Source organism: Ylistrum balloti, unplaced genomic scaffold (genome assembly GCF_031769215.1).
Source record: "Ylistrum balloti isolate Yb309-2 unplaced genomic scaffold, AGI_CSIRO_Ybal_v1 Utg370136, whole genome shotgun sequence".
Lineage (NCBI taxonomy): Eukaryota > Metazoa > Mollusca > Bivalvia > Pectinida > Pectinidae > Ylistrum > Ylistrum balloti.
This window is the reverse complement of record NW_026782145.1, coordinates 1-136,209: the sequence shown is the minus strand read 5'-3', so window position 1 is coordinate 136,209 and position 136,209 is coordinate 1. Positions and strand designations below refer to the sequence as shown.

Genomic DNA, 136,209 nt, shown 5'->3' with positions numbered 1-136,209 from the left:
TCCAGCCATGTTAGTTCCCAGTAGATAATCCAATCATGTTAGTTCCCAGTAGATAATCCAATCATGTTAGTTCCCAGTAGATAATCCGGTTTCCTTCAATCCAAGATGACAATCCAGTTACCCCATATTTTAGTTAATAATCCAGTGACTTTTATTCCAAGTTGATGTAGGCGTTCATTGTTATGTTTTTATGGTTAGATGACTGGATTATTCACAGTTTTATGTAGAGTAAAAAATCATTCAGTACAGATTTATCAGGTTTTGTGGAATAATCAGGTACATAGTGAAAGACACAAATGATACATTTGACCACGGTAGTTTTTCATGTTTATTTATTGGTTTTCTATCATAGAAACATAGTTTTTTTTTTAGATATCTTGCCCTAGTTTAAAATCATGCCATTGTCATGAATGATAAAAACCAATATTCTTGTAATATTGCCTGAATTGAAAGTTATGTATGAGTGCAAGAGTTTACCAGCGGATTGTTCTGTACCAGAGCATTATGAGAGTAAATCTGTCCCACTTAGTGTCATGGTAAGCAGTCTTAATGTCAGACTTAAAATCTGTCCCACTTAGTATCATGGTAAGCAATCTTAATGTCTTAATGTCAGACTTAAAATCTCTCCCACTTAGTATCATGGTCAGCAATCTTAAAGTCAGACTTAAAATCTGTCCCATTTAGTGTCATGGTAAGCAATCTTAATGTCAGACTTAAAATCTGTCCCACTTAGTGTCATGGTAAGCAATCTTTATGTCAAACTCAAAATCTCTCTCACTTAGTATCATGATAAACAATCTTAATGTCAGATTTAAAATCTGTCCCACTTAGTGTCATGATAAGCAATCTTAATGTCAGACTTAAAATCTGTCCCACTTAGTATCATGGTAAGCAATCTTTAAGTCAGACTTAAAATCTCTCCCACTTAGTATCATGATAAACAATCTTAATGTCAGATTTAAAATCTGTCCCACTTAGTGTCATGGTAAGCAATCTTAATCTTAAAGTCAGACTTAAAATCTGTCCCACTTAGTGTCATGGTAAGCAGTCTTAATGTCAGACTTAAAATCTGTCCCACTTAGTATCATGGTAAGCAATCTTAATGTCAGACTTAAAATCTCTCCCACTTAGTATCATGGTAAGCAATCTTAAAGTCAGACTTAAAATCTGTCCCACTTAGTGTCATGGTAAGCAATCTTTATGTCAAACTCAAAATCTCTCTCACTTAGTATCATGATAAACAATCTTAATGTCAGACTTAAAATCTGTCCCACTTAGTGTCATGGTAAGCAATCTTTATGTCAGACTTAAAATCTGTCCCACTTTGTGTCATGGAAAGCAATCTTAAAGTCAGACTTTAAATCTCTCCCACTTAGTATCATGATAAACAATCTTAATGTCAGACTTAAAATCTCTCCCACTTTGTGTCATGGTAAGCAATCTTAATGTCAGACTTCAAACCTCTCCCACTTAGTATCATGGTAAGCAGTCTTAATATGGGTTAAACTCTCTTCAACTTTGTGAAGTTTATCATTTTGATCATTTATCAATTTATCTTGCTTCTTAGAATTTCATGACAGTTGAGTTGTTCTAGGAAGTTTAGCTGGAATGAGCTAAAAGTTAAGTAAAGATTTTTCAGACTTTGATGACTTACAGCAATGAAATCATATTGGTGATAAACGTTGTAATAATGATGATCAGTTGGCTAAACGTTAGCTGCTTCCTTGACTTACACTATATTTGATCAAATATCCTATCTAATTCGTTACCTTATTTATTGATTTTCAAAATGATACAAAGAAATTCAGGAAAGTGAAATAAAGAACTAAAGGATACTGACTCCTAAGCACTACTGAAACAGAACTTTATGGAATGGGGGAAAATATGTGTAAACAAAATTTTAACGAAGAGAATCTTGAAAAAATTCAAGAAGAATAAACCCAGGGATGATTATTGTACTTGATTGGTCAGAGAACTTTACACACTTCCATTTAAGGAAATCTAGCTCTGTCATCCCCAGGATGATAACCAGCACACAGATATTATCAAAAAATGTAGCACTGCAAGTCACAAAAAAGTTGCCAGACTTGGTAATAACACTTTATAAATTTGATACAATTGCGTATAGATATATACTTATATAAGATCTTCTGTATTTTTTTTTTTTTTTTTTGAAAATCTGTGTCTTTGGATTTTGAAGCCAGTTATGAAAGGGAAGTTGAGATTAAGGGTCACATTTTCCCATCATTTCAATGTCGGTGTCACTGACACAGGATTTGTTTGTAAATGAAAATTTTACGAATGGAATATGATTGTTATACAGACGCCAATCGTTTGAATGTACCAGTTGAATGCTATGTAATATCTAGACATAATTCACATGACATTTGTTTTTAATTTTCTCATTTAGGCATTTAAATACATTTTGACATCGTTAAATCAATTATGATGCAATACTATCATTAGTTTCCATAGCTTAGTCTGTATCTATTTGTGTGTTATGGTAACACAGTAAGACATTACATTATAAGACAGACGAGAATTTCCTCCTGGAATGAAGAATTCTTTGTCCTAACCTAAAGCTAGGGAGAAAGTGATGGGCTAGACAGTCTATCAGAAATTTCCTCCTGGAATAAAGAATTCTTTGTCCTAACCTAAAGCTAGGGAGAAAGTGATGGGCTAGACAGTCTATCAGAAATTTCCTCCTGAAGTTAGGTTTCTTTGTTCTGCACTAAAAGTAATGGACAGGTGCTCTTGTTCTTGCAGGTAAAGGCAAGAAGATATGTTTGTTTACTTTGTTACTGATTGTATTTACAACCTTTGATACATTCCCATCGTATTTTGTTTATTTTTATCTGTTTAAGAATATTGACTGTGGAGATATTTGCCCTATAATGTCTGTATATACATGTTGGTTTTGTTGTCATGTTTATAGCACTGATATAGAATTGTTATTTGTTATTTTTGTAGTTGTGTTCTGTTTGTTGTTAAAGTAATGGATCAACATGACTGTGAAGTTAAGTCACTATGCCTCTAACAGTAATGAAACTTTCTTACTTCACAAACTCCTATATCTTTACCATGAATGTTTATGTCATTTAAACTTTATACAGTACATGTATCTTAAAACAGGCATAACTTTATTGAATCCTACATTACAGAATCATTGTGTTGTTTGGGCTATTTATTTTCTGGATGACAGGAAACAGGTCTCTTCAAGCTGTTTTATATTCTCATGACAAATTTGAAATATCATTGCAATAAGCAGACAGAAATTGAGTACAGCTGTATGACCTGAGTTCATGATTAATTTACCTCATTGTAGGTAAATAGGGTTAAATAAATTTTTTTTTTCAAATTTTTTGTTTGTTACTTTTGTTGTGTGTTTGTCAGCTTTTTTTTTCTCTTTATTTCATAATATGTTGTGAAAGGCATATCAGTATTGTACCATGTTGGTCAAATGACATGAGCATTGCAAGATTTTTACGATTGTTTGGATTTTGTTTTAAAAGTAATAAAGACCAGGGTTTGTCTCAATTACCTGTATAAGTTACTTTTATTTTGTATGCATAATTGATAGATATAGGACCATATAGAATTTCTATTTCGTATGAGATTTATGAAACAAATTTTTTTTCATCGCTTTGCCAAATCACTTTACTTTTGTAAATATGACAGAAAACATGGTTTCCTATGTCACTTGTGGATCTTTGCTCTACTGCTATGACCTTCATCGAGGTGTCCTAATGGAATTTTAACAACTTTATGACATCATCCCATGATGTCATAGTATGTCACATTACACAAACTCCAATGTTGAATAGCATGTCCAGATTTTTACAGGGGAAAAGCTGATGTGTATGATTTTGATTACTGAAGATGCGTTGTAAGAGTTATAAAGTATATATAGTTTAGGATGGTATAAGGAGATGAAGCACTATGTTTTACTTATGATCATTTTAAATGACAAAGCATGGCACACAAGTATGACATATTATGCATTACCATTGTCTTGGCGCTGCATTAGCATAGTCATTTAGAGCATCGGTTAATATAACCTGTGATGAAGATACGAGATGTGTGGTTCGATTCTCCCTGCTTATGATGGTTTCTGTTTCGGAGGAAGCTGTGAAGTGGACTGATCTGTGCTGAGGTGGTTGTGTCCTTGGACAAGAGACTTTACCCTAATTGCTCTGGTTAGCATGTGATGGGCCTCCCAGATGTTGTTCAGTGAGGTAGCCATCAGCTACTACAAGAAGCACCTGTCACAGAATGACCACCTAGGCTTTTTACATGGTGATAAACCCAGTGATCAATCACCGCTGTTTGTCTACAAGTGACCATAGTGTACACGTACTAACATTTTCTCACATATTTTACAGCTTTATTGCAAATTATGATTCCATGTAAACTGAAATAAGTGATTTGATACTGATTTTCAACTTTAGATGAACAGCCATATTCAAAGTGTACTGTTTCCATGGCTACAGATATACAGATACACATGTAGTACAAACTTGAAAAATGAAGAGTAGTAGGAAGAGTATGGCAGTTGGAATGTGTAGGATAGTAGGAAGTGTATGGTGATGGGGAGTGTAGGGTAGTAGGAAGTGTATGGTGATGGGGAGTGTAGGGTAGTAGGAAGTGTATGGTGATGGGGAGTGTAGGGTAGTAGGAAGTATAGGATAGTGGGAATTGTGAGGTAGTGAGAGGTGTAGGGAAGTGGTGAGTGTAGGATAGTTAGAATTGTGAGATAGTGGTGAGTGTAGGATAGTGGGAATTGTGAGATAGTGGTGAGTGTAGGATAGTGGGAATTGTGAGATAGTGGTGAGTGTAGGATAGTGGGAATTGTGAGGTAGTGGTGAGTGTAGGATAGTGAGAATTATGAGGTAGTGGGGAGTGTAGGGTAGTGGAAATTGTGAGGTAGTGGGGAGTGTAGGGTAGTGGAAATTGTGAGGTAGTGGGGTGTGTAGGATAGTGGAAATTGTGAGGTAGTGGGGTGTGTAGGGTAGTGGGCATTGTGAGGTAGTGGGGAGTTTAGGGTAGTGAGAATTGTGAGGTAGTGGGGAGTGTAGGGTAGTGGATTTGTGAGGTAGTGGGAAGTGTAGGGTAGTGGTGAGTGTAGGATAGTTAGAATTGTGAGATAGTGGTGAGTGTAGGGTAGTGAGAATTATGAGGTAGTGGTGAGTGTAGGGTAGTGGGAAGTGTAGGGTAGTGGGAATTGTGAGGTAGTGGGGAGTGTAGGGTAGTGAGAATTGTGAGGTAGTGGTGAGTGTAGGGTAGTGGGAATTGTGAGGTAGTGGGGAGTGTAGGGTAGTGAGAATTGTGAGGTAGTGGTGAGTGTAGGGTAGTGGGAATTGTGAGGTAATGGGAAGTGTAGGGTAGTGGAAATTGTGAGGTAGTGGAGAGTGTAGGGTAGTGGGAATTGTGAGGTAGTGGAGAGTGTAGGGTAGTGGGAATTGTGAGGTAGTGGGAAGTGTAGGGTAGTGGGAATTGTGAGGTAATGGGAAGTGTAGGATGGAAGGAAGTGTAGGGTAGAAGGAAATGTATGGTGATGGAGACTGTAGAGTAATGGGAAGTATAGGATAGTGAGAATTGTATGGCAGTGGGTAGTGTAGGGTAGTGGGTAGTGTAGGGTAGTTTGTTCCCTCAGAATCACATTCATTGTCATCACCCGATCCAATTATTTCTCTAGAGGTTTGGATTTAATCTACACTCCAGTATGACAATACCCCAGATGGGCTCTTATTTCAAGAACTGAAGATTGAGGTCACTGTTTGTGCAGTTTGCATTGAAAGAAATTTTCTTGTGTAATTCCTTTTAAGTATGTGAAATGATTATAGTAATGAGAGTTATCTACCCTAGTATTTCCAGTGTCTACTGAGACAGTGCTGCAACAGTCCAATATATACATTGAAATTCTAACCAACAACAAATACCAAATGACTTTTCCGTGACACAGTATAAAATATCCACTAATGAAATAGCAGTTCTTGGTTGAATATTGGTATCTAATGGGATGGTTTCAGAAATCTCCCTTCAGATAATACAGGTATTTAAAATAGAGAGAAAAAAAAGATAATTAGATACAGAGGTGACATGCATATTCCATTATGTTATATATTGATATGACTAGACACTGTGTATATTTTTCCATGACCTATCACCTTTTGAGATTTATCTAAATCCATCACAATTTATTGTATACATACATCTACAAATACAGGTGTAAGATAGCACAGTGTGATATGACCGTGCATGTAACTGGTTTATGTGTATTTGTAAGTAATTATTCAGTATATGATGTAACATTCTGTTGGTTTCTTTTCCTACTTGATTGAGTTATGATATCGAGATGTGGGTATTTGTGAATATACAAATTGATTTTGTTATTAAAGATGAATGATATATATTTAATTTGGTATTATTTCTTCTGTGAAAAAATGTGTTAGATGAAACATGAGTATCAATGGGTTGGATTTTATATTGTTTTATGTCCTATCAACAGCTATGGTCATTAAGGCTGAAATTACAAAGGACAGGCTAGCAAGATAGTATAGAGAGTTGTATTGATATGATCACCCACAGACCCAAGTAAAAGTGATGATAACCAAATGGAATTAAATGAATAAGAGGACAATAAAGGTAACAGAACAGAACATATCAAAATAATTACTAATATGGACGAAATCATAAGTGCCATTTTCTTTTGCATTGCAGGCACATATTAGTTTGACATCAAAACACAATTTATTGGCAGTTTTCATCTGAATAGGTGATATAGGACTCACCTATCCTTCGTCGCTGGGTGTCCGAACAAAGATTTCCATAGAATTGCTTGAATCCCTTAACATACAAATAAGAGTGCTGTAGATATAATATTTGGAATTACTTTTTCAAGTCTGATGGTCAAAGTTGTTATAACTTATAAATTAATAATTTTCTTGAAATTTTCCTGAATGAATATGTTGATTTAGCATTTACTATGAATTCATAAAATACTTCAACTGATACACCCTTTGGACATCAAATTATCATCCTCAAGATGGCCTAAGAATGACTTCTTTCTCTGCCTGTTCTTGTCTACCTCTGTACAATCCTGGACTTACAATCGAAGATCTATATCAAAGTATGTGTTACAACTATGGTCAAGCTGAACACTAAAAAATGTAGTAACCTCATGGCCATCTTTGTGTTCTGGAAAATCACAAGATATTTAGTCCATCATTTGTCGCTCAAGTCATCCCTTTTCTATAGTTTGTCCATCTCCTGTCCTTAAACAATCCTTGTTATCGCATTTCTTTGAGAAGTGCCTGATAGATCTATCTCAAATTTCATATGTACACAGTATTCATATATATGTTTCCACTGTTCACTTTATTTACCCTTTTAATTCTGAGACTGATCAGTTAAAAAAAAAAGCTGACACTCGACCATCTTGGATCCTGACAATTTAGGTTTGATATTGTTATTTCCTGAGAAATACTGGAACCATCTTAAAATTTTGTAATTAATGCTCGTTTCTTTAGACATTCTGGATGGATCATTCTCAAACATCATATAAAGATTTCCTTGTTAATCAAAGCTTGTTGTTGTTATTTCTTCAGATGTACTGGATTAATCATTCTTGAACTTCATATAAAGATTATCATGGTCCTTAGTTATGAATATGTGATTTTTGACCTATCGAAAAAACAAACTGTTGGCCATTTTGATTTAGATTGTAGTAGATTATTGTCACTATTTTTCATAAAATGCTGAAGATTGATTATTTTTTTTATTTAAGTTGTTCAATCAAGCCTTCATCTCAGTTTCATTTTTTCTTTACTCGTTTTTCACACTGTCAAATCATGGTGGTAGCATTTACTATGACAGTATATTCCAGAAGAGAAATTAAGAAAATATATTATTTTAGAAAATGTCCGTAGTGTTTTTTAACCAATCTTGAAATCCACTCCAGACAGATAGCCTATTCTTTAAGAAAACTTTTTAAAAATTGAATGTGTTTATTCTCAGGTTATAAGAGTTTTCTATTTAAAGAAAGGAGTAAGTAAAGTGCATGATGGTTACTATGCTGCCATTGTGAGAAAGTGTGTCTACAGCCAGGATGAAATATAACCAGGATAAACTGACATTGACATACCCATTTAAACTAACAGCGTCCTTCTCTTGGCTGTCATGTTTTTATTTTCTACAAGGTTCTAACTTTGTCATGGAGCTTATAAGAAGATTCTGTGAAATTATACACAAAGCAAACTTCATGTAGATCAAAGGTCAAAATGTAGGTCAGAATGACCTAGTTTCCCTCTCCGTCTGGCCCTTATCAATGGAAGATTGTCTGAACCAATTTCATTCTTTTTTGGGTCAAGTCAGTGTTAATTTTTTTTCAGAAAATCATCGTTAACACTCAAAAACCATCATGCCCTGAGGAATTCTCATCTAAATACACATATCTATTACACATAAAAATACATTGCTGCTGCATTCATTGAAAAATTTTCATCAAACTTCACAGACTACACTAAAATATCTTCAACAGGTTTGGGTTTCAGGGTTTTTGGGTTAAGGTCAATGTCACCAATATTAATTCTAGAAAATCATTATCAGGACTCTAGTGGCCTGATTCCTTACAAGATCAAACCCCTAACACTTAAATATGACCATAACACATTATTACACATTGTTATCAGTTTTCAGTTTTTCATTTCTTTTTCTTGAATGTCAAATGTATATTTACCCATGTTATTTACTTCTTTAATCTTCTAGAATTGTATTTTTATTACCTATATTTCTTACAAAACTATAAATATAATGGACATTGAAGAAGAAAATGAAATTCTGCTTCAGTTTCTTATAAGTCACAACATGCACACACTCTGTCTTGCATATGGATAAGTTTTCTATCATTTTCTAAATCATGTGAGGAAAGTCTATCTTTAGATCATTTTTAATCAATATCTTATGGAGGCTGGTAGGGAACAGGTAATACTCCAGTAATTATACTCAGTATGACTGACTACATGGTGATAGCCTGTAAAATACAGCTACACTTAGGACATGTACTCTACATGATACCATGATTCGAATTTAAGTAGAATAAAAGATGTTGTCTATTTGTACTTTTCTGAAGTGACAAATCATTTAAAAATTTTTGTGGATATATCTGACATCTTAGTACATAACAACATCAGTGGACGGATCCTGAATCAAGACAAGACCATTTTTTAAAAAAAAATATATACACTACCTGGTGTATGATAGGAGGGGCTAAATCAGACCCACATCAGAGCACAACAATAATTTTATACAGTACACAAAATTATAGAGATTTTCTGCAATAGTTGATCAAAATGATGTTTGGAGATCTGTATTGGGTACTTTCATCTTACAGGTATCATTTAGTCTGTAACAAAGAAAATATTGATGGAGACCCTGTCTTATAGCTATGCAAGCATATATGGGATACTATTTCTCATGGGAGTGAAAATATCTTCACTGGCTGCTACCGTTAAATTCTCTGACATATTACTTTACAAATATCTTTTTATTTACTAGCACTGAATTATTCCATAAACTGGGACGGTTGTAGTACATAAATGTGTGGCATTTTTAAATAGCTTGTGAATCTTTGCAACACCGTCATCAGCTGAAGTCCTCAGAGAAGAAAGCTTAGATTCCTACTGGAAACACGCCCGCTAGATAAAACCTGCTTCCTTTCAAAAATATAGCCATCTGTGAGCCCAATGCACTTCCATAGATATAGCAGCATTGAAGCAGATTGAAATGAATTAAGAAGGAATAGTTGGACTAAGCTATTATCATAATCTTAATATTATGACTTGTTATCCATTAACTATGAACCAATATATCAATGGCATTAATCAAAAATGATTTCTATTGATATTATAGGTTAAATATGTATATATGGGTTTTCATTGTACATGTATATGATATTTTATGAAACAAATCTTGATTTTTTAAAAAGATTTTCTAGACTTGGTAAGCACAAACTAGTTATAACTGCGACAAGTTTTCAAAATCTCAGATGAAATAAAAAAGTTTTTAGGACACTTTTTAACACATAACTTAGAAAACTTACATTTTGACATGTTTTGAAATTAATTTAAATTATGAAGGCCAAAATCAAACAGAGGCAGCCATTTTATTACGTCATTTTCAGTTCATGATGTAATGTTAATGTTCAAATTATGACATCACAATCATTTTCAGAATGCTTCAGCGCATAATGACATACCTAAAATATCAGAGGCGTAGCAAGCAGGGGGTAGGGGGGCAATTGCCCCTTCGTTCGTTTTTTGGAGTGGAGGAAAAGGGGGAGTAAACGTATCTTTTTGCCCCCAACTCCCCCTCCCAACATTTTTTTCATTTGAACTTCATTTTACAGTGATAAATTTCTTCTTGTAGTGAAAAAAAATATACACACAGAATTTCCGGAAGACCGTTATTTCCTCGTCCGGTTCATTCTAGTGGCGTAGGAAGCAGGGGCAAGGGGGGGGGGGGGGTAATTCCCCCTCACTTTTTGACAACTAAGTCACTGAATATATATTACATAGGCGAATTCACAGGATAACAGGTCGATGATATAATAAAAATATTATTATAATATTCAGAAATGATTAGTATACTGTAATTAAAATTCACAATCAGCTATTTTCTTTTTACCCTGTTACATTATTGCAGCAGCAATTTTGGGTTCTTATTTTTGCGCCCAATATCATTCATAATTTCAGAAACTAATTAACATCTGATAAAGAAATTAAACATTATATACTGATATTTGTATATGTGTGTTTGTTTTTTGCTTATGTGTAATTTTGTGCATGATATCCACATTTAGTTCCGTATTGTAACAAGAAATAAGAATTACAGATTACAGCCAGTGACAGGTTTGGGAAGTTAAAATAAAATTAACCAATCACATGACAGTAAATAGTTCACTGCATGATGAGTAATCCTGAAAAGGAACAAGACCACCACGGTGTGATGATGGTCAAAAGAAATACATACTGACCGTCAGGAATTACATTTCCAGTTGTTCATGTGATAATTATCTCTGATTTCGAAGAAGGAAAGTGTGATTGGAATGTTATCACTTTTATAAATTTTAAAACCCCATTGTGCATTATTTTGGGCTAGTAGACGACCACTTGTCGATCTGTCTGCAAATCGAAAATTATCGGGATGTGACAAAGGATCAACATTATTAGTGATCGTGAAAATATGGATAATTTATTGATATATCTATGTAAGTATATCTATGTTCAGTTAGAGTTACCTTTTAAAATGTCACTTACTGTCACTTATCTATCGTCTGCAATGCAGTGTGGCTTGATGAGTTTGTTTTGGTTGGTTAACGGTCCGTCGACAGGGATCACCGTTCTCGTGTTTACCTTGCATAATATTTGTTTACATATATATGTATAACTTATATGCATTTATACTTACAATGATTTAGCAGCTCATCGAATCATTATTCCCTGCGATTTATCATGTTTTTGTTAGTTCATTGCTGTAGCGCGAGCAGATGTCCGTGTATTCTACGATACACAGTGTTATTGTTAGACAACAGACCCAGTAAGAATACACAAACATATGTACAGTACACCAAGTTCTACAAATATTTTCAACTACAGTAAATAAACTACTGAAATAGACTAACTGGATATATTATATATACTAGAATATACTAATTTGTTAAAATAGACTTCATTACAATTATTTATTACTGAGGTAATTCTTACTGTGAAATAGTAGATGGGAAAGGGCTTAGTGTGCCAACAGGAACTGAAACTGTTTCAGAGCCAAAGAAGCATGCCCTGCATGACAGATTGTATTCAGTCAACAATAAGGACAAATGAAACTAACCTTTATCTTTTACACCACTCCCCCATTTTTCCTTGAGGATTCCAAATCTCAAGCTAAGACTGAATGCAGGCATGAATGTATTAGAGTACATTCCTGCAGAGTACCCCAACAATAATCAAATCTGGATTGCCAATGTGGTAATTCATGGCTATACCAACTGAGCAAAAGAAGCACACTCTTCCAGCCACATTGGACTAACTTAATTTGAAGTTTTAATACCATGTTTTCAATAAGGTTATTGTTTAGAGAATGATTTTAGAAAAAAAAACTTGGCCTCAGATAATAAGTCAACCACTTATAACAGTTGGTGACAATGATCATAAAAGAAACACAATTTCCACCAGGTTCTATAGTTTTCATCTTATATTCTTTGTCATTGTACATATGAACGTACTACATATGTGTTGTCATCTTTGGTGAGAAAACTGATCAAATGAGTGTGATATAGTCACATGTTACAACACTTTAGTCATATCTTTTTTCTTTGTTGACACTAATGGTGCCAAGAATATTTCCTTTTGATGGGCATATACTTTAAGTGACTTTTGGGACTGAGATCTTTGAAACCTGGAATCCTGCTTTTCCTACGGAATTCACTCAGATTTTGAGAACCATTATATCTGTTAGTATTGGGACACATCAAAATTTTAGAATTGTTGTTTTGGACTCACTTGAAAAACCCTGTAAAAATCATGGTGACTTTTTAATCTTGTTACTCGTCCATCCCAACTTGTGTTCATGTACTCAAGTACTTGTAACAGCCCTAGTAAACACATGTTTACTAACAAATTAGGAAGACGGTTCAGAAGCAATTTATTGTTATCTATGCTAATTTGTTATGATTAAATGAAAGTCTGGGAATTTCATAATTTCTCATATACAGAACTTTTAAATTAGCAGTAATTGGTGTGTATGCATGACTTTGTGTAGATCTATACAAGAACTTTCCTAATGAAGAAATCATGAAATTAGTCCAGGGCAGCCTGTCATGAGCCACACCCATCTACTCCACACGATCTACAAAGAACAGGAGCTACTTGAATGCCCTCAAGATGGAGGACATTTGTCGTGTAAGACACTGTCAATGTATTTGTGTCGGTGTCCTACATAACACAATTGTGTAGCTCTCTGGTTACGTTGGTTATAAGGGGTAGACTGAAATATGAAAACAAATTTTCTCTGCTACCTTCATTTGTATGTATGGTAGGACTACAAGATTGGTGGTCACTGAATGGTGTGGTGATTATCTTGTCATTATGATAAATATACTGACATGTACTGTACTTACTGGTGGGACATCAGTGACACACATCAATTCTCTCCTGGCACATATGTGGATAGTGTGTATTGTACTGGGATTTACAAAATTACATAACAATTTGTACTGTGCACTTGTATTGTTGTACAAGGATGCTGATTACATACCTTAATGTGTCATGCAATTTAGAATTATATATTGTAATAAAAGATCTGTGAAAGGCAATTATAATTAAAACTTATTGTTGAGAGCAAACTTTAGCAAGTCTCCAATTGGTTGATATATCAATATACAAATTACAATATTAAATATTTAGATAATATAATATGCATTTACATGTATTTTTTTTTAACATTTTCTGAAGTTTTGTCAAGTCACACATGCATGGACTAGTTTAAGTATATGTTAAAGTCAATGGTGAAGACGGCCAGTACATGTATGATTTGGCCCAACATCAAAAGCACAAACTGGTCGAGGTCATCAGTCTTCTCTCGTGTAAAGATATAGGTATTTGTTCTGTCCGTCCACAGGATCTTTTATGTTTATATTTACTTGGGTAGTAAATATTAAAAACCAGACACATTGGTGTGTGTATGACCTGACCTTGAATGTCATACAGGTATACCACTACATATATTGTCAATCAAGTTTTCAGTCCATCAATCACACAGTAAAGGATGGTGATATCAGGGCTTATTTGCTTAGTAATGATATCAGTGTTTTGTTGCTAAGTGGAAGTTTCATATAGAAACAAACAATTGAAACATACTATAAAAAAAATGACATTGTATAGTGGTGTAGGTATTAAGGGTTTTGTACTGTTTTGAGATCACGTTTTCATCTGATGTATCTGTATGAAATGACTCCTGATTTGGATTCAATATTCTTTATTTTTTGAATATATGTATTTCATATATGATTTGATATGGATGCCATCGATCCTATCATGCATGTACAGAATGTTATGTTTGAGTACCTTCCTATAGTTCGGAGGATGAAAGATGGAGGAGGAGGCTCAAAGTCTCTTGGTATAAGTGGCCCCAAGTAGAAGAGGTGCCATTTTTCCTGATGGAAACTAGTAATGATAGTGACACACCTGATCGCAGTGAATAACAATCACTGTCAAAAGAAAATTGATGAAAGATGTGAGATCCAGCATGTGAGCTTGTGTTGGGGTTGCTGTGTTCTGGATGGGACTGATGCTGTACTGGTCTGCTCCTATATGAGTTATTGATTAATGTATGTAGTGGTGTAATGTGGCCATGTTTTGCTTGCTACCATCAGCAGGAACCTGTCACCCACACAATCCTATGGATCTGAGTTGACCTACTTCTGTTTATAATATTTATCAAATTAACAGTACGTATGTTGATGTAATCAATTTTATTTATTTTCAAAATGTTAGTAAATGGGGTGTGATTGTGAACAAATGATGTGTTTTTCTACAGCCCGTGTCAATTAGAACCTAAAACATTATCATTATTGATTGTGTACTAGTGCAATTGGTTCAACATAACTATTGCTTCAGATAGCTCCTACAATTGTACAAAGTGTACTGGTGTTTGTAGGAAATGTTTAAGCAGACATTAAACTATTGACCTAAATGAAACTTACTAGAATCAGCTCTATAATCCATCATGTATTATAGTGAAATTTTGTGTGATTTTGTAAAAAAGGCAACAGCTGCTAAAATTTAAGAGAAATCATATGGTAAATTGAATTAGGGTAGTAGACTTTTTCCGGCCAATAGGAAAAAAATGATCAAAATATGACAGGTTTTCAAAGTAAGGGTGGGGAGGGGATCATCATGATTTTTCCCTAGGATCCTTAAATTTATGAATTGTAAGAATCCAGGGACTCACATCATATGTGAAATACAGTAACACTAATAAATTTGTGGTCCTATAGAGTCGGTAGGGGGAAGCTTGGATCATAGTGCCATATCAGCAGTACATACAGTTTTACACTATCAGAATAAGTTCCATAACTATACATATAACAGAGTATACATTCATGACCTTATGCAGTACCTTATGCATCGCTTTAACAAATGGCATGAAATACTAGCAGATTTTGTGCATGTGATATGGGTAACTCAATCATGATACATTAGTGAACAAAATGCCATAGATTTACTACAATGTCAAGACCAAGCGTACCACACTTTCAGGTCCTTAAGATGTAGTAAACATGAACAGTTTGGCTTTCATCACTGATACAGTAGACATTTATAATAAATAACCTTGACAAGGTTATTGCATAGTGAAAAAAGGGCAGTAACTCTTTATATTTTTAGCGATGTATGAGACCTGAATTAAGTAAGCAAGCCTTTCCTTCCCACCAGGTATATATGCATATAAAGTAATTCTTAAAAGTGTGTTTCAATAAATTGTACCCAGTATATAAGTTATGGATAAACAGCAAAATGGAATACTTCCTGGCTTTTGTTGCTATAGCATGGTCAGCTGACTTGTTATACATGATTTTCAAATTTAAATTTGATTGCCAAATGCCTTTGATCATAAGGTTATATCTGTGATATTTTATTGTTTTCTGTTTAATGGTTGGAAATACCTGTAGGCATTTCCCCATTATAAAGAATGCCATATTTTCCCACATTGAAGAAATAAAAGATTAGGCATATCATTTTTTTCTAAAACTCTGCATTCAAGTTTGTTAAGGGTATTATTTTTTGACCAGGCCATATAGTTATACTTGTGTTACTTACATATTCCAACATTCCTTGCTGGTAAAAGCAGGGGAAAGGAAGGTATGGCATTAAAAGTGAATCCATAATTTACAAAAATTTCTGTTCATTACAATATTCAGTGAAAGCAGATTAAACAAATATGTTAATGGCATATGGTTTTGTCAGTAATAATTACAGCATTGATATTTTCTGGTACTTTTTGTGAGCTGTCAATGAATTTAATCTAGATTTAAGCTATCAATCATTTCATGTACAGGTTGTTTGTTTTGATTTCACCTACACTGGAATAATTCATCATGATTTGTCTGCATGTTCTGTTCTTGGCCACTGGTGTGTTCAAAGCCTAATACTGTAATTAATAACAATTACATTTATAAACCATCAAACAAAAAATGCCTTTCATTTCTGCTCAGGTAATGCTGCAGGTCATAATGTCCAGTAATCTCTTGAGCTCCAAAGAGAGCAAATTGGCAGACCTGCATGTTACTACTTAGTTTTTATGTGGGAAATATGGAAATCCAAGGTAACTGTAGGGATTTGAACAGCTCAGTGGAAACAAATACAATACTATGAATTTAATGCTATTTATGGCTAGTGACTTGGCATGTAGAATTGTCGGAAAAAAGGTTTTCCAATTGTATCATCATGAACTGACAAATTGTACTGATACCTATCATGATGTATATAGACAAGATATACCTGAGCTGCCATTGTGTGTGACATCAATATACTGTACATGGTTCATGTGAGTTACCTGTGTACAGGTGTATTCAGGTGACCTAAGGGAGTTTCATTTATGTGTATTTATTGATTCAGGTGAAAAATCTGTAATTTATGATGATATCATTAAAAACGAAGAACTTAGTGGTTTGTGAAAAATGTTTATTCATATTGTGTCATGAAATTTTTCCTTTCGTCCTTCAATTCTCAAAGTCTCTCTGGCAGTTTCACCATGATACAAAGACATTGCACTTTTACAGGTAATAATTAGGGGTAAGTAATTTATAGATCTGGCACTCTAAAACTTCTGCTAAGCCAAAACAGGTTGCTCTTTTATTATTTTTTTTAGCTGGTTTTTTACATTTCCTAAAGTTTCTTTAAAATGATTTCCCCAGAAGTTAAATACCTGTACTTTGAATCTCTATCATCAAAATATTTCCTCTGGTGATGAGCTTAGTATGAACAGTAAAGCCATCTTATTCACCACTGAAAAATATGAAGCTCATCCTTGTTAAAATGCATTAGAGTAAGAAAAATAAGATATAAGACTGATTAGTACACAAATATTTTAAAAATGTGCCCATCAGACACACAAAGTGTGTTTCTGAAGTAGGTATCTTATATCACTGTATAGATATAAAATATGAAATGTAGACTTTCTCCTGTAGATAATGTAAATTGCCAGGCTACAATGCTAGGCAAGGTTGTATTTAATTTGCCATCTGTCATGGTCTTCACCACAACTATCTCATTCCAGGGACTGGTACCGTTGATTAAGTGTATAATTATTGAGGTAGGGGAGTACATGGGTAAATATTGTTAACATTGCATACATAGGGACACGAAGAATAAAATTGGGTAGATTTTCGTTACTCATGACCTAGAAAGTTTGATTTACGACAGAACCCATGTCCATGTGTTAGAACTTTCCCTTCTATAATTTATTAATATTTATTGCATTTGAACCGACTTAAATTGATATAATTGAATACAACTTTGAAAGCAGTGTAATATTTTTAATGTAAATTTTATGAAAAATAAACACTGATCTTTATCATGGTTTAAAAACAGTTTATAACTAAGGGCAAAGTATACTGTAACCTTTAAAATGTCACCATGCTAGGGACTGTAAATTGTCACCATGCTAGGGACTGTAAATTGTCACCATGCTTGGGACTGTAAATTGTCACCATGCTTGGGACTGTAAATTGTCACCATGCTAGGGACTGTAAATTGTCACCATGCAAGGGACTGTAAAATGTCACCATGCAGGGAGTCACCATGCTAGGGACTGTAACCATGCTAGGGACTGTAAATTGTCACCATGCTAGGGACTGTAAATTGTCACCATGCTTGGGACTGTAAAATGTCACCATGCTAGGGACTGTAAATTGTCACCATGCTAGGGACTGTAACCATGCTAGGGACTGTAAATTGTCACCATGCTAGGGACTGTAAATTGTCACCATGCTGTAAATTGTCACCATGCTTGGGACTGTAAATTGTCACCATGCTTGGGACTGTAAATTGTCACCATGCTAGGGACTGTAAATTGTCACCATGCTAGGGACTGTAAATTGTCACCATGCTTGGGACTGTAAATTGTCACCATGCTAGGGACTGTAAATTGTCACCATGCTAGGGACTGTAAATTGTCACCATGCTTGGGAGGGTCACCATGCTGTAAATTGTCACCATGCCATTGTCACCATGCTTGGGACTGTAAATTGTCACCATGCTAGGGACTGTAAATTGTCACCATGCTTGGGACTGTAAATGAAAATTAATAAATCAATAAAAATATATCTAAATTGACAATTGTCTTCCAGTGTACATAGAAATAGAAGTGTAGGAATTGGTTAAAGAGGGAAAGAATAACTAAATTTATTAAGGTAGCAGTATTGAATGAGATAAACTTGGATGAATTGTGAAATAGGGGAACTTTATGATATAAACAAATACTGAAAAGTTATTTCTATGCATTAGCATGTAGGTTTGATAAAAATGAAATATTCCTTTTTAATTACTTTGAAGTTACTTTCATTTTAGAGACTGTATTAAAATATAAATGAAAATCTGTGTATCTTCTGTTTCACATTACTGTAGGACACAAAAGTGTTTGTAAGAGGTCTGTGGTTAAAGATGGCAGATCATTTCTACATTAATTTTATAATATCATATTCTGCAATAAATTTATATTGCAATTTCAAAGCACTTCTTTTTTGTTGATATGGCCCTTTAAATGTTCTAAATAAATTTATTTTCCATCAACACCATAAGATAGAGGTATTTGTTCATCGCTGTGTGGTATTGCAGAGATATAAATAGTCTGATTTGAAGTGTAATATCATAATCTCTTTCCATTAGTTTTGGCATTTAGTGTATACTGGGCGGTGAATGTTGAGACTGTTGTAAAAATATCTGAATGTGAGATTGTTGTGAAAATATCGGATAGTCATCTCTGATCATACAAAAAAAACATTCAGCATCCCTTGAGAGTCGGGAGAATGTCAGAGCTTCACATTGTGTTTGCCTACATTGTACATATACTGAACCTTGCATTGATTAGACTGCAGGTTTAACATGCAGTATGTATATGGTGTAGAAAACAATAAGTTGTCATCCTATCCAGTCATTTGCTATGTAGCTATCGGGGTTACAACATGTTGGATGATAACTGTAATTTTACCCCCATTTGAAACATGTTACAAAGACATCTTGATTTTTTTTAACTTAGATCTTTGAATTCTGGACCCATGTTTTTTTCTTTGGGACTCACCAAAATTTTAAGAACCCACAATATGTCTTAAGGAAGAAATCCTTCAAAAAATTACTGAACACATTGATAGGTAAGTGGCAAAGGTCAAGTGTTGAAGTAATTATTCAGATATTAATAGGGCAGTAATTGGAATAAAAATTAGGTTAGATCATGACAGGCTCTGAAATTATAGTCAGTGTCAGCAAGATCAATGTAAATTCATGTAAGGATATAGTTTCAGGTCATGGCTAAATAAAAAAAACCCATCAAGTCCAGTATTCATTCAATTGGCTATGATGATTGGAATGTTTTTCTTGTAAAACCAATTTTCATGATGTAATACTTACCATAACTTTAGTATGCATATCTCCCACTAATTCCCATTCATTTGTATATAATATAAACTTCTTTATGGGAATTAGTGGGAGATATGCATACTAAAGTTATGGTAATTATTACTGAAATGAAATGAATGTTATATACTGAAGTCATTATTGAGTGAATTTAGATATTTGTGTTTCTGTCAATGATCTCCTATAGTTGCATATCCCTAATACCATCAACCAACAGCAGAGATGAATACTCCAAAGTACAACCTTGTTAAACAAACTTGTTGTAAACACTTTTGTATGTGTGTTGATCTTGTCGGTGTGTCACCTGTTAGTATGTCAGAAGGTCACATCTGCTGATGTTGTGCACATTTTAACTGATGTACTGATAATAGAGATATATTTAGAGTTTTAACAGCAAAGATATAATTCTACCTTATGGAATCTGACATTATACTGACCGAATAACTTAAAGATACCCAGCCCCCAGATGCCTTGGTAACGTAGTGGAAATCATAATACTGTGAAAAATCATGTGATAAATTTTAAAGTGATTAGAATTGGTCAGTTCATGCTTAACTTTCTTTATTCTTTAGTACTAGGATCCATAATGGAAAACACTGATTCTCGTGAGTTCATGTAAAACGCATTTATAGATCTCCTCATTAGTATGGCTGTTACTGTCTGGTGTCGACCACTTGATGTGGACTCGAGTCTCTTGTGGGTATTGTGTTGTATTCAGTGATTTAATGTTTTTGTGATTTCAACTTAATAATTCTTAAAGCTTAATGTACACAATTAGATTGGGTAAAATCAGTTTTGTGTATTTGCCAGAATTGTGCAATAATATAGACATATCGAGACATAGTCCATTGTGCAGGAAGTTCTTCACTGATGCCCATACATGGTTATCGGTGAATGATCAATATATGCCTGTGCATGTAGATTTTCACTTCGTAAGTCAGGCCATTTGCCTGTTAGTCTAGGAAAGAATGACTGTGAATGACCTTGTTTCTTAAATTTGCCAAGGTTTGCTTGTAAAAATGCTGTTCTTGGATTGTGGAGTTTAAGGTTGTTTTGGGTACAAAATTTCTGTCCCTTAATACAACCCTTGGCAACCTTTACCATACCAGGTTACCTGATAGTTTACTGATGATCAGAATCCGGAAGTGATCTTCAGTTTATACAGTTTGGTGAATGAAATAGCGATTCATCAAAGCAATGCTGGTTGTGTCAGTGTGCACTTTGATGTTATTTTCAATCCGATTGCTTTATCTTGGAATCCACATTGTTTGTATGTGTTTTATGCATGACCAGAAACACACATGAACCATAAGATCTTTAAGTAAAACACAATAAGGAATTTGAAGATTTAATAAAATGAACAAGTTTTCTCCCTTTTTTCTTTAACAACTGAAAAAATACCTTGATGGTGATGGCAGAATTTGTTATTGTCTGCCATGATGGATAGTTCTAGATCATGATTTGTGTCCCTATGTGCGATAACTTCATGAATACATTTGAGGTGTCAGTACTGTGTTGTCCTTAACATTATTACAGTACTTAGTGAACAATATTAGGTCAAGACTTTCACAATACTAGCATGAGTTACCCTAGGCAATGCTAGTGGAGTAACGGTTACTAAAATGGCTTCTTATATTCGAAGTTGTAGCTCTTTGATTACTTTATGTTACCTGGAAACATATCAGTTATATACCTGGGGTACTCTATATCTCCAGCAGTTGGATTTTTAAGTGAGCTATATGTGTAATGGTCAGGAAGTTCTGTTACTGAACTTAGGTCCTGTGCTAAAGTGTAGAATTTTGATGTAGGCCCTCGTTAAATTTTGTGACAACATATTTTGTACAATGGCATGAATTGAGTTGTATTGGTATAATGCCATTGGTTTGGACAATATTGTAAAAGGAGTGTGTACATATGAATCACGGATTTCAATAGAATAACACCAATCAAAGTATGTAATAGATTGAGATATTTAAAGGCTGAATACATATATTACAGGTAACATACTTGGATGCTTTGATATAACCGATCAATGGTAAAGTTTCGTTTGTCAAGTCATATGAAAATAGATGTCCCCATGGTGTACCTGCAGTGTGACTCCCTCTACTTGAGAAAGAGGATTCATGGTGATAGGGGCTGCAATAGCATCCTTAGTTGGTAGGGGGTTGGGCTACATAATCACTGGAACCACAGGAAGCTGAGAAACATACTGATCTGTGCTGTAAAGGTTGTTTCCCTTGACAAAACACATTTTTATATTCTGACTGCACTTGATGACATCAGATGGACCTCCTGTATGTTGTTCACTGAGTTAGCCATCAGCTAATACAAGAAAATCTTGCCTGAAAATGACCCTGGTTATTCATGATGTAAACCAAGCAAACAAACAAAATTCATGGAGTCAGTGTTAATGATTTTCTTACTGATGTGGCTAAGGGTTCTATACCAGTCCTGTTAATTCTGTTAACTATAAACTGTGGAATTGGCTTTAAGCAATCCAAAGTGACCACTATTAATCTCATCTCATAAAACAGTCTTTTCAAAGATTCTCTCTCCAGACAATTTAACCAATAGACTTTAAAACTAGTGTATTTATTTCATCCTTTACGCATATTGTTTTCAGATTGTTTTATAAAAGTCATATCCAGGACCCATCACCATACCTGTCAACTTCTTTATTACTCAATATTTATCTTCTACCTATATATATGTTGTTCTATTCTACAAATGTCTATTTTGGAGGGAAAGTGTTTGATTAGTTTTTGTGTGAAATTTAAACATGACTGAATCTATCATGTTTGATGGGTTTTTTTCTCATTTAGAATGCATTGTTTGTTAAGTTTTAAGAGAGAACACAATCCAAATGAAATAACATCACCCAAAAAAAAATACATTCAATATGTTTGTGTTATAAACCATTTTTTTCACCCCTATTTGCTGTCACACCAGACATATTGATGTAGCTAGTATGATTCAGATATCTAGATGTCTCTACTTACCATGAAGATTGTACTAATAACTCATCTATATCTTGCTTTCAGATGCTGCAGTTTATAGAGCAAATCAAGATGGACAGACTGGAGCAGTCTTATCACCATGGCGATTGGCACAAGGACATTGAGTGTCTGTACAGTGTATGATCTTATCAGGAAAGTCTTTGTATCGCTGGTTGTTTGGTCCATCTAGAACCAACATCCATGGCTGATCTGTTGTCAGCAAGGTCAAAGCGTGTGCACATTGTGCGACGCATGAGCATGGAAACGTACATGGTACGTATATATCCAGGGTCACTCACTTACGAATGTGAGTTCACTTCCATAGAGGCAGAGAAAACAACATCAGCAGTTGAAATCGTTGCGGTAGCAGTAAATAAGTTACGTCTCGGAAGTTCAGATAACTATGAATTAGCTGAAGTTTTGTCAACTGGTGGGCAGTTATGTAAAGAAAGGCGACTTGAACCTTCAGAAAATCCTGTTCGTATTCAGCTGTTGTGGCCAAAAATCATAAACGCAGAAATGGAACGCGGCTCTGGATTAACTGGTTACAGGTTCTACTTGCGGAAAAAAGATCCTGACAACCATACTAGAACTTCGTCTTGGCAAGATTACCATGACATAACAAGTCCTGCAGATACCTTTCTCACTAGCTTTTTACAGTCGCCAACGAACAACAAGGAATACCCAGACCTATGTAATTTACCTGATCTGAACGAACGAACACTTCTAGACAACATCAAATCAAGATATCACAACTCCAATATTTATACGTATGTTGGGTCTATACTTATTGCTGTTAATCCATTCAAGTTCTTTCCCATTTACAACCCAAAGTATGTGAAAATGTATCAAAATAAACGTTTAGGGGAACTACCACCACATATATTTGCAATAGCCGATGCAGCATTCTACACAATGTTGAGGACAAAGAAAAATCAGTGCATAGTGATTTCTGGAGAGTCAGGATCCGGAAAGACAGAGAGTACAAACCTTCTGTTGCATCACCTGACTGCCCTCAGTCAGAAGGGGGCACACGGCAGTGGAGTGGAACAGACAATACTTGGCGCAGGCCCAGTTTTAGAGGTTTGTACTGATTTTAAATGTTCCTGCATGCTAGTGCTTTTTCTGCTTGAATTATACAGGTGCTTGTGTCTGTATAAATTTGTAAATGTAGTAATATTTCACCTGAAAATTTTGGAAGATACTCTTTTTTTTGCATAAATATGGTAAACTAATACAGATTTTAGCTGGGGAAACAACTAATATTGACAGTGAATGGAGTAAAGAAAATATTGTTGTGATGGAACCTTGAATACCAGGAGTTACATACCATTCACAGTTTGTCTTCACTTTGTAACTGTCCTCTGTTTATCCAGTAACTTTTTCATATTTGAAACTTTAAACCAATCTCTACTCTGTATGATTTAATGGGAACAATGTTGTAAATACATATCTTGACCAAACCTGGAACTGGTTTGGTCATAATGGCACTCAAATACAAACTCAGATTCTATTGAAAATTTTGCGGAATCATCCTAATTTCAGCACCAGATCCTGTTTTAGTTTGGAACCAATTTCAAAATCATTGTTGTTTTGGCTTGGACGAGCTCCATTGATGGTAGATCTTTGAACAACTGTTTGAACTAATACTCATATTTTGTATCACCACTACAAAGGAGTGGAAATAAAATGTCATTATTAAAAAATGTTATGTCAACATTCACATAAACATTTTGTAGATGTGGCTTAATGCTTAGGTTCATTTTTTGATGAAATTTTGAGATAATGGAATTATTTGTTGAATGATTTTGTTTAACTTTCTTCTTAATTAACAAATGTCATTCGACATATGATACAAGTTATTTGCATTATTTTTGCTGAAATGTGATAAACTCTGCTTCTCTTTTGAAGGTTATTTATGAAATGCTTTGATCATGAGACACTATTTTAAACTCTGTTTTGAACTAATTCTACTACTAAGACATCATTTGTTCATTACATGTAATGTATACAGATTTATATGAAAGGTCAATTACATTATTGTCAACAATATTATTCACTTTCCTGTGTGAATGCATTTCATTACTGGTCCTATAGAGCTGTGTGTGCTGTGAAGGAGTTGGGCTAACTGGATACATACTGTAGGCATTTACTAAAGTTAAATTAAAAGCGATTTTAATTTGGTTTCAATATTTTGTGGGGAACACCATATCAGGAAGTAATCCTTATATTTGTTGCCTGTCAATCACATCAAAGTTTGTTTACATTCGCTTGTGACATCCCCCAGAATCAGTGTAAAGCTTTATCTTGATGCAGTTGTTATAAAGACAACATTTCATGTGGACAGATACATGCATTGTAAATTTAAAGAAAAAAAATAGGTAAGTTGAATATTACAACCAAAAGATTTTATTCGATGGCCAGATGTCTTCAGTACAAAATCCCTGTGTGCTAACTGAACATTAGCTTTGGTTTGGAAATGGAAACTATAGAAATACGTGTCATTTGCTCATCAGGTATAATATATTTTGTTATCAATAGGAAAGGATTGTAAACATCACCTCTGAGGTTTACTTGTCTGACTTCGTAAGGCTGCCATTTGTTGGGTTTACCATGTGAGATGGTGGAGGTTTCAGCTGAATTATAGTGAAATATTTCTCAAAAGTTTCATGTATTGCAAAAAAGAGCATTCTGTGGGCTAGTTCAGTGTTGTGTTTTCTTCATACAGTTTTTATTACTTTTGGAGTATTTGTGGCATTTTATTTGAAGTTGTTACAAAGTGGCTTAAAAGGAACTGTTTTTGTCTAATGTTGAAGACATTATTTTGGACAGAGCTGTGCTGGCATACCTTGAGGTGACTATAAGTTTTAAATGAAACTGTTTGAAAATTTGTTGATGTCAGTTCCTGAATTAATCTCTTAGTATGACAGGTAGAGCATTACTTCAGAACTCCAAAATCAAGTCGTTTGTTTAACATACATTCATGTTCTTGCTTTGAAGCAAGTTCTACACACATGCTGTTCTGTGACTCACTTATCTGTTTTTTCCAGGCATGGTTAAAGTTGTCGTTCTTGAATTGCATTGATATGTGCATGCACATTGTGACAGTAAAATGTGGTCCCTGCAACCTCAGCAAGGCCCCTGACTTTGATCTCGGTATATAACAGATAGTAAGAGTAAAATAAAACAGGTTTCATAAATGGATGTCACTCTTCACATACATGTACGTATAGACAAAATATGGTCATGTACTAAAATTGAGTTTCTGGTAATCGCTATTTCAAGTTTTGACCTTGACCTCAATTACAATAATATAATAAGGAAATTGCAAACTTCCATTGAATGATGTGCCAGATGCTTTGTCAGAATTGATGTAACTTGGTGCATAAGAACATTTCTTCTCTTAAAAGTTTCGATAATAATCTTACTTTTTGACTTTGAAATGCTATTTTACCCTCAAAAGATTTGTTATACTTAGAACTGACTATTAGGTATACGTTAGCAATCTTTGTAACATGAAAGGTTATGACCCTTGCACTCCTTACATTACCTTATATGAGATCGATTGTACAATGTGTAGGTGTTGACATCAAAAACATCCCCCAACATCTACAGAGGTAACCAGGCTACTTGTATAGTTGTTTCTTGGTTGTCATTAGCCTAATTGAATGTTATGACATGTGCCCTCTGTTTAATGTCGTACACATATGGTTTCTGACATAAGCATCAACAAGTCAAAAACATGTTTGGTCTTTGTTTTTTTCTAGTCTACATATAGAAGCCAGTTGCATTATATAATTACAATAGTTTTTCCTTCACATCTTTTTTGCTAAGTTTCTTCAAGGTGATTTTTCCATTACAAAAATAAAGAATTCATCGGTTGGAATTTTCATAGCTTGATATCCCTTAATTCAGTTAACTTTAATATTTAATGTGGGATTTCAATGAACTAAAAGCAACAAGCGATTTATTGATTTGAGGCAGATGTTGGGGTTGATATATCAATTAATCTACATGTACAGTATACCTAGGTATTATTTGCAATTCATACAGGTGATTTGCATTTTGGTAAATCAATTGTTGCTGTCTCTTATTGTAATCCTTGTTTGTGTTTTCTGTTAAAGTATAATCTTACTTACAAATGAAAACATTCAAATAATAGAACATAAAAAGAAACAAGAAAATAGTTTCAAATCTTCTGTATCAAAGTTTGCATACACCATCATTATAATCAGAAGGCATGATGTGTGGGTTTTTTTGTTATATGAGTACAAACTACATTTTATCTCGGTATTAAATTAGCAGTTACCAGTTGGAATTTATTTTCTGAATGAAGGTTCTGAATGATATAGATTTTTGCAGTGTAAGTTCCTCATTTTACAAGTAAAAACATTAATTGCACCAGGAGATGTACTTTCATATGATGTCTGCCTCAGGTAGCATATCAGGTAGTTTGGCCTTCCTGGTGCATGCTGTGGTTTCAAAGGTGCTAGACAGTACAAGGTGATTAACCATCTGGTAGTGATGTACACCAGACTGGAAATTGAGAAAATTGTCATGAGGCAAAGAATTTTGATCTAATTATAAAGAAGGAGCATTTACTAACAACATGAGAGCTTGTATGATTGATAACTTACAGTTAACCTCTTTCAATAAACACTCTGCTTTGGATACTTTCGAGATCATTTACAAGATATAAAAAAAGGTTAACAGTTAGACAAACATATTCATAATAGAAATTTCCTGTTATTTTAGTTTATGTATGAGAAAAATAAAACAAAACAGAAGTAGACAATAAGTCCAGGGAATACTGAATAATACGACAAATTTTAACTGTTTCACATTTATTATATGTATATTTTGACTGACAATTCAGACTGATAATTTTGATACATTAGATAAAAACTACATTCATCAGTGTTGGAAAAAACTAATAGAAAAGATCACAGTACAATCTTGTTCTGTTTGCAATTTTAATTCGGATATCAGCATTCATATGTCAATTTAAAGTGCCATCCAACTGAAATGTCACATCTGTAGGGCATGTTGATACTCAATATTTACAGTAGACTGTTACAATATACACTAGAATAAAAGGAACAACATTGTAGGCTGATAATAAAACACAACGGTTGTTTGTGGATCCTGTTTTCTAGTACAAGTCGGTTATTATTAGTTGAGTGAAAAGAACAGATAATGTTATACAGTATTTTTATTTTCTATCATTCTATTTTTGATAGAATCTTGAAATTCTCCAATTTGGCTGATGTCTTGATAGGTCATGTTTACATGAAGAGGAAAGTTTCTGAATCTTTTGAATTTCAGTTTTTAGGTGAAGATTTCAGTCCTGTTGTGTTATACACCAGCGAAGGAAAGATACTATCATATGTTTTTATATTTACATGAAGCATATGGTGAACGTTTGGTATTACGTGTTTACTCTTGCACTACATGGAAATCTCTAAAAATGTTCCTCATTGGGTCACCGACATCTTAAAAGTACAGGTACATATTTATATGTATATGTTTAACTATAACAGAAACAATGTCCAATGATATATATCAAAATAAACTTGAATAACACATAGATTTAAGGATCAGTTTTGATGTCTCAAGGTGCTGTGTAATTGGCATAAAGCCCCTGATTGTACCACAAGAAGGCACTGGTTCATTTAACTTAGTGTCGCTGCTGTCATCATCTGTTGCTATTATCTGAATCTTTGTTCAGGACCATGGTGAAAATATCATCATTTGACCTGGTACAAATTACTTAGTCTTGTGTACTTCCTGGAGCCATGTTCTGAGCCAGTTTTATATAAAAAGATTTATATGCCAAGCTATACTGCGTACAACACATACAGTGTATTGATATCGACTGACATTTTGTTTCATTTCCACTTTGAGTCCTTAAATTATACTGATATTTATGAAGATAACTTGTACTGAACAGGAAGATTTGTGAGATATTTTGGTTCAGTGGACTTATAAAATGCGTCACATTAAACAGCAGTTGCAGTACAAATTCTAAGCACCTAATTTTATAATGAAAGCATGATCATTTGACTGTAGATTGGACTTAATTTCATGCTTCATTAAGAGGAGAGTCGCTTTAGTCATATCTGTTATTGTCATGCTTTACTATACTAGCCAGAAAAATCAGGGTAAGTTATTGTCAGGTGGTGTTTTTGGGTATAATGCATTTAATATTCAAGCATGTGGTCTTGGTAGACTAAACCGAATGACAGTAGGATAACGCTGTTACAGCCTAAATTATATCAAAAATAGAAACCAGCTATTGATCTTGGGACTAATGATTACTATACCCTTTGCCACCCACAAACAAAATAAAATGTGGCCGATTTCCAATCTTTTATCTGATCTGATCTGTATGACTAGTAATTTTCCATCAGTGATAGAGAGTGTAAGATCATACATATCTATTAGCTACATATCAATTCATCATCTCTACATCAGAGTTTACCAGGTGCAGGTTTATCAAAATACTTCTAATACAAAATCATTTTCCATCCATGAAGTCTTTTCAAAGTAGAAACTTCAGTCATTGAGACAGTAAGATTTAAAAAGAATGATCATTAATTTTAGGACGTTAGATGACCTCGCATGTTTTGTCAACTGTCAGAAGCAATTGTGCACATCATCTGAAACCTCTAAAAGTCTAGTTTCACTCAAAACTTTGATGATTGCCTGTATAAATCTGAATTCTGGTTGTTTCCTATGAATAACTTGAATAATTTACTATAAATTACAGGTAATCCATACAGTTTTTGACTGTATTTACTATAAATTACAGGTAATCCATACAGTTTTTGACTGTATTTACTATAAATTACAGGTAATCCATACAGTTTTTGACTGTATTTACTATAAATTACAGGTAATTAGTACTATAGCATTTGACTGTATTTACTATAAATTACAGGTAATCCATACAGTTTTTGACTGTATTTACTATAAATTACAGGTAATCCATTTGACTGTATTTACTATAAATTACAGGTAATCCATACAGTTTTTGACTGTATTTACTATAAATTACAGGTAATTAGTACTATAGCATTTGACTGTATTTACTATAAATTACAGGTAATCCATACAGCATTTGACTGTATTTACTATGAATTACAGGTAATTAGTACTATAGCATTTGACTGTATTTACTATAAATTACAGGTAATCCATACAGCATTTGACTGTATTTACTATAAATTACAGGTAATCCATACAGTTTTTGACTGTATTTACTATAAATTACAGGTAATTAGTACTACAGCATTTGACTGTATTTACTATAAATTACAGGTAATCCATACAGTTTTTGACTGTATTTACTATAAATTACAGGTAATCCATACAGTTTTTGACTGTATTTACTATAAATTACAGGTAATTAGTACTATAGCATTTGACTGTATTTACTATAAATTACAGGTAATCCATACAGCATTTGACTGTATTTACTATAAATTACAGGTAATCCATACAGCATTTGACTGTATTTACTATAAATTACAGGTAATCCATACAGCATTTGACTGTATTTACTATAAATTACAGGTAATCCATACAGTTTTTGACTGTATTTACTATAAATTACAGGTAATTAGTACATTTGACTGTATTTACTATAAATTACAGGTAATCCATACAGCATTTGACTGTATTTACTATAAATTACAGGTAATTAGTACTACAGCATTTGACTGTATTTACTATAAATTACAGGTAATCCATACAGCATTTGACTGTATTTACTATAAATTACAGGTAATCCATACAGCATTTGACTGTATTTACTATAAATTACAGGTAATCCATACAGCATTTGACTGTATTTACTATAAATTACAGGTAATCCATACAGTTTTTGACTATTTACTATAAATTACAGGTAATTAGTACATTTGACTGTATTTACTATAAATTACAGGTAATCCATACAGCATTTGACTGTATTTACTATAAATTACAGGTAATCCATACAGCATTTGACTGTATTTACTATAAATTACAGGTAATTAGTTTTTGACTATAAATTACAGGTAATTAGTACAGCATTTGACTGTATTTACTATAAATTACAGGTAATCCATACAGTTTTTGACTGTATTTACTATAAATTACAGGTAATTAGTACTACAGCATTTGACTGTATTTACTATAAATTACAGGTAATCCATACAGTTTTTGACTGTATTTACTATAAATTACAGGTAATTAGTACTACAGCATTTGACTGTATTTACTATAAATTACAGGTAATCCATACAGTTTTTGACTGTATTTACTATAAATTACAGGTAATCCATACAGCATTTGACTGTATTTACTATAAATTACAGGTAATCCATACAGTTTTTGACTGTATTTACTATAAATTACAGGTAATTAGTACTACAGCATTTGACTGTATTTACTATAAATTACAGGTAATCCATACAGTTTTTGACTGTATTTACTATAAATTACAGGTAATTAGTACTATAGCATTTGACTGTATTTACTATAAATTACAGGTAATCCATACAGTTGACTGTATTTACTATAAATTACAGGTAATTAGTACTACAGCATTTGACTGTATTTACTATAAATTACAGGTAATCCATACAGTTTTTGACTGTATTTACTATAAATTACAGGTAATTAGTACTATTTACAGCATTTGACTGTATTTACTATAAATTACAGGTAATTGACTGTATTTACTATAAATTACAGGTAATTAGTACTATAGCATTTGACTGTATTTACTATAAATTACAGGTAATCCATACAGCATTTGACTGTATTTACTATAAATTACAGGTAATCCATACAGCATTTGACTGTATTTACTATAAATTACAGGTAATCCATACAGCATTTGACTGTATTTACTATAAATTACAGGTAATTAGTATACAGTTTTTGACTGTATTTACTATAAATTACAGGTAATTAGGTCTGCTGTATTATCATTTATTTATTAACTTATTCATTATCAATACCATGTGATTACAGCAGTAATTGGTGTAGATAACATGTAACTACTTAGGTGAAACGGTCTGTTAACTATAAATTATAGGTAATAATTAAGATAAAGCAACTTGTAATTACTATAAATTATGATTTAATACTCAGGTAAGTTGACTTGCATTAGGTGATTGCTCTTGTTTACATATTACAGGTAATTATACTCAGGTAAAACAATATGTAATTACCATTGATGCGGTGACTGAAAGTGTTTCACTGTATGTGTGACATTGTACATTTACACATGAAATACACCGGCAGGAAGGATGTGCCAGCTGTATGATCAGGAAGTGAGCACCTTATCCAGGGTCATTACTACATCATTATACACACATGCAGTACTGAAACATCACACACACTTATGATATCCTGATTCACATTAAATCTAGTCAATGTTTCCAAATAAAGTACATGGCTTGGTTTAGCTTAAGTCAACTGTTGAAGATCTATGACAACTGCTAAGGTCTAAATTATGGAAACAAAGATTTAAAGTGAAATCAAACTGAAATATCACTGTTGAGATATACTTCTATGGCAGGTCATAAACAGTATTGTTATTGTTATGAAAATGCAATGCACCAAAATGAAATGAGAAAGTAAATATTCAAGGGTATAGATATTCATAAAAAGTCTCTGTCATGTTAGTGATCTATTACAAAGGATGTACAAGGAAAAACACAAAAGACAAGGAAGAGCAGATATATATCTATGGAACTATAATAAGATCAAAGCTTCAAATACATATTGTAGATCTACTAACTTGTTTGTTTCACTTCCATGATTTGCTAGATCTGTATAAAGTATGAAACAAGATTCACCAAGGATCAATAACATATGGTTTGTTTTCCTTAATTAAGATTACACCAAAACATCATCATTGGTAGACAGAATATCCAATTTGGACGTTTAGAATATTTACAGTTGTCAGCTGTGGTCAGAGACGATATAAGGGGACATTAATATACAGGAACAACACTTAGGGAGACATTAGTATACAGGACCCTAGTATGGCAACTACAAACAGAAATGGTCTTATGTGGAGGTCATGGTTGTCACAAGTGCTGGCTAGTGGCCATGTGTGTGATAAACACTAGATACATTATAAAATCTCAAACATTGGTCTCACCTTATCTGTAAGAGTGCATCATCGTTATCATACTGACTGAAATTATCAGTAGATATATATTTTGGAAAATGATGTTGGTCTGTGGTGTTAATTTGTGTTGCTGATGATGTGTGAATTTCTAGTTTGGTAATGGTTTTTGTTGCTGATGATGTGCCAGTTTTGTAATTACAGGGAATATAAAGGATTAATAGATTGTGATCTCCTAAGTAACTATAATGTAAATGAGATTGATTGAGGAATGTTATATGGCTGGGTACAGATGGGGACTGTAGAATATGAGATGTATTTATGTACAGATTCCAGTACAGTTTTTGGCCAGTCTCTTGGGACATTAAGTCTAGTCTGATCTGAACAGAATTGTCTGATTTCAAAATTGTTGCCCAATGTCTGATTCAGTCTTGATTCAAATATCACTTTTCATCAACAAGTGCCAAACTGTTTTCTGATCTGGTTTGTTTTCATGATAATTTGACCCTATAAAAATGTGATACTTAACAATGAAAAAATTGCTGGAAATGCACCATCCTGTCCGGTGATATTACACAATGTCCATCTATCTACTTGTTAGTAGTCACCTAGCATACACACATATCATATAATTTGTCACCCACACTACGAAACATCCAATTCTCCTATAATACCCAGACCTATGTCTTTTTCTTACAATATGAACATCTGGTTCGTCAATATCCTGTCCACTGAAGTGTGTTGCCCGCACCATTAACCTCTAACCACCCTTAGTCACTAAGCAATACCATAGTCACTTTGACTCTTAGGCAATAATTGTTTTCCTTGGTAAGAGGGCATGGACAATTAGATGGGTGTATGTCAATTTTCATGTCATCACTACGACTCACTGTATGGGAGATGTATATAGGCATCACTGGACTCACTGTGTGGGAGATGTATACAGACATCACTACGACTCATTGTATGGGAGATCTAAACAAGCATCACTGGATTCACTGTGTTGGAGATGTGTACAGGCATCAAGGGAGATGTAGTTTATAGAAATCACTGAGACTCATTGTATAAGAGATACAAAATGGGATCAATGGACTCACTGTGTGGTAGAGGTATACAGGTGTCACTAGACTCACTGTGTGGGAGAGGTATACAGGTGCCAATAGACTCACTGTGTGGGAGAGGTGTACAGATATCACTACGACTCACTGTGTGGGAGAGGTATACAGGTGCCAATAGACTCACTATGTATGTGGGAGAGATATACAGGTGTCACTAGACTCACGGTGTGGGAGAGATATACAGGTGTCACTAGACTCACTGTGTGGGAGAGGTATACAGACATCACTGGACTCACTGTGTGGTAGAGGTATACGGGTGCCAATAGACTCACTGTGTGGGAGAGGTATACAGGTGTCACTAGACTCACGGTGTGGGAGAGATATACAGGTGTCACTAGACTCACTGTGTGGGAGAGGTATACAGGTGTTACTAGACTCACTGTGTGGGAGAGGTATACAGGTGTCACTAGACTCACTGTGTGGGAGAGGTATACAGGCATCACTGGACTCACTATGTATGTGGGAGAGATATACAGGCATCACTGTACTCACTGTGTGGGAGAGATATACAGGCATCACTGGACTCACTGTGTGGGAGAGATATACAGGCATCACTGGACTCACTGTGTGGGAGATGTATATAGACATCACTGGACTCACTGTGTGGGATATGTATATAGACTTCACTGGACTCACTGTGTGGGAGAGATATACAGGCATCACTGGACTCACTGTGTGGGAGATGTATATAGACATCACTGGACTCACTGTGTGGGATATGTATATAGACTTCACTAGACTCACTGTGTGAGAGATATACAGGCATCACTGGACTCACTGTGTGGGAGATGTATATAGACATCACTGGACTCACTGTGTGGGATATGTATATAGACTTCACTAGACTCACTGTGTGAGAGATATACAGGCATCACTGGACTCACTGTGTGGGAGATGTATATAGACATCACTGGACTCATTGTGTGGGATATGTATATAGACTTCACTGGACTCACTGTGTGAGAGATATACAGGCATCACTGGACTCACTGTGTGGGAGATGTATATAGACATCACTGGACTCACTGTGTGGGATATGTATATAGACTTCACTAGACTCACTGTGTGAGAGATATACAGGCATCACTGGACTCACTGTGTGGGAGATGTATATAGACATCACTGGACTCACTGTGTGGGATATGTATATAGACTTCACTAGACTCACTGTGTGAGAGATATACAGGCATCACTGGACTCACTGTGTGGGAGATGTATATAGACATCACTGGACTCACTGTGTGGGATATGTATATAGACTTCACTGGACTCACTGTGTGAGAGATATACAGGCATCACTGGACTCACTGTGTGGGAGATGTATATAGACATCACTGGACTCACTGTGTGGGATATGTATATAGACTTCACTAGACTCACTGTGTGAGAGATATACAGGCATCACTGGACTCACTGTGTGGGAGATGTATATAGACTTCACTAGACTCACTGTGTGAGAGATATACAGGCATCACTGGACTCACTGTGTGGGAGATGTATATAGACATCACTGGACTCACTGTGTGGGATATGTATATAGACTTCACTAGACTCACTGTGTGAGAGATGTACAGGCATCACTGGACTCACTGTGTGGGAGATGTATATAGACATCACTGGACTCACTGTGTGGGATATGTATATAGACATCACTGGACTCACTGTGTGGGATATGTATATAGACTTCACTAGACTCACTGTGTGAGAGATATACAGGCATCACTGGACTCACTGTGTGGGACTTCATACACTATACAGGCATCACTGGACTCACAGTGTGAGAGATGTATATAGACATCACTGGACTCACTGTGTGGGAGATGTATATAGACTTCACTGGACTCACTGTGTGGGATATGTATATAGACTTCACTGGACTCACTGTGTGAGAGATATACAGGCATCACTGGACTCACTGTGTGGGAGATGTATATAGACATCACTGGACTCACTGTGTGGGATATGTATATAGACTTCACTGTGTGAGAGATATATAGGCATCACTGGACTCACTGTGTGGGAGATCTATACAGAGCATCACTGGACTCACTGTGTGGGATATGTATATAGACTTCACTAGACTCACTGTGTGAGAGATATACAGGCATCACTGGAGATGTATATAGACATCACTGGACTCACTGTGTGGGATATGTATATAGACTTCACTGGACTCACTGTGTGAGAGATATACAGGCATCACTGGACTCACTGTGTGAGAGATGTATATAGACATCACTGGACTCACTGTGTGAGTATATAGACTGTATGTGTGATATACAGACATCACTGTGTGAGAGATATACTCACTCTGTGTGAGAGATGTATATAGACATCACTGGACTCACTGTGTGGGAGATGTATATAGACATCACTAGACTCACTGTGTGAGAGATGTATATAGACTTCACTGGACTCACTGTGTGAGAGATGTATATAGACTGTGAGAGATGTATATAGACATCACTGGACTCACTGTGTGAGAGATGTATATAGACATCACTGGACTCACTGTGTGAGAGATGTATATAGACATCACTGGACTCACTGTGTGAGAGATGTATATAGACTTCACTGGACTCACTGTGTGAGAGATGTATATAGACTTCACTGGACTCACTGTGTGAGAGATGTATATAGACTTCACTAGACTCACTGTGTGGGATATGTATTTAGACTTCACTGGACTCACTGTGTGAGAGATGTATATAGACTTCACTGGACTCACTGTGTGAGAGATGTATATAGACTTCACTGGACTCACTGTGTGAGAGATGTATATAGACTTCACTGGACTCACTGTGTGAGAGATGTATATAGACTTCACTGGACTCACTGTGTGAGAGATGTATATAGACATCACTGGACTCACTGTGTGGGATATGTATATAGACTTCACTGGACTCACTGTGTGGGATATGTATATAGACTTCACTGGACTCACTGTGTGGGATATGTATATAGACTTCACTGGACTCACTGTGTGAGAGATGTATATAGACATCACTGGACTCACTGTGTGGGATATGTATATAGACTTCACTGGACTCACTGTGTGAGAGATATACAGGCATCACTGGACTCACTGTGTGAGAGATGTATATAGACATCACTGGACTCACTGTGTGAGAGATGTATATAGACATCACTGGACTCACTGTGTGAGAGATATACAGGCATCACATGGACTCACTGTGTGAGAGATATACAGGCATCACATGGACTCACTGTGTGAGAGATATACAGGCATCACATGGACTCACTGTGTGAGAGATATACAGGCATCACATGGACTCACTGTGTGAGAGATATATAGACAGGCATCACATGGACTCACTGTGTGTGAGAGATGTATATAGACTTCAGGCATCACTGGACTCACTGTGTGAGAGATATATAGGCATCACTGGACTCACTGTGTGAGAGATGTATATAGACTTCACTGGACTCACTGTGTGAGAGATATACAGGCATCACATGGACTGTAAATGATTGGTTTTTGATGAAGTGAAATCATGTATTTTTTTTTTACTTTTGTCAAGAGATGAAGAGTGATTTCTTCCAATGTTATGGCTGATGTAGACATAGCCTGCTATTTTCTATATGCAACAGTTAGGAGCAAGGCTGTAGAAGAAGTATTGATTGGTTATACAGTACTGTGTTCCTGTGTGGAAAACTACAAATATCGGACATTTAACAAGTAGGAACCAGTCCTTTACAGGCATATATCATAGAACATGTAAATTCTAAATCCTTTAAACCAGACTAAATACCATTCACAAAGGTGATATTCCTTATTAGACGGTTTAAGTAATGAATAAGATTTTAATCATTTGTATATAGCTGTAATTTTTTTTGCCGGATGTCTAGACCTTGATTACATAACTAGCAGCAGGATGATAATTTGTTGCCAAACAAAGGAAACAAAAAGGTCAAATTGGATTTACACCTTGAATCATATTGGACTATGATTGATTAAAATAAATGAAACAGAAGTATCGCCTTAGATGAGGGTGATATTATTGAGTTATTGGTTTTAGTTAGTTGTGTGTTTGAATTTAACTGGATTACAGTATACCATTACAAGAGCTGGAACTCCTACCTTTATGCATATTTTAGCGTTATATCTTTCAGGAGATAGGTTTCCATTTCCTGTGGTGTCCACATCCTGTTTCTATAGCTTGGACATTCTGGCTATATTTATTTGCCTTAGATAATGTACTGTGCTATGGCCAGTGTACACTTTCATATGCAGGGCCATGTTTCTCCGGCCAGATCTGCTGAAGTAAGTTTATTTATTTTGCTGTTTATTCTACCTTTGCTTTGTTTATAAACAGGGGTAGAACTGACAGTATCAAATCTCCATCTGGTGGTCTTAAAATAAACAATAATCCAACAGTGACCAGCAGGTCTGTGTTTAGCAATGGAAGGCAAATGGTCATTTAGTGGGCAACAAAAGGTCTCAACTGCCTGAAAGTATAGCCAAAAGGATCAGGAATCAGGACATATAATTTATAGGGATGGGGAAACATTTCTAGGATGTACCACTTCACAATCCACAGGGATGGGGAAACATTTCTAGGATGTACCAATTCACAATCCACAAGTAATAGGTATCTGATTGTGTTTAGCACTCAGTTGATGTTATCCATATCCTACTTGCTTTGTCATTTCTTAAAACTAAATTGATGTTGACCTCTGCTCTATGGCACTTGATTTCTTAAGGAATTTTGGTTAAAGTTGATTAGAAAGTCAGAAATGGAGATTTCTTTTGGGTGGAGTTTGTGTTTGTCTAAGGTTAAAGTCAGTTTTACTATAGATACTAATTTGCCAAGAAATAACTTAAATGGAAACAGGTTCTCTAATAACTGGATTTCGTTATTTGTATAATTCAATATCCCACCTCCCTATTTCAGTATATATGCTGACTAGCTATATAGGATGAAGGAAGACTTGGGTGTGACCTTTGGTATCCTATTCTGTTGTCAGTAATATCACAAGCTAGATTAGAAGACTTTCTCTGACTCACAAGGGAGTACTGAGTATGGTGGACTGACCAGTACTAATTAGGCCTGTCAGTCCTGGGCTATTCCCATGGTCAGTTGTAATAGTTCAGATATTACCAACCTGCTCCTTAGTGCCTGAACATGTCTCAGCTGTCTTGTAAATATGGACAGCATCAATATCATACTCTTGTTCATATGGTTTTAATATAAGTTTGAAATTGACAAATTCAGACTTAGAAACAGATGTTCTTTTAGTAAACAATGCACATCATATAGATATGAAGAAAATCTCACTTTATGACTACCTTCAGGTAACCTTATTGTTCAGGTTTATGTGTTGATTTCACTACAATGTGGATTCTTTTAAGTTATATTCAATTTTCCGAGATTCACTTAATTACAACACTTTTTCTCACTGTATTGTTTATATCATTCAAAATCAGGCATCAATGCCAAGAAAGTGGGAATATACTAAGATCAGTATTGTAGAAAATCACCCGCCACATTTGACTATAGAACTTCTGGAAACCTTCATCTTTTGATATCATTGAACTTCTCCCCACCCCCATTGCCCTTGTAAAAACAAATCCATCATGGCTTCTCAAAGGGTTAATGTTGATGGCATGTGATAGTGTCCAGCCTAGCAATGCCAGCCAATTATAAACTAGCTGTCTGTATTCCAAGTCTTGGCTTTAGATTCCCATTTTTGTCTGTAACCATTATCAAGGAAATTGCTACAGCTTATGTCTTGTCAGTAATTTCACTGTGTGTAATAGAGTACACCTAAATTGTGTTGCTACATAGTTTACCAAGCCCACTACAAATACACACAAAGTAGAATACTACATACATAGATATACTGTGATGTTAATGCATTAAAATTAATTTGTATCTGTGTTAGACAAAATAGATCAATATTGTGGTTGGAGCAATGGATGTGAATATTGGTTGAAGTAGACGAACGGTTACCATTTGGTGGTTACCATTTGATGAGGACTACATGGTTGTCTGCTGTATAAATTTGAGTCAGTACAGATGAATTGTTGATTGTTTGTTATCTTCACAGTTTATAAGATTATGCTGTGTTCTAAGTCTGTGTTGAGTAGTAACTGGAAAAGCAATTATGTACTTAAGTGTTTGTTTACTCTATCTTGAGTACAACTGTTGTGCAGATATTCTACAAGTCATGCATCTGATTACACATGGTAGTTTTCATATATCTTTTTAAAAAAGATGTTATTGATTAAGTGTGATTTTGTAGGAAAGGAGACCTGCTTTATATAGAACCTATTACTGACAGTATACACACCTTTGTGGACATACACCTGTGGAGTACCATAGACTTTTTTCTGAGGCCCTCTGGCACAATGTTGTATTATTAAAAAGTTACAGTAGGCTTTGACTTCAGTGATTCCTATAGTGTTGGTATAACTGACATCTACATTGGCGGGAAGATAGGCAGGTTTATCAGATATAGTACAGTAAAACTCACTTGTGTCGAACACACTTGAATTGACTACATCAAATAAGTTGAATGTTTTGTTTGGTCCCAATTTTTTTCTTAAATACTATGTTTGTGTCAAATATATTTTGTGGTCCATTCCTTCTGAATTCTATCAAAATTTACTTGTTGTGTTGAACATTCAGGCATCACCTTGTTTCAGGTAAAAATTTCCTGGCTTCCATTTGAATGACTGATTGTGTTCGGTCAGTTGGATCTCTGCACAAGTGAAAGTTAGAATTTATACAGAATTAGACAACTAAACTTTAAACAAAATACATTGTAGTCAGTTCACCATAAATCTACTTTGTTTTGTTTAATTTTTTGTGCATGGTGCTGGAAACCAAAAGGAAAAAAGAAGTGATAACTACTGCGCAGATTAAGAAAAATACTACTTTGTCAGTGACATGTATATTTATGATTTTAGATATACTTACTGAATATACATTTACATATACAAAGTGTAAGTTTTATTTTATATGAGTTAAGCTTCTGTGGTTATGTCACCCTGATCCACTTTGTAAATTACAGGTGTGAAATGTATATGAAGAACATTGAGAGCGTGATACAGGTCCATGGGGCCTGTTGTTATGTATTAATCAAGATAATAAATAATTGTTATGAAAGTGTAAACAGTGTTGAAGTAACACATTTAGTTTTGTTTGTGATGATTTCATTAGCTGCTTTTAAAATCATGTGTTTTGAATAACAGAGATTTTGTGAGATTTCTGAACACATTTCTAGACTGCCAAGTATTATATTGAAGTGGTATATCAATTAGAAACGCTGTCTGTTGAGAAATGACACATTAAGTAACACCAGTTCTACATAAAGTGTAAATACCTTATTACTTTTCTGAAATAGATTTATATTTAGCTACATACTTTACATTCTATGAGTGTTCTGCACTGGAGAGTTGTTCACCATCCTTACTGGTACATAGCTGCCATGTTTATTTAGATCAAGTAATTCTAGTCTGGCCAGAGGTCAGACTAGTCTTGGTGTGGATATTTACCTACTCAGGGTGTCCAAGAATCTTCTAATGTTACTTTTACTGACAACTTGATGCTAGAAATGTCACATTTTCATTATTTTCAGGTATTTTATCGAGTTAATTAATTCATTTACTGCATTGTGAAACTACAAACTAATTATCTTCATCTTTAATACATTACAGACGTTTGTGTGGAGGAAATTAAATGTTTTCAACATTAATTTTAATCTTCCTAAATTGAAAATATTTGTAGATATTCTGGAAAGTTATCTCCATTTCAACATCATGTATTTCAAACTGACTGAAGAAATATAACATAAATGAGGATTAGGTCCAGCACAGCAACAAATTGATGTCCAAACTCACAAAGGATTCATAGGGTAAATAAATTCTATTGTATAGATAAACTTGAATATGCTGTAATAAGTTCCTATTATGACTACCTACAGTGGTGATACAAGGTGTCCTGACTGATGAGGTTCTACTCTACAGACTAACGAGTCTGCACCAACAAGATACAAAATTTAAGTGTCATGACTAATATACATGTCTACATGGTTCCAAAGTATAGTATACATCCTTCAAGTTTGTGTTTGAAGCCAACAGCATGTGTAGTGTGTGGGTGTAGGATGATAGACTTGTCTATATACAAACATTTACTAAGTAAATATAACTTATTATACCTGTAGATATAAGTTACGGCTGTCACCTCTACTTCCATGTCTATCTGTATTGATTGACCCATAGTTTGTCCAGGATGAGTAAGGTACTTCCCAGTCACAATCCTGTGGTACAATGTAGTGTGTGTATTACCTGTCTTGATTACCTGTCTTAAATCTATTGTGATTACAGGTCATCAATGATACAAGATATAGCATCAGGTTACACGCCTTTCACAGTTTGATAGATGTACAAAGGATAGTTAAATGTTTTGATGGTATATATTTATAATTCTCAGTTTTTGAATACTAAACTAATCAAGAAGGACAAAAATCTGTGGCTTCTGTTGTTTTTTTACCAGAAAGAAAAAAAAACTTGTTGGGATATCACAAGAAACTTTCTCCTGAACATGATTATTTAGTTAAAATGATCAAGCGAGCAAGATACAGTCGTTCTTGTCCAGATTTATTATGTTTAGCTTGATTTAAGAAAACCATAGCTATCAGATAGACAGGTGTCTTGAAATTGACAATGTTTGTTCCCTGGTTCTACAATATCTGAAATTATGAATTGGAACATCTTTCCAATTCTTTTTTTTTTCATACAATAGACAAGATCAGTCAAAAGTCACTTTGAAAAGCCAAGGTTAAAAACACTATTTTACATTTTTAGAACAACTATATCTATAATATTAGATGCATGATCAATCACTTCTCTGTGATTTAGCTAGACACAAGAAATCTGAACAATTGAATGAGATCTTTTAGGTTCTTGACAAGAATTTTCAGCAGAACATCAAAAGTGTTTCACCCTCATGTTGGAGTGATTATTCTATCTGATTTGGTGATATGCTTTCTTAGAATCATCGGCAACTGTCACATTTTTTTATATATGCCTTTCAGAATTTTTAGGGTAATATGGTATGATGTTGTCCGTGCGTGCATTGGTCATAACTTTTATTAGAGATTTCCTTTACAAACTTGGTAATGTTCAACCATGTTATGAAGTTGTGTTCTTGTAAATGGCAGTGTGATTTAATGGTATTATGAAGAGATACTTCCCCATGCTGTTTTCATAATGCTAATATTGCTCTGAGATCTCATCTCCCATTTTCAACTGATCTTTTTCAAATTTTTTAGACTTAATCACCTTGATAGGAAGTTGTTTTCTATATCTAAAAGTGCAATTCAGTGGTGTTTAGAAAAGTTACTGCCCTTTGTTGTTTTTATGATATTAATTTTGTCTAGAGATCTTCTCTCTGTTTTTTACCGATTTTTTTTCAAAATTGGAAGGCTGAATTACCATGACATGAAATTGTATTTTCCTGAATGGTAGTTTGATTCAACTGTATTTGGAAGAGTTAATACCCCTTTTCCCATTATATTAATCCTGTCCTCTTTCATTTTTCAGTCCATATCTTTCAACATGTTTTCCCTCTTGTTGTTTTGACCATTTCTGATGTATTCTTTTGAATACAATGGATCACGGATATATCTCTGACATCATCAGGGATTGGGTATGTTGTTCCACCCCCACAGTACTCTTGTTTGCTTTTGTAAATTAAAACCAGCAAAGAAAATGTAGCTAGCATTTCTTCATGAGGGTTTAAAGAGAAGACTTAACTGTATGTCAGAGATTGGTTTTATTTGGGCAGATAATTCCTTTTTCTCATAGTTTGTTGAAATTTAAAAAAAACATCCAGTGATTTTTAATCAAGAAAGATAAAAAAAAAATCAAAAGTGTGTTCCAACATATTATTAGATTCCTTTCAAAACTTGATGTACACTTTGCTTATCTCTCACCTGAAGTAGGAGAAAGAAAGAAAAAAAAGTACATGAAAAAGCATGTTATTGTTAGCTGCTGGTATGTTGACTTAGATCTGTATCCTCAGTTTTGACAAGCTGATGAAGACAGACAGATGCTATAGAGGAATTTTTGAGATCAACTGATTGTACATGAAACCCATTTGAAAACAAAGTATTTTAAGATATTTGTGCACTTCTGGTTACATAAATCTTGAAGTTTTTAAGCATAAACCATAATTTCATTTTGGAACCGTTGCTTGATGATAGTAAGAAAACAAAATCATCATATGACATGCTACATAAACTTAAAAAGAGAGATTGGAGTTTTCCAGCAGTAGCTGTAGGCATACATTAGAGCAAGCATTAAGTGGTACAATGTATGATGGGTGCTCTGATGTCTCATATTTATAGACATTTTCTATGCATTGTTTTGTTATTTGATTGAGTCCATCAGGAAAATCAAGAAGATTTGTTCTTTTGCCTGGTAAAATATATTTGTTTCTTTTGCATAAAACTCCTGAAACAATGGCTCTTTAAACCCCATGAATGAATAATTGGAACCATGAATTGCCAAAATAGCTTTTCTGAAACACAAAGTGATTTATAGTATGATTGCTTAGTGTGTCCTACTTGGGTCTCAGAAGTACGATGTTTACACCTGCAGCTGAAACAGGTCTTTCTGAGGGCACTAAGTGGATAATTAGGGACCAGGAGTAGCAGAGGAAATTTAGTGGTCCCAATTAAGTGTGAGTCTGACAATTATTATATAAAGTAATTGACTCACTATAAGGTGCTAGGTGTTCAGGTTAAAGATATAGGTCTGCCTGATTGTGGTAGTATAGTTTAGTAGTTCATTGTTGAAGTTCAAGCTAAGTTGTGAAGTTGAGAAGCGTAGCAATTTGCTGTGGATGCTTTGAAGTGACAGCAATTCATTTAAGGTTGTAAGGTTGTAGCAGGTCAAAGTTCAGCCATGAAGTTTTAGAATTTTAAAGTTGAAATTGTAAAAAATTGTTGAAGCTACCAGTATTCAAGGATGAAGTTGTCACTTTTAAGTTGTGATGTTGTATCAGTGCAAAGTTAAGGTTGTGGTGTTGTATGAATTCAGAGTTGAGGTTGTGATGGAGTATTAATTCAGAGTTAAGGTTGTGATGTTATATGAATTCAGAGTTAAGGTTGTGATGCTGTATGAATTCAGAGTTGAGGTTGTGATGTTGTATGAATTCAGAGTTGAGGTTGTGATGTTGTATGAATTCAGAGTTGAGGTTGTGATGTTGTATGAATTCAGAGTTAAGGTTGTGATGCTGTATGAATTCAGAGTTGAGGTTGTGATGTTGTATGAATTCAGAGTTGAGGTTGTGATGTTGTATGAATTCAGAGTTGAGGTTGTGATGTTGTATGAATTCAGAGTTGAGGTTGTGATGTTGTATGAATTCAGAGTTGAGGTTGTGATGTTGTATGAATTCAGAGTTGAGGTTGTGATGTTGTATGAATTCAGAGTTGAGGTTGTGATGCTGTATGAATTCAGAGTTGAGGTTGTGATGTTGTATGAATTCAGAGTTGAGGTTGTGATGTTGTATGAATTCAGAGTTGAGGTTGTGATGTTGTATGAATTCAGAGTTGAGGTTGTGATGTTGTATGAATTCAGAGTTGAGGTTGTGATGCTGTATGAATTCAGAGTTGAGGTTGTGATGCTGTATGAATTCAGAGTTGAGGTTGTGATGTTGTATGAATTCAGAGTTGAGGTTGTGATGTTGTATGAATTCAGAGTTGAGGTTGTGATGTTGTATGAATTCAGAGTTGAGGTTGTGATGTTGTATGAATTCAGAGTTAAGGTTGTGATGTTGTATGAATTCAGAGTTGAGGTTGTGATGCAGTACAAATTCAGAGTTGAGGTTGTGATGTTGTATGAATTCAGAGTTGAGGTTGTGATGCAGTATGAATTCAGAGTTAAGGTTGTGATGCTGTATGAATTCAGAGTTGAGGTTGTGATGTTGTATGAATTCAGAGTTGAGGTTGTGATGTTGTATGAATTCAGAGTTAAGGTTGTGATGCAGTACAAATTCAGAGTTGAGGTTGAATTCAGAGTTGAGGTTGTGATGGAGTATCAATTCAGAGTTAAGGTTGTGATGTTATATGAATTCAGAGTTAAGGTTGTGATGCTGTATGAATTCAGAGTTGAGGTTGTGATGTTGTATGAATTCAGAGTTGAGGTTGTGATGTTGTATGAATTCAGAGTTGAGGTTGTGATGTTGTATGAATTCAGAGTTGAGGTTGTGATGTTGTATGAATTCAGAGTTAAGGTTGTGATGTTGTATGAATTCAGAGTTAAGGTTGTGATGCAGTACAAATTCAGAGTTGAGGTTGTGATGTTGTATGAATTCAGAGTTGAGGTTGTGATGCTGTATGAATTCAGAGTTGAGGTTGTGATGTTGTATGAATTCAGAGTTGAGGTTGTGATGTTGTATGAATTCAGAGTTGAGGTTGTGATGTTGTATGAATTCAGAGTTGAGGTTGTGATGTTGTATGAATTCAGAGTTGAGGTTGTGATGCAGTATGAATTCAGAGTTAAGGTTGTGATGTTGTATGAATTTAGAGTTAAGGTTGTGATGCTGTATGAATTCAGAGTTGAGGTTGTGATGCAGTATGAATTCAGAGTTGAGGTTGTGATGCAGTATGAATTCAGAGTTGAGGTTGTGATGTTGTATGAATTCAGAGTTGAGGTTGTGATGCTGTATGAATTCAGAGTTGAGGTTGTGATGCTGTATGAATTCAGAGTTGAGGTTGTGATGCAGTATGAATTCAGAGTTGAGGTTGTGATGCAGTATGAATTCAGAGTTAAGGTTGTGATGTTGTATGAATTCAGAGTTGAGGTTGTGATGTTGTATGAATTCAGAGTTGAGGTTGTGATGTTGTACGAATTTAGAGTTGAGGTTGTGATGTTGTACGAATTTAGAGTTGAGGTTGTGATGTTGTATGAATTCAGAGTTGAGGTTGTGATGTTGTACAAATTCAGAGTTGAGGTTGTGATGTTGTATGAATTCAGAGTTGAGGTTGTGATGTTGTATGAATTCAGAGTTGAGGTTGTGATGTTGTACAAATTCAGAGTTGAGGTTGTGATGTTGTATGAATTCAGAGTTGAGGTTGTGATGTTGTATGAATTCAGAGTTGAGGTTGTGATGTTGTATGAATTCAGAGTTGAGGTTGTGATGTTGTATGAATTCAGAGTTGAGGTTGTGATGTTGTATGAATTCAGAGTTGAGGTTGTGATGTTGTATGAATTCAGAGTTGAGGTTGTGATGTTGTATGAATTCAGAGTTGAGGTTGTGATGTTGTATGAATTCAGAGTTGAGGTTGTGATGTTGTATGAATTCAGAGTTGAGGTTGTGATGTTGTATGAATTCAGAGTTGAGGTTGTGATGTTGTATGAATTCAGAGTTGAGGTTGTGATGTTGTATGAATTCAGAGTTGAGGTTGTGATGTTGTATGAATTCAGAGTTGAGGTTGTGATGCTGTATGAATTCAGAGTTGAGGTTGTGATGCTGTATGAATTCAGAGTTGAGGTTGTGATGTTGTATGTGAGTTGAGGTTGTATGAATTCAGAGTTGAGGTTGTGATGCAGTATGAATTCAGAGTTGAGGTTGTGATGTTGTATGAATTCAGAGTTGAGGTTGTGATGCTGTATGAATTCAGAGTTGAGGTTGTGATGTTGTATGAATTCAGAGTTGAGGTTGTGATGCTGTATGAATTCAGAGTTGAGGTTGTGATGTTGTATGAATTCAGAGTTGAGGTTGTGATGCTGTATGAATTCAGAGTTGAGGTTGTGATGTTGTATGAATTCAGAGTTGAGGTTGTGATGTTGTATGAATTCAGAGTTGAGGTTGTGATGTTGTATGAATTCAGAGTTGAGGTTGTGATGTTGTATGAATTCAGAGTTGAGGTTGTGATGCTGTATGAATTCAGAGTTGAGGTTGTGATGTTGTATGAATTCAGAGTTGAGGTTGTGATGTTGTATGAATTCAGAGTTAAGGTTGTGATGTTGTATGAATTCAGAGTTGAGGTTGTGATGTTGTATGAATTCAGAGTTGAGGTTGTGATGCTGTATGAATTCAGAGTTGAGGTTGACTATGATGACTAAGAAGTGGTTGTAAGTAGTAAATTTTCATTTTTTTATGAATGTTAATGCACAAATTCCTATTTGTTTTAAAAATCATTTTATTGATAAAAGAATTAAAATATATTTCCCAAATTGATAGATCTTAAATAATTTTGAAAGCTGAAAATAGATATCTTAGAAGCAGACTTTCTAGATTATGAGTCCGTAGTTAACGAGATTGTACTGTAAAAAGTTAATGTGTTTTGGAAGCTGGACAACTATTTGTTCACTTACTATATCAGAATGCTCATAACACAGTGGATTTGGCTGTGTAAGTTGTCATGTGTTTTTTGTTGAAGTATATACTCTGTACAAACCATGAATGGCTATACTGGGAGGTAATTTATCACTTAGTCCTCACTGTGGGACACGATTAAGAATGAGAAAAATGTTGAAGTTCTGGACTTGGTCACATTCAGGCATTTTTGTACAGGTGTATTTAGGATGAACAGTACCTGGTTCTCCTCACTAGTGTCTGGTCTAGAATGTGTACTGGCCGTAGCACCATATACACACATAGAAATTCCAGTATAATGTGACCCCATTTGTCTTTTTTTTTTTTATAGTTTCTTACAAAATTCAAAGTAATGAAATATGTTTTTGCTTCTCTAAGATTTGTGTCAACATTTGTATATTTGAATATAACAGAATGTTTTTACTGACAGTTTTGAATCTTAGCCAAGCCACATGGCTTTTTTGTATGTTTTGTTTGTTTGTCTCTGATAGTGCCTGAAGTAGTAAGTCTTGGTCAATCAGGACCCCCCTCCAAAACAAAAAGTCATTCAGATACTAAGTGACCCAATTAACTAGATGTTGTAAGAATATATATATTTTAAGAAATCAATTGGATCTTAATAGATATTATTGGAATGAACAGATATTTGGTTATCTGATATCTTTATAATAAGCTTTGAAAAGAATTGAGCTTTCTACAGATTGTACGACAACGTAAAGTTAAAGCTGAAAAGGAGCCATGATCATAAATTTAAATACTGAATTGAATCTAATTTGCACCAAATGATTCTATTCTGGGAAATTTGGTCAGGATGGATTGGTAAATGGTTTCCACATGTACCTGTTGTTAAAAAATGTTTTGTTGTGAAGTGAATTTTAGATTCTTTACACTTGAATATAACAGTAGAACTTAGGTAATCTGTGAATATATACTTGAAATGTAATTGAATTAGATGTAGGCTGAATAAACAAAGACAGTACCACTTAATTTGTATTCTTCATCCAAGTAGAAAACAAGATGATTTGACATGTTATTTTCATTGGTTTCTCAGATGAAACCTCAACTTTTCCACAGAGAAAATTCTGGATGTATAAGAACCGAGTCTTATCATAGAAATGAAGCTTGTTGAAAGGATGTTGCTACTTTCTTAGTGAAATTTAGCTTTCAAGTTTGAGTTTGTCATTATATCTTCAGAGAAAGCCCTTGCATCAGGGATTCCTATTGAATTCTCCTCCATTTTCTTTCTCTCCGTAACCCCTGTTCACTTTTACGTTTTTCTGTGTTTTGACAAAATGAAGTCTTAGTAACATCTCAACAATCTTTGGCATTCCAACATTCTTGGAACCATCTTGGTTGATATAAATGAAGTTTGGCACATTAATGATGATATCTAGAGGCTGACGATACATACACATGTAGGTATATGCACCCTCAATGAGGTGCATCTGATGCTTTTATCTGTACCATAGACAACACTACCCAGGTACGGTATAGATAACACACTTTCTCCTGCTCTGGCGGCTGTTATATTCTATATATATACCTAGTTTAAGGGCAAGATAAGGGTTTATTTTTATGCTGTTTTGTAATCAGAGATTCTATATTTTTGTCTGTTTGAACAAGGTTGTGAGATAACATTTGATATATACATATCAGGCAATAATTTATTCTGTTGATCATTTATGTCCTACCACATAGAGAATTAATACAAACATTAAGCTTTTCTCTTGGTCCATCGTACTAGCACAGTTGGTCACTATGGTTTCAGGCATTCAAATTTACTGTTACATTTTGTATTTCACTGTTACATTTTGTATTTCACTGTTACATTTTGTATTTTACTTTGTTTTGTAAGACTTTGACTTCAGCATCATTTCCAATGATGTGGAAGATTGAATCATATATCTTTTTACAAACACCTTCTGGTCTATGACATCAATGGGCTTTTTAACAGTGTTAAATTTCCAGAGCTCAAGTGAGAAATATAATGCTTATGTTAATGATGGTAATGTTAAGATGTTGTACTTTGGTCTGTAGACTTGTAAAATGTAGTTGAGTTGGTTCATGGTAACTTGCCTATACATGTGAAATTCTCTGATAGCTGATTAAAACCATAGTTTTATGAAAATGTTACTTGAATTAAAAACTTTTAACATGCAACTAATAGCAGAAACAATTGATTAAGGATTACTTTGATAGATGTAAAAACAATAAAGGGAGCTAACTCCACAGGTAACAAATGTAATGATTAAGGTCACTTTAACTGTATACATTATTGACTCATCTGTCCACAAGGGCTTCATGAGTTTATGCTGCAGTATGGTGTTAGTCCTGAGTCAACTTTTTCCTTAAAATGATCTAGCTCTTTTGAATTACCAAAAAGTCTAGAATTATAATATTTTGCTGAAAAGGCCTTTTGATAAAACTACATAAAGTTTACCAGAAATAATAACCTTGAATTTCATCCAAAATCACAGGAGTCATATTTGTTAAATCATTCAAACAACTTCTTCTAATGTACTATAAAGTCTAGAAACATGATATTTTACTGTTATCTTCATGAGATGAAGCAGAACTAGGTTTGAAAAAGAAATAACTTTTATCCAACTTTAAGGTTGCAAGGGTCAAAGTTGTTAAACCCTTCAAATTATTTCTTCTCAGTACCAAATGATGTGGAATGTTAGGTATTTTTGAAAAGCATTGAGTAACAGGTAAGGCTTGCAGGCCAATTGGGCCACTTGTTATTGTTGTTGCCACATATTATCCATACACATAAACACATTTTTACTAAATGTTTGTGGCTAAGTACCGAAAGGTTATGCATGTGTGACCTGTGTCCTGGGGACTCTTCCTCATGGTCACTGCTGCCAAAGTTTACTGTAGAGATTAATGATGACAATGTCAGTCTGTAACACCTTGTTGTGGTCATATTTCATGTTGGTACATCATCCCTACTAGGTAGAGACCAGATAAAAACAGGTCATGGTGGAATTGTAATCCATGTGATATGGCTTTTGTTCTATGGAGATATATGTAATTATAGTTGTCATTTGTGTTGTGTTGTGTGTGGTCTATGGAATTGTCACTATGGGTAGGTGGATTTACGGTGAGGATGAGATTAAGACAATCCATGTTGGAGAGGACCAGGTATGTGTTTCATCATAGGGGTGCTCTTCTGTATAACTTCGTAAATATTCTCTCTCAATCCTGAACATACCATTACTCTTTGAGAGGAGAATAAAAAAATATGTATAATACTTAGGAGATGTTTTTTAGGATTGGCGAGAGACTCCTGATTTTGGCTTCTACTTGGAGTTTTAATTATCAGTTTAAGTGGTTCATAATTTCATAAATCTACTGATCCAACCAAACAAGCAGCCTCAAATATCCCCTCGTCGTTGAAAGGTAGTAGTAGTTTGACAAAAGGTAGCTCTACACATACGATGTACCTACTTCTCTGAGACTGGAAGTCTTATGTGAGTAATCTCTGGAAGGAAAATAAAAAAGTGGGAAAGTAAGAGCTTGGGAATCATATAACGTATAGATGTTCAATTACCAGGTCATCTCATTTTCATTTGTTCTGGTTAGATATCACAACTACAGTGGAGACTTCCTTTTACTTTAGTTTATAGCTACGTTTATGTACAATGTATTTTTAGACATTTAACAGAAATGATGGTAATTTCAGTTTTAAATGTAAGTTAATATCAACAAAAGTCATTTGTACTAAATAGTCTGCAATAGGTAATTAATTAACAATTAGATATTAAATTAAAAATTTCATTTTCAGTTTAATGGCAGTATTTCTGATGAACTTTAATTTTTTTGTACAGTTTGGTAAATTGAATTAAGATAACCTTTGTATTGTGTTTTCCTCTTAATTAATTAAGAATTAAGAATTTGAGTGTTTTCCTCTTACACCTTTGTATTGTGTTTTCCTCTTACACCTTTGTATTGTGTTTTCCTCTTACACCTTTGTATTGTGTTTTCCTCTTTGTAGTGACAATGTATATACAACAGAAGTGATATTGGTTTACAGCTTGTACCATGATAGATAGGGAGGAAGCTAAGCCTTCATATAACATATTGTGTCCTATTTGTATAGCAAACAATTATTATGTATTACTTCTGTATAGGGAATTTTGTGATTATACTGAAGTAAATGTTCTGTTACACTTGTATGACACACATCCAGTTTGACAAATAGGTCAGATTAGAAAGGATGTTGAAATATGCAGGTCCTTGTTGGTAAATTTCACCAGAAATGAGATTATAATACTTTGTTTGATTAGACAGTGTGTTGATGTGAATTATTGAATGGAGGTATTAAAAATGATGATCTGAATAATCACAATTTTTTTTTTCTTTTTAATCTTTTCAGGCATTTGGTAATGCTAAGACAGTTCACAACAACAACTCAAGTCGTTTTGGAAAATTTATCCAAGTAAACTACAAAGAGAATGGCATGGTACATGGGTAAGTCTGTTCCCATATTTACATATACAAATCTGTCACCACATCAAATTTGGGTACATATACAGCGATGTTGTTGATATATTTACAAATCTGTTACCATTGATACATTTACAAATCTGTTACCATACATACATATATATATATAAAGAAAATTGTTAAAAAAGTTAAGTTAGCATTTTGCATAACGTTTTCACAGCTTAGCTGCTCCTCAGTGCAAAGTAACTATATATATATATATATATTTATAAATCAGTTACTATAGATATATATATATACAAATCCGTTACCATAGATACATTTACAAATCTGTTACCGTATATTAAATCTGTTAATAATATATATATATATATATATACATTTAAATCCAAATCTGTTACCATAGATACATTTACAAATCTGTTACCATACATTAAATCTGTTACTATAGATATAAATATATATATACAAATCTGTTAACATAGATACATTTACAAATCTGTTACCATACTTATATATATATATATATTTATAAATCAGTTACTATAGATATATATATATACAAATCCGTTAACATTGATACATTTACAAATCTGTTACCATTAATAGATACATTTACAACTTTGTTACCATTAATAGATACATTTACAACTTTGTTACCATTAATAGATACATTTACAACTTTGTTACCATTAATAGATACATTTATTTGTTACCATTAATAGATACATTTACAACTTTGTTACCATTAATAGATACATTTACAACTTTGTTACCATTAATAGATACATTTACAACTTTGTTACCATTAATAGATACATTTATATATATATATACATTTACAACTTTGTTACCATTAATAGATACATTTACAACTTTGTTACCATTAATAGATACATTTACAACTTTGTTACCATTAATAGATACATTTACAACTTTGTTACCATTAATAGATACATTTACAACTTTGTTACCATTAATAGATACATTTACAACTTTGTTACCATTAATAGATACATTTACAACTTTGTTACCATTAATAGATACATTAACAAATCTGTTACAATACATATGTATAAATCTGTTACTATAGATACATGTACAAATCCGTTACCATGGATATATGTACAAGTTATATATATAGATACATTTACAAATCAGTTACAATAGATACTTGTGTATAGACAAACATTTTACTGTTAAATCTGTTACCATAGACACCTGTTCATTGGAAAGTAGATATACTTCTAATTGGTTAAAACCTTTTACTGTTAATAATACTTGTACAGGATGGTGAGAGATGGATGGAAGAGAGAGAGAAATGGAGAAATAAAACTTTAACATGGAAGATAGATTATGACAAATGTAAGAAAGATATCGGGGAAAGTTATGATAAGTTGTATAGATTATGACAAAGGTAAGAAAGATATCGGGGAAAGTTATGATAAGTTGTATAGATTATGACAAAGGTAAGAAAGATATCGGGGAAAGTTATGATAAGTTGTATAGATTATGACAAAGGTAAGAAAGATATCGGGGAAAGTTATGATAAGTTGTATAGATTATGACAAAGGTAAGAAAGATATCGGGGAAAGTTATGATAAGTTGTATAGATTATGACAAAGGTAAGAAAGATATCGGGGAAAGTTATGATAAGTTGTATAGATTATGACAAAGGTAAGAAAGATATCGGAAAGTTATGATAAGTTGTATAGATTATGACAAAGGTAAGAAAGATATCGGGGAAAGTTATGATAAGTTGTATAGATTATGACAAAGGTAAGAAAGATATCGGGGAAAGTTATGATAAGTTGTATAGATTATGACAAAGGTAAGAAAGATATCGGGGAAAGTTATGATAAGTTGTAACAAGGACAGACATTATTGCTTCCGGAGCTCTTACAACAACTCTGCCTTGGTCTGTAAATATCCTTTCACCAAGTACCTATCTAAAAGAGTTGGTGAGAATGGTCTTTGTGAAGGACTTACAATTAGTTCCTTGAAATCATAATACTTTCATCATGACCCACATGATCTACGTATGTGTGAAGTGAAACAACTGCTTTAGGAGTGTTATTAGCGGTATTCTGGACCTTTTATCACAAGGAAAGTTTGTTGTTTTGAAGTTGGGATTATTACAAATCTGGTTAGCTAGGTATTAAAGCAGACTTATAGTTAGACATATGATGTAGTGATCTGGACTATAAAACTGGATATCTTAATATTTTGGTAACACTGATACAGGTACTTATTAAATAAATGTGTCAGAATTTGGCCTTTTTCCCAGTTTATAAGAAATTTCATATAAAATTGATAATAGTGAAACGGAAATAGAGAAAGGAGCTCCTCCCCCCCAACCAAAATCCAACAGAAAACACTGAACATTGTAAAATCAGTTAATGTATCAATTAGAGCTGCATTCTAGGCAGTAACACCATCTTAGATCTTGGGTTTTAAGTTTGTTGTAATCTTGACAAAAAGGGAGGTTCTAATGAATCAGATTTATGATAGAATGTCTTTTCAGGTGTCCTGATTAATTGTGTAGTTTATTAATGGATCTATTGTAGATTATATAAGTTATATAAAAATTCACTCAGTAAAAACCAACATAACTGGTTATAAAAGCAGACAAAATATCTCCTTTCTCATACTTTTTACTTAAATCTATGTTCAACTCTCCACCATTTATTTCCTTATTCAACTCATATTAGCAATTCTCAACAAAAGAGATTTATTTAAGCTTATGCTAAATATTATCAGAGTGCTGTTAATAACACATGCAACAATACATCAGGTTTTTCTTGTTAAATCTGAGATTAATATCATTATGTGAATGTTTTGCCTTAACTGTGTACTTTGACCTGATGTGGTGCCTGTGATCTCTGTGAAACTGTACCTAGTAGTGGGGGACACAGATGAGTGCTAACTAGTAACGGATATAGAATTCACTCTTAAAACACTTCCTTCGTTCACAAGGAATACAGTTGCACAAACAGAAAAAAAACCCTACTGTGGTGGCAAAAGTAAGAGGCCATTAAGACAGTGTGTTAATTTGATATAACTAGATGACTTGATGATGATGTGGGTAGGTGCTAGAATTACATACCTGTTTTGTGGATGTGTGGAAATATTTTCCCACACTTAACATCACTCATTAGTGACATCAGTTCCCACAGTCAGCTACAAGTGCAACAACATTTTGTAATTTGTCTACAGTATTGTTAGAAAAAAGTCATTACAAGGGCTATGTCAGCACACCACTGCAAAGGATAAGCTTGAAAGGGTCAAAGATGGATGTTTTTGGCTAGACTGGGTGTGACTTTTTGGACTAGATTTAGCTGGGTCTTATCCTTTAATTAGGTTAGGTCAAGCTTAAAATTTTACCTTTTACTAAGCTTAGATAAATTCTAAAGTATAGCATAAATCTCCCATTGAAAGTTCTGCAATATGGAGTGTTCACTGTAATACCAAAATGATACAGCATTTTTGTCTTTATTAGGACTCATTAGTGATGCTAAGAGACGAAATTGTTGAAATATAGGATAGAATGAGGTGTTCGTTTATGCCATGTTGGCTGTCACGTTACTATAACTGAGTATATTCTCAGGACCTGTCTTGCAACACTATTGATTGAAGGTCACAGCGACCTTTTATCTTACATGGTTAGTTGGAGAAGTGGGAACAGATGGTTCAGTCTACTATCACCTCACATATCTTGTATTACCTGTTGAATGTGTGATGAAGTCCATTCACCTGCCCAGCTCCTAAACTACACACTTTGAAGCATCTGTAGCTAACAAATATATACACTGCTAAAAATATAGAGAATTAACATTAAGCGATAGTGATGAAGGAGAAAACATCCCCATTTCTAGGCTCTATAAACACAACTCTAAACATCACCATCTTCACTGACAGTCAGACACAAGTGTTTAGTTTATATCTACTGCAACTGTTTTCAGCGCAGACTTTAGAGGTTTGAACAGATGAACCATTTTCATCAACCCAAGGTTCCTGTCAGAAGAAAATAGTTTTGTATATAATCTCCTAATTACAGCACTGTCTATTGGTAAATGAGGGTTTGGTAAATTAATTAATATTTTATTGTTGGATGTGAACAAAAGGCAGTTTACCAAGTTTTATTGTTGAATGTGAACAAAAGGCAGTTTACCAAGGTTTTATTGTTTTGAATGTGACGAAAAGGATAGAATATGAAGGTTTGATATAACATAAAGTATATCAAGGTTTTACTGAGTTGGATGTGACAAAAAAGGGCAGTTTACCAAGGTTTTATTGTTAAATACTGAGTTAAGAGCTTTATATCTAGGTTTAACTGTCAGACATGATACATAAACGATTTGATGCCAATGTATTTATCATAAGAGCTTTACATCTAGGTTTAACTGTCAGACATATGATAAATAAATGATTTGATGCCAATGTATTTATCAGAACTTTTCCCTAGTCTAATTTTATAATTATAAAAAAGGTTTGTATTCATTGTGTAAAAATAAATGAAAGATATTTGATAAACATTATAGCAACCACATGGATCCAATTCTGCACGCTTATACACTATAGTCTTACACTTATGCAGTGATGCTCCCAAGAAACCAGCATTACAACCCCACTAAAATCAGAATTCTCTGTCAATCTAATGACTGGTTATTCTTTATAATTTGTCTTTCAATGTACTGACCTAATTTTTTAAAGTTTTTGATCATTGATAACAAACTTAATTCTGAAATGTTCTGTTTTATGCATTATAGTATTCATTGAGATTCTTTGATTTATTTACAGTGCCATTGTGGAAAAATATCTGCTTGAGAAATCCAGGATTGTCCATCAAGCAAGAAATGAAAGGTTAGTTTTACAATGTACAAAACATCGTATATCATCAATAAAATAATAAAATAGGTGGATGAACAGTAATTCAGTTATTTGATATATGTTTTGTTTTTCGAAATATGAATGTTGTCGTTTTTAGTTAGTTGTCTGACGTTCAGCAAAATCTGGCTTCACCTTGCATGACCGTAATGAAGGTGTCGATGTTAGGCCAGTGATAAGGCTGGAAAGTGGACTGAACTGTCGTTTTAGTTGGGCTGGGCAATATAAAGCATGACCTTAAGGCTGACCTCTGTCACTTTGACCCTATTGAAGGTCACAATGCCTCAGGTACATAGGGCGATTTTCTCAAGGAAACTATAGGTGAATATGTCATTAGCACAGGTAATGTGACAAGTACTGTTGCTTATTATCACTGAATGGTTGACATCATTATAGTAATACACATGCTGTACAAAGACCCTTAATCTGATGGCTGTTACCAATGATTGCCACAGTTATCCACAAAAAAGCCCCCTTCTTCATTTTTACAGAATCATTAATTTTGAAATAATAAACATTAAGTAGGTAACAATTTAGCCCTTCCCAACTTTACTATGAAACTTTTACACCAGAGAACATATTTGAGGATAATTACAGCAATACATGTGTTCATGATTTGATACAGAAACTGATGACAACATTAATATATGTGTTCATGATTAGATACAGAAACTGATGACATCATTAATACATGTGTTCATGATTAGATACAGAAACTGATGACATCATTAATACATGTGTTTATGATTCAATACAGAAACTGCAGATGCCAGCAATTATAGGTGATTACTCCTACACTTACATAGACTGTATTATTAGATATTATGTTGTAATTAGGATGCAGAGTACTTTAAATACATCTTATTATCCTATAACTGCAGACTAAATAGCTTGCTAAATTCTTATTTTGAAAGAAAACTTACAATGGTTTAATGCTGTTTTTGAGACCTTTTATTTGTATGAGATGACTATAAGATTGAACAAATTCCAAAAAATGGGTCCAAAATGACCTGCATCCTTTTTTTTATTTCATGTTTATTTAGTAATATTAATTTTCGACATCTATCTTGAAAAAGTAAAGTTTAGAAGCATTTTCTTCTTTTTTTTTCCTCACAAAAGAAGTGGGATTTAGGTATCAGTTTCCCACTGTCATTGGATTACTAGCCTTGTCCTAAAACACTGCTGTCAGAAGGACAGTGGTAAGGTATATAAAGGACGCTTCTGAAAAGCCTTTTTAAATCCTCAAATATAACATTGTATTGATGGAAAACAGACTGTGACCACGACACACTGTCAATCATAAAGAACAAATTCTTGTGTAGGTAGGTTAGTTTGTTGTGGAAAAGTAAAAAAAAATCAGGATTAGAATTCATATAATAAACGTTCTCGCTTTATTTCTTCACGTGTGTTGGTGATTACACTATATATGAAGACTTTCAGATAGAGCTGAAACAAAATTTAAACAACCCAGTGGATTGATTTAGTACCTGGCATAGCACAGGTTAAAATATGGAGGGTATTGTTAAATCCTATAACAGTGTACTTAAGGCCGAAATCAGATGATGGTTACTGATAAATTTAAAGAACCTATTGTGATGCTGTTGTGATTGATACTTCTAACCTGATCTAACAATGATGCTGTCAGTCGTAATAGCTGTGTTGATAGATAGACACTAGACAGTGACTTGATTAAGTCACTGTCTAGTGTCTATCTATCAACACAGCTGAAGATAGTACTAAAGATAGTACTAAATGTCAGTGGATTCTCTTAAGTGAAAAATTATTTTAATGTCAAAGGAATTTTGCTTGTGTTACAGAAACTACCATGTGTTTTATTACCTGTTGGCTGGAGCGGATGAACAGGAACGAGAGTCCCTACATCTCAGGAAACCAGAGGAGTACCATTACCTCCGACAGGTACACTCACCTGTATATAGAGCCCATCATACTGCCACTGTATACTCTAAGGCTGTCTTTTCATTGTTAGAACTGATTGGTCACTTCATGAAAGATTACAGAATCTTCGGGAACCAGATTTGATTATTGTTACAACAGATCTATACACTATTTTACTTACTGGTGTAACTTAAAACATATAAAGAATCTAGATATATCATATTTTAGTTGTGTTTCAACAAATAACTCTGAGTTGTCCTGAATATAAGGGTGTACATTCAAACCCAGAGCAATACTGAACATAACGGTATACATTCAAACCCAGACCAATGCTGAACATAACGGTATACATTCAAACCTAGACCAATGCTGAACATAAGGGTATACATTCAAACTCAAAGCAATGCTGAACATAAGACTGTACATTCAAACTCAAAGCAATACTGAACATAAGGGTATACATTCAAACCCAGACCAGTGCTGAACATAAGGGTATACATTCAAACCCAGACCAGTGCTGAACATAAGGGTATACATTCAAACCCAGACCAGTGCTGAACATAAGGGTATACATTCAAACCCAGAGCAATGCTGAACATAAGGGTATACATTCAAACCCAGAGCAATACTGAACATAAGGGTATACATTCAAACTCAAAGCAATGCTGAACTTAAGGGTATACATTCAAACTCAAAGCAATGCTGAACATAAGGGTGTACATTCAAACTCAAAGCAATGCTGAACATAAGGGTATACATTCAAACTCAAAGCAATGCTGAACATAAGGGTATACATTCAAACTCAAAGCAATGCTGAACTTAAGGGTATACATTCAAACTCAAAGCAATGCTGAACATAAGGGTGTACATTCAAACTCAAAGCAATGCTGAACATAAGGGTATACATTCAAACTCAAAGCAATACTGAACATAAGGGTATACATTCAAACTCAAAGCAATGCTGAACATAAGGGTATACATTCAAACCCAGACCAGTGCTGAACATAAGGGTATACATTCAAACTCAAAGCAATGCTGAACATAAGGGTGTACATTCAAACAAAGCAATACTGAACATAAGGGTATACATTCAAACAAAGCAATACTGAACAATGTACTGCAATGCTGAACATAAGGGTATACATTCAAACTCAAAGCAATACTGAACATAAGGGTGTACATTCAAACTCAAAGCAATACTGAACATAAGGGTGTACATTCAAACTCAAAGCAATACTGAACATAAGGGTGTACATTCAAACTCAAAGCAATACTGAACATAAGGGTATACATTCAAACTCAAAGCAATACTGAACATAAGGGTATACATTCAAACTCAAAGCAATACTGAACATAAGGGTGTACATTCAAACCCAGACCAGTGCTGAACATAAGGGTATACATTCAAACCCAGACCAGTGCTGAACATAAGGGTATACATTCAAACTCAAAGCAATACTGAACATAAGGGTGTACATTCAAACCCAGACCAGTGCTGAACATAAGGGTGTACATTCAAACCCAGACCAGTGCTGAACATAAGGGTATACATTCAAACTCAAAGCAATACTGAACATAAGGGTATACATTCAAACTCAAAGCAATACTGAACATAAGGGCAATACTGAACATAAGGGTATACATTCAAACCCAGAGCAATACTGAACATAAGGGTATACATTCAAACTCAAAGCAATGCTGAACATAAGGGTATACATTCAAACTCAAAACAATACTGAACATAAGGGTATACATTCAAACCCAGACCAGTGCTGAACATAAGGGTGTACATTCAAACTCAAAGCAATACTGAACATAAGGGTGTACATTCAAACTCAAAACAATGCTGAACATAAGGGTGTATATTCCATCCCAGATGTATGCCAATATGGGTTTTTTACATGTAAGGTATAACAACTTCCATGACACCAGATTGTAGATGAGAATATACATGTTGGTATAGTGAAAAAGTCTCTGAGTTTAACCAACAACTTTAATTACAGTGTACTGTACTAGATATATCATTATCTGTTATCAGCAGTTTGATGTGTAGGTAGGGTGGAGATCATTGTTACTAAACTAACAAATGTATTATTCAGGAAACTGTATGAGGAAGCCCTGTATATAATTCTGAAATGATAAAACATAGGAAACCTGATCAGTTGTCAACAGACCACTTCACAGTGACAAAAGCATGCAGGGATGGATGTGTAGTGTTGTAGAAATGTGTAGTGAAATTTCTGGCAATCCTAGGTATCCTTTATAAAGTTTATACATTGAAGGCCCAGAGAAGATAAATGCTTTTGTGAAAAAGTTCATTAAAATTCAAATCAATAAGCATTCATCACTGTCCTTCCTTGTCAACCTTTTAATGTCTGTAAATATATTTACATGTCTATGTGTCCATATTTCTGTAGAGAAAAATTATTGCTTACAAATTATCACATAAGGTTTTCACTTATTCCAACAAACTTACACTTGACTTCTTCTGAAATAAAAAGTTGTTATACAAGATATTTCATGAACTCCAGGACAGATTTTCAAGCCATAACATCACACCACCAATTTCTACGCCTGGTTAGATTTTCATGGTCATCAGACAAGGTTAAAGGTCATAGATCACCTTCCCCGACCTGTTTAGATTTTGATGGTCATCAGACAAGGTTAAAGGTCATAGATCACCTTCCCCGACCTGTTTAGATTTTGATGGTCATCAGACAAGGTTAAAGGACATAGATCACCTTCCCCGACCACATGTTTTAATATAAAAGCTTGTGTACAAGATATCTCATTAACATCTCAGTAGATCAAGTTTAAGAAACAAAGATCAGTAAATGGGTGGTATATCTATGTTAGTCTTTGATCTCTTTGTTTTATTACACTATAACATGAAGTGATGTCCAAGTCTACAGTTTGTGGGATCACAAATTTCAGATATCTATGAAATGTCTTTGTATGAAGAATTGTACATTACATTGATTGTTTATGTTTGATGTTACTCTCAGTTCCTTCTGTGTTTGGTATAATTGGTCTATAAAACATTATTTCAGCACATACATATATATAACAACAGTATCTAAAATCTTCTATATTTCTATGTAAGTATAATACTAGCATTTCTCCCTTGTATGTTACAGAGTGGATGTTACCATACAGAAGGTGTGGATGAAGCTCATGAGTTTGCCAGGCTGAAGCAGTCACTTGAAATGGTGGGATTCTCTCACTTGACACAAAGAAGGTAAGTTACTTGACACAGCCGTGTGTGATATTTATTCAAAACAGTTTGTCTTTGTTAATCTGACTTGCCGAATCTAGGCCATATTTGGGTTATACATTCCTGTAGGTAATAACAAATCCAAATGGAGGGAAATAGAATAGATTAAGAAGTGTATATAATTAGAAAAAAAAATATGTTAAAACGTCCATCCCAAGAACTTTAAATACTACATTATGAAATGACCTGCTGCAAGCACTATTTTCTGTCTTTGTCTGTTGTCTGTCTGTTACACATTGGTTGCCTATTATGTCTACTTTTTAAAGTGTGAAAGGTGATGGTATATTTTAAAACAATATCCTCTTATTATTTGGTATATATGTAGATGTTTAATGATAAACATTATCGTCAACAAATATGATTCTTGTGATCATGAATGTAGGTCAAGGTCATTTCATTTCACAAACTTTAACCTTGGAGCAAATTATTATCAGAAATCAAATTTCTGACAACATGAGTTATTTTGAACCAAAATCTATTGCTTTCCAATATAAGCAGGGTAAACATATTTTACTTTTGTAAAACATTTGAGATATAAACTGTCTTCATCAATTATAGTAAAGAGATAGGTACCAGAAAACTGTTAGATGTTCTGATAAAGTCCTAAAATCAAACTAAAATTTCAGCAGGGATAAAGACCAATCATGTTTAAGGCTGTATGGAACACCTGCATTTTTCTGTCATGTCACTAAGTGTACAGTATTTCCAATATCAATTATGCTATTCTGAACAAAATATCCATTCTGCGTCATATGTTCAGGAAAGGAAAAAGTTAAGGTTGACGAGACAAAAACCTCTTCTGTTTGTGATCAAGTTTATAACGTAATATCATACCCAAACACTGATGGAACATTAATAGGACAATCTGTAGTTTCCATGATTGGTTTAGTTGAACTCATGGATTTCAGTTGTGTATTTTAAAATTACCATAATTTTTTTTCCTGTTACAGAATATTTTGTGTGTTGTCAGCAGTGCTACAGCTTGGAAATATGGAATTCAAAAAGGTGATACATGTGTATGTCAGACACAAAGTGAATGAAAACACTGGCATAATTTTTGAAGAATAGTATAGAGATTAGATTAATGTCTTGGTACATATGTTAATATTTTGAAAGATATGTAACTATATTGTGTTGATAAAATGGTTAGGTGATGTATATGTTATGACAGTAGGTGTACTGATTTCTAGTGTTTATATAATATATAATGTTATATACATATTATGTTGTGTTGATTGTAGAAAGGAGATCAGCACCATGATGAATCAGTTACCATTAAGGACGAAACAACAGTACAGATCATCTCTAGTTTACTAAAGGTAAAAAAGTTGTATACATCTCAAATTTACACTCAATAAAACCACTGTTACATCTATTTTGTGATATTACAACAGGGTGCACCCCCAAATCTGTCTTGTCATTAGGTTATCTACTAAAACAACAAGTGGGCTTATGTTGTGGTTCAGTGTATGGTGCCAACATTTCTCTATTAATGACTTTTTCTCAATGACCAATATCAAGGATACTGATAGTGGACATGTAGCATGCTTGGATGAAGGGCTACCGAGTTTCATTCAAATGAATGACTCACTTTCAAGGTCAGAGGGATCAAAAGTCTTGCAATCAACTTTCTCTCAATAACAAAGAGACTCAGGTTACCGATATTGAGCCTGTAGGATGCTGGGATGAAGGGCTACAAATTTATTCAAAAGTATTATTTTCACTCACTTTCAAGGCCATGGGTTAAACGCCTTGAAATTTTTCATCAACTTCCTCTCAATAACAAAGAGACCCATGGTGCTGATATTGGGCCTGTAGCAATGCTGAGATGAAGGCTACAGCAATTTAATTTGTTTAAGATGAATGACCTTAACCCATTTTCAAGGTCACTGGTGTCAAATGTAGTAAAATCATCCGAAGACTGTCTAGCCTGCCGGGATAAACGGCAACGAAATTTATTCAATTGAATGACCTTACTCCACTTTCAAGGTCTCAAGGGTCAAATATTATAAAATCTTTATGCTGCCCTTTTCCTGTTAACCTAGAGGTAGTTGATCATGGTATTTGTGTGGTTACATGAGTAAGAATTGGACTTTGTAGAAATCAGGTTGATTTACAAAGTTGTATTTAAGATACAGAACAGTAATGCGATACTGACCATCAGGCCTCTTGTTTAGTTTTGCCTGACACCATTTGTTATGTAAATTTCCATGTGTGCATAAGAAAAGGTGTAGTTGAACACAGAATTCAGAAGTTAGTTTATACAAGATTGAGGAAAGTATATATTTTCAAAGTTAATTCACTTATAGTTATAAACATGTTCTTTGTGGTGGCTGTTCAAGTCATATATTAAACAGTATGTAAAATTACATTGCTTTGTACCAGTGAGAGAAATAAAGTATGTGAAATTTAATTGTTTTGTACCAGTGGGAGAAATACAGTATGTAAAGTTACATTATTTTGCTCCAGTGAGAGAAGGATAACTTGAATGATAACAGTGATGTGGTTTAAGTAAGGGAGATACAATATGTAAAGTTATGTTGTTTTGTATCAGTGAAAGAAGGATTACCTTAATGATAACCTTGATGTGGTTTAGGGATAGGTATACAATACGTAAAATTATGTTGTTTTGTACCAGTGAAAGAAGGATTACCTTGATCTGTTTTAGGTGAAAGAGAAAACATTGACAGAAACTCTGACACAAAAGAAAACAACAGCAGGAGGGGAAACTGTGGTCATCAACTACAAAATGGTGGATGTAAGTTGGATGATTTGTTTCTTTTCAAAACTGGATTAACCTTCTCTTTGTATTTATATATGGTTAACTACTGAAAAATGAAGTAGGATGTTATGAATGGAAAAGTTAAGGATTTTACATAAATATATTATACATATAATAATTGTTGTGTTATTGTTTTGTATAGATAGATATTTTTGATACAGACACAAAGTTTTAATTATTAGATACTGCAAAGTTTATTATTTCCTTGAACACATTCTGTGGGTAAAACTTTGGGATTTTTAACACACACTACCAATCCGATGGAGTAAATAAGTATTCATCTTGAAATCTTTAAAGAATGTGGCGAAATGATTTACAGATTTCGTATTTTGTTTGACAGGCTCTAGCTAATAGAGATACCATGGCTAAGTGCCTATATGGTGCTCTGTTTGACTGGATTGTCCTTAAGGTGAATCAGGCCCTGCTAGCCAAGCGACACAACAGTGATCATCAGGTATCGACACACTTTTATTATGGAAAAAGAAAGTAGAAAGGTTGTGTTTAATCATAAACATTGAGTCATTAACGTTTCTTTCTTTGTGGGATCTGAAAGTGTAAGGTGTTATAGTTAGTAAGACTCCATAACATGTAGATTAAATGAATGAATTCTCAGAAAGTCAAGTCTTACAGCTGTAGTATAGGATAACTACTGTATGTTAATTTAAGATTTCCACATTTTTGTTTCAGGGAAATTCGATAGGTGTGTTGGATATATTTGGTTTTGAGGATTTCAAGAAGAACAGTTTTGAACAATTCTGTATTAACTATGCTAACGAGCACCTACAGTATTACTTCAATCAGCACATCTTTAAGTTTGAGCAGGTGAGATACACTTCAGGAGCCACTATACTGTGCCGCTGATGTTCTACTCAGACACATACATTGCAGCAAATATCTTAATGAACTTCATTTGCACAGTTTCTCCCTTCACGATTTTTTGACGCTAAAAATGTTGATTGATCATATTTTTTTGACAATCAATCTTGAAGAGTCATCAAATTTTATTGAACGTCAAAGATTTAACTAACAAAAATAGACAGAAATACAGTTGAGAGAGGTAACTTTCTATTTTATGTATTATGAGTGACTTAATATGTATTTGAATGTTTCACTCATCAAATCTTGTGGTTTACATTGAGCAAATTACAAATTACTTGCTAACCAATCACTAGATATACACTCAGATGGAGGTTTATTTGGTCAGTTGAAGTATAGAGTACTCTTTGGAGTTATTACTGATTTGAATAATGAATTGAATTATTACTTGTGAAGGTGTTGTGGCTCTAGTATTCATTGAGAGTAATTATAATTGCCACAAAGTCATTAAATGAGGAAAATGTGAACATTTAAAACTGGTGTAAAATTCAACATCACATGGAAACAGTAGTGATTGCCAGGTTGTCTTCATCATGAAGGATTTCCTTGTAATACAGTTTGTAACATTGTTTACCACAGGAGGAATACAAGAAGGAGGGGATCCAGTGGAAGAACATTGAGTTTATTGACAATACAGGCTGTCTGGAATTGTTTGCTAACAAGAGTAATGGTTTGTTGTGTCTCCTGGACGACGAATGCAAGTAAGTCCCATCAGGATGTGAAAGGCCACTGCAAATGTAAATGGAGTTACTGCCCTTTATTGATCTTGTTTTATCTGTGTCTTTTATGTATATCTCATGTGTTACTTAATGTTGTGAAATTTTGAATAAATTTCTTTAGATGTCTTATTAAAGTGTCCTATATAAAGTATTGTCTGACATTTGAGCTACCATTAAACCTCCTGTTTTGTCAGTTGATGTTATTATAATGATTAATGGTTTATTCAAACAGCTTTCCGGGTGCCACCAATGAGACACTTCTGGCAAATTTCAATCATCATCACAAAGGCCGACCGTACTATCAGGTTCCTCAGCTGAAGGAAGGGGCATTTGAGATCATGCACTACGCTGGCAAAGTCAAATACCAAGTAAAGGTATGACATTGCTTGATAGTTTGTGTTTAAAGTTTGGTAAGGTGACAAGTGCTTGATATCTGTTTGGTAAGGTGACAAGTGCTTGATATCTGTTTGGTAAGGTGACAAGTGCTTGATATCTGTTTGGTAAGATAACAAGTGCTTGATATCTGTTTGTTAAGGTGACAGGTGCTTGATATCTGTTTGGTAAGGTGACAAGTGCTTGATATCTGTTTGGTAAGGTGACAAGTGCTTGATATCTGTTTGGTAAGGTGACAAGTGATTGATATCTGTTTGGTAAGATAACAAGTGCTTGATATCTGTTTGTTAAGGTGACAGGTGCTTGATATCTGTTTGGTAAGGTGACAAGTGCTTGATATCTGTTTGGTAAGGTGACAAGTGATTGATATCTGTTTGGTAAGGTGACAGGTGCTTGATATCTGTTTGGTAAGGTGACAAGTGCTTGATATCTGTTTGGTAAGGTGACAGGTGCTTGATATCTGTTTGGTAAGGTGACAAGTGCTTGATATCTGTTTGGTAAGGTGACAGGTGCTTGATATCTGTTTGGTAAGGTGACAAGTGCTTGATATCTGTTTGGTAAGGTGACAAGTGCTTGATATCTGTTTGGTAAGGTGACAAGTGATTGATATCTGTTTGGTAAGGTGACAGGTGCTTGATATCTGTTTGGTAAGGTGACAAGTGCTTGATATCTGTTTGGTAAGGTGACAAGTGCTTGATATCTGTTTGGTAAGGTGACAAGTGATTGATATCTGTTTGGTAAGGTGACAGGTGCTTGATATCTGTTTGGTAAGGTGACAAGTGCTTGATATCTGTTTGGTAAGGTGACAGGTGCTTGATATCTGTTTGGTAAGGTGACAAGTGCTTGATATCTGTTTGGTAAGGTGACAGGTGCTTGATATCTGTTTGGTAAGGTGACAAGTGCTTGATATCTGTTTGGTAAGGTGACAGGTGCTTGATATCTGTTTGGTAAGGTGACAAGTGCTTGATATCTGTTTGGTAAGGTGACAGGTGCTTGATATCTGTTTGGTAAGGTGACAAGTGCTTGATATCTGTTTGGTAAGGTGACAAGTGCTTGATATCTGTTTGGTAAGGTGACAAGTGATTGATATCTGTTTGGTAAGGTGACAGGTGCTTGATATCTGTTTGGTAAGGTGACAAGTGCTTGATATCTGTTTGGTAAGGTGACAGGTGCTTGATATCTGTTTGGTAAGGTGACAAGTGCTTGATATCTGTTTGGTAAGGTGACAGGTGCTTGATATCTGTTTGGTAAGGTGACAAGTGCTTGATATCTGTTTGGTAAGGTGACAAGTGATTGATATCTGTTTGGTAAGGTGACAGGTGCTTGATATCTGTTTGGTAAGGTGACAAGTGCTTGATATCTGTTTGGTAAGGTGACAGGTGCTTGATATCTGTTTGGTAAGGTGACAAGTGCTTGATATCTGTTTGGTAAGGTGACAGGTGCTTGATATCTGTTTGGTAAGGTGACAAGTGATTGATATCTGTTTGGTAAGGTGACAAGTGCTTGATATCTGTTTGGTAAGGTGACAGGTGCTTGATATCTGTTTGGTAAGGTGACAGGTGCTTGATATCTGTTTGGTAAGATAACAGGTGCTTGCTATCTGTTTGGTACTGTCCTTTAAGTACAATCAGCCATCCTAGAAAAATTTGTCACAAAAAGCAGATTTAAAAGCATTGTTAATTCACCATCTTAAATAAAAGATAAATACATAAAGACATATACTTTATTTAATTCTTAAGAACTTTTTGTTCACTCTACAGGATTTCAGAGAGAAAAATGGTGACCAGATTAGAATGGACATTGTCAGTGTCCTGAAGAGTAGTAACCTCACATTTGTCAGGGAACTGATGGGTAAGTCAGTGTACTGAAGAGAAGTAACTTAAATTTGTCAGGGAACTGATGGGTATGTCAGTGTACTGAAGAGAAGTAACTTAAATTTGTCAGGGAACTGATGGGTATGTCAGTGTACTGAAGAGAAGTAACTTAAATTTGTCAGAGAACTGATGGGTATGTCAGTGTACTGGATAGTAGTAACGTCACATTTGTCAGGGAACTGATGGGTAAGTCACTGTACTGGATAGTAGTAACTTAAATTTGTCAGAGAACCGATGGGTAAGTCACTGTACTGGATAGTAGTAACGTCACATTTGTTAGAGAACTGATGGATGATTGTTGCATGATTTAAATGAAAGTTACTTTAAAAATGTCCGCTATGTATGAAGTGAAAAGATTTGGGGAAAAAAATACTGTGTTGTTAAGCCATGCTTTTTCTTTCTGAATCACAATACCTGTGTTTATTGTAGGAATTGACCCAGTGGCTGTGCTGAGATGGTCTATAGTGAAGACCCTCGTCAAAAGTGTGTTTGCCTTTATCGCAGAAGGCAAAAAATTCAGAAGCAGGGGAGGTAAGTGTTACATGACTCGTATGAAAATTATTTTGATGATGCCAGCAATGTATGAACAAAAATAAAGATTGAAAAGTTGTCCCAAGTATGAAAAATGTAAACAAAACACCAACAAGAAATGTGTCTGGCTTATTTTCAGAATTAGTCATCTTTACATTTTTATAAAGCCTCATGATTCTACTGAAATGTATTTTCTGTGAAATCACTTATCAAAACAAGGGTACATTTTCTTGATATTTGCAAATATTCCTGAATTTATACTATTTTGATGAGTTAGAGTATGTTCATTTGTTAAAAAAGAATAATGATAAAAGTAAATAAATTATGTTCACCAGTTTACAACGTTTGTATTGTAGTAATTTCAGCTACAGAATCATTAAAGCTGATGATTAATATTGTTATCACTTCACAGTTGAAATTGCTTGGCTTAGCTATTTTTTAATCTGTTCTTGGAGAATAGGAATAAGATTAGATTATGTTTGTATATAAATATCTTCAGTATTAAACAATAATAAACAAAGAACTTTTCCAAAGTAGACCTGATTTGCTTGAGATATTGGATGAAGTGGCCTGTTTTTTGGGAGGAACTGCCTCTACATACACAAAATTCAGCATTTTCATTTTTCTTTACACTGATTTTACTTGGTGATGAATTTGCTTTGGTGTAACAAAGTGTGTTTGTCTATGTAGGCCAGAAATCCAGTGCATCTATGAAGAATCGGCGCCACTCCGACTACATAATGCCAGAAGCCTTGGCTGCCAGTGAAAACCTTCTCAAGTATGTTTTTCTTTGGTATTCCCTTACATATACCCAATCAGATCTTGTATTTAAAGATGGCTTCACTTTTGTACAAATAATTATGAGAATTTCCTTTTTCATCCACCTCTGCATATCTTTTATTTATCTATCCTTGTCGCTATGGAAGTTCTGTGAATCCATCCGTAATATCCTGAAATCAAACACTTCTGTGGCCTGTGTGCTTTGCTACCTTAGTTCACATCATTGATATCTGATTTACTTTCTATAGTTAGTCTGGAGCATTTCTGATTCACTGTTAAAAAAACTTTGATCATTTACTGGCAAATTTCACACTAATGCCGAAGTTGAGCTTCTTTTCTTGCAGTTGAGTTTAAAGTTAAACTTTGAAATAAAAAAATAAAATTTCATTTGTGAAAATGTTTGACTTATGTGTTTACCTGCATATCAGAAATGCTTCAGAATTGACACATTCACTGTGCACTGTTAGGTGACGCTGGATGTCAGTGCTTGTCTCAGTACATTTAGCTCGATGTTCTAAAGTCAAATTGATCATCTCAAATCCTACGCTTAATTTACCTATTTTACCTGATTTATCAAGTGAGTTTTCTTCTGATGTTACACGATAGAAAAGAATCGCTCAGTATGTTAGCTATGTAAATCTTGAAAGAACCGAAAAATGTAATTCTATAAGAACAGAACTTGGAGATTTTTGAATTCACATTTTTATTTGAAATAGTGTTTATCAGTAGTTTTTATAGATGAGAAAATGTATGCATAAACTAAAATATGAAAAGTAAGAGGTGATTAAAAGAATGATGAGAGTAGTTGTAATATATCATTCCCTTAGGAAGTGGATGTACATTCGAAAATAGTCGTCAACTGGAGTAGTTATCCATATTCCTTTAGTTAGTGGATGTACATTGGAGACGTAAATTGAAGTAGCATTTTTTATTTCACAAGCTTGTTAAGTTCATGTCCTCTTTTTGTTTTAAGATTCTACACAATTGCTAGGACGATGAAAGTGTTAAGGAAAATTCAGTAAGCCTGCTCTCTGTTTAGAAAGCTTGTGATTTGGACAGATATGGAGCATGATATTTTATGCTGTTAAATGGTGTTGCCTGGCTCTTGTTCAGCAGCATATGATATCTTTTTAAATATATCTGGTTGTTGTTTTTGTTTTTTTTTTCTTAATAGTTTTTTAATATGAATGAATTTCAATTTAATAGTTCTTGTCGTGATCTTTTGTGTGTTCTCTTGTAATATAATAATTTCATTTTTTTGCATCCAAGGCACTAAATTCAAATCTTTTTGGAATACTTCAAACCTCATGTTTAGTGTTTGTTTTTTTTTTATTTTTTACTTTTAATTATCATTATTTTGCAGTAATCTTAGTGCCAGGTTTATGTACAGTAAAACTCTACTTATTCAAACTTGTATTGCTCATCAAACTGGTCAATTAGTCCCGACTGTATCCTTAAATATCTAGTTTACTCTCAGATTCTTTGAGTCGTTATTCCTCAAATTACCCCGCATTCCTGGAACTATTTTACGGAATGGCACATACTAACGGGTAGAACATGGTGATTAAGTAAAGACTATTTACTTGGTATATTTGTTTATCAGTTGTTTAAATGGATTGGGTTGATAACACATTGGTTTCATGTAAGTATAGGTACACACAGATATGTTTATGTCAAGATAGTTCCCACTTTTACTGTTATTGGATCAAGTTAACCTACTTATAGCTGAAAAGTTTTCAAGTATGCTGCTTTTCCTTGTGATATGATGACTATATATTGATTATTCAACAATATTATATTTTATGCTGAAAGTTCTTTTTTACATATGCTAAGTGTTAGAAACCGTCATCCTTAGTGACATGCTTTCTGTGTTATATTGAAAATACTGCAGTAAGCAGATATGCTACTGTAATGCTGTGAATTTGTGGGTTTTTTTTTACATTTCTCAAGTTAAAATTTTAGACAAATCAAAATAATAAGTTAATCCAAAACTTATTAGAAAGAATAGTTATAACTTTGAATGGTCAATGGTGTATTGGATAAATCATTTACTGACACAGTTTGTTGGTACCTGAGGATTTATAACCAACCTCTGGTTCTCGAATACCCCGTATTCCCAAACTATTGACATGGTACGGAGAAGTTCGACTTTGCAGAGTTTTACTGTAATTGTTTTCATGTAAAATGATGACAATGAAACAGATTAGATTTTTATTGGAATGGAAAGCAATCCTATAAGCTTATCTGTAGTCGCTTATATCATATTCAGACATAAGCAGGCCAAAGTGATACTCTGAATGCACTTTTTGGTAACATTTGAAACACTTTGAATTTGAAGATTCCTCACATTAACTTCACTTCCAAATCTTGAAATTTTTTGTTGTATCAATCTCTATGACTATCAATAGAACATCTCTAGTAAGGTCTTTTTCCAGGTGGTTAAGTATGATGCTGAACAAACATAGAATATATTTCAGATATAAGGGCAGTAGTTAATGTAAAACCAGACTAGTTATCAGTAATTATAGGGGGCATTGTAATTGATGCAATATTGGATCACAATATGTCACACACTGCAATCAGTATTTCCTTGTGAATCTTAACCAAACCTTTGTAATGGAATGATGGTAGACTAGCCACATCAACACTCTCGTTTTGGTATTCTGCCACATACTTCTCTTTTAATGAACCTTTCCCAATGTTTCTTGATCCAACTGCTTTTGAAACGAGAGTGTTGATATTTTACTTTTCTGCTTTTGTAATATACTCACAGCATAATCTCCCTTTGTCTCTTACATTTCCTGTTAGTGTCCACAGTGAGAGTTACCACCGTCACCAAGCCTTCTCTGGGCAGCGGTCTCTTTCCCCCCTGCATGAACACCAATATTTTGCATGTACTGTTGACACATTTGAGGATGGATGTTCTGATGATGATGCTGACGATGACATCTTCATCCGATCTTTGGATTATGTCACTGATGAAAAAGGCGACCTTGTCTTGACGAGTCCTGTGGAACTTTACTTACCTGAATCTGCCAAACTCATCCGCCGCTCAACAAAAATCATTCTGTATGTTTTAACCCACACTGTCAAAAAATGGGATGGTTTCCTAAAAATGTACTTTCACACGTGTGTGTATTAGATGGCTATTTTCTTATAGACATAAGGCATATAGAAGTAAGTAAGAATCTCTATACTAAAACTTGCTGCATATATTCACAATTTCCGCACTCTCATAAAGTCTGTCTTAGCTTGAAAGGATGTCTATACACTTATATAGATTCATATCAAGAATTACATATTCAAGAAATAATTATTTTATTTCAGTTACATGTAGTTAAAATTCTCATCATTTTCAAAACTGAATTTAGTACAGATTTTTTTATTATAGATGTGTAAATGCTTCAGTTACATTATCTTTTTACTCCAAGGTCAAGTGTGTTTTGTTGTTGGGGTTCAGCATAGGTTTCTGTTTAGATTTTGATATGAAGACTTTTAATTTAGAACTCATTAACACAAATATTAAAAGAAAATAAAACATCATGGGGAATGATAAGGGAGAAGTTGGTAGGGGAGAAGTAAATTGAAGCGAGGTGGATAAGGGAGTGGTAGATGGGACAGTGGTAGATTGGGGAGTGCTTGATAGGACAGAAATAGATAGGACAGAAGGGAGTTGTTGATAGGGGAAGGGGCCATAAAGGTGTGGTAGAGAGGGGAACGGTAGATAGGAGAGGTTGATAAAGGAATGGTAAAAAAGGAAGTGGAAGAATAGGGGAGTAGTAGACAGAGGAGTGATAAATAAGGGATTTGTAAATAGGAGAGGATGTCAATCCAGCAATCTGTCAGTGAGCTAAGTTGCCCAGAGTAAAAGATTATTGTCTTTTCTAATTGTTATGAAATGATCTGTACACAGGAAAGGTAAATGCTTGCATTTTGTTCTTTCTTTTAATGATTTCTTTAGAAGTTATGCCCTTTTTATGTTAATGCTTATACAGATTCACAGTTTCAGTTTCCACTACTTTTGAATTTACACACGTACATGAAACTCTTGCAAAATAAATTAGATTTCATACAAATTTTTAACAGCAATATGAATTATGTTATTATTTCATGGTATTGTTTAGTTTATAAAACCAACAGTGTATATCTATCAGTATCCACATAAGATATACCATCTGTATGACATCTATGCTGACCTTCTACAACTCTCATGAAAATATAGTCTAGCATGCCTTTACAATTTTAGAAATCTCAATTTTGTTTGTTTTTCAGTAGAAGCATTGTAGAAATTTTTGATTGGTCAATGTGTTTAGTTGCATGGACTCTCAGAATTGTGAGAGTTGTTCCTGAGACAGCTTGTGTTTATGATATTTACCATTCATGACAATCACCTGTGTTTGTGGTATTTACCATTGATGACAATCACCTGTGTTTGTGGTATTTACCATTCATGACAATCACCTGTGTTTGTTTGTGTTATTTACCTTCTATGACAATCACCTGTGTTTGTTTGTGGTATTTACCATTCATGACAATCACCTGTGTTTGTGGTATTTACCATTCATGACAATCACCTGTGTTTGTGGTATTTACCATTCATGACAATCACCTGTGTTTGTGGTATTTACCATTCATGACAATCACCTGTGTTTGTGGTATTTACCATTCATGACAATCACCTGTGTTTGTGGTATTTACCATTCATGACAATCACCTGTGTTTGTGGTATATACCATTCATTACAATCACCTGTGTTTGTGGTATTTACCATTCATTACAATCACCTGTGTTTGTGTTATTTACCATTCATGACAATCACCTGTGTTTGTGGTATTTACCATTCATGACAATCACCTGTGTTTGTGTTATTTACCATTCATGACAATCACCTGTGTTTGTTTGTGTTATTTACCATTCATGACAATCACATGTGTTTGTGGTATTTACCATTCATGACAATCACCTGTGTTTGTTTGTGTTATTTACCATTCATGACAATCACATGTGTTTGTGGTATTCACCATTCATGACAATCACCTGTGTTTATGATATTTACCATTCATGACAATCTCCTGTGTTTGTGGTATTTACCATTGATGACAGTCACCTGTGTTTGTGGTATTTACCATTCATGACAATCACCTGTGTTTGTGGTATTTACCATTCATGATAGTCACCTGTGTTTGTGGTATTTACCATTCATGACAATCACCTGTGTTTGTGGTATTTACCATTCATGACAATCACCTGTGTTTGTGGTATTTACCATTCATGACAATCACCTGTGTTTGTGGTATTTACCATTCATGACAATCACCTGTGTTTGTGGTATTTACCATTCATGACAATCACCTGTGTTTGTGGTATTTACCATTCATGACAATCACCTGTGTTTGTGGTATTTACCATTCATGATAGTCACCTGTGTTTGTGGTATTTACCATTCATGACAATCACCTGTGTTTGTGGAATTTACCATTCATGATAGTCACCTGTGTTTGTGGTATTTACCATTCATGACAATCACCTGTGTTTGTGGTATTTACCATTCATGACAATCACCTTTGTTTGTTTGTGGTATTTACCATTGATGACAATCACCTGTGTTTGTGGTATTTACTATTGGTGACAATCACCTGTGTTTGTGGTATTTACCATTCATGACAATCACCTGTGTTTGTGGTATTTACCATTCATGACAATCACCTGTGTTTGTGGTATTTACCATTCATGACAATCACCTGTGTTTGTGGTATTGACCATTCATGACAATCACCTGTGTTTGTGGTATTTTCCATTCATGACAATCACCTGTGTTTGTGGTATTTACCATTCATGACAATCACCTGTGTTTGTGGTATTTACCATTCATGACAATCACCTGTGTTTGTGGTATTTACCATTCATGACAATCACCTGTGTTTGTGGTATTTACCATTCATGACAATCACCTGTGTTTGTGGTATTTACCATTCATGACAATCATGTGTGTTTGTTTGTGGTATTTACCATTCATGACAATCACCTGTGTTTGTGGTATTTACCATTCATGACAATCACCTGTGTTTGTGGTATTTACCATTCATGACAATCACCTGTGTTTGTGGTATTTACCATTCATGACAATCACCTGTGTTTGTGGTATTTACCATTCATGACAATCACCTGTGTTTGTGGTATTTACCATTCATGACAATCACCTGTGTTTGTGGTATTTACCATTGATGTCAATTACCTGTGTTTGTGATATTTACCATTCATGACAATCACCTGTGTTTGTGGTATTTACCATTCATGACAATCACCTGTGTTTGTGGTATTTACCATTCATGACAATCACCTGTGTTTGTGGTATTTACCATTCATGACAATCACCTGTGTTTGTGGTATTGACCATTCATGACAATCACCTGTGTTTGTGGTATTTTCCATTCATGACAATCACCTGTGTTTGTGGTATTTACCATTCATGACAATCACCTGTGTTTGTGGTATTTACCATTCATGACAATCACCTGTGTTTGTGGTATTTACCATTCATGACAATCACCTGTGTTTGTGGTATTTACCATTCATGACAATCACCTGTGTCACCTGTGTTTGTGTTATTTACCATTCATGACAATCACCTGTGTTTGTGGTATTTACCATTCATGACAATCACCTGTGTTTGTGGTATTTACCATTCATGACAATCACCTGTGTTTGTGGTATTTACCATTCATGACAATCACCTGTGTTTGTGGTATTTACCATTCATGACAATCACCTGTGTTTGTGGTATTTACCATTCATGACAATCACCTGTGTTTGTGGTATTTACCATTCATGACAATCACCTGTATTTGTGGTATTTACCATTCATGACAATCACCTGTGTTTGTGTCATTTACCATTCATGACAATCACCTGTGTTTGTGGTATTGACCATTCATGACAATCACCTGTGTTTGTGGTATTGACCATTCATGACAATCACCTGTGTTTGTGGTATTTACCATTCATGACAATCACCTGTGTTTGTGTCATTTACCATTCATGACAATCACCTGTATTTGTGGTATTTACCATTCATGACAATCACCTGTGTTTGTGGTATTTACCATTCATGACAATCACCTGTGTTTGTGGTATTTACCATTCATGACAATCACCTGTGTTTGTGGTATTTACCATTCATGACAATCACCTTTGTTTGTTTGTGGTATTTACCATTCATGACAATCACCTGTGTTTGTGGTATTTACCATTCATGACAATCACCTGTATTTGTGGTATTGACCATTCATGACAATCACCTGTGTTTGTGGTATTTACCATTCATGACAATCACCTGTGTTTGTGGTATTGACCATTCATGACAATCACCTGTGTTTGTGGTATTTACCATTCATGACAATCACCTGTGTTTGTGTTATTTACCATTCATGACAATCATGTGTGTTTGTGTTATTTACCATTCATGACAATCATGTGTGTTTGTGGTATTTACCATTCATGACAATCATGTGTGTTTGTGGTATTTACCATTCATGACAATCACCTGTGTTTGTGGTATTTACCATTCATGACAATCACCTGTGTTTGTGGTATTTACCATTCATGACAATCACCTGTGTTTGTGGTATTTACCATTCATGACAATCATGTGTGTTTGCTTATGATGTCCATATCTTATCATGACATTTATCTTACTTGCTTTTGATATTTCTGACATGAACAAGTTGATACAAAAGTATGAGTAAAGTCATGTGATATGTGATCACTACATGATGCTGTTTGTGTGAGGTAATGCTTGACTGAAGAAATAACCTGATACCAAGTGGAGAAAGGAAGTATTAATAAATATTGTCATGCCCAACTTTGAGGAAGTGGCCATAGAATTAGGAATGAAGTATTAAGTATTTCTCTGTGTGAAATTTTCACTAAATAAAGCTATCAGTTTAACTGTCTACAGATCTGATAGTTAGGTCCATAGGTCAGCTATAAACTCTAACTTAGATATGGTAATCTTTAAAAGCATCATGCTTTCTGCAAGTCTTGATGTTGTAGTGGATTAAGTATGAGTGGTGTCATTCTGATTTTCGTTACTTTCAGAACAATGAACTGTATTAACAATAATTGGAAATATTTTCATTAGAATGTGAATATATTATATTTTGATATGTTGGTATTTCAGGAAAAACAAGTCATTCCGGCCAAAGCCCAAACCACCTACAGTAAGTTGATAATAATCACCTGTGTATGTATATTTATGTTCATTGGCAAGATGCTTGTTGATGATGGAAAGAAGTACATTATATATATGTTGGTTTCCATAGAAGTAGATTTCTAAGTAAATTTTTGCTATGATTAAACTGAGCAAGTGTTGTGTTAAGTGATCTGTAGTGTTAGATATTTTGGACAGCTGTTAGTAAACCTGATGGTTTTGTTGTTGTTGTTGTTATACTTGTTCTTATTTGAAAATGTGACATTACATAATTGGATTGACTTAGATTTACATTTCCAGTGTCTTTCTTTAACAGACAATGCTTACCCTTCTTGAACACCTGGTCTTCTTTTGTTTTTTCTGAGGTCTTTTCATAAATCCTTTCTTTTTTCTTGTTTTGTCTGTGTGTTAATGAGTTTTGAGTGTGGATAACTTGTTGCTTCTGAATGAGTGACTTATTTGAAGGGCTGGAAGGAGTTTCCTTTGTACTGTTAAGGTTTCTGTAAAGTTTTAATTAACCATGCAGATTTGTGATACTTTGAGAATATTTTGGTACAGATGCTGAGGGACATAAAGACACTGAAGCAGATAGCCAATCGTACTATCTATGGGCGAGGCAGCAGGGACGGCAATAGAAAAGCGATGGCTAGTGTCAGCGCTCAGTTTACGGTCAGTTCAAGACATGTGCTAAAACTCATGTGTCCTATGATTTATAAACAGTTGCTGCTTCATTTTTTCTGATTATTTTCAAAATAATAGCTTTCAGTCTGAAGTATAGCAGTTAATCTATATATTTGAACTATTCTGTAGAGATGATTACGTTTGGTCTAGGAAATGATCCAATTCTTACCCTTTACAAATCATATTGATGGTAAATTTTGTTTCACACTATATATATACTCTCAAGGAAGAAAAGTCAAGGAAAAAAACAATTTTCCATGCTGCTAAGAAATGTTGGAATAAAGTACAAATGTGAAATAGAAATAGAATTTTAAACCATAGAGACTCTATATTATTGCCTGTAATAATGACTGAATCCTTATTTCAGTGGTCTTTACATCGTCTGATGGCTACGCTGAACCAGGCAAATCCGTTCTTTATCCGGTGTATAAAGTCAAACCCAGACAAGGTAATAGCATGTATTTTACAAAGCTTTTTAAGTTTAGTAAAGGAAGGAAAGAGCAGACTAGTGGTTATAGTAAAATTTATTATAAAGTTTAAATTTTATTCTGATACTTCTGAATTGGTGTCTGGAAACACTAAGTAGTCTGTGTATATGAGATATGAATCTTATATTTCTTGGAATACAAAACTGGTAGATTTCTGCAGTGAATATTGTTTTGAAGGCACTTAAGTAGTGATATTTAATTACATTTAATATTATGCAACCAGTACCTCTATAATTTTTTCTTTTTGAGGAGATGGGTGTGAGGGGATTGTTGTACTAGACATACTAACCATGTTTTACTTCCAGGCACCCTGTGTGTTTGATGATGCCATGGTACTACGACAGCTCAGGTACACTGGAATGTTAGCTACTGTAAAGATCAGACAGTCTGGATACAATTACAGGCTCACATTTGATGTAAGTGTAGACTATCTTGCTAGAAAGCAAATATAGGCAGTCCCAACTATAACACAAGCACAGACAGTCCCAACTATAACATAAGCACAGACAGCCCCAACTATAACACAAGCACAGACAGTCCCAACTATAACACAAGCACAGACAGTCCCAACTATAACACAAGCACAGACAGTCCCAACTATAACACAAGCACAGACAGCCCCAACTATAACACAAGCACAGACAGTCCCAACTATAACACAAGCACAGACAGCCCCAACTATAACACAAGCACAGACAGTCCCAACTATAACACAAGCACAGACAGTCCCAACTATAACACAAGCACAGACAGTCCCAACTATAACACAAGCACAGACAGCCCCAACTATAACACAAGCACAGACAGTCCCAACTATAACACAAGCACAGACAGTCCCAACTATAACACAAGCACAGACAGTCCCAACTATAACACAAGCACAGACAGTCCCAACTATAACACAAGCACAGTCAGTCCCAACTATAACACAAGCACAGACAGTAACACACAAGCACAGACAGTCCCAACTATAACACAACAGTCCCAAATATAACAGACAGTCCCAACTATAACACAAGCACAGACAGTCCCAACTATAACACAAGCACAGACAGTCCCAACTGTAATATAACACAAGCACAGACAGTCCCAAATATAACATAAGTACAGTCAGTCCCAATTATAACACAAGCACAGACAGTCCCAACTATAACACAAGCACAGACAGTCCCAACTGTAATATAAGCACAGACAGTCCCAAATATAACATAAGTACAGTCAGTCCCAATTATAACACAAGCACAGACAGTCCCAACTATAACACAAGCACAGACAGTCCCAACTATAACATAAGCACAGACAGTCCCAACTATAACACAAGCACAGACAGTCCCAACTATAACATAAGCACAGACAGTCCCAACTATAACACAAGCACAGACAGTCCCAACTGTAATATAAGCACAGACAGTCCCAAATATAACATAAGTACAGTCAGTCCTACATTCAACCAAAGTACAGACAATCTCACTTGTAACACCACCATGTATAGGACTTCCTACCTGTAATAGGCAGTCCCACCACCATGTATAGGACTTCCTACCTGTAATAGGCAGTCCCACCACCATGTATAGGACTTCTTACCTGTAATAGGCAGTCCCACCACCATGTATAGGACTTCTTACCTGTAATAGGCAGTCCCACCACCATGTATAGGACTTCTTACCTGTAATAGGCAGTCCCACCACCATGTATAACACAAGTAATGTTTGTATGAAGAGTTACAGGCTATTTAGACTATAGCATGAAGAACATGAAGTATTTAGGCACTCCAGAACTTTTAATTTAGTATAGGTAATTATGAGTCATCAGCCTATTTTCAATCAGTAGAAATATTAAATATGCAAAAGGATAGATGAAATTTCAGTATACATTCTTTTACTAATACTGAATGTATATTTTTGAACTACAGGAATTCATCCAGATGTATAAAATATTATTGCCAAAAGGCCTGCTTAGTTCCAAGGAAGATGTGAAGGCTTTTCTGGAAGACAGACATCTGAACAGTGAACACTACCAAATAGGCATTACTAAGGTGAGTTTAAAGTACAGGGTAAATATTGATGACATAGTATATGGTAAATATTGATGACATAGGATAGGGTAAATATTGATGACATAGTATAGGGTAAATATTGATGACATAGTATATGGTAAACATTGATGACATAGTATACGGTAAACATTGGTGACATAGTATACGGTAAATATTGATGACATAGTATACGGTAAATATTGATGACATAGTATACGGTAAATATTGATGGCATAGTATACGGTAAATATTGATGACATAGTATACGGTAAATATTGATGACACAGTATAGGGTAAATATTGATGACACAGTATACGGTAAATATTGATGGCATAGTATAGGGTAAATATTGATGACATAGTATACGGTAAACATTGATGACATAGTATACGGTAAATATTGATGAAATAATAATATTGAATGAATAACCAAAAATTGACAAGACATTTTGTTATTTGTTTATTGAAGAAATAGCACTATGGGAGGAGTCGCTGAAACATTTCATTTATTTAACAAGAAAAAAATTGCATATTCGTTTTTTTCATACAGGTGTTTTTGCGAGAGAGTGAGAAGATGAGGTTGGATGAGACGCTTCATGGGGCAATCATGCAGCGTGTGGTGAAAATACAGAGGTGGTTCAAAACCATCCTGGAGCGACAGACATTCCTAAAGATGAGGGCGGCATGTATTGTTATACAGGTAGGTAGTGATGTTTTCATATAAGTAGATACAAAGTAATTTCACAGATACAAGATAAATCCTTGTCTAAGTGAATGTATCTTATCATGATTATGGTCTGTGCTTCTATGTAAATATCATTGGAAACAAATGTCAAAGAAAGAGTAATTAGAAGAACTATGGAATACAAGAGGAAATAATTATGTTGCAGAGTTATAAAGTGTAATGTAACAGTTAATAAAGAAATGTTACATATCAAATGTCTGGTCATGAGTGTAAAAATCTAAAACATCAGAGTGTAAAAATCTAAAACATCAGAGTGTAAAAATCTAAAACATCAGAGTGTAAAAATCTAAAACATCAGAGTGTAAAAAATTATGTTCAGAGTTAAAAATCATCAGAGTGTAAAAATCTAAAACATCAGAGTGTAAAAATCTAAAACATCAGAGTGTAAAAATCTAAAACATCAGAGTGTAAAAATCTAAAACATCAGAGTGTAAAAATCTAAAACATCAGAGTGTAAAAATCTAAAACATCAGAGTGTAAAAATCTAAAACATCAGAGTGTAAAAATCTAAAACATCAGAGTGTAAAAATCTAAAACATCAGAGTGTAAAAATCTAAAACATCAGAGTGTAAAAATCTAAAACATCAGAGTGTAAAAATCTAAAACATCAGAGTGTAAAAATCTAAAACATCAGAGTGTAAAAATCTAAAACATCAGGGAGAAATGGATTGATGGATATTTATTAGTATTGCTATTATTTTGCCTTGGTGGTTTCTTTTCTTATAAACTGTAATATTACAATATGTACTTGTAAATAGACAACATGATAACTAGACCTACTTCTCTGTTTCTCCAATGTTTTGATCACTATCTTATTTTACTATTTATTTGTGGAGCATCCATTAATTGAATTATTCAATTCCCAGATCTGTTCCCGCCGGTTCATTGCTCTGAGGCGGTTGAGACGGATACGTCTGGAAAAAGAGGCAGCAATTGTCATACAGAAATGTTATAGATGCTGGCAAGAGAGACGACGCTACCTCATCATTGTCCATAGTATAACTGTGATACAGAGCCTGGCGAGGGCATTCACGGCCAGGAAGCAGTATGTCCTTAGCATATTTTATGTCTAAAAACATTTTATCCATATATGGTACTTTATGCATTTATAGGTCCTACCTAGCGAGGAAGCATACCTGATACATTTATAGGTCCTACCTAGCGAGGAAGCATACCTGATACATTTATAGGTCCTACCTAGCGAGGAAGCATACCTGATACATTTATAGGTCCTACCTAGCGAGGAAGCATACCTGATACATTTATAGGTCCTACCTAGCGAGGAAGCATACCTGATACATTTATAGGTCCTACCTAGCTATCTATCATACCTGATACATTTATAGGTCCTACCTAGCTATCTATCATACCTGATACATTTATAGGTCCTACCTAGCTATCTATCATTTATAGGTCCTACCTAGCTATCTATCATACCTGATACATTTATAGGTCCTACCTAGCTATCTATCATACCTGATACATTTATAGGTCCTACCTAGCGAGGAAGCATACCTGATACATTTATAGGTCCTACCTAGCTATCTATCATACCTGATACATTTATAGGTCCTACCTAGCCATCTACCATACCTGATACATTTATAGGTCCTACCTAGCGAGGAAGCATACCTGATACATCTATAGGTCCTACCTAGTGAGGCAGCATACCTGATACATTTATAGGTCCTACCTAGCGAGGCAGCATACCTGATACATTTATAGGTCCTACCTAGCGAGGAAGCATACCTGATACATTTATAGGTCCTACCTAGCTATCTATCATACCTGATACATTTATAGGTCCTACCTAGCGAGGAAGCATACCTGATACATTTATAGGTCCTACCTAGCTATCTATCATACCTGATACATTTATAGGTCCTACCTAGCCATATACCATACCTGTATATTTATAGGTCCTACCTAGCCATATACCATACCTGTACATTTATAGGTCCTACCTAGCCATATACCATATTGGTACTAAATGATACCAACATTTATAGGTCTGTATCATTTATAGGTCCTACCTAGGTAACATACCTGACATTTATAGGTCCTATCCAGTGACTGAACAGCCAAAACCACCATACCTACATTTATAGGTCCTACCTAGCCATCTAAGGGTCCTTGAAAGTAAAAGTTGCATACTAATTATTATTGTTCATGTTCCGTTATTTTCAACAATGTCAGAAAAAAGGTAAGATTTTACATAGAAGAGGTCGTTTGAAACTGATTTCTCTGACATGAGGAAGTTCATGTTTTATCTGGTATGGTTTAGGTATAAAAAGCTGCTGGCTGATGCAGAGTTGAGACGTCGAGAGGAAGAGGAAAAATTGAAAAAGAAGCAACAGGAAGACTTACACTCCTCAAACAGTGACGAGGGCATTCTTACAAAAGGCTCAAGTGCAGAAGAGTTGGATGAGAAAGACTACCCAACTATACAGCTACAAAGTCGTGACTCAGATGAGTAGGTTCACAATCTACATTTAGTCAAGGGTTAGAGGTCAGGATTAGTACATGGTGTTATAGGTCGGGGGGTTAGAGGTCAGGATTAGTACATGGTGTTATAGGTCGGGGGGTTAGAGGTCAGGATTAGTTTGCTGTCTAACTGGATCAGGGTCAGAGATGAGGATTTGTACAGGGGGTAGAGATGAGGATTTGTACAAGGTGTTACTAGATCAGGGGTTAGAGATGAGGATTAGTACAAGGTGTTACTGGATCAGGGGTTAGAAATAAGGATTAGTACAAGGTGTTACTGGATCAGAGGTTAGAGATGAGGATTAGTACAAGGTGTTACTGGATCAGGGGTTAGAGATAAGGATTTGTACAAGGTGTTACTGGATCAGGGGTTAGAGATGAGGATTAGTACAAGGTGTTACTTGATCAGAGGTTAGAGATAAGGATTTGTACAAGGTGTTACTTGATCAGAGGTTAGAAATAAGGATTTGTACAAGGTGTTACTGGATCAGAGGTTAGAAATAAGGATTTGTACAAGGTGTTACTGGATCAGGGGTTAGAAATAAGGATTTGTACAAGGTGTTACTGGATCAGAGGTTAGAAATAAGGATTTGTACAAGGTGTTACTGGATCAGAGGTTAGAGATGAGGATTAGTACAAGGTGTTACTGGATCAGAGGTTAGAGATAAGGATTTGTACAAGGTGTTACTGGATCAGAGGTTAGAAATAAGGATTTGTACAAGGTGTTACTGCATCAGGGGTTAGAGATAAGGATTTGTACAAGGTGTTACTGGATCAGGGGTTAGAAATAAGGATTAGTACAAGGTGTTACTGGATCAGGGGTTAGAGATGAGGATTAGTACAAGGTGTTACTGGATCTGGGGTTAAAACCAAAAGCAGTTAACAGGATATCATACAGCTTAAAGATCTGGCTCTGACATGTGTATTTCATTGTAATATATAAGACATCTATTGCTGAATAGAGTTCCATGAGATTGATGTGCACAGATCTGTTTTTCTCAGGAGCAGTGGTATTCATGAGGCTGATGAGTCTGACTCAGAGACACTGGCAGAGGACAATAGAAAGGGGTCAGTGGTCACTTTGCCAACAACACCAACCACACCCAACCAGGAAGTGGTGGTGAGGCCAATGGGAAAAACTGTGGAGGATGAGTACCTACATAACACCCACTCCTCTTCAAGGTAGGTAGTCCACTAGCCCAACATCAGGGGAATATATCTCTTTACATTGACAACAAAGTTTGGTTCAGAAAATTTTACAAAAATTGGACTGCAGGTTAGTGTTCAGAATATGAAAAGTACATCCTTGGTTCCTTAGTAGGGAGTTGTTTAAGAATTTCATATTGTATCAACCCAGAATTTGAAGACAATATCGTCTACTAAAATTTGGTCATCAACTCTTAAACTTGGGACAATGTTCTTGATTGGGGCAGTATACCTGTAAAGATTGATTTCCCATTACATATAAGAAAAACTTCTTTATATGCCCATCGCAAGACCGGACGTATTATGTTTTCACGCGGGTGGGTGGCCGCACATAGGTTTCCATTCAATAACTTGAATAATTTTTTACAGATTAATAGATAACCAAAATTTTTCGCTTATTATTTACAGAGTTTTGGCCCTTGGTATATTTGCAAAATAGGTTTCCCCTCAATAACTTGAGTAATTTTCCATTTATTTGAAACTTCATATGAAGGTTTATTACAAAAAAGGTTTTCACTCAATAACTTACGTAATAACAATTAAATGGAATTCATTGAGGCAGTTTTATTCTTGAATAGTTTTGGACGAGCGTATATTGTTCCGCCCTGCGGTACTCTTGTTTGTCATACTATCGATTCTATTACTGGTGTTGATGATACTTTATTTAACCATCATCAAAAAAAAAAAACACAAGATGATTTTCGACAGAAGTAGAAGTAGGTTAAACATCATTAATAAATGTAGGGTTTTGATACTGTTTGAGTTTGTGTATGATACACAAAGACCTACAAAGAAAAAATCAAGCTTCCAGGTCATATTACAGTCTATAAACTAATCATAACACACTAAATTTGTCCAAAACACAAAAAATATTTTCAGTTTTTTTAAAAGTGTTTTTCTTCCATTTCAGAGTTTCAGACCTTGCCAAAGCATTCCAGACAGAGGGGGTAATTTTTGTCTAGTTATCTTCTTTATTTTTTTCTCTTATTTCCCATGCATGTTGTGAGCTGATGTAGACGGTTGTCACTATTTTATCTTTTCACTTTGGAGAAGGCTTAGTGACTTATTAGATCCATTGATTTGTAGCTACGTCTTTCCTTCCCCAATCCTTTCTAACCATTACTTCTGAAGACAGTTGTTTGATAAAGAAAACCTATAACATTTTTGTGATAATGGACATATAAGTGTCTAGATTTTCATGATAGAGTGGAATTACAGAGGGTTTATATTTTATAATATTTCTGCCTTCAGTTTCTTGTTCAATTCTGTGTAAACCAGATGGGAGTATATATCAGGCTAATCACGCCCATCTGTTCAAGTGTATGAATACACATTGGATAGTGAAGATGATAAGTCCAACAGAAAAGTAATCCTGATAGATATCAATATAAATATTATACAATGATGAATGAGTGTTATTCAATTGATCTTCCATCCAGATTGGCTTCGTGTCAGCTGTATACCCCATCTGGTAACAGTTTATTGTCTAAATGATTCTGAAATGCAGAACAATTTTACATTGATGATTTGAAAATGAACAAACTTTTAATCCATAATATTTGGGGAAGGAGAAGCCATGTGTTAAATTAGATATTGAGACATTTAAGCTGATGCAAACTTCCTACAAATGCGAAATTATCTTATTGGGTCCATAAGTTTTTTTTTCATCAGAAATACTGTTTGAAATAGCACCTGTGTAGATGTTATCTTTCATAGGCTTTGAATTATTTTATTAGAGCAAAAACCAAGGTTTGAGAGTTAAGATTTCAATTTTGAAACCTGATGATGAATGGGGGTGGGGTTGGGAGTTCACCATCTTACAGTATATACCATAACAGGTATGGTGGGGTAGTTACAAGCAATAACTGATTGGACAGTTTTTAGGACTGAACACTTAGAGCAGGGCCAGATTATCACTGGGTATCATTTAAAAGTGTGAAAAGTTGATATAATGTTAATCACGCAGTCTAAGTAAAGCAATTAGGCCCAAAAGCAGTCAAAGATATAGAAGTATGCACCTAGAAATCAATTATTCATTTTTAGGGAAAAAAATGAATCCGTTTTTCTATTTTCTCTGAAAGATGAAGTGTTTCATGTCAGAGACTGATGAATAATTGAAAACAAAAAAGTTAAAAATGACAAATCTCAAACATTTTATCGAGGACCTTGATAATTTCAATAGAATTAGAATAATAATCTAGTTGAATAAAGGCAACCTGGGGTTCTGCCTGTATGTGTAGGTATCAACAATTAAATACATTCTGCTGGTCATCTAGAATTAAGCTACCTACTCTCTGACAAAGATTGGCCAAGTAAGAACATGGATAGGCTCAGTAGCTCACTTCATGATAGCCTTGGCATGGATTCCTAGCTCACTCACCAGTATGCTCTTGTATCCTCCTATTTATTAAACTGATCATATGCTTACACCTGGAGTAATAAGTCATCCCCATACAGACCAATTAAATCCAGGGATCCAGATATTCACAAACTCGTGTAGCTTGCTTGCTCTCATACAAATTGCATTCTACTAAATTCTTTTATATTCACTGCATTGTAAGGGTATGCATTAAAGGTCCTGTAAACTAGCCATTTCAATTATGAAACTACCCTGCAACAGAAAAATGCTTGCCAAGGGAGATAACTCAGGGAAATAACTCAACTGCGTGGCATCGGTGGCAGGTTTGCTTTACAATGATGTGTTGTTGATTAAAGGAGACGAAATCGGATCGTCCTCTCAGGCCGTCAATTGTGGTAGAGAGAGAATACCAACAGAAAAGACGCCCAAAAAACTCTCCAGCTCCTCTCGCAAAACAAGAGTCATTTTCTGATCTGGTAAGGCAATTTGACGGCAAATATGACCAATGCTGTAGTGTAGATTGGAATTTAAGTTTTGTTTTGTACGCTGAAGTTGAAAGCATACATGTTTGTGTTAAAGCAGCTTTCTCCAAGCCCTGTATTTTTGGAGCTTTGCTGTTAATATTTTAAAGTTACTTTTTTAGAGAAGGGTATTTATGTGCTTGTCTTTATATAAAGCTTTGCTTTTTGTGTTAACACGCTGTTTATTTATAGAGGAAACTTCATGGTAACAAATCTCTTTCATTTCATCAAGTTATCAATCAAATCTATGAAATCGGAATTAAATTGTGAATCCATCAAATGATAAATCTCTTAAATTGTGAACCTTTCAAATTTTTAATAATCTAATCATACATTTTTCATGGATATAATTAATCAAATTGTGAAGTGGAATTTGGAATGATGAATACGGTAAAACTCAGAGTATTCCATACTTCATTAGATATATTGGTTCAAATTTACTTAAGGTGAAAGAGTAGTGTCTTGTCAGTTTCCATGCTTAATCAAAGTGTTTGTTCTCAAAAAGCTCAAGTTCACTTCAGAAATGTGTTAAAGTCAGTTTGAATTAAAGATCTTGAAGTTATCTATGCACTATTGTAATGCGTTTTCCAGTAAAAGTTTGATTAGCTTTGGGTACTGCTCTTCTTTGCAGAGGTTTGGAATTGTGAAATATTTTTATTATATTATTTTTTCAAAATAGCTCCATTTTTAGTTGCTTTATTGTGAAGGATGCCTTTATTTAGGCAAAGGCACTAACTTATTTTGTAAGATGAAGATATATTATTTCTAATTAAAGTCCCTGTATGTGGGCAGTAGTGTGGTTTACATGGTTAGTGATCTTGTGCATGAACTCAATCAGTACTCTGCATGATGCTGAATGCTGCCTGAAATTAACCTAGTTTACAGACAATTACATTTTCATTGACTTTTCATTTGAGTCCTGTTGTTGTAGTCATGATTAGGTTCACACTCCTATTACTGCATGTTCATTTAGTGGTAATAATGTTACAAAAAAATCTATATTTTTTAAAACGCTAATCATTGTGTAAGGTTATTCCCCACATTGCTGCATAATATGAAATTAAAAAGCATGCAAATCGATTGGTTAAATACAGCTAATGGAAAACTTAACGGTTTATGAACTTGTATTTATTGTAGCTACCTAGGTTTGAATCACAGGGACTTGGCACAAATTTTCAAGACCTGGTCCATATATCTGTACTGGTATTATAGTGGTGATAAAGGTTGTAACTCCAGAAAAGGGGAAACTGTACATACTTTATTAAAAGTATGTTTTCCCATATCTAGCGACCATAGATTTTACCTTAAAGAGAAACGTTTTATCATTCCGATAAGTGTTTGAGGATTGGCCAAGTATTGACAAAGTTATGACCTGACAAAACTAAACTGAGCTGAAATCACAAAATCTATGTTTGTGGTGGTATACAGTACCCTTGACCGTAACCTCACAGAATGTACATTGAGGTTGTCATGTCTGTAGGTTGTAGAAATTGCATATCAGCATCAAAGTGCTGACTGTCCCAAAACAACTGCTCTCTTTTCTTTTATGTCCCTGATCACTGGTATATGCCGTAATGAGTCTTGGCCTAGGCCCCAAAACCCATTATAGGATTAGGATAAATAATCTGTATTTCAAGAATGAAAAATCAATTGAATTTCAAATTTTCTTAAAAAATCTATTGAAATGTTTGAAATAATTTTCACATTGAATAGTTTATATTATAATTTCACGTTTGAGTGCTGGGTTTGCTCAAACAACAAATCACCGATTTAAACAGATGTATAATATATGTCCCTTATATAAACAAATAAGAAAATGTAAAGAATATGTTCAAAGTGTTGATGGTTGAAATTATATGATTTTTTGTTAAGGGTTATGTATATGGTACTAAGATCTGCTGTCATTAGAATATCAAAAAATTTTAAAATATTTTCAGTTTTTCCTTCTTGGGAGTTATAACCCTTGTCACTATAATACATATATACTGACCGTGAGTCAGGAATTTGTGTCTTTGTGGTTTGAATGGCAAAGGTACAAATTTCATTATAAGTACAATACATAATTAGAAACTTTTCTGTTGTTGTTGTCTCCCTTGTTTATTTTGTTTAAAAGCAGTAAAATCCATCATATCTTCTAAATGTTTGATTAAACAAACTCTCCAAATAACTTTTCAACTTTCAAGTCAATATTTATCTTTGTATGTAATTAGAATAAATGTTTTGCATTAGTTAACCTGGATTTGTTTATAGCTAAGAATCAAAAAAGGTACACAATGTGACAGAACAGACCAAACTCTAATCCAAATTATCAGTTATCGTTTGATTTTGGTTTTTGATTCCAAATATTTCTAGTAATTTTTAATTGAACTGTAACATTTGTGTGAAGTAAAACTTAAAGAGCCATCATTGTCTTAAGTAAACATTGAGGTTGATAACTGTTAAGTGTCATGGTAACCTTTGCTTGGTTTAGGAGTCTTCGCCCACTAGCCCAGAAAACACTGTGATATCCCGAGAAAAGCTCCAAGATATAGATGACTGTCTGAAGAAAAATAAAGACAAGCAGGAAGCTCCCTCACAACCACTCTCCCCAACCAGCGACTTTTCCAAGAACAAAAGTCCCTTCCGAAGGGCACGCAGACAGTTCAAGAACATCATGGGAGGTATGTAAAGATTTCAGCGTCATTTAAAACCCATCTGTCTGACTGTATATGGAAATTCATTTTACTTCATTTGAATGTTCATTGAGCTCCACCTTTGAATATTCACCTGAACTTAAATAGAGAGTAGATGGAATAGTATTGCCATTCTCTTGTATGAATATATATTTACATTTTATGTATAAATCCATATTCATAATCTTTAACTCTCAATATTGGTGAGTGTTTCTGATGTATATAGTTTTTTTAACTTTCATTTTCATTGTGTTTATACCAGTCATGTTTGTTTAGTTATATGTAAATCAGTTTATGTAGTGTTTAGATATACTCCAAATTATTCACAGTGAGTTGTAACTGGAAAATTAATATTAAGTCATGTCCAAAATTTAAAACAAAGAAGATTTATACAAAATGCAATGACTACATGCTATGCTTTCACGAAAAAAAGAAAAAAAAATTAATATTGTCATACAAGAATGAATCTTTGTAGTTGAGACTCACTGTTGATACATTTGATGTGGTCCTGGCACTTCCTACTTCCTTTGTCTGTGTGCTGGAGTGGTTGTAGGGGGGCTGCAGCTGTTAGCTAGCAATGTGTAGTATTGTAGTTCCTTGTCCTCTGTTGTTTATAGTAGTTTGTGGTGTAGTGAGGTGTAACATTTCTGGGACATACACACCAGCAGGCCTGTAAAATATTACATTTTCCTACTAAATTTTTGCCCTTGAACTTTTAAAACAAAATTCCCCCAGTTTTAGTATAACTTATATTCAAATTAGGAAATCCTTCCTATTTTTATGATTGAATAAAGTGGATTAACACTACCATTTTAGACAATATATCCATTTTATCAAGATATATTGTGATTATCTCTTGTATGGATTAGATTATCTCTTGTATGGATTAATAGACATTAGCCATTTTACCAAAATTGGACCCGTCTTTTAAATCAAGAGATTTTTTGTTTCGATTTTTGGATTGATTTGGAATTAGGACAGACAATCAGTCATGTTTTTTTGTAATACAGCTTGTTGAATTATACACTAACCTACTTATGAGTTCGCTTATGAAGATTCAAACAACATAAAAAATTTCAATTTACTTTTCGTTGTTTTAGACTGTTGTAGCCAGTTACTATAGTAAAATTTGTTCAACATTTTGATTCACTTATCATTATGTCGGTAAAAATGGCAGCCAACTGTGGTCTCTTGCCTCAAATTCATAAAGGGGATTCACTGTGTTGTTGATGGAATTGTTCTGTTTCATAAAACTAGATTTGAAGGAGTCCAATAAGAGTTGCAATGCTTATCACCTAATGCGCCATAGACCATCATTACGATTCCTCCATAGGGAGAAGTGTGAGTAAGAACCAAGAGTTCTGGGCATGAATTTTGAAACTGCCTATAACGGTTACTAAGTTACCAGCCATGCTTTAACACAACTATACTTGATTGGCTAGAGTTGGCGGATTTTTTTGGAATGAGCTTATGCATACGAAAAACCCTTGCATGGTGTCTTCCAAGGTTGGAATGGACTAGCTATAGCCTTTTGGTCCTGTTTGGAAGAATTGCTATATCATTACAAGGTGTCCAGACTGTAGTGTCTTGTTTGTCCATAGTTAACATGTATGTCCACACACAAATTACTCTAGGTGTGTATGACGGTAGTGTATGAATGTTAAACTCTCATGTAGTAGAAGCAGTGGTAGTTTTATAATATCTTAACACATTTTTCTGTAGGAATTAAAACGACACATATATTGTCTTTGATGGGTTTGTATGACTTTCATATTGCAACCCTCTGTCTGTTCAGGTCATGTCTCTGATATCTGTCTACTTCGTGGAGAGCATGCATCTTGAGCATGTGCATACTGATGCCTCTGATGACCCTTTATTACCTCAGCATAAAAACCATATACATGTACTCTGTATCACATATTCATGGCCCAAAGCGACCTTATATGGTCTATATATACATTATATCATTACATTTGTATACTTGTGAATATTGGCTGAGATCACTGGAATCTCTTACTGACCTTTTACAGTGGGTGGGAAGAAATAATGATGTTTAATTATATAAAGTTGTGTGATGTTGTTCTCTGTGTGGTAAGTTTTAGCAATGTAATTCATGTAGTATTATAGTTTGGCCATGTTATCATTTCATTTTCACTGCTTCAGTTTTGCTTGTTGCTGCCCTTTGATTTCCATACTAAAATAAGATTGTGAATTTGTGTAAAAATACTGGAATGAATTGGGATCTACGAGAAGATAACTTGATAATGTAAGTAATTTCTAAAAGAAAACAAGGAAATAGGAGATTTTTAGGTCACCTGGCCGTAAGGGCCAAGTAAGTTAAAGGGATACTGTGGTGTCTGTCCAGTGTCTGTCAAATCCTTACTAATCATGAACACCTGAGTGGATTTTAAATTTAGGCTGAAGAATTCTTGGGAAAAGGGGAATTAATTTTGATATTGGCCCCCGGGGATCTGAGGGAAGGTCTCAAATGGGAAAAATTTATCAATTTCTTGAAAATCTATTTTGTTCTTCAGGAATTGCAGGATATTGTCCAAATTTGGTCAGAAGCATGCTTGGGTGAAGGGAAATCAGTTTTGCAAAAATGTTGGGTCTCTGCTCTCTCAGGAGTGTGAGGGCAGGACCAATGGAGAAAAACTATCAATTTCTTTAAAATCTATTTTGTTCTTCAGGAATTGTAGGATATTAGGGGCAGGAGGAGGGGGAAGGGGGCACAATAGGAGAAATAGAGCAAAAGTCATCAAAATATCCTTCTCCTGATGAAAGAATATCCAGATGTTGTCCCTATTTGACCTGATGCATGCTTGGAAAGGGAATCAACTTTGTATAAATGGTGAATCTCATCCCCCAAGGGTGTAAGGGATGAGACCTAATAGGGGAAACAGGGTAAAGTCTCTTCATTCTTCTTATGTAGAAATGTCTGAATTCTGTCCAGTTTGGTTTGAGACATGCTAGGGTGAAGGAGATCAATTCTGTATGAACACTGGGTTCCAGCCCAGTGGGACAGGAGGGACTGGGTTACATAGTGGAAATAGAGCAAATTCTTTAAAAATCCTTCTTCTGATGGAACTGCAGACAACCTTGGTGAGGAGAATTAAGTTTTGTAGAAACAGAGAATCTAACACCCTGTGGGAGGAGGGAAGATTCTTTTACAGGGAAATAGACACAATAACTTTCCTTTAGTTTAAATTAATCCTTTTCAGTAAACTAAGCAAGTCAAACAATACAGGCCTCTGGGCCTCTTGTTTATTAGAAAACATGATAAGATATTACAGATATTTAAAATAAAAGATGTACGGAAGTTTATTTAGAAGTAAAATATGAATGCAATATACAGTATGCAATCAAACTAAATGTCTGGATAGAAAACAGAAATTTCTTGATAGAACTTTACAGAAAATATCTTTACAAAAAGAACATATTTCTGCAAATTAGGAATAAATGTTTCAGAGAAGAAGAAAGCATCAAAAAGAAATAAGGGAATTTCTGAATAGATATTTTGAAATAGGGATTTCATGAAGAAAAGGCAGATATTACGATAGAAAATGTAATAAGCGATTTCAAAATGATACAGTAAGAAATAAGAGATGTTGGAATAGAACATATAAAATTTATTTAAATGCTTCAAATCAGAAAAATGAAAGCAAATAAAAATGGTTTATATTATTCCTGATTTGTCTGAAATGAAATATCTACTACACATAACAGTGTTAAACCATATGCAGAAAATAAAGGATATTAAAACCGATAGATCCATTTCAGGTTTCTTGTGAAGCAAACTGATATGTGTTTTTGTTTCATCATATAAAAATAAATCAAAGTATAGATTCCATTTGTTCTCTCTAGTGATACTTTTGTAGACACATTATGATTTATTATGCATTGTGTTCCCCAAATCTTGTAATGGGCAACATATTTCTGTCGGCATGTAAGGTATGTGTGTTTTATTGTAAAAGAAAAACAAAAAACTCTAGATGTAAAACTTCCTTATATGAAAGTTTCGAACATTAGATCATGACTGGAGGATTCTTTTTGAAACACCATTGGTCTGAAGCAGATAAAGACTCGTTTATGAAGTTTCTGTTCAACTGCTATTTGTTGTGTTTAATTTTCAGTGATGTAATAGCATCATATCAGGTTGAAGAAGTTTCATCATCATCCCATATTTCATGTGATGCTGTTGTCATAGAAAATTGCCATATAAAGAAAATAGGATACAAACAGTTTCTTTATTTAAGATATTATTTTCAGTCAAAGAATTGAAAGCCAACCTATAACAAAAGGATTGTTTTAGGTGAAGGATGTATTATCAAGGGTGACATATATACCAATTAATGTGAGGTAACATTATACTAAGTATTGCATAGAATGGAGTTTAACATAGGAATAGGGCACAAAACTCACCTTGAAATATTGATATAAGATTTTTGATATGTTATGGGCATAAGTTTTGGTAGTGTGTTATAGATAATGACATGAGTAACAATGAGAATGTTCTTATACAGCAAACAAAAAAGGAAAGAAAGACTCACAGGACGACAGCGATGAAGAGGAAGTTTTACATCATGGCCCAGATTTCCATACGAGAAGTAAGTAACCCATACCTCATCCCTTCATATTTACTCTATACTTGTACAAGTAGCAGCAATGCTTTGATGATTTTTACACACAAGAAGTTGTATAACTCTAATTCTCTATATACTACCTGTACTACAGCCAAGCTTAGTAATTCCACACATGAAGTAGGTAACCATGATCCTGTACAATCTACTTGTGTTACAGCCAAGCTTAGTAATTCCACACATGAAGTAGGTTACCATGATTCTGTACAATCTACTTGTGTTACAGCCAAGCTTAGTAGTTCCACACATGAAGTAGGTAACCATGATTCTACTTGTGTTACAGCCAAGCTTAGTAGTTCCACACATGAAGTAGGTAACCATGATTCTACTTGTGTTACAGCCAAGCTTAGTAGTTCCACACATGAAGTAGGTAACCCTGATCCTGTACAATCTACTTGTGTTACAGCCAAGCTTAGTAGTTCCACACATGAATTAGGTAACCCTGATCCTGTACAATCTACTTGTGTTACAGCCAAGCTTAGTAGTTCCACACATGAAGTAGGTAACCATGATTCTACTTGTGTTACAGCCAAGCTTAGTAGTTCCACACATGAAGTAGGTAACCCTGATCCTGTACAATCTACTTGTGTTACAGCCAAGCTTAGTAGTTCCACACATGAAGTAGGTAACCCTGATCCTGTACAATCTACTTGTGTTACAGCCAAGCTTAGTAGTTCCACACATGAAGTAGGTAACCCTGATCCTGTACAATCTACTTGTGTTACAGCCAAGCTTAGTAGTTCCACACATGAAGTAGGTAACCATGATTCTACTTGTGTTACAGCCAAGCTTAGTAGTTCCACACATGAAGTAGGTAACCATGATTCTACTTGTGTTACAGCCAAGCTTAGTAATTCCACACATGAAGTAGGTAACCCTGATTGTACAATTGTGTTTACAGCCAAGCTTAGTAGTTCCACACATGAAGTAGGTAACCATGATTCTACTTGTGTTACAGCCAAGCTTAGTAGTTCCTGTACAATCTACTTGTGTTACAGCCAAGCTTAGTAGTTCCACACATGAAGTAGGTAACCATGATTCTACTTGTGTTACAGCCAAGCTTAGTAGTTCCACACATGAAGTAGGTAACCATGATTCTACTTGTGTTACAGCCAAGCTTAGTAGTTCCACACATGAAGTAGGTAACCATGATTCTACTTGTGTTACAGCCAAGCTTAGTAGTTCCACACATGAAGTAGGTAACCATGATTCTACTTGTGTTACAGCCAAGCTTAGTAGTTCCACACATGAAGTAGGTAACCATGATTCTACTTGTGTTACAGCCAAGCTTAGTAGTTCCACACATGAAGTAGGTAACCATGATTCTACTTGTGTTACAGCCAAGCTTAGTAGTTCCACACATGAAGTAGGTAACCATGATTCTACTTGTGTTACAGCCAAGCTTAGTAGTTCCACACATGAAGTAGGTAACCATGATTCTACTTGTGTTACAGCCAAGCTTAGTAGTTCCACACATGAAGTAGGTAACCATGATTCTGTACAATCTACTTGTGTTACAGCCAAGCTTAGTAGTTCCACACATGAAGTAGGTAACCATGATTCTACTTGTGTTACAGCCAAGCTTAGTAGTTCCACACATGAAGTAGGTAACCATGATTCTACTTGTGTTACAGCCAAGCTTAGTAGTTCCACACATGAAGTAGGTAACCATGATTCTACTTGTGTTACAGCCAAGCTTAGTAGTTCCACACATGAAGTAGGTAACCATGATTCTACTTGTGTTACAGCCAAGCTTAGTAGTTCCACACATGAAGTAGGTAACCATGATTCTGTACAATCTACTTGTGTTACAGCCAAGCTTAGTAGTTCCACACATGAAGTAGGTAACCATGATTCTACTTGTGTTACAGCCAAGCTTAGTAGTTCCACACATGAAGTAGGTAACCATGATTCTACTTGTGTTACAGCCAAGCTTAGTAGTTCCACACATGAAGTAGGTAACCATGATTCTACTTGTGTTACAGCCAAGCTTAGTAGTTCCACACATGAAGTAGGTAACCATGATTCTACTTGTGTTACAGCCAAGCTTAGTAGTTCCACACATGAAGTAGGTAACCATGATTCTACTTGTGTTACAGCCAAGCTTAGTAGTTCCACACATGAAGTAGGTAACCATGATTCTACTTGTGTTACAGCCAAGCTTAGTAGTTCCACACATGAAGTAGGTAACCATGATTCTACTTGTGTTACAGCCAAGCTTAGTAGTTCCACACATGAAGTAGGTAACCATGATTCTACTTGTGTTACAGCCAAGCTTAGTAGTTCCACACATGAAGTAGGTAACCATGATGTGTTACAGCCAAGCTTAGTAGTTCCACACATGAAGTAGGTAACCATGATTCTACTTGTGTTACAGCCAAGCTTAGTAGTTCCACACATGAAGTAGGTAACCATGATTCTACTTGTGTTACAGCCAAGCTTAGTAGTTCCACACATGAAGTAGGTAACCATGATTCTACTTGTGTTACAGCCAAGCTTAGTAGTTCCACACATGAAGTAGGTAACCATGATTCTACTTGTGTTACAGCCAAGCTTAGTAGTTCCACACATGAAGTAGGTAACCATGATTCTACTTGTGTTACAGCCAAGCTTAGTAGTTCCACACATGAAGTAGGTAACCATGATCCTGTACAATCTACTTGTGTTACAGCCAAGCTTAGTAGTTCCACACATGAAGTAGGTAACCCTGATCCTGTACAATCTACTTGTGTTACAGCCAAGCTTAGTAGTTCCACACATGAAGTAGGTAACCATGATTCTGTACAATCTACTTGTGTTACAGCCAAGCTTAGTAGTTCCACACATGAAGTAGGTAACCCTGATTCTACTTGTGTTACAGCCAAGCTTAGTAGTTCCACACATGACCATTATTCTTATTTTTTTTTATTTTAAGAGTTTGATGCTCTAAGCTGGTAACCATCTATTCCTCATGTAATTATTGCCCCTTTCATTTTCAACCTTAAAAACCCTCAAAAACTTCATCAACCGCTTTGTAAAGAATTGTTTATACTACACTGGAATTTTAAATAAAATTCAATTGTGAAACAAACAACAAAAAAGAAAAAACCAAAACTAAATGTATTTTTGTGTTACCTGATTTCTCTATTTAGAATTCCAAAGACTTTTTCTACTTTTAATAACATTTGTATAAGCATGGAATATTTAAGTAACTTTTTTCGTGTCACAAATAGTTTCCCCTCATGGTTGTAGTAGGAGGTAATATTTCATTACATATGTATCTGGAATGTAGAAAATTGAATCCCTAATGTCAATACTAGCCTTTGTTGTGATGGGATGAGTGATGTCAGTGTGTAGATAAGATCTTGGGTACTAAGAGAGGTAATTACAGGGGATACAGGAATAAATAGATTAAAAATAACAATTACACATAGGTTTGGAATAGTATAACATATCAGGCCTTAAAATAGATCATGAAAGTTGTAACTTATTGTTTGTTTTTTATCAAAGAACACATGTTTTTGTTTCAACTGGACTAGAACAGTTTAAGTAGTAGGTTCAGGATATAAATGGTGTTTTAAAACATTCAATGTTTTCTAGCTAAGCTATACATTGTAATAATGGTCAATGCCAGGGCGCTTAGACCAGATGTCAACAAACACTAAGTGTTACTGCAGAACATTAAAAAGCATCTCGTTTTTCAGTTGGTGTGCCAGTTTTACCAGTAGGAGATTTGTCTGTCCCTAAGTCTCCAACAGCCAGGAAAGGATCAGTACAAGGATCTCAGGAGGATCTTACCTCTGTATCTAGTAGTGATAGACCTGACCGTAAAGGTAGAAAGAAACGACAGGACAGAAAGCCTGTTGAACTGGAGAAGAAGTCCGCATCACCACAGAGAAACGAATGGACCCTAGCTGGAACCTCCCTTTGGCAGTACCCTGAAGATCTTGGTCTCAAAGATATCTCTGAGATTTCACAGCTTGACGAATTCATTCATAAAAAAGTAAAGAAATGGCTGATAATTGATTAATTTTCCATTTAATTCTATATGTTACACATATAGATTACAATAATGAAAAGTGTGTATATGCACCTTGCTTTCTTGTTTGTTAGAAAAGTACTGAGTAAGATTGTGAGAAATACACACCTGGAAAGTTTTAGTTTTACCTCAGCAACTAATGGTGTTTTGTTTTGTTGTTTTCAGCTTTTAGCTTATAATAAAGATTGTTCCAGAAGAGACACAATATTTGATGCTGTATTTAAACGATCACTGAAGGAGTTTCACATAGACATGCAAGCTCTTATATCTGTGGAGAAAAAGGTAAGATCATATAATGATTGCTATGACTGATTGCTCTGAAATGTAGAGATTCTACGAAACTTTGGGTCTAGAGAATAATTAGGATAATTATTCAAAGATTACTTATCATGGAGCTTTCACCAGTCATAAAGTAGTGTGTATTATCGTTAATTTCAGGAAGTTAAATGCCATTGTCAGTTTAAGGAAGATAGAATTATTTTTAAAATCTTGATAAAATATAGCATGTTGGTGTGCTACTCTGCTAGTATAGTGAAAAGGTCAATTGTATGGGGTATTGTTAATAACCAAGATGATGTAGAAGTTCGAAATTAACAAAAATCTGAAGATCATATTTTTTTTTTTGCAGAAAATAGAAGTACATGTCCCATATCGTGACATCTTTGCTAAGTTTGTCCACACATTGGAAGCTGAAGTGACAGCTGAAGGTACAAATGCTTCATTCCCAGTCACAATGGGAATCAATGCTTTCCGTGGTTTCCTGGACGAATTCATCAAAAATCATAAGAAAGAAAAGAAAAAGGAAGACAGGAAAACAGAAAGTAGGGCACAGAAACGGGAGCACAAGAAAAAAGATGTTGTGGTAAGTTTTCTGGTGTATTTACCTCACCACGAAATAGTCAGTGTCATAGAGACTTCATAGTCCTGGTCAGAACTTACCTTTCAGTTTGGAGCAACAGAACTACATTTGAAGGACTTAACAGATCTTTCTCATATTTGACAGTTAAATATCATCACTATTACTTATCATTAATATATAATAATTAATCACAAATTTCACATAATTAAGAAGAAATAAAATGAAAGAAGGAAAAGGACCCAAAATTAAAGACCAAATTAAGATCAAACTTTGGTGGGTGCTAAAATCCCTCTGGGATCTCATGTTTTTATAAGAGCTTTGTTGAAGCATGTCAGTATACAAAACAAAAGGTTATGCTTCTTTTCAGAAATATATCTCTTTTGTAGCTGTTCTTCAAAAAATATTCAGTTTCACTGTTTCCTCCTAAATTCATGGACAAACAGTACATTTTACAACATTAGTTCAAAAACATGCCTCAACAGCTTTAAAAATTTCAATTTTATATGAAATTTAAATAAGTTTGATGAGTAAATTGACCGTTTGCTTTTAATGATGTAGAAATCATATCAGTTGTAGATGATAAATGATTTTGTTGTTAAAGGTCTATAATGCAATGCTTGTAAAATTCATTGTTAGAGAAAGAAAAAGTCATAAGAAGCAATTATTGATTTCATTATGAATATTTTGCCCAGGAATACCAGGGACACAAATTTAGCCAGGTGCAGTTTGGTATACCAACATTTTGTGAGTTCTGCAGTAATATCATCTGGATCATGGAGAAGGGAAGCGTTTGTCAAGGTAGGTAACTCATAAGTGTCACATTGGAGAAGGGCATTGATTGATATGGTAGATAACTGTGTCATACTAGAGAAGGGAAGTGTGTTCTAGGGTAGGTAACCTAAGTGTCCCACTAGAGAAAGGGAACATCTGTCAGGGTGGGTAACTGTCAAAAGTCACATTAGAGAATGGGAGCGTATGTCAGGGTAGATAACTCTAAGTATTACACTATATAAGAGAAGTGTGTCAGGGTAGGTAACTCTAAGTATTACACTGTATAAAAGAAGAGTGTGTCAGGGTAGGTAACTGTTAAGTATTACACTATATAAGAGAAGAGTGTGTCAGGGTAGGTAACTCTAAGTCTAATACTTAAAAGAAATTAAGGGAAGCTTTTGTAGAGGTAAATAACTCTGTAAGAGGTTATTCTACTGTATTGCCTGTCAAGGGAAGGAGGGTATATTGCTGTATTTGTCTATTTCTCTAGGTTAGATGGGAATAATACTGTATTGTTGTATGATAATGTATTACATAACTAGGGTAGGTGGGTATAACGTTGTATTACATATCTAGGGTAGGTGGGTATGATGCTGTATTACATATCTAGGGTAGATGGGTGTAATGCTGTATTACATATCTAGGGTAGGTGGGTATAATGTTGTATTACATATCTAGGGTAGGTGGGTATAATGTTGTATTACATATCTAGGGTAGGTGGGTATAATGTCGTATTACATATTTGGGATAGGTGGGTATGATGCTGTATTACATATCTAGGGTAGGTGGGTGTAATGTTGTATTACATATCTAGGGTATGTGGGTATAATGTTGTATTACATATCTAGGGTAGGAGGGTATAATGTTGTATTACATAATTAGGGTAGGTGGGTATAATGTCGTATTACATATCTAGGGTAGGTGGGTATATTACATGATGAATTATGTTTTTTTATAACTTATCTTTCAGTCTGTAAATATACCTGTCATCGAAAGTGTGTGACAAAATCAAGCAATACATGTAAAGGTGCTCATGACACACAGGTAAATATATTGACAATTTCCATCTGGTCTCCTGATAGTACCTTTTAACTGGACTCATCAAACACTCTCTGTTGGAATCATGTCCTTCACATCTCCCAGTCATCTACTCTGATCACATTTTGATGTGGTGTGTTAATCACATTCATAAGTCACATAAGAATTGGGTACTTGATCAAAAAGTTACTTGAGGTGTAAAGGAAGTCACTGTGGTTTGCACCTGTTTAGTTTATCACAATTTTTTACTTATTTACTGAAGGCGGTGCGATACATACAGGGTTCTTTTGAGACATTCCATGACCTGGTAAACTGTAAATATTGATGGTTAAATGTCATTATTTTCGAGTGGTGATTCAGTGTTTAAGTTTAAATGCCAAAGGCATAACAACAATTGAATTTCCGTCTGAAGGGGCGGGGGGGGGGGGGGGGGGGGGGGGGTTTGCTGTTGAAATTAGTGGTATTGATGTTACCACATAGAATACAATGTTGACGATATAATGAACTTTATCAGGATTCTGATTGTTGCCGTAGTAATTGTTTGGTGAAAGCTTTCTTTTCATTGGGGCAATTTCAAACCTTCTGTTATGCTTCTTGTGATTTTTGCCAAGCCATTAATAACTAACTGGTCCAAAGGACCAGTGGGCCATGGTACAGCGTCCCATATCCATTCAGCGTCTGTCGTCCATCAGCTTTTTTATATAAATCGCTACTCGTCATGAATGACTGAACAGATTTTGACTAAATTTGGTCAAATGCATGCAGGTGGTCAAAATTTGTGTAAATATTGGGAGCAAAAGGGAAAAATTTATTTTTCTAAAAGTTGTTTGAAAATCCTTTTCCTTTTACAGGAATGAATAGATATTGCCTGAATTTGGTCAGAAGCATCATTAGGGTAGAGAAATCAGTCTTGTGTGAATTTTAGGTCTCGGCCCTTTGGAGTGAAATGGATAGGGCCCAATAGGGGAAATATAGAAAATTCTTAAAAAATCCACTCCACCTGTAAGAAGTGATTAGAATTCGCTCAAATTTGGTCTGAGGCATTCTTGAGTTAAGGGGATTAAGTTCTGTATATATGATGAGTCTTGGCCCCCTTGGATGGGGCCCAATAGGGAAATGGAGTAAATTCTTTGAAATCTTACTCCTTTGCTAGGAATGATTTAATATTACCCAAATTTAGTCTGAAGCATCCTTGGAGTAAGGGGAATCGGCCTTGCATATATGTTAGGACTCAGTCCTCTGGGGCAGAAGGAGTAGGGCCTGATGGGGGAAAAGTCCTACTCCTCCTGTAGGAATGTTTGGTTTTACCCAAATTTGGTCTTAAATTTTCATTGGTAAAGGGAAATCATTTTTGTATAAATATTAGATTCTGGCCCCTGGGGAAGGAGGGGTGGGGCACAATTGGGGAAATGTAAGTTCCTATATTACTTCTTCTGTACAAGGATATTGTCCCAACATTTAGTCTAAAGCAAATTTTATAAATATTGAATCTGACTTCTGTTTGACATCAAGGCCAGGACCCAATAGGGAAATTATTTCAGAAATTATTTGTCATATTTGAAATTCTTTGTTGAATGACTAAATATCTGAATAACCAAGGTGAATGATGCAAGCTCTTTGAGCCTCTTGTTTTTATGTGTGTAGGACTAGTTGATACATTGGCTCTGAAACATATTCTCCCAGTTTAGTTTTGTGGTGTTGTGATGTTCCAGTGATACTGTGTTCTACCTGCATGCCATTTTCAGAACAGGCGTGGTGGGAATATTATGCTGGGAGATAACCAGACTTAATTTACTTCATAATTTCTGTTTAGAAGTATAGGCAGCTATTATAGAATTATAGAAATGAGGTATGATATTTGTCTGACAACAAAGATAACTGCTAAGAGATCCCTAGATCTGTTGAAAAGCATAAACCATTACATTGTCCAAATGGCACCATTGTGATATAATTAATGTAAGAACATATTGTAAATGATTGTATTCCTTATTTATTGCTGTTTGGTGTTCTATAAATTGTGGTTGTGATATAGATAGTGTGGTGATACACCTGACAGAAAAAATTTTTTATTTTTTCTCATTGTGATTACAATGAAATATACTTAAAGCAAGTAAACAGTGGCAAGAATTCCTCAGTAATATAAAAAAAATATTTCTGATTTTCCAAACCCTGTTTTAACAAGTTAAAACAGAACTGTTATATTAGCTTCAGTGTTAAAGAAAAGAGAAAATATCAGGACGTTTTTCCAGGTTGATAAAGAATCATAGTTCATGGTGATTTGTTAAATTTTTTTTACTTTCTGACTTTGATTTCATTTTAATTATAGTGTTATGATTAAAAAAAACAGCAACAACAACAGCAATGAAATCCTTGTTATTTTTAATTTTTTTAAATACTGTATCTTACAAGACTTGTCTTTGCATATATGTATCTGCAATGTTTTTGTGACTATCAGAATTGTTTTAAATCATAGCTTAAACATTCATGCATCCAGGAACTCTTTCTCAATATTTTTTTCATTTAATTGATAGGTGAATCTTTATGTACCTGATTTTTCAGACCGACATCATTGAATCATCTACCACAAAAGTTGCTACAGGACACAGGGTGCAGTCCCTTGTCCTGCGCCTCAACCTTATGGCCGAGGTTATATGATTTTCCAGTTTATTGGTTTGCTGACTAAGCACCTATTAATGTTGTTACTGGTCAAGGTCACAAGACAGATTGTCCACACTACAAACCAATTAACAACAGAAGCTTCCTTATTAACAGGAATGCTTGATTTGCTTTTATACTAAAACTATTGCAGAAAATTTTTCAAGAAAATACTATTTACGGATTGAAAATGTGGTAAAATAGAATTTTGGTTTTTGTGTACAATACTTGACTGTGTACCGACTATGTAGATAAGCAAACTGAGCCAATACTTTGCCTGGAAGTTGTGTGACAGGGTAGTGGTGAGATTTAACAAATGTCACTGTGACTGAAGTCATTGTATTTACTGTGTAATAAGTCCAGAGAGCCAACATACAAATCATAATCCAAAGTCAGGAGGCTTGCTTAAGTATTGAATTACTATGCAATGTTACTTATATATAACTTTGCTGAACAGCCATAGACATGGATGGGCTTATTACAGGACAATAATTTAGCATTATCATTTCTTTGAAAATACCACAGATGAGGATGGGCTTATTAACAGACATGGGCTTATTGCCAGTTAAATACTGTGCTATCTGTATTTAATTTATTCAATTAAAAGCAAAAAGTTTGATATACAAAGTGCAGCTAAGGCAGAAACTGTCTTGTTTTCACAGCTTAGTATAAAAAAGGCAAAGTATTAGCTTTGTTTCAGTGTAGTCAGTCATCGTTGCAATGTACATGTGATAGGTTCCTATATAAATCACATGACCATCATACCTAACCAGATATCTCTATGATTGGTCTATCTTCATTCCTGTGCTGGCAGTACTACCGTTGGGATCAGTTCAATTGCTGCTTTCATTCAAGCTTAGGGGAGCACTTGACCGATCTGTTTGTGAGTTATTTATGAGGATATATCATCCCTTTTGATGTTGTAATTTCATCGCCTAAAGTCTTCTTTCTTTCAGTTTTGTACAGGCTGTGATTTTTGACACGTTGTTTATCATTTATTGATTATTATTATCATTTTGTTTTTTTGCTTAAATTTTTCCTTCATCCATCTATCGTTAATTTTGTCTCATTCACCATTGAAGTCCTATATCTTACCATTGTCTGTAATAAAACAGAAGTGAGTTTATATCAATTCTATAATGCTCAGAATTGATACAACTTTGCTGATGAGGAAACATGGTTAAGATAAAGCATTCATAAACAAGAGCCTATTGGTATTATGAACTAACAAGGAGATGTACTGTTGTTATTATAGAACTCCAGAGATTCTTTGTTAGTATTTTTACATGGGGATGAAATGTATTTAGAAAGGCTGCACTCAAAAGAAGTTGCCAACAGTTAGGCTGCACTCAAAGAAGTTGCCAACATTTACTTCAAGATCAAGAAAACTTTGAAATGGATTAATTATTGTGAACTACACCCCTGATTTGGTAGTTGATTATTGTAAGAATTGTAAAAGATCAGTATGATGTTGTGCCATCCCATATTTTATCAAAATTTTTTTTTGTTTTATGGCTTCAATATACTTTTGTTGAATGTTTTTGAATCCTCGCTGCTTATCTTGATGTATCTGATATGATTTATTTTACTTTTTTAGTGTAAAATGAAATGATTTATTTCTTGATTGTTAGAAGGTATATACAACATTTAGAAATAAATTATCTCCCTTTAAGGTATAGAATTATTTATTAAGTTAATTGTATGTGTTTGAATTGTTCCATCCTTACAGTTTGGTCACACTGTTAACACGGAATTAATCTATAGCACCAGCACGGTGTTGCTTTTGTTGTCGGTGGTAAATATCACTAGCTGTTTGTCTTGTTATGTCTTTACACCCCGTGTTGTACCATACATACTAGATATATTGTCCAGTAGTGATATTGTAAACACCTTCCCATTGTAAAATAGGTATGGATTTCTATCTGTTACTGATTTATCTAATAACCATACTGTTACTTACTACATCCTCACACAGTACATGCTTCAGTTTGATACCACCACGGAAGAAGCATTGTTGTAATAGCATATTCATATCTTAAATAATATTGATGAAACATCATAGGTACGAGGGCTGATTGATAAGTTGTGAATATTGTATTTAAGGGTTTGGCTTGTGGTGGACATACTGCATTATTTTTCAACATGACCTCCTTCAGTATCTATACACTCTTGCCAGTGATGTTTAAGGGCTTCAATGACACAGAAGTTCTTTTTCTTGACCGTTCAGAAAATCCTCTACTGTATGTATGACATCATCATCAGATCAAAACTGGGTACCGGAAATAGAAATGAACTTCTGAACAGAGAATCCCTGCTTAACTTGTTCAATACAAGGCTCACAACTTATCAATCTGCCCTCGTATGCGAGATAGACCTGACCAATTTTATCCTTCTTGGTGATTAACATGAAGTCAATACAGTGCCCTTGCAATGAGTCAGTGCCCTCACAATGAGTCAGTGCCCTCACAATGAGTCAGTGCCCTCATGATGAGTCAGTGCCCTCACAATGAGGACATAGGGAACTGTCTATACAGAAATAAATGATATGACCTATTGATATCATTACTCGTCTGATTACATAAACGTCATTTGTCATCAGATTTTCATAAACACACAGCTCTCACATCTGGTCAATATTTTAGAAACTATGGTATCACTCCAGCCTTGCATTTTCTATCTGAAAAAGTTAGGAGCAGTAGTGTTTGAGAAGACATTACATGTAGTTTTTTTGATATTCAGTTCGTGTGTGTCCATTATTGATGATGTAATGATCCAGTACAAGTACACTGTGTGCCTTTTTTGTATAACTTAATCAGATTAAACTTAATTTGTTTTATAACACCAAGTTCATCACAGACTTCTGTTAGTTGTATTGATCACATGTGTCTGCACCAGAATGTTGATATAAAGCAACTTTCAGAATACACTAAGACAGTTGATGACAGACGTGTTGTGATGTAGATATGTTAACACTCTCAGTAAACACTCTCTCACAGTGTAATACACTCTGCCCAGTTATTATAAGTCACTCTTTTATACTCCTTGTATTATATTTATTCACATATCGAAAGCAGTGAATGGAAAAGGAATGGATTGTAAAAATGGATTCTCAAGAAAAAATTCTCTACAAAAAAAATCATAGAATTAAAATGTTTATGTTTTCATAGAACTAACAGAAGTATGACTAAAGGTATTTTTGGAGCGATGTTGAACAATAGGTACCAATATACATAGCAGTATAATCAAAATCATTAACGTGGTGTGTCACTGATTTTATAAAATATTTTATTTTTTAGTAAATTGTAAATAAGGATAGACAATATTCCACAGTATCCTGGATATTTATCCAGCCACAAGTGAATTGATATCAAACTATTTTTAATTTCACCAATATGAGCCATTGTGACTACCTTAAAGTTGTTTGAAGAATATTTGTGAAATTAGATTTTTATTAGGTAGGAATATCTTGGAGGATTTTATTACATGAAATATAAACTTGTGTTATTACAGGCTGGTACATCCAGGTGTGTTTTTGGTGCTCCACTAGCTAGTCTTGTCTCAGAAAAAGACAAAATACCTGTGATAATAGGGAAACTCATAAACCTGGTAGAACTGCACGGCCTGTATACTGTAGGAGTATACCGTAAGAGTGGAGCCAATGCCAAGGTCAAACTTCTCAAGCAGAATCTTGACAGTGGAAAAGAAGGTGAGCTTTGTCAATGGGTAACAATACTTTATTGTCAAAGAAAATGGATTTCTTCAAGATTTACTTACTTTTGATTTTAACCTTTTGTATTATAAATAACCTTTTCATGTCAATCTGATTTTTGTATACAGCAGATTATTTATTGCAACTTTTCAGACCTAACAGATATAGATCTTGTGGAGTTCAATATTCATACCTTGGCCTCCACCTTGAAGAAGTATTTTGTAGAGCTGCCTGAACCTCTCCTGACCTTTGACCTCTATGATGATTTCATCAGAACAACAGGTATGTTTACATACTACTAGAATATTAATTGATATATTTCAAGTATGTTTTGTAATGTTACAGAAATGATTATTTCTTGTACACTGGCAGTCCTGTTTTTAAGAACATGTTACCATCATGGCAAACCTGGTACATTTATAGATTCTAATGTTATTAACAAGCCTGGAAGTGTAGGAATTACCGTTGTTGTGGTAACATTGAAAATCCTGTTACTATAACTGAATAATGTCATCCTGTAAGTGTGATTGCCTATGTAGTTGGTTTCTGTATTTCCGTATTAATTATGTAGTTTTTGTGTGAAATGAGATATTTATTGTGTTAATTCATTGTGATATGTTGATATATACCATGTGGTTTCTATGTGAAGTGAAGATGTTTTCTTTGTGGTTTCTGTGTGAAGTGTAAATATTTACCATGTGGTTTCTGTGTGAAGTGTAGATATATACCATGAGGTTTCTGTGTGAAATGTAGATATTTACCATGTGGTTTCTGTGTGAAGTGTAGATATATACCATGTGGGTTCTGTGTGAAGTGTAGATATATACCATGTGGTTTCTGTGTGAAGTGTAGATATATACCTTGTGGTTTCTGTGTGAAGTGTAGATATATACCTTGTGGTTTCTGTGTGAAGTGTAGATGTTTACAATGTGGTTTCTGTGTGAAGTGTAGATGTTTACCATGTGGTTTCTGTGTGAAGTGTAGATGTTTACCATGTGGTTTCTGTGTGAAGTGTTGATATATACCATGTGGTTTCTGTGTGAAGTGTAGATGTTTACCATGTGGTTTCTGTGTGAAGTGTTGATATTTACCATGTGTTTTCTGTGTGAAGTGTAGATATTTACCATGTGGTTTCTGTGTGAAGTGTAGATATATACCATGTGGTTTCTGTGTGAAGTGTTTAGAGATATTTACTATGCGAGTTTTTTTTTTTACTTTACAGATATTCTGGATGAGAAGGAAAGGATCCAGTCACTGTATGCTGTTATAGACAAACTACCCAAGGTCAACTTTGACCTGTTTGAAAGATTGATCTTTCACCTGGCCAGGTAATCTTTACGTTGCAATAATACCTGTCTGTAATTTTACATAATGACTGTTATGTTATAAATCTCCTGAGTAACATACTGATTTTTTTCATGCTCAAACTTCATTGATTATTGTGTTAATTTGTTTGGATATGATCATATTTTTGTATTGACTTGAATTAAAGAAGAAGGTTTGAGTTCCTGCTAAATCTACAGAAAAATATTGTATGACAGAACTAATAGTTGACAGATTATCATTGTGAAGGTGTTGGTTTACAGGATTGCACACCATGAGGCCTTCAATAAAATGTCTGTTTCTGGACTGTCCATTATATTTGCACCCTGTCTACTGAGGACAAGCAAAAACCTACAGGCACAGGACTCACTTAGTCAGGTTCCTAGACAGACAAAGTAAGTAGCAAAACTCTTAATTAGGTAGACATAACATCAACTGTGTTTTTATTCTTCCCGAAGGGAGAGCATTTAGTCACTGTTTTGTCAGTCCGTCATAATTTTGTCGGTCTGTCATAATTTTGTCCGGAGCATAACACAAATACTATAAGAGGTATCAACATAAGACGTCATAGGTAGATAGATCTCAACAAGGAGAAATGCAGTGCACCAGAAACATCACTCTCTTTTGCAAAATTTAGGAGTTATTGCCCTTTGTTATTTTTCATACTTAAATTTTGTCTGGAGCATTACACTAAAATTATAAAAGGTATCAACACGAAACTTCATAGGTATGTAGATCTCAACAAGGAGGGCAGAACACAAGAATCATAACTATCATACTGCCTTTTGTTAGTTTACCCCATTCAGGGATCACAATCTGTTGTTACTAAAAGTAATAATCTGATTTCCAAAGTGATTCTCATGTAGGTTACTCAGCCTTATCTGAGTACAAACGATATTATGTGTTGAATGTTATTTTCCAATTTAATTTGAATTTCCTCCTGGTGTATCTGCCTGAACTTTCCATTTGAATGACCAATGACACATTTAGTTTAGTTACATTTGTTAGCTTTCATATTGTTTCTAATGTTTGTTAATCTTAAACATATTAAAGCATATCTAAAGCATTATTCTGTCATCTGTAATATACAGATTAAATCAAATAAATGTTAAAAGAAGTTCTGGAATTCTTTTTCAGAGTGATAAACCATATCATACAAGAACAACTATATAAGTTAAAATCCACTCTGGAAGACATCAGTACACTGGAAACTGCTGCAGAGACTGCCACAGACCGGCTCAATGTTGTCAGAGCCAGCATGAGGAAGGTAAGAATGGATTTTAGAACATTTTCTTCAGGTTGGTAATATCAGTATAAGAATTTCTATTCTATAGGTTAGAATGTGGTATTTAACAGTCAGTCAGAGCAAGTAGAAGGGTAACAGTCTGTCAAGGTGAGTATGTTACAGTCTGTCAGGGTGAGTATGAGTGTGTTACAGTCTGTCAGGGTGAGTATGAGTGTGTTACAGTCTGTCAGGGTGAGTATGAGTGTGTTACAGTCTGTCAGGGTGATTATGAGTGTGTTACAGTTGTCAGGGTGAGTATGAGTGTGTTACAGTCTGTCAGGGTGAGTATGAGTGTGTTACAGTCTGTCAGGGTGAGTATGAGTGTGTTACAGTCTGTCAGGGTGAGTATGAGTGTGTTACAGTCTGTCAGGGTGAGTATGAGTGTGTTACAGTCTGTCAGGGTGAGTATGAGTGTGTTACAGTGTCAGGGTGAGTATGAGTGTGTTACAGTCTGTCACAGTCTGTCAGGGTGAGTATGAGTGTGTTACAGTCTGTCAGGGTGAGTATGAGTGTGTTACAGTCTGTCAGGGTGAGTATGAGTGTGTTACAGTGTGTGTGTTACAGTCTGTCAGGGTGAGTGTGTTATGAGTGTGTTACAGTGTGTTACAGTGTCAGGGTGAGTATGAGTGTGTTACAGTCTGTCAGGGTGACAGTATGAGTGTGTGTTACAGTCTGTCAGGGTGAGTATGAGTGTGTTACAGTCTGTCAGGGTGAGTATGAGTGTGTTACAGTCTGTCAGGGTGAGTATGAGTGTGTTACAGTCTGTCAGGGTGAGTATGAGTGTGTTACAGTCTGTCAGGGTGAGTATGAGTGTGTTACAGTCTGTCAGGGTGAGTATGAGTGTGTTACAGTCTTGTCAGGGTGAGTATGTTACAGTCTGTCAGGGTGAGTGTAGATCTGTATTAGTGTCAGGATAGAAATATGTAACATTTTAAGGAAGAAAGAAAAAGAATGAATGATTGAATGAGAAGATCTTACTGCACAGTATTGTCATGCCTTTTTGACAATATAAGATGTGAAATGATTCTGTTACTCATTTTCAGGGAAACATTCACAAAAATGAGATTTTTCAAATCAATGCTGAGATTTCTATGCTGTATCGAACCATGAATAGAATAAGTCCTAAATTCTGGTAACATATTTAAATCATATTTGATTCAGATCCTGAATATGTATACAGAATGATATCACATAAACATAACGTAAACATCATATAGGTACTAGATAATGGGAAAATAAAAAATTGCATTAACTTCACTGCAGAGTCCTATAGAGGAGAGAAAGCGAGTGTCTGGAGCCTCAGTTACCAGTGGGGAGTCCTTAGACGGGATAACACATGCAGAAGAGATGGCACTACGCTCGCATATCAGGTCCATCAAAAAGGAAAAGTGTGTACTTGTTAATAAATTCAGGAAATTAAGATCATTGTAACATTAATTAAGGTCTCTCCTTTTTGTGTTTATTAACAGTATAAAAACTGCTGACTTTACAGATTTTCTGCATTACCACCATGAACAATGTGGCACTGATGAAGTCATTCAAGTTTAGAATCGTTTTCCTAAAAAACAATTGGTATTTCTGTATTTCATATTTTGCAAGAGATCTCTTATATCTGCAGTTTTCACATTTTGGTATAAAAAATATTCACATATTGATTGTAATTGATTTTCAGAGAAAACTTAACAACCAATTTACCAAATTTGGAGTGTCGACACCTGAGTTCTGATGATGAGGTTTTGAGTACAGATGACATGGACAGTACTTATGACACAGCCGACGACTTTGAAGACCAGGAGGAGTATGCCCTTACCTTTGAACTACCAGGTACAAACTATAGACTACATTCTATATAATGTTTAGTTTCCTATCACAGGAAATAAGACCTGATACAGAATGATTTCATCACTGAAGTAGTTTGTCTACTATACTAAGCATGTCTGTGTGTGCGTGTGTGTAGAGGATGAAATGTTTACTTGAAATACTATTGAACATACTCTAACATTGATTATTAAGGTATATCGTTATTGTTGTCGGTCCTAGCACTGGTTTCTTCAGAAAGAAATTTTTCACACATATGAAAGGTTTCAAAAGTAGTCTTCACTCAATGTTATGAAATAACTATCACACATTAATTTTTTTTAATCAAATAAATTAAGAAAATTTAGAGAAAATATTTTTTTACTTCACTTTCTGATTTCAAATTGCGTGTATGTAATGTAAATAATTTAAATGAAAATTGAACTAGAATTTGAAAATTCTATGATTTATGAATGATTAAGTATGAGAACTTGACAGAAAATGTTTTTAACGAAGATAAAGTTAGAGGATGATTATTTCTGTTTAGAAATCAGAGCAAGGACCTTTTCTTAATATTGATTTTAGTGTTGTAAACTTTTAACATATACTGTAAACTATTCTTGTTGTTGCTTCAGCTTATTGCTGTTTGATTGGTCAGCTCTGGTTACCTAGAAACAGAATAAATAATGCAAGCTCAGCTTTTTTTTTTCTACAGAGTGTTAAATTTACTAGTAAAGCACAATACACTGTTTAAAATGAAGTTTCTTCCCCATAATTTAGTAAACATCCATTTTCTGTGAACATGACAATTTATGACTTGAAATAAATATTTTGTTGGAAAGCTAGAAGAAAATAGAATATGGGTGTAACTGTTTGTACATTATGACTTGCCATTAAGCCATCCTTACAGGGAGGTAATCTGACTTTACATTAGAATTAAGATTATAAGGAAAGCAAGCATTTAATTTACACCCATCCAAAATGTTGAAAAAAAGGGTTTTGTGTCACTCATATACACAGACTGACAAAAAACTGCACCCTGTACCACACAAAGCTGTTAAAACTGCACCTTGTTTCACACACAAAAGGCCAAACAATTTGTTATGTGTCATACAAACTGTCAGACAATTTACATGTGCCAAAAACATCAAATGTAAAACGCTGCATCATATGTCACTCAAACTGGAACTTGCACCATGTGCCACACACAAACCATCAAATTGTACCATGTGACACACATTGTACCAAATACCAAGTGTCAAATGCTGCACCTTGTGTCAAACAGACTGTCAAACAACATCATGTGTCAAACAGACTGTCAAATGACATCATGTGTCAAACAGACTGTTAAACTACATCATGTGTCAAACAGACTGTCAAACTACATCATGTGTCAAACAGACTGTCAAATGACATGTGTCAAACATACTGTCAAACTACATCATGTGTCAAACAGACTGTCAAACTACATCATGTGTCAAACAGACTGTCAAACTACATCATGTGTCAAACAGACTGTCAAACTACATCATGTGTCATTCAGAAATGTTTGTACAATGCACCATATGTCTTTCACTAACTGTCAAACAATGCACCATGTGGTACCCATACCCAACTGAACACTACACCATGTGTCTCACACAAACTGTCAAACCATGCACCATGTGTCACACACAAACTGTCAAACCATGCACCGTGTGTCACACACAAACTGTCAAACCATGCACCATGTGCCACATACAAACTGTCAAATCATGCACCATGTGTCACACACAAACTGTCAAACCACGCACCATGTGTCACACACAAACTGTCAAACCATGCACCATGTGTCACACAAACTGTCAAACCATGCACCATGTGTCACACACAAACTGTCAAACCATGCGCCATGTGTAACATACAACCTGTCAAACCATGCACCATGTGTCACACACAAACTGTCAAACCATGCACCATGTGTCACACACAAACTGTTGTTTTTTCTGTTAAACATTTTCACTTCCTCTTTTTTTTGGCATTCCTGTCCTCCAGTAAGTATATTAGTGTTTTGGGTTATTTGTCAGCATTCTGGCAACCTCACGTTATCTACTGTCTTCCAGTAAAATTCTGATTTCATTATATGCACTTTGTTTTGGTTCATTTGAAACCATATGAAACAATGTCAGTTATATGAAACTGTGTTGCAGATTAAGTTCCTGTGATCTCTGCCAACACTTTATATCTTTATCACAATTTTAATGAGTAGACAGTAGAGCTGGCGTGATTCCACCAAAAGTCCATTCAACTTCCATTTGGACAGTTTATGGGCTACTATCTCACTCTGATCTGTTAAAGATCTGTTCTGTAATGATAAGAGATGTAAATTGAATTTTTGAAGACTATCTGATCTGTTAGATCTATTAAGATCTGTTTTGTAACATCTACAGAAATAAACTGATTTTTTGAAACTCTAGTCTTTTCCAGTAGCTGAGTGTACACTGAGAGTCATTTAAACTCTACTGAACAGAAAAGCTGTTCTTCAGTTTGTGTCAATCTTTTAATATATGGTATTCAAACCTAACCTGAGTAGCTTTATAAAATTAATAACAGTATTGCTGTATGTTAACACTGTGATATTCAAAATAAAACTTGAGATCTGGAGACAAGAGAGTGAGAAGCACTGCTGATATAGACTATACTGCTTGTATATCGCAACATCCTCTCCTCTTCCACCGTGCAGTCAGATCTGTTATATTATGCATCGTGTCAAGCTTACAGCTTCTTACTACAGAAGGCAGAACCATCCCCTTCAGCGGTTTATGTCTTTGTTTAAACATATTTCTTTTACAATATATTATTGAAATTTATTGTAATCATTTGCTAAGGCATTTCCTGTTTTACTTCTGATAAAATCCAGATCAGAATTAGGTAAGAACGGAAAAAATGATCTTCCTTATTAATGATCTTAGTGTAGTTTTTACTGCTTATTATAAATGTTACAACATATAAACCTTAGGTAGTATACACAGCTTCTCCTGGTGATATAGGACTTTGTATTAAATCATAATTTGTTTACTAACCTGTAATGAGGTACACCTGCCAAAGCTATGACCTTGTATAACTTATTAACCTTGTAACCTGCATATAATGCTTTTGATGTACAAATATGGTTTTATTTATCTGCTTAAAACAAGTAGCAAATAACAAAATCTGTTGAAAAGATGGAGGTTGGGGGGGGGGGGGGGGGGGCGGAAATTACAGTATTGAAAAAGACAAACACATAGAACTTCCTTTTATCGTCAAACTTCAATATTCATGGGATATTTTATGCCATTGCATGTGTGGATCTGTTCGAATGTCGGATATCTTCATGTCCGTTCATCCATCAGTCTGTTTACCTGTGAAGTTTAAGCAGGTTTGAATGTACCTGCTCATGGAAAATTTTGTGCATCTGGTTTGTTCACAGATTTTCAACTTAGTTTTCAACAAAAAGATTCATGGCACTATACACAAGTGTTTCTGATGTCTATTTCAGGGAAACTAGTTCTAGGTCACAATGCTTCTGATCAGTGTTATCAATTTCATTACACAGTACACAAATATTCCAAATTGTTACAGATCAGTTTAAGACCAAGACAACAGAATCCTAACAATGTGTTAGGGGAAATTTGGATTGTTTATGCATTCTAGACATTATGGTTCTCTATATCATTATTGGTAGCATCAAGGTCATGCATGATGATGGGAAAGTATGCTATCTTAACTCATTTTGAGGATTAGTTCAACATGTTTTCCTGAGATTTACTATATTTATATGTGTTTGAGGATTACAGTGGAGCTGCGTTGACCATTCTGTGAAATATACTGTTGTCACTTCCTAAATTTGTTCTTTAGAGAAGCAGTGTAAAGTTTACACCAACATTATATATAACTGTTGGCAATGTGACTTTACTAATCTAACAGTTTACACAGACATATATATTGACTGTTAGCCTACATTCACTGCTTTCAGACTCAATCAAAAGCTTTTTCAAATGATCGATATCAGACAAGGTATGTGTGTCACACTGACATCTTACTGTTGGTGTGACAAGTTTTCTTTACAGATTTCCTTTGTATGGTAGCCACTTGTCCTAATTTCTGTTGTACAGTAGCCTATTGTCCTGTAGCATGGTGCTCCTTATTTCTCTGCTATGTGAATTTCCTAGATGTAAGAACTTCTGAGTTGTATTTTTTATTTCATAGCCAGTAGGTTCACTAGGATTGCTATAAATCTGTTATCCATTTTCTCCCTGATAGGTTTGTAGTTTGTGAAGCCATCATGATATTATTTCTACAGACTCCCATTATCTCATGTCATTGCATGGTCAGTATAATGACATGAGCTGAAGTTTTAACTTAAGGTTAGCATGTCTACAATGTTATTTCTGTTTTAATATCTTTGATTGCATTGTGTATATCTCCGAGTCATTGTGTTTTACTTGTTTACCAATTCTATACCAATAATAACAGACCTTTGTTGTCTATAGTGGTCATAGACAGGTATTTATTTTTAAATCTGTTCACAATTTTAGAAAGGCATTTAAGCCATTGACATGCCCTGTCTTGTTTTCATCTTCTTTTCTTTTTTCACCTACCTCTCCTTCCTTTCCTTTGTCAGTTTTCATTTCAAACCAGTCTGTTCTTTTTGACTTATTGTTTGTTATAGACAACCTATAGAATGAATTTTATTGAATAGTTTTCAGGTCAGGATATTGAAGGTTTCTAGTGTTGTCTCCTGATTTTTTCAGATATGTAAGGAATTTAACTTTTTAACCAGTAATGCTGTCTCTGTCGTAATTTAATTTTCTGTGTGAAAATTACTCTGCCACAACTAATTGCTTGTGTTGTTTGAAAACTTGAAGAAACTTCTGTAACAGTGTGTAAACTGGATTTTCTGTAGGTATGAATGATTTCTGTAGTCCTTCCTAGAACCTGTATTATATTAACCATGATTTTGTGTGTGTAAAACAGAAGCTGTTAATTTCCATACTTTGAGCAAATGAATTTCTCATTGGTGACCAAAGATTTAAGTAATCACAGAATTATCACAAACAGTTACATGTTGCCAAGGTAACAGATTATAGATATTGTTGCTTTTTTGTAGAGCTAAATGCTATGGTGTGACATCATGTGATGTCGCTATGTTATGTAAGTTGATGTATTTTAATAGGGTTATATGTTGGTATTTCTTAATTTCATTCACTTTGCAGAATTAAAAATCTAACATTCAAAATATATCTGCATGTCATTAGCTGCGAGTTGGATTGGGTAAAATATGTTTAATTCTGATTGATAAATTTTTAATCAGGATTGAAATGATACCAAAGCTGTATAATACAGTTTCTAAGCTGTATAATACAGTTTCTGATTGTCGTATTTATTGAATTGATACCTAAGCTGTATAATACAGTTTCTGATTGTCGTATTTATTGATAAGGAGGGAGTGATTCCTGTTTTATGATATTTGCTTCATTATTGGTAAGCTAATGTTGCTTAGGGAAGTTTTATTTTTGTGCTGATCCACTAACATAAAGCTTATATTTATATGGCTACTACACATGTTTAATGTCTGTGTTTTGTCTGCCTAATTAGCTGACCACTGCTTGCAGGTGAACTTACGCTTGGTAGCATTTCTCAACAAGTTCCTTATAATTCCACTGGAGTTCATGTTATGAGTTTTGAATTATTTACTGAGAAACTGTTGAAGTATTGATTGCTTACAAAGTCTGATTGATATGTTAAATGAAAGAATAACAAGTTTGTAAACAAGGACAAATTTTGAGGAGAAAAAAAAATCGATTTTTGCAAAAGTTATGGATGATATTGAAGAACTGAAATTTCAGAGCACAGCAGTGAATCTTATCAGTGACAGGCAGTCTATATTAGACATTAGTCGGTTACTGCGAGATCAAGATAGGAAGACAAAAGGTATATCAGGGAAACATGTAGATATCCTACCATTGTTTCTTTGTCACCCTAGACTAATGCCTTGTCCATGTTTTTGTTATAGTCAGTCCCCCAACACAGTTGAACCACTTGACAAAGCAGCGAGCCACACTTCCACCAAGACGGCCACCAACACGTTACAGCAGGGCTGTGAAAAGGCGAAGACATTCTGAGAATTCTTACAATAATAAAGAAGAGATGGGAGAACCAAGTACTAATGACCCTGCATCCCCAGGAAACTATGATGCAGTTTTCTTAGTGGGGCAAGGGCGCATTCCTTCTTATGACTCCAGCTTTCTTTCAGTCCCAGGGCTACACAATATAGGCGAAGAGGACGAAATCATGGTGTGACTTTTGTGTTAGTTTGGATATGTCTGTCTTACATTCTACTTTCACTGAATTTAACTCACAATTTATCTTTTTTGGAAACACTTTAATATATTACTGAGATAATTCTATTGAAAATATTAATTTTCTGTGAAAATGAAAATTCAATTTATGAACAAACTGGGATTCAAAAAGGAATCTTTTGCAAGAAATCTATAGTGACCTGCGTCATTAATTAGTGAGGATGTGTACAGAAGTAAATACACACAAGTTTAGAACTAAAAGATACCCACCAATGTAATGTGTTACATAATGCTATCTGATTAATATTCTTGGTGTTGTGCCTGCAGTGCTATTGTGTGGTCACTGTTGGTGTAAGCAGCAACACTATGATGGCATGCCGTACACACAAATTTACAAATGTTATTTTTGGGTGGTTTTTGGCCTGTTTGTATTCTGAGCTAGAAGTTAGTTGCAATATCATGACAAAGATTGTACTTTCCATTGTTCAGCTAAATGTTTTCTAGTTCAGATAACAGTGTTCAGTTTGTCAACCTTATTCAGAAATTGGATAATAGTTTGTATTTTTTTCCATACTTGTTTTACATGAAAATATTCATTGTACCAGCTTTTGTGATCATGTGCTGGAGTAAGATTTTGTGTTGGGGCCGTCCTGCAGTCTATGTGGTTCGAACAAGTGCAATACTGTATGTTCATATTGACCGATACTTGCTATATACTGTATAGACAGACATACAGTGAAGACGGGTTTTTATTGCCAAATCTGCTCCAGACGAGACTGTAGATAAGTTTTTTCTACTTGTTTATTATCTTCAGCTTAGGTGTAGCACCATAGATATTGTAGGTATAAACCTGACAATATTTTTGTCTTTCTGGTAAACCATTAATCTAGTCAGCTCCCACCACTGGAGAGTTACTTCTGTGATTGGTAGGTTTAATAGTTATACACTAGCAGTAGGTAATTTATACAGATACACTATCATTTCCATATATACAATGAGGTGGTAAGGCTTTAAATGAGACTTGTGTAATTTCATAGAAAGATAGATAGAACATCCAGCAAATTGGATATGAAAAGATTACAGTTTGCCCATGACTATAGCACCATGATGGTGTTTTGGTATATTAGACAATGGTTGGCCCATGACTATAGCACCATGATGGTGTTTTGGTACAGTAGACAATGGTTGGCCCGTGACTATAGCACCATGATGGTGTTTTGGTACAGTAGACAATGGTTGGCTTGTGACTATAGCACCATGATGGTGTTTTGGTACAGTAGACAATGGTTGGCTTGTGACAATAGCACCATGATGGTGTTTTGGTACAGAAGACAATGGTTTGCCCATGACTATAGCACCATGATGGTGTTTTGGTACAGTAGACTATGGTTGGCTTGTGACTATAGCACCATGATGGTGTTTTGGTACAGTAGACAATGGTTTGCCCATGACTATAGCACCATGATGGTGTTTTGGTACAGTAGACTATGGTTGGCTTGTGACTATAGCACCATGATGGTGTTTTGGTACAGTAGACAATGGTTGGCCCATGACTATAGCACCATGATGGTGTTTTGGTACAGTAGACAATGTTGACCAGTGACTGTGATGCTGTTTTGGTACAGTAGACAATGGTTGACCTGTGACTGTGATGCTGTTTTGGTACAGTAGACAATGTTGACCAGTGACTGTGATGCTGTTTTGGTACAGTAGACAACAGTTGACCAGTGACTTTGATGCTGTTTTGGTACAGTAGACAACGGTTGACCAGTGACTGTGATGCTGTTTTGGTACAGTAGACAATGGTTGACCAGTGACTGTGATGCTGTTTTGGTACAGTAGACAACGGTTGACCAGTGACTGTGATGTTCTTTTGGTACAGTAGACAACGGTTGACCAGTGACTGTGATGCTGTTTTGGTACAGTAGACAACGGTTGACCAGTGACTGTGATGCTGTTTTGGTACAGTAGACAATGGTTGACCAGTGACTGTGATGCTGTTTTGGTACAGTAGACAACGGTTGACCAGTGACTGTGATGCTGTTGTGGTAAAGTAGACAACAGTTGACCAGTGACTGATGCTGTTAAATTATTGACTGGACAGTGATGTGGACACTTGTAACATTCCAGGCTCTCTATAATATTGATGTACATTATGTATCTGATCATATATTTAGCCCCAGTCATGACATTATACTGTGTATTATCCTTACATGTCTAATGTCTGTATGCTCACTTGTCAAACAAATTGGCACAAATCAAAAAACTTTGCAATAATTACCTGTGGTAGTTTGTTTTTATTTGTGTTGACTATTGACTTTGTAGATCATGAGAAATATTCAGATCAGCAGAACCACTTGAGAATAAATCCTACTCTTGTGAATGTTATTGCTTAATTGGTGTTTGATGTATGTACGTCAATTTAGGATTTCAAAAGAGTGTCAAAATAGAAAAAAATCTGTCAGGAATGATGTTTTGGTTAGTTTTTGACCTATATATTATCTTCAAATTTCCAAACAAAGGAGAACTGACAGTATAAGCAATAGTCGTGCTGCTACTTCTCAGATATATGCAAATATCATTCAATATATATGTTATATAGTAGTTGTTTGTAAAAAATCTGTGATATTCAACTATTAATATGTACTTTGTGCCTTTTAATTTTGTGTGTAGCTACAACAGATAGTTTGAAAGCGATACTTTTTGTTTTGAAATATGTTTGTTACATTCTGATATAGACATCGTTTTGTTACATTTCAGATTAGGTGGTATAGTGCTGTTTATATTTATTTTCATAATTGTGCAATGCTTATGGATGCAAAATGGTAATGCTAGTTTTAACTGCTCCTAATGTTTAATATAATCATAACTTTTGAAGTCAATATTTTAATATTACCCTGTACTTATTTTTATTAACTTTTATTTATTTGAGTTTGTTATACACAGATTAGTATTGGTCAGTCATTTTGGTTAGAGATTAAGCCAAAGCAGTTTTATGACCCTATGAAATAGGTTTGAATGATAGTATCAAGTTTGATGTTATCCATGGTGAATACTACATCAATGATTGCCACAGTATCATATTAGATTTAACAGTTTTTGTATCACCTACTGCCATATACCAGCAATATATATATTACACAAGAGGTTTCATTGAAAATTTCATTTGCGACATATGGCTGTATAATTTGTAATATATAAAACATATATGTTACCTCTTACCAAGATTCTCAAACACCTCTGATAACTTTTCTTGAGACTGTAACTGTCACTAAATGTCTATGCTTATTGATGTACACTTTATATGGAAGACCGAATATGTACTTATTGAGGTGTTGTATAGGGTGTAGAATGACAGTTGTGCCATAACGGATAGAAATCCAGCTGTGAGGTACTTGTTAATGTAGAGTGTTAGTGTAGACAAATATCAGTGTTAGTGTAGACAAATATCAGTGTACCAGTAGTATCATAGAAATAATGATATCGTAATAGTCGTTGTTATAGTGTCATCATATTACTCTAGTATTTTATTATTGTAATAATATTAGAACCCTGTTATGATATTACTGTAATATTCTAGTATTACTAGACCTGTGTAATAATATCACTACATTAGTGCTATGTTGTTAAAGTTTTCTAGCACTGTTACTGGAATGTTACATAAGTTTTATAATATTACAGTCAACTGTGGTATTCCTGTACTGCTACTGGAATAATACCTTAGTGTTATAATATTACAATGGTATTCTTGAACAGTCTGGAATATTACATAAGTGTTATGATATTAGAATGGTATTCTTATACAGTCTGAGGAATATTACAGAAGTGTTATGATATTACAATGGTATTCTTGAACAGTCTGGAATATTACACAAGTGTTATAATATTACAATGGTATTCTTGTACAGTATCTGGAATAATACCTTAGTGTTATAAATATTAAATAAGTGTTAACAATAAGTATTACAATGGTATTCTTGTACAGTATCTGGAATAATACCTTAGTGTTATAAATATTAAATAAGTGTTAACAATAAGTGTTATGATATTACAATGGTATTCTTGAACAGTCTGGAATATTACACAAGTGTATTATTACAATGGTATTCTTGTACAGTATCTGGAATAATACCTTAGTGTTATAAATATTAAATAAGTGTTAACAATAAGTATTACAATGGTATTCTTGTACAGTATCTGGAATAATACCTTAGTGTTATAAATATTAAATAAGTGTTAACAATAAGTATTACAATGGTATTTTTGAACTGCTACTTGAAAATTACATACGTGTGCTATGATATTACCATAGTATTCTTATATATTACTGGAGTATAATATTACAGTATTCTTGTAAGTCTACCTGGAATATTATAATAGTAGTATTAAGATATTTCTGTAGTGTATTAATATAAATCAGAGATGGCAGTAGTGGTATAATGTAATATTCTAGGACTAGAACTGGAAAGTTTGTACAGTACTTGTATACTCCAGTTTACATTAGAGATGGCAGTAGTGGTATAACTGTAATATTCTAGGACTAGAACTGGAAAGTTTGTACAGCAGTACTTGTATACTCCTGTTTACATTAGAGATGACAGTAGTTACTTCTCTATGTTTCTACAATTATAACGATTCCTCCTATTCTATCTGTACCAAACTTCCTATACACACACATTTAGTACAAGTCATACATAATAGATACAGTTTGTTGTCCTCATCTATGCATCGGTACATCATGTAAATAATCTACAGTACTCTCTGTAGTGGGGCGAAATTTCAGATAATTATGTACAGTAACATTAGTCAGGCTTTATTGCTCAAACTCAATGCAAAATATTTGCTAATTACATAGAGTTGTTTGTCAGCCGTTATGACGTGTAAATAAACTGTGTTCATATACTATTCAAGATGTAAGTATATATATGTTAGCTGACTTGACATAGTACAAATAACATGTCAACCCAACATTTGATGATGCTATAGACACATATACAGAAAAGTTAAGATTTAACTTGATTACAAAAGTATATACGTATGCTTTAAATGTTTGCTGAGAATTCCCTCTTCCATGTTTTGGGTTTCTCTGTAATATTTCATTCCATACTTGTCTGTTCTGTCCAATTACTATACGGACAAAATTCATATAAATTGCTTACATTTGTGAATGTCATCAAATCATATGATTTGTGCCATTTATCTAAGATAACTTGTTTTTAGAATTTTTATGTTGACAATAGAATCCTTCAATCATCCAATCATCGTCCATTACAAATGTTATCTAGGAATATTCCATTGACAAGAGAAATTGTTTAAACTGACTTTGTTTTGTTGTATGTACCAGAGCTGAGGATTTGTTATATAGGATTGCTGTCACTCTGGTTGAGTGTGATGGTAGCGACAGGAAGTGAGAGTAAGGGAGATAACTCAAGTGTCTTACAGAAAAAGTGGTGTTTGAGAGTGATCAAGTTTGAGCGATAATACACGTACCAATAAAAACGAATGTAATTTAACCTTGAGATTTCATCTTCTTTTTTTCTCTCAGTCTTTTCTTTACTCCACAAAACAGTACCTTAGATCCTCTGATAATTCATAGTTTGTTTGCAGAGTTTATCAGTGAGGGCCATTTGTAGACATGTTCTCTTCAAGTGGCTTGTGGCTGCCTCATTGAACCTAAAGCAGGAGACCTGACCCACACTAAGCAATGCCTTGGGGTAAAGTGGCTTGCTTAGGGAAACAACCATATAGCACAGCATGGTGTATGATCTCAGCCTCCCAAGAGACACCAATTGCTTTGGGTAAGGATTGAACCACATGTCACAAATTGTAGGTTGCAAAGACTGATACTCTGCTGGCTGAGCTATTGCTGTCCCCTGAAGTCCATATTATGCCACTGATCATTACCTATGCAAGCCATTTTTAGCTTAAGTAGTTCATAACATGCCAGAGGTTGTTACTAATGTGAGCAATTGCGACCCTCAGTAGTTCATAACACGCCAGAGATCATTACATCATGTTGCAAAGTCTCATGCTCCACTGAATGAGCTATTACTACCCCCTGTAGCTTACAGTTAAAAGTACACAAACCTAGTACCTCACGGTGACTTTTGCTAAAATTTGGACTTTGAAAATCAAAGTCATATTACTACCCTAGTTATGACTCTAGCAATCTACTTGATACAAGATGAAGATAGTTACCTCCAGAAACAGCCTCTGGCCTACCATCAAAATATGACAAATCTTTATCAATGTAATGATCTACTTGTGTAAGTTTTACTTTCCTATACATGTAAAATGCATATTTTCAATATTAAATTCAAATCAATAGAAAACTACAGAAGGAATAAGCTTAAACAGTCTCAAAACAAAGTCAACATAACGTGCACATCATTAAGCTATGATGACTAAATAGAAAACAACTTAAATTTTAGTATAAATCATTTCACAAATTTTATTTCATACTTGTTCAATAAAAAACATGATTTTACTCTGAATGGTACAGCTACAGCTGCAGCAAGGCAGTTATTGCTTGAACAGGTCCTTCATAAGCACCTATACATGCTTCACTCGCACGAGGTAAAATCAGTTCTTAAACTTTGTGACCACATAATTGAAATATTTATCTTACACAAATTTTAAAGCATTAGATGTATACTTTTATGCACTTGTAACTTTTTTCAGTAAAGGCTGGTAATGTATTAATTTCTTATCAACTATCACAGCTGACAGAAAAAACAGAAAATGCAACAATGAGGAAGTATTTGGTGAAAATATAAATAAGTAATCCCACAAATGCCTGTAAGATTTCAGAATCAAATCAGTTCAATATATTTTTCAATAAATGCATCGATATTTCACTTGACATCCTATTCAATATATAACATTGACATCCTATTCAATATTTAACATAAGTATCCAGTTACTTTTGTCTGAGAATAAGACTACTAAGTCCAGTCTTCTCTACTGACCAATGATTTTATCACTTTGAGGTCCTTACTGTTTATACTAACAATATATAAATAAACATTTCAGGTAGATTCTTGACTTAAAAAGTGTCCCACAATAACAGATATACGGGGTAAGCACATTGATTTATCATAATTATCCCACCACATGACAGACTTCCTGTGAGATCATTTCTCGGACCTCATCACAAAAGGTGTTCACAGTTATAACAACCAATAACATCAACATATCTGAGACCTGTCTACGTAAATTACACAAATCTGATCACATCTGAAGTTAGTACATAAAACAGATTTTCCTTCACAAAGAATTTTGGTACATAAGATACATCGCCATGTTTTCTTCTATGAAGTTTTTGACCATAGATTGAAATATCAACATTTAGGGACTGAACTTTGACTTGATAAGGTTCAATGAATACCATAATAAAATTTCATAACAATAAACCCTTTTATCAAGATTTAATAACAAGATGACCATAGGGCCTGCATCACTCACCTGGGTAAGTTTGCTAAAATTGTTTTATTCAAACTATCTATTTCTCTATAACAGGTTTGCCCCTCATCCTCATAGCAGTTAAATGTAGGTACTGTTTGTACAAAACTAAGTTCTCTGCACCAAGAATGTCTTCAGAAGAAGTATTTTAAAGAATCTGCTCTATTTTCACTATTTAGCCTCACTCCTCCCACCACAAAGTGCCAGAACCCACTGTTTGTACAAAATTGATCCCATTCTTCCAAACATGTCACACCAATTTTTGACAAAATACAGCTATTCCTACATAAGAATGATGTTAAAGAACTTGCTCTATTTCCCAAATGGGCCCCAAGGAGAGGGGGTCAGACAATTCACTGTTCATACAGAACTGATTCTCTTCACCCAAGCAGGCATCAGATCAAATTTTGACATCCTACAACTCCTGAAGAACAAGATAGATTTTAGACAAATTAATAGATTTTTCCCATTTGGCCCCACCCCTCTGGCTCCAAGGAGTCAGACCCACTGTTCATATAAATTGATTTCCCTTCACCCAAGCAGGTTTTAGACCAAATTTGTACAAAATCTTGCAATTCCTGAAGAACAAGGGAGATTTTAAAGAAATTGATCAATTTTTCCCATTGGACCCATCCTTTATACAAATTAAATCCCCTTCCCTCAAGCAGGCTTCAAACCAAATTTGGTAAAAAATCCACTCATGTGTTCATGACTAGCAGCAATTTATAGAAAAAGTTGACCGACGACGGACACTGAATAGCTCACCTGGCGCTTCCATTCATGTGAGCTAAAAAGTTTTACCTATTTAGAATTTGTTGATTTTCAGGAGAAGCGCAATAAATAAACAAACATTTAATTATAATATCTGCATGTAAATAGAAAAAGCACCTCTTGATGAATAACAGTACAAGTAGCACATAATCCTCATCACCGACAAAAAAAGGATTCCTGATGTACTGACTATGTAGTAGTTAATGGAATGATACAGGTTGTCATGATGCCTTCAGTACACATGTTCCTGGCTCTATCAACCCTGCAGTCGTTTCTGATGTACGTGCTCCTTGTGATATACATATTTCAGGTCCTTTTTGTGCCAGCGATTGGCTGTTATTGCAAACGTCAAACACACTGTTATCAGATTCTACACATTTAGCCTTAGATATACTAGTACCACTTGTATCTGCTATCACATTCAATGTCGACCTGAAAAATACAGCACATTATTAGCAAGATGAAGTTATGTTCGTAAAGGTAAACATGACAAATATTTGGAATTTATTTATGATCTCAAAACTTGAATTTCAAGACAACTTTTTGTGTAACCTTGATTTCTGGACACAAAATACTATAGATATACAGCATTGTAGATTTTTTTTAATCTTTACAACTTATCGGTAACTATGTAAGACCCATCTTATTCACCTGTTCAATAGGTCCTTGGAGTATTCTGACATTTCTCAGAACACAATTTTCATCTCAAAGGAAAACATCAATTCTAATGCATTGTTGTAACCTAATTTCTTACAGATAATATAAAATCAATACTTTTCTCAAAATCCTATAAAATTGGTTGATCTGGATTGTCCCAATTATGGTCTTTTTACTGGATAGGTCTATCATAATTAGATTTACCTGTTGTGTCTCAGGTGACTTTTGACCAGATGCCCTGCGGCTAGAGCCGACATAAGAGAGAGTTCTCCAGCAAGGACTGTGGCACAAATCACTCTAGCTAGCTCACCAGCATTATCTCCTGATTTACCAGTCGATCCTCGTAAACCTAGCATCTGCAACAAAAGATGTATTTACAAAATTTACCAAGATTTTATATATCTATTGTATAAATTCAGTTAAGATCAATTACAGCTACATGTATAATTCTCAAGTCTGAACTGAGAGCCATCCTTACACTTACTAGCCTACACTCTCTACTTCCAGTCTGCATGTTGAAAGTCATCCTTACACTTACTAGCCTCACTCTCTACTTCCAGTCCTCATGTTGAAGTAATCCTTACTAGTTACACTCTCTACTTCCAGTCCTCATGTTGAAGTAATCCTTACTAGTTACACTCTCTACTTCCAGTCCTCATGTTGAAGTAATCCTTACTAGTTACACTCTCTACTTCCAGTCCTCATGTTGAAGTAATCCTTACTAGTTACACTCTCTACTTCCAGTCCTCATGTTGAAGTAATCCTTACTAGTTACACTCTCTACTTCCTGTCCTCATGTTGAAGCCATCCTTACATTACTAGTTACACTCTCTACTTCCAGTCCTCATGTTGAAGTAATCCTTACACTTACTAGTTACACTCTCTACTTCCAGTCCTCATGTTGAAGCCATCCTTACACTTACTAGTTACACTCTCTACTTCCAGTCCTCATGTTGAAGTAATCCTTACACTTAATAGTTACACACTCCACTTCCAGTACTCATGTTGAAAGTCATCCTTACTTCTTACACTCTCAACTTTCAGGCCTCATGTGGAACTGGTAGTCATCCTTACCTTCAATAGCCTACACTTTCCACTTCTAGGCCCCATGTTGAACCCCTCATGTTGAAAGTCATCCTCACTCTTACTAGCCTACATTCTCTACTTCCATCATGACATAAGAGGTAGTATATAATGTAAGTATATTATACAGGAGACTTTGTTGTAAGTAAGGTACCACTGTGATAGTCTTCACCTGTCTCACATTCTGTAATGTTGGTACCTTACCTGCAGACACGCAGCTTGAGGAGGGAGAATAGTTCCACCACCCACTGTTCCTACTTCTATAGAAGGCATGGTACAGCTGATGTACAGGTCAGAACCATCAGGTCCAGTAGGCTCCATCAGTGTGATACAGTTAGAGCTTGTAGTGTTCTGGGCTGGGTCCTGGAAACAGCACATGTTACTCAGACTAGTTAAATTGAATGGAAGTAGCCTGGGCAAGTGCACAAAATTTGGACCACTTGCCTAGTGCAAGTGCTTTGAAAGAGACTGACTTCAAACCAGAGACAAAGAAAAACAATATTGCATTGTATACCCCTGACACATACCATGTAAAGTTTCTAACGTCGGACAAATTAAATCCTCAATATCTTTTAAAATATCTTTCCATAAACACAACATCATAACTGCCATAAACACAACATTATAACTGCCATAAACACAACATTATAACTGCCATAAACACAACATCATAACTGCCATAAACAAAACATCATAACTGCCATAAACACAACATTATAACTGCCATAAACACAACATTATAACTGCCATAAACACAACATCATAACTGCCATAAACACAACATTATAACTGCCATAAACACAACATTATAACTGCCATAAACACAACATTATAACAGTACTATTTTCTTTAAGACAGTTTTCATTATCACATTCATAAGTCTGAGCTCAAATAATATTAAATCAATATTTCCCTCTATTTCCCATATCAAAGACAACAGCAATCTGACCTGTCCTGTAGCAATAAAGATTGCAGTGACCACATTGGCTGCGTGGGCGTTGAAGCCGCCAATACTGCCTGCCATAGCAGATCCCATAAGGTTTTTACTGATGTTTAGGTCAACAAGTGCAGCCACAGTTGTCTTCAGCACGGACTTGACAATTTTTGCCGGAATCACAGCCTCGGATACCACAGACTTGCCTCGACCTTCCAGCCTGTAACATAAAGTAGGTATGGAAAAAAACTTAAGTCTGTTTAGAGATTCATAAAATATTTATCTTAAAAAAACCTAGACCTAACAAATTTAAATAAGGTTTAGTACTTGATGTTATATTACCAAAATTGCCAGTCAATCAATAAAAATGGTTTAAATTTGTCAGCTTACTATATGACAATGTGACAAATTACTCACCAATTTACTGCTGAAGGTTTCTTGTCAGTACAGAAGTTCCCACTCAGACTTAAAATTTCCATGTCAGGAAACTGCTCCAGGATAGTTGTCAATGCTCTCTCTGACCCCTGTAACAGTAAAACATAAAAGTGGTGTTAATAGTGCCAACACTGGTGTCTTAAGACATGAATACTTGGTACCTAGGCCCCATGTCTGGATACCAGAAGGTATGAAGGGCATTTGATGTATAAGTCAACTAGACGTGAAGACATGTATCCTAGACAACATACCTTAGATACCATATTCATCCCCATGGCATCTCCTGTAGTAGCAACAAAACGAATGTAGAGGTATCGACTGGCTTGTACCACCTGAATCTTCTTTAGTCTGGCAAATCTGTTAATGTTAGGCACAGTCATGTTTAAACAAGTTCAAAAGTTTATCAAAAGGTAGAATAGTGCAAATGAACAGCTTTTTATAAGGTCACCCAAGTCTTGTAAAAATGGAAAACACTTAGAGTTATAAGATCTTAAAGAATTATAGAATGTTTTACAAATGGTAAAATTAAATTAATTTAATTTGTGTGTGGTTGTGAGACAGGATCAACTAACAACTAGTTTATAATGGTTAGAATCAGGTTTTTTTATCCAAATGGACATATTTGACCACATTATCAAGTTTTAATGACCTATCTTTCAGACAAATTATTTTAATTTGCACAAATCACACGAATTAACTTCAGCAAGTGCATCCCCACAACAACTCTACCATATAACAAGAGGCCCATGGACTTTTGCATCGTTTGTAATTTTAACACTTGACCCCTGTGACCTTGAAAGTGGGTTGAGGTCATTCATTTGAATAAACTTGGTAGCCTTTCCTCCCAGCATGCTACAGACCCAATATCGGCACTCATAGACTTTTGCTTATTGAGATGAAGTCCTTTGTATATTTTAACATATTTGACCCCTGTGACCTTGAAAGTGGGCCAAGGTCATTCATTTGAACAAACTTTGTAGGGCTCCATGCCAGCATGCTATGGGCCAAGTATTAGCCCCCTAGGCCTTCTAGTATTTGAGAAGAAGTTATTTAAAGATTTTGACATATTTGACCCCTGCGACCTTGAAAGTTGTTCAAGGTCATTCATTTAAATAAACTTGGTAGCCTTTCCTCCCAGCATGCTACAGACCCAATATCGGCACTCATAGACTTTTGCTTATTGAGATGAAGTCCTTTGTATATTTTAACATATTTGACCCCTGTGACCTTGAATGTAGGCCAAGGTCATTCATTTGAACAAACTTTGTAGGGCTCCATGCCAGCATGCTATGGGCCAAGTATTAGCCCCCTAGGCCTTCTAGTATTTGAGAAGAAGTTATTTAAAGATTTTGACATATTTGACCCCTGTGACCTTGAAAGTTGTTCAAGGTCATTCATTTAAACAAACTTGATAGCCCTTCATCCCAGCATGCCACAGGCACAATATCAGCAATCTGAGCCTTTTGGTTATTGAGAAGAAGTTGTTTAAAGATTTTAACATATTTGACCCCTGTGACCTTGAAAGTGGGTTGAGGTTATTCATTTGAATAAACTTGGTAGCCTTTCCTCCCAGCATGCTACAGACCCAATATCGGCACTCATAGACTTTTGCTTATTGAGATGAAGTCCTTTGTATATTTTAACATATTTGACCCCTGTGACCTTGAAAGTGGGCCAAGGTCATTCATTTGAACAAACTTTGTAGGGCTCCATGCCAGCATGCTATGGGCCAAGTATTAGCCCCCTAGGCCTTCTAGTATTTGAGAAGAAGTTATTTAAAGATTTTGACATATTTGACCCCTGCGACCTTGAAAGTTGTTCAAGGTCATTCATTTAAATAAACTTGGTAGCCTTTCCTCCCAGCATGCTACAGACCCAATATCGGCACTCATAGACTTTTGCTTATTGAGAAGAAGTTGTTTAAAGATTTTAACATATTTGACCCCTGTGACCTTGAAAGTGGGCCAAGGTCATTCATTTGAACAAACTTTGTAGGGCTCCATGCCAGCATGCTATGGGCCAAGTATTAGCCCCCTAGGCCTTCTAGTATTTGAGAAGAAGTTATTTAAAGATTTTGACATATTTGACCCCTGTGACCTTGAAAGTTGTTCAAGGTCATTCATTTAAACAAACTTGATAGCCCTTCATCCCAGCATGCCACAGGCACAATATCAGCAATCTGAGCCTTTTGGTTATTGAGAAGAAGTTGTTTAAAGATTTTAACATATTTGACCCCTGTGACCTTGAAAGTGGGTTGAGGTTATTCATTTGAATAAACTTGGTAGCCTTTCCTCCCAGCATGCTACAGACCCAATATCGGCACTCATAGACTTTTGCTTATTGAGATGAAGTCCTTTGTATATTTTAACATATTTGACCCCTGTGACCTTGAAAGTGGGCCAAGGTCATTCATTTGAACAAACTTTGTAGGGCTCCATGCCAGCATGCTATGGGCCAAGTATTAGCCCCCTAGGCCTTCTAGTATTTGAGAAGAAGTTATTTAAAGATTTTGACATATTTGACCCCTGCGACCTTGAAAGTTGTTCAAGGTCATTCATTTAAATAAACTTGGTAGCCTTTCCTCCCAGCATGCTACAGACCCAATATCGGCACTCATAGACTTTTGCTTATTGAGATGAAGTCCTTTGTATATTTTAACATATTTGACCCCTGTGACCTTGAAAGTGGGCCAAGGTCATTCATTTGAACAAACTTTGTAGGGCTCCATGCCAGCATGCTATGGGCCAAGTATTAGCCCCCTAGGCCTTCTAGTATTTGAGAAGAAGTTATTTAAAGATTTTGACATATTTGACCCCTGCGACCTTGAAAGTTGTTCAAGGTCATTCATTTAAATAAACTTGGTAGCCTTTCCTCCCAGCATGCTACAGACCCAATATCGGCACTCATAGACTTTTGCTTATTGAGATGAAGTCCTTTGTATATTTTAACATATTTGACCCCTGTGACCTTGAATGTAGGCCAAGGTCATTCATTTGAACAAACTTTGTAGGGCTCCATGCCAGCATGCTATGGGCCAAGTATTAGCCCCCTAGGCCTTCTAGTATTTGAGAAGAAGTTATTTAAAGATTTTGACATATTTGACCCCTGTGACCTTGAAAGTTGTTCAAGGTCATTCATTTAAACAAACTTGATAGCCCTTCATCCCAGCATGCCACAGGCACAATATCAGCAATCTGAGCCTTTTGGTTATTGAGAAGAAGTTGTTTAAAGATTTTAACATATTTGACCCCTGTGACCTTGAAAGTGGGTTGAGGTTATTCATTTGAATAAACTTGGTAGCCTTTCCTCCCAGCATGCTACAGACCCAATATCGGCACTCATACACTTTTGCTTATTGAGATGAAGTCCTTTGTATATTTTAACATATTTGACCCCTGTGACCTTGAAAGTGGGCCAAGGTCATTCATTTGAACAAACTTTGTAGGGCTCCATGCCAGCATGCTATGGGCCAAGTATTAGCCCCCTAGGCCTTCTAGTATTTGAGAAGAAGTTATTTAAAGATTTTGACATATTTGACCCCTGCGACCTTGAAAGTTGTTCAAGGTCATTCATTTAAATAAACTTGGTAGCCTTTCCTCCCAGCATGCTACAGACCCAATATCGGCACTCATAGACTTTTGCTTATTGAGATGAAGTCCTTTGTATATTTTAACATATTTGACCCCTGTGACCTTGAATGTAGGCCAAGGTCATTCATTTGAACAAACTTTGTAGGGCTCCATGCCAGCATGCTATGGGCCAAGTATTAGCCCCCTAGGCCTTCTAGTATTTGAGAAGAAGTTATTTAAAGATTTTGACATATTTGACCCCTGTGACCTTGAAAGTTGTTCAAGGTCATTCATTTAAACAAACTTGATAGCCCTTCATCCCAGCATGCCACAGGCACAATATCAGCAATCTGAGCCTTTTGGTTATTGAGAAGAAGTTGTTTAAAGATTTTAACATATTTGACCCCTGTGACCTTGAAAGTGGGTTGAGGTTATTCATTTGAATAAACTTGGTAGCCTTTCCTCCCAGCATGCTACAGACCCAATATCGGCACTCATAGACTTTTGCTTATTGAGATGAAGTCCTTTGTATATTTTAACATATTTGACCCCTGTGACCTTGAAAGTGGGCCAAGGTCATTCATTTGAACAAACTTTGTAGGGCTCCATGCCAGCATGCTATGGGCCAAGTATTAGCCCCCTAGGCCTTCTAGTATTTGAGAAGAAGTTATTTAAAGATTTTGACATATTTGACCCCTGCGACCTTGAAAGTTGTTCAAGGTCATTCATTTAAATGAACTT

At 34.8% G+C, this 136,209-nt stretch overlaps 2 protein-coding genes across 2 annotated transcripts; one reads left to right on the top strand and one right to left on the bottom strand.

Moving 5' to 3' along the window:
- The first annotated feature begins 22,882 nt into the window (after positions 1–22,882).
- LOC132550612 (unconventional myosin-IXa-like) lies at positions 22,883–124,570 on the top strand. Its single transcript, XM_060214703.1, has 44 exons — positions 22,883–23,764; positions 52,661–52,755; positions 57,532–57,594; positions 59,436–59,535; positions 62,652–62,752; positions 63,739–63,793; positions 64,030–64,107; positions 65,457–65,546; positions 65,911–66,024; positions 66,258–66,392; positions 67,026–67,147; positions 67,398–67,539; positions 69,319–69,409; positions 69,862–69,963; positions 70,654–70,741; positions 73,561–73,812; positions 78,923–78,962; positions 79,511–79,621; positions 80,001–80,081; positions 80,427–80,537; positions 82,034–82,156; positions 82,707–82,856; positions 83,768–83,946; positions 85,186–85,374; positions 86,388–86,567; positions 87,502–87,538; positions 89,307–89,426; positions 91,942–92,131; positions 93,401–93,484; positions 96,667–96,750; positions 100,467–100,765; positions 100,967–101,083; positions 101,430–101,663; positions 102,353–102,458; positions 103,402–103,475; positions 106,029–106,115; positions 109,635–109,830; positions 109,987–110,115; positions 111,056–111,161; positions 111,420–111,551; positions 112,294–112,423; positions 113,705–113,829; positions 114,114–114,265; positions 120,273–124,570. Exons 1-44 carry the CDS (start codon positions 22,883–22,885, stop codon positions 120,557–120,559), a joined length of 6,363 nt encoding a protein of 2,120 aa, XP_060070686.1. The 3' UTR covers positions 120,560–124,570.
- A 2,440-nt stretch (positions 124,571–127,010) lies between these two features.
- On the bottom strand, positions 127,011–132,279 carry LOC132550616 (3-hydroxy-3-methylglutaryl-coenzyme A reductase-like). Its single transcript, XM_060214708.1, has 6 exons — positions 132,151–132,279; positions 131,882–131,988; positions 131,480–131,684; positions 130,735–130,893; positions 129,652–129,803; positions 127,011–129,222 (listed from the first exon to the last, which is right to left on the bottom strand). Exons 1-6 carry the CDS (start codon positions 132,277–132,279, stop codon positions 129,012–129,014), a joined length of 963 nt encoding a protein of 320 aa, XP_060070691.1. The 3' UTR covers positions 127,011–129,011.
- Between the last annotated feature and the right edge of the window lie 3,930 nt (positions 132,280–136,209).

What these genes read in the sequence shown, in the direction of transcription:
- LOC132550612 (XM_060214703.1), top strand. Translation starts at nt 22,883, where the DNA reads ATGGCTGATCTGTTGTCAGCAAGGTCAAAGCGTGTGCACATTGTGCGA. An exon ending in ATTTGTCAGGGAACTGATGG is followed by an intron (nt 69,410 to 69,861) that starts GTAAGTCAGTGT and finishes TGTTTATTGTAG; the next exon opens with GAATTGACCCAGTGGCTGTG. An exon ending in GTGTCAGCGCTCAGTTTACG is followed by an intron (nt 79,622 to 80,000) that starts GTCAGTTCAAGA and finishes TCCTTATTTCAG; the next exon opens with TGGTCTTTACATCGTCTGAT.
- LOC132550616 (XM_060214708.1), bottom strand. Translation starts at nt 132,279, where the DNA reads ATGACTGTGCCTAACATTAACAGATTTGCCAGACTAAAGAAGATTCAG. An exon ending in CTCAAGCTGCGTGTCTGCAG is followed by an intron (nt 129,804 to 130,734) that starts GTAAGGTACCAA and finishes CTTTTGTTGCAG; the next exon opens with ATGCTAGGTTTACGAGGATC. An exon ending in AGTCACCTGAGACACAACAG is followed by an intron (nt 129,223 to 129,651) that starts GTAAATCTAATT and finishes TGTATTTTTCAG; the next exon opens with GTCGACATTGAATGTGATAG.